Source organism: Bos grunniens, chromosome 29, assembly GCF_055505025.1.
Source record: "Bos grunniens cultivar Pamir isolate PY7600 chromosome 29, Bosgru_T2T1.0, whole genome shotgun sequence".
NCBI lineage: Eukaryota > Metazoa > Chordata > Mammalia > Artiodactyla > Bovidae > Bos > Bos grunniens.
Window position 1 is genome coordinate 44,180,758 of NC_141193.1, and position 144,179 is coordinate 44,324,936.

Sequence of the window (144,179 nt, forward strand, 5' to 3'; positions counted from 1 at the left end):
GAGGATCAGATAGTTGGATGGTATCACCAACTCAATGGACATGAGTTTGGGTAGGCTCTAGGAGTTACTGATGGACAGGGAGGCCTGGTGTGCTGCAGTCCACGGGGTCGCAAAGAGTCAGACACGACTGAGCGACTGAACTGAACTGATGGTAGCTTTTCAGTTCTTATGATTTAGCATTAATTTATTTGTCATAGTCAAGTGATTGTGTTCCTCCACAAACTCCCTATGGTTCTTTGTGTGCTATGTCCAAACAAAGCACTTCTGAATGTAACTTAATCTTTGTCCTCTCATTTTTTTCCTTTGCTAAAGGGGATAACTGAATATCACTTTTATTAAAGTTAACCAGAATTTGAGTCATTTATCAAATTCCTTCTCATGCTTCTTCGGGGAGGGTCCATGATCCCACACTATTTTGCACTTTCACAAAATTTTTATTTTCCATGTTTTTTGGACTCCTCTCAATGTTCTTTTTCTCTCTCTCTGTAAAATAGAGATTTCCAGAACTTACTTTATGAAATTTCAGTAATAACTGTCTCCTGATTCTTGATTTGCAAATACCATCTGGTTAAAGCATTTTTAAATTTAATTTTTTATTGAAGTGTACATAGTTGATTTACAATGATTCAGGTGTACAACAAAGTGATTCAGTTATGTATATACATATATAATAAATATATAATATATATACAATCTTTTTCAGATTCTTTTCCATTTTAGATTATTTCAAGATATTGAATATAGTTCACTGTGTTATACAGTAGATCCTTGTTAGTGTCCTTGTTAGTAGCATGTATCTGTTAATCCCAAATTCCAATTTAAATTACAATTTAAGAAAAAGTGTTTTTATATTAATTTCAAAATATTAATTTAAATACTACAAGTGGTATATTATGCCTATTAGAACTCATCTGCAGTAATTTCACAATGTCATCGATTCCCAAAAAACATTTGTATGCTTTATTTCTAATCTATAAGCCCCTTGTCACTATTTACCTATTTACTTTGGGGATACTGACTGTTTAGTTACTATTAACATAAAACATTGTTCTTCCGTCAGTCATGACTCTACCTATTTCCCTACTAGTAGAATATTTGAGGTAAAGCCTCCAATGCTTATAAAAATCTCCTTTTTACGTGAGATCTATTATTATAAGTAAACTTTAGACACCTGAAGGAATCCTCACCTACTTTTGGTGGGAATGTAAATTGGTGCAGCTAGTATGGAAAACAGTATGAAGATTCCTCAAAAAATTAAGAATAGAGCTACTATGTGATTCCAGAGAATGTGAGAACACTAATTTAAAAAGTTATCTTCTCCCCTATGCTCATCAGTGCATTATTTACTGCAAGTAAGATATAGGAACTACCTAAGTGCCCATCAATGGGTGAACAAATAAAGATGTGGTGTGTGTGTGTGTGTGTGTGTGTGTGTGTATAAAATATAATATGAATCATCCATAAAAAAGAAGAAATCTTGCCGTTTGCAACGGCATGGATAGACCTTGAGGTTATTACACGAAGGGAAATAGACCAGCTGGAGAAATAAGATTACAGTATGAGGTCACTCATTTGTGAAATTTAAAATAATTAAAATAAAGGAACAGAACCAACATATAGATACAGAGAACAGAATAGTGATCATCAGAGGAGAAGGGGGACAGCAGGATGGCACGGGTAAGGGGATCAGCTGTACGATGACAAATGGAATCTAAACTTTTGGTAATGAGCATGCTATGCTCCTGCTGCTGCTAAGTCGCTTCAGTCGTGTCCGACTCTGTGCGACCCCATAGGCGGGAGCCCACCAGGCTCCCCTGTCCCAGGAATTCTCCAGGCAAGAACACTGGAATGTTGCCATTTCCTTCTCCAATGCATGAAAGTGAAAAAATAAAGTGAAGTCGCTCAGTTGTGTCCGACTCTTAGCGACCCCATGGACTGCAGCCTACCAGGCTCCTCCGTCCACGGGATTTTCCAGGCAAGAGTACTGGAGTGGGGTGTCATTGCCTTCTCTGACGAGCATGCTATAGTGTAGAAGTAAAACTATAATATTATATTCATAAAACTTATACAATGTCATAAACCAATAAAAAAAGTTTAAAAAAAAAAAACATGGACCGGTACACAGATATGTGACTACAAAACCACTGTTAATTGTGTGGTTGTATTTTCAGTAGAGTCTGAGTTTCAAGTGGCAAAAGAGCAATTCAAAATGCCTCAAACAGATAAACAAAGAAACCAAAGAGGATTTTACTGCTTCGTGTGAACCGGCAAGTTAAAGTTTGAATCAGGGGTCATACACAGCTGGGCCAAGTCCTACCACTTCTCTCCACCCTCCTCTCTCTCAGGGTGGCCTCCTCACCTCTCTGTGTAATGGAATGGAAGAAAGTGTGAGTCGCTCAGTCGTGTCCGACTCTCGTGACCCCATGGACTGTCGCCCGCCAGGCTCCTCTGTCCATGGGATTCTCCAGGCAAGAGCACTAGAATACTGGAGTGGGTAGCCACGCCCTTCTCCAGGGCATCTTCCAGACCCAGGGACTGAACCCAAGTCCCCTGCTCTGCAGGCGGATTCTCTACCATCTGAGCCACTATGGCTCATCTAACTGTCATCTGTCGCATGTTACATGGGTGAGAAAATGATGGCAATTCCCTGTGGCCCCCTTTCCGAAAGCACTGATGGGAAGTGGCAGGAAGCATGGGAGAGGATTCTGTGGGTCGGTTGGATCACAGGCTCCTCTCTAAATCTGTCACTTTAGCCTGGAGGGATGAGGGCCTTTGATTGGGAGGACATAAAGGAAGATGTGTTGACTAGAAATCCTGCCGGAATCACATAATACATATGCATATTATTTTTTATCATTCTCTTTTCTTATCCATAAAATGTGAAATCACTCTCCCCCCAATAGTGTGGTAGTGATGATGAAATGACATTACATTTGAAACTTACAGTATAGAACTGAGCAATAAATGATAACTATTAATAATTACTATAAAAGTGAAATAAAAATGAGGACTCTTTATGTAGTGGAAACAGAAACCATCTTCATTTCTTGATCTGTAATGGTATCTTTTGCCTGTCTCATTACTCTCCCCAAGAAAAGATCAAATTTAAAGAGCAGGGACCCATGACTTTTATTCCTCATGTTTCCATGACAACAACTATCACAGAGAAAGGAAAGAAACTAACATATATTAAGTACTCCGCATTTTAGTAGAGACCTTAACATGTGTTCTACTTAAATGCACAGCAACTTGCTCAAGCCGTCGTATGATATCTGTTTGTTCAATGAATGCAAACTGATTGATGTTACACATCTGGCATAAGGTAATTTCTTAAAAGTTCAGCTGAAGATGGAACAGAACATACACATTGTATTGTATTAGAAGTAATAGCAACTCTTTGATATTTCACATTAAAACAAAACTTTCATCAGGTTTTTCTAAGCTCTTTTGAAACAAACTTTGTCCCAATAGAAAGCATAATCTGGGCCAGCTGGAGTTTTGAATTTCAGAATTTTATGTCTACAATGACAGTTTCAGTGAGCATACCGCACTTGCATGCCGTGTGCTCATTCGTGTCTGACTCTTTGCTCCTCCTCTGTCCATGGAATTTTCCAGACAATAATACTAGAGTGGGTTGCCATTTCCTCCTCCAGGGGATCTTCCTGGCCCAGGGATCAAACCAGCGTTTCCTATGTCTCCTGAATTGCAGGTGGATTTTTTACCCACTGAGCCACCGGGGAAGTACGTATATACTAAAGCCTGTGCCTGAATATTAACATTCTGAGAAGCTATCAGTTAGTTCAGTCACTCAGTCATGTCTGACTCTTTGCGTCCCCATGGACTGCAGCACACCAGGCTTCCCTGTGCATCACCAATGCCTGGAGTTTACTCAAACTCATGTCTGTTGAGTCAGTGATGCCATCCAACCATCTCATCCGCTGTAATCCCCTTCTCCTCCTGCCTTCAGTCTTTCCCAACATCAGGGTCTTTTCAAATGAGTCAGTTCTTTGCATCAGGTGGCCAAAGTGTTAGAGCTTCAGCTTCAGCATCAGTCCTTCCAATGAATATTCAGGACTGATTTCCTTTAGGATGGACTGGTTGGATCTCCTTGCAGTCTAAGGGACTCTCAAGAGTCTTCTCCAACACCACAGTTCAAAAACATCAGTTCTTCGGCCTTCAGCTTTCTTTATAGTCCAACTCTCACAACCATACATGAGTACTGGAAAAACCATAGCTTTGACTAGACAGATCTTTGTTGGCAAAATAATGTCTCTTTTTTTAACATGCTGTCTAGGTTGGTCATAACTTTTCTTCCAAGGAGTAAGCATCTTTTAATTTGAGAAACTATCAGATTGAACAAAATAAGTGGGTTTGTTGAAACGGAAAATTTCACTCGTCAATGCAGTGAAATACTGTTCATTTGCTCCTCAGAGGCATTTGCCCTCATCTTTGAGAGTTACTTTGACTAGTTCATCAGCACTTCTGACCTGTTTATTGAGATTTCTCATGCTCTCTTCTCTTACAGTACTGGGGAGTTGTGTGGTGCTTGGGGATCCCAGAAAGCCAAGAATATTTTCAGACAGAAAAAAACTGAGATGTATCTAAATTTAAACCCATGTATAATGCTAGTTCCAACATCCGAGTGTGAGTCATGAATGGAGAAGTGATGAAAAAATAGGTAGATGACGATAGTGGTATAAAGGATTCCTAGGATTTCGTCCTGTGGAAAAACGCCAGGACTATGCTCCATAATGCCACTAATGTATTGCAGTGGGGGAAACAATAATCTCATGCTGCTTTCTCCTATGGCCTTACTTTTTTTCTTGTCACAGTTTTATTCCTATTTGTTTGCACACCGCACATTTCACCCATTTAAAGCATGCTGGAATTAAGCTGCTGGGTTGGAGTCCTTGCTTTGCCGGTTGGTTTCTGTGTGAGCTTTGGCAAATTGCTCAATATCTGTGTACTTCAATTTCTCCATATATAATATGAGGAGATGAATACTTTTGTGTAGCGTTGCCATGGGAATTGAATGGCATAATAAAGTTGCACATCAGTGATTGTCCTATAGAATGTGTTCTATAAATAAAAGTTGATACAGCACTATAAAGCGGTATATGAGTGTTGATGATAGAATCAATCAAGAGCTGTGCAAATTACAAGAAAATTGGCGTCATTTACAGAGATAGACAGGCTTCCCAGGTGGTGCTAGCGGTAAAGAACCCGCCTGCCAATGCATGAGACATAAGAGATTCAGGTTCAATCCTTGGGTAGGGAACGGCAGGAGGGCATGGCAACCCACTCCAGTGTTCATGCCGGGAGAATCCCTTGGACAGAGGAGCCTGGTGGGCTATGGTCCATTGGGTCACAAAGTGTTGGACACGACTGACTCGACTTACCATGCACTCAAGAGATAGGCGAGACTAAAAGTCTGTGCCATAGTGTTCATCTTTAAGGAATGGGTAGGATTTCCACACAAAGAAAGGAAAGGAATATTGCAGACAGCAGGGAGAGCTAGCTGAACAAAGTAGTCTAAAGTGGCTAGATCCCAGTGTCCCAGGAAGAATGTATGTAGGCACGTATATTCTGTTTCCTTAAATACATTTGGAGCTGCAGCTTCTGCATTTAGAAATAAATCATGTTTTCAGAAGAGATGTCTTGGGTTGGACATCTGACTTCTTTCTTGACTCATGGTGAATTATTTACATGTTTGTGTCTCCTAGCTGATCATAACACTTTAAGATCTGAGACCATGACTTAGTTATTCACATGTCCACAACAGGGCCCAGCCAAGTATGGGGATACAGTCATTGTTCAATGAATATTCGTCAAGGGAGAGAAGGAATCCATGAATATTCATTTTGCAGACAGTACACATAACAACTTTCTGGGATGGATGAGGGTTATTATACTTAGTTCTGATCTTACCATGCATATCTTAAACATCACATTTCAGTGCATGTTTAAATACAAAAGCAGTGGACTAGCGATTGCATGGTAATAAGGGCTATTGTCTCGATGCTCAGGCATTTTAAGAGCCACTGGCAACTGTAACTCAATCAAACATGAAAATCTCTGAACGGGGAGGTGATCTTTGGGAGCATTGATAGAGGAGCAGTGAGACTGGGAAGGAAAGGAAAAAAAAGGGTGTGATAACGCGCAGGTTGCACTGAGTGAAACTTGACTCAGCTGCGCTGAGCATCTCTGAGTAAATACAGCAAGGCTCAGGTGAATCCCACCTGAGGGGTGGGGACGCTGAAGTATTTATCTACCAGTTTACGTTAGTCTCAGATGAGGCTGCTCCTGAAGGCATTAACTCTAGCACTCCCATCTGTCCAACGTGCGAGACAAATATGCTTCATGCACCTAAAGACCATTTTAAGGTAGAATTGGGGGGATGTCAGGGGACTGCAATGGATTGTTCACTTCCTCTGCTTCTGTTGTTGTTATTCAGTCGCTCAGTCGTGTCTGACTCTCTGTGACCCCATGGACTGCAGCACACAGGCTTCCCCGTCCTTCATTATCTCCCGTAGTTTGCTCAAACTCAAGTCCTTTGAATCCATGAGGCCATTCAACCATCTCATCCTCTGTCGCCCCTTCACCTCCTGCCATCCGTCTTTCCTCTGCTATGGTCTACCATAGCCCACTGCATGCATTACCCAGATTCACTCACATTGCAGGTCAAGTTCATTCTGTCTTTTCACTGATATTTTCTTTTAGATCACTTGTTATAGTTCCAAAAGAGAGACCAAGAAAGAGAGAACTTAAAACAGGAAGGCTGTAGTCTCCTGCTGTAGTTAATCTTGAAGCCATAACTGATATTCATCATTTCCCTCCTTTATTACTTCCATTCCCTAGACCAAGCTGCTTCTAGTCTGGTTCATCGTGTGGTGAAGTGACTCAGTCTTTGAGCCCTTAGAGGATGAGTCCCTGGTTGCTTGTCCTCATCAAGATGTTGTAGCTGCAACTGCCATCTCGTTTTCTCACCAGGGATGCATCAAGATGCAGGCCAGTGAGTCCCATGATTTCCAGACATACTCCTTCCTGCTCCATTATTTAGCAACAACTCTATGGCCTCGTCACAATCAGGATGAATTACCCTTGTCCATATAGTAACTGCCTTCTCTGACTGCTGGCCACTGGGCATAAGAGCCAAGAATGATCAGGCTGCAGCCGAAGTCGTAGGTTTACTGTGTCCCCTGGTAGAACTATCAAGAGTTCTAACTCAGCAAAACCTGAAGCTATAAAAAGGGGAAGACCACTTTCTTTTTCTTTTTTTTTCAATTTATTTTATTGGAGCATAGTTGATTTCCAATGTGTGTTAATTTCTGCCATACAGCACAGTGATTCAGTTATAAATACATACATTCTTTTTTATATTATTTTCCATTATGGCTAATCACAGGACATTGAATATAGTTCCCTGGGCTACACAGTAGGACAGGAAGCCCACTTTCTTAAGTGGATTATTTAAAGTGATGGTGGAAGGCTTTGTTCTCCCCTTTGATGCTAGCTATCTAGGACTCAGCACTACATACACAGTATCACTTAATAGTACAACCACATTTTGAACCATGCAGTCTCAAGAATGGATTATGGGGAACAGGCACCACTGACCTTCTCACTGAAGTTGGCATCCCTCTTTTGGGGATATGCCTTATTGGTTTGGGGGGACTTCCCTGGTGGCTCAGTGGTAAAGAACCCACCTGCAATGCAGGAGATGTGAGTTTGATCCCTGGGTGGGGGAGATCCCCTGAAGAAGGAAGCAGCAACCCACTCCAGTCTTCTTGCCAGGAAATCCTATGGACAGAGGAGCCTGGAGGGCTACAGTCCATGGGGTCACAAAAGATTTGGGCGTGACTTTAGTGACTAAACAACCTTATTGTTCTAGTGAAGCGAACGTCATCTGGGCTCTCCTGGGGAACATAATCAGCTGGTAGTTTCTTTGACATTACAAAATAAATACATTATAACATGCCCACCTCTCCGAGACCTTGGAACTCTTCTCCAGTGCTTTGCCAAGGTGGTTCTGGCATAACCACATCGTTTGTTTTAGGCCAACATCATTTCCAAGCTTTTAAGGGCTATTCCAGTAGCACGTTGGGATCAGCTCCAGGTGTACTTGCCCAGAATGTTAAAAATTAACCCACATAAGAGTGCTCTCAAACAAATAGATTGTTATCTGATCTTACGTTCTGTCCTCTCTGATCCAGTGTCTCAAGACCAGTTCCTCAGAATATCCTCCTGATTCCTAGAAGCAATCATTAGCCAGGTTCAATAGTTCACTTGCTTAATAATCCATCTCATCTTGAAACACGGATCATACTTTTCCACTCAAGTCATACTGAGATTTGATCCTAATTATTTGTCTAGAAGCAATGAAGGGAGATGGGAGCAGAGCTTGAGAAGGGAAACATCACCTTATAAAACATCCTGCTGAGGTGGGGTTTTAACGTGGTAACCGGCTGTTCTCCACAGGAGAGGGTAAGGGCCTCTTTTTCTGGAGCAGAGTTTCAGAAGACTCTCTGGGTTCAAGCCTCTTAAGAACATCTACCCAAATGTTTCCTCGCATGTCTCAGTGTCTGACTCTTTCCCTATAAAGACCCTGATTTTAGTGGAGAAGCCTTGCTAGCTCTGTGAACGTAGCCTCCATTATAGTTTTCTTTTCCTAAAATCAAATCTTAGGCCTGATTTTCAGCATGGCCTATCCTGGGGCTGAAGGAAGTGAGGGTCACTTTGATTGTTGGTTGGAAGTCTTTAAATTTTTACACCAAATCTCGAGTCAAGTGTTAACTGACACAAGCCTGTAATTTTTTTTTTTTTCCCTATAGAGTTTCATAGAAGTTAATAAACTCTGCAATCACGTCTTTCCAACACAAGAGCAACATAAAATTTACTTTCGACTGTATTCTATCTCAATCTACCTGATGAGACTCTTAGTAATTATGATGCTATAACTGGCCAGGGATTGGCTCCCCCATATTATCCACCAGTAAGGGGTTCCTTGCTACCACCTAGGTAGTGAGTCATTCAGTTCAAAAGCTCGTGTCAAGCCTCAGCTTCCTAAACCACTTCTATCCCAACTAACTTGGGCAGGTTTTGGTTTCTACCATAAGACCCTGAAAGAAGGATTTGCGTGAAAGTAACTTATCTAGAAAGTGACCCAGGAAGCACTTGTAGAAGAGTGAGGCGGTGAGGAAAGAAGGAAATGGAGTTAATAAAGATGAAAGCCAATAAGGATGAAATGAAGACCATAAAGGATGAGGCAAGTGGGAAGGTCTCCCCTATGAGAACCAAGATCTATTAATCCCACTGGGGGTGTCTAAGAGACTGCAGAGAGCATGCTCAGAACTGGTCTTCCTGAAAGAAAAAGAACCTAAAGTATTTATCCCCCAATCCCTGCTGTCATTGGTTCAGGGATGCTCTGGAGATATTAACTCACTGGCCTGCCTGCCTCATGGGTCAAGAGTTCCAGGGGCCAGAGAATGCCCTTAGGGAAAGGATCACAAACACGAATAATAGGAAGCGGTGTGGTCGGTATTTATGGAGACAATGAATGCCAAGATAATATGGGTAGGACACCCCAAAAAAAAATCTGTTACCAAGTTCCTATGAGTATATTATCAACACCAATGAAAACTAATGCCCTTCAAGAGCGGTAGCTACCTGCACCATACCTGTACCACAAACATCGTACAAAGCAAGATATCAACACGCGTGTTTTAGCTGTTTCTCTCTATGTTGATTGGTTTGGCAGCTTTCCTGGCCAGAATATATGAAAATATATTCCTCTGCTTAACCAAAAGTTGTGTAGGTACACTGCTTGCACTCTTGGCCTACATGCCAATATGAACTGTAGATACAGACGAGATGCATGACTCATCTCAGTTTTAACAGTACCCTTCCTTTAAGTGCGTCCCTCACATCCCTTTTTTGAAATTACATTTTAGAAATGGGTCGAGAGAACAATGGACACACAGTCAAAAAAAGAAAAAAAAGTTCAGAATACTGAGAAACTTGAAGCATTTGCAGAAATAAGGAAACAGCATCTTTTCATGTTTTATTTTTCACTTGTGAAAATATATATAATATATATTACACATACAGAAGAGTCCCACAGCTCGGGTGTTAGAGAAAGCGAACAGAAAGGCACGTACCAGGGGAGGTCTTTTCATAAAGTTTTCAGTGAAACCAACATTCAGGGCACGGCAATTGACAATAAAAGCAACGAAAGCACAGGAAGCCTGTGTCCACGACTCTGAAGAGCTAAATCAGAGACAACTCCAGGTCCGCTGAGAATGAAGGTCATCTCTGGAGAAAGGACAGCTTCTACTTAATAGGCCTGTCAGAGCAGCAGAGGATGTACTGAGGTCTGGACAAAGACACCAGGGGCAAAGTGAAAGCCAGCGCTTAACTTGACAGCTAGTCTGTTCTTGTCCCCTTTCTCTTTCAGACCTGAGGCCCTGGCTGACCCAAAGACGCCAATAATAGGGCCAACTCTGTTTGTGCAGAATTACGGTCAGCTACAAGACAGAATTTTGTAACAGACTAAATATTTTAAAAGCTTGTAAACACTGTGCTGATGCTGTGCGGGGGTGGGGTGGGGGGGCAGACATAAAAAGGAACATTTGCTATTTCTCTTGGAGGAAAGAAAGTTACAGGCATAGGTCTTTGGCTTGCCCCAGGTGTATCCCCATCCTGACATTTATCCAAGATGGTAGGATTTGAGACGCAATTCATGAGATGATTGGATTCCTCCCACCATACTCCAGCACAGAAGCCTACTAGGATTTGGAACAGCTGGAGCAGCTGACAACCCTGGGCGATGTGAGATGTGGCTTCACAATGTCAGGCTGAATGGACTCCATCAGGTCACACTCATTGGCAAGTATATGTTTCACCAGGCATCTGGAGGCCTCATCGATGTTGATATTTTCCTAAGGGGAGAAAACAGCTTTTAGTATTCAGTATTCTAGAATAACACCAGAGCAGAGATTTATATGAAACAAAGGGCAGTATTTAAATATCTCTTTCTAAACCCTGTCCCATGCATCCTCTTTCTATTCCCCTTGCTCTTGTTTATTCCTTCTAAGAACTTTACATTTTAGTCTTTCACAAAAGTAAATATATGGATTTGTTTTGTAAATATTCATTAGCACATTTTTGATCATTTAAGCTCAACCCTGAGTTCACTTGCTATGAAAGCTTTCGGTAACTTTTTGAGTTCCACAAACAACAAACCTCTCACATTTAACAGAGCCTTAATAAAAATTCCTCTGAGGGTTTCTAAATCTAAAACAAGGTGAAGTTCTGGTTGTTTTTTTGTTTGTTTGTGATGATGTTGTTGTTCTTACTGGTTTTTATACCAGAATTCATTCACACCCCCAAATCAGTGGCTTAAAACAACAAAGTCCTTGTCACTCATCCTACATGCATCATGGGATACCTGGCTTTTCCACCATCAACCCAGGCCAAGAGAATTCCATCTCTATGCTTGCCATGCTTGCAGAAGCAGGGAGAACAGACATGGTGAATTGAGCATTGGCTCTTATTGCTTCTGGAGAAAAGTGAAAGGGAGACACAGCGTTTATCCTCCCATTTCATTGTCCCATGAAAGTCACGTGTTCATGCCCAAGTTCAGAGCGGCCGAAGCAGTGCAGTCCTTCCATTGGACTGGAAGCTGGAGAGCCAGAATTCATGTCCCTGGGCTTCCCTTTCCTCATCTATGTGACAGTCTTGATGATAATGCACGTGCTGCATGCTCAGTCACAAATATCAAATGTGGGATATCATATCTGTTCACAGGTAAGACAAATTTAGAGAGATTAAGAGATTCCCCCCAGCACCAAGATCATACAGCAGAAGGGTTTGAGGGCCAGAATTCACAACCAGATGTTGCTGACATCAAAGCCTGGCTCTTACCAAGTTTTATTCCTTTTTCAACTTTTCAAAATCAAGAGCAATAACAAAAGTTCTTACTACATTGTTAGGACCAGTGGGTGCAAAATAAATCTTAGATCCTTTCTCTTTAATAAAGCAAGTTTTAAGCATTAAGAAGCACCCTCCTAGATAAGCAATATAAGTTAGATTTGACAGTAGTATTTTTTAAACCTCCACTCCTATATTAACTTGCCAGTAAAATAGGGTTCTTTTATTTTAATGTATAAATTGGCAAAATCTACTAATGAAGACAGTGAAGCGTGGACAAATGAATGAAAATCCACCAACCTCATAAGAAAAACAGCTAAAACTTAAGCCAAATTAGTGGCAGCCTAGCAGGGTCATTTTAGTAAAAGACAAGATGATACCAGTGAAACTGTGACTTTTAACACATTAGCTGGTGTCAAGACTAGGATGTGAGATTATGGAGGATGGGGCTCTGGACTAAGGAAACCATCAGAGCCAAGGAGTGGCTGTGCCTACATTTAGACTGTACATGGGAACAGGGTAGCAATTCATGATGACTCACCGTCACTCAATCTAAATTATTTAGATTCCTCCTAAGAACGAGGCATACAAAGACAACACTAAAGTCTGTCCTTGCGAGAACTTATACTAGCAAGGTAAACAGCAGAGGTATAATAAGGTTGAAAAGGGTGTCTGGAACCTGACTACTATGAACCCTGAATGAGAACTTGGCCAGACAGAGCCACTGAGATTTCTTTGCAAGTGAAGTGTCAAAAAACAATTCAATACAAATCCATTACTAGACAAAACTTATATGGACCCTTGGGTGGTGGTGGTTAGTCACCAAGTCATGTCCAACTCTTGTAGCCCTATTAACTGTAGCCCACCAGGCTTCTATATCCATGGAATTCTCCAGGCAAGAATACCGAAGTGGGTTACCATTTCCTTCTCCAGGGGATCTTCCCGACTGAGGGATCAAACCCATGTCTCCTGTATTGGCAGGTGGATTTTTTACCAGTAAGCCATCAGGGAAGGCCTGGACCCTTAGTACTCTTTTTAATTACTTAATTTATCAGTGAGACCTTGGGAAATACTTATTATGTGTACCACGGTTGCCGTGGCACATCTATTTCAGATTGGAACCTATCAGAGGAAGCCAGGTAGAGGAGCAAGCACTATACTGACCATATGCATTCTGCAAAAGAGCACAGTGTATAGTACATATAGCACAAGCCTGAAGCCAAACTTATCACAGCTCCCTTTCTGGTGATGTGACCTTGGGAAAACTGTTTCAACCACTCCCCACCTTAGTTTCCTCCTCTCTAAAAGGAATCTACTTTACAGATGATTGTAATTTAATACATGTTAATACTTACAACATGCAAAACACTTAGAACAGTGAAGAGGACATAGCATACATTTAATAAATGCTATCTACATCTCAGCTCAGTCACTCAGTCGTGTCCAACTCTTTGTGACCCCATGGACTGCAGCACGCCAGGCTTCCCTGTCCATCACCAATGCACAGAGAGTACTCAAACTCACGTCCATCAAGTTGGTGATGGACTTTAGTTTGGCATCAGTCCTTCCAAAGAATATTCAGGACTCATCTCCTTTAGGATGGACTGGTTTGATCTCCATGCAGTCCAAAGGACTCTCAAGAGTCTTCTCCAACACTACAGTTCAAAAGCATCCATTCTTTGGTGCTCAGCTTTCTTTATAGTCCAATTCTCACATCCATACATGACTACTGGAAAAACCATAGCTTTGACAAGACAGATCTTTGTTGGCAAAGTAATGTCTCTGCTTTTTAATATGCTGCCTAGGTTGGCCATAGCTTTTCTTCCAAGGAGCAGTTCAGTTCAGTTCAGTTGCTCAGTCGTGTCTGACTCTTTGGGATGCCATGTACTGCAGCACACCAGGCTTCCTTGCCCATCACCAACTCCTGGAGCCTACTCAAACTCATGTCCATCAAGTCAGTGATGCCATCCAACCATCTCATCCTCTGTCGTCCCCTTCTCCTCCTGTCTTCAATTTTTCCCAGCATCAGTGTCTTTTCCAATGAGTCAGTTCTTCGCATCAGGTGGCCAGAGTATTGGAGTTTCAGCTTCAGCATCAGTCCTTCCAATGAATATTCAGGATTGATTTCCTTTAGGACAGACTGGTTGGATTTCCTTGCAGTCCAAGGGACTCACAAGAGTCTTCTCCAACACCACAGTTCAAAAACATCAATTCTTCAGTGCTCAGCTTTCTTTATAGTCCAACTCTCACATCCATACATGACCACTGGAAAAACCATAGCTTTGATGAGATGGACCTTTGTTGGTGAAATAATGTCTGTGCTTTTCAATATGCTGTCTAGGCTGGTTATAACTTTTCTTCCAAGGAGCAAGTGTCTTTTTATTTTATGGCTGCAGTCACTATCTGCAGTGATTGTGGAGCCAAAAAAATAAATAAATAAAGTCTGTCACTATTTCCATTCATTGTTTCCCCATCTATTTGCCATGAAGTGATGGGACCAGATGCCATGATCTTCGTTTTCTGAATGTTGAGTTTCAAGCCAACTTTTTCACTCTGCTCTTTCACTTTCATCAAGAGGCTTCCTCTTCACTTTCTGGCATAAGGGTGATGTCATCTGCATATCTGAGGTTACTGATATTTCTCCCAGAAATCTTGATTCTAGCTTGTGCTTCATCCAACCCAGCATTTCTCATGATGTACTCTGCATATAAGTTAAATAAACAGGGTGACAATATACAGCCTTGACATACTCCTTTCTAATTTGGAACCAGTCTGTTGTTCCATGTCCAGTTCTAATTGTCGCTTCCTGACCTGCATAAAGATTTATCAGGAGGCAGATAAGGTGGTTTGGTATTCCCATCTCTTGAAGAATTTTCCACAGTTTGTTGTGATCTAAACAGTGGAAGGTTTTGGCATAATTGATAAAGCAGCAGTAGATATTTTTCTGGAATTCTCTTGCTTTTTCTGATCCAGCGAATGTTGGCAATTTGATCTCTGGTTCCTCTACCTTTTCTAAAACCAGCTTGAACATCTGGAAGTTCACGGTTCACGTACTGTTGAAGCCTGGCTTGGAGAATTTTGAGCATTACTTTACTAGCGTGTGAGATGAGTACAATTGTGTGGTAGTTTGAACATTCTTTGTCATCACCCTTCTTTGTGATTGGAATGAAAACTGACCTTTTCCAGTCCTGTGGCCACTGCTGAGTTTTAGAAATTTGCTGGCATATTGAGTGCAGCACTTTCACAGCATCATCTTTTAGGATTTGAAATAGCTCAACTGGAATTCCATCACCTCCACTGGCTTTATTTGTAGTGATGCTTCCTAAGGCCCACTTGATTTTTCATTCCAGGATGTCTGGCTCTAGGTGGGTTATCATACCATCGTGGTTATCTGGGTCATGAAGATCTTTTTTGTAGAGTTCTGTGTATTCTTGCCATCTCCTTGAAATATCTTCTGCTTCTGTTAGGTCCATACCATTTCTGTCCTTTATTGTGCTCATCTTTGCATGAAATGTTCCCCTGGTATCTCTAATTTTCTTGAAGAGATCTCCAGTCTTTCCAATTCTATTGTTTTCCTCTATTTCTTTGCACTGATCACTGAGGAAGGCTTCCTTATCTCTCCTTGCTATTCTTTGGAACTCTGCATTCAGATGGGTGCAAGTGAAAGTGAAGTTGCTCAGTCATGTCCGACTCTTTGTGATCCCATGAACTATACAGTCCATGGAATTCTCCAGGCCAGAATACTGGAGTGGGTAGCCTTTCCCTTCTCCACGGGATCTTCCCAACCCAGGGATCAAACCCAGGTCTCCTGCATTGTGGACGAATTCACATGGGTATATCTTTCCTTCTCTCCTTTGCCTTTAGTTTCTCTTCTTTTCTCAGCTATTTATCTACATATTCTCCTCATTTAATCACCAGGAGAACATGATAATGTGTGTATTCTATTCCTTTACTTTGCAGCTCAGGAAACTGAGATTGAGACGGGATTGGTGGCTGGCCCAGAGCCAGATGTGAGTCTAAGAACAGTAAACACTAATATTTGCCGTGATCTCTACAATATACTAACTGTAAAAAGGCAAGATGTATGTGTTTAGGGCACAGCCTTATCTCAAGTCCCCGTAAGTATTTTCCCCAAATAAATAAAGGAGCGCAGTATAAGCAGGGCATGCATTTCCAGCCTTAAACGGTTTAGAAGTTGTGTCAGGGCCTAGGCCAGGCTGCTCTGCACTGCTGCCCTTCTGTCTCTGTTCACTCTTAAAGTCACAGCCAACGTCTAGACTAGCAGAAGAGAGAGCAATACAGAACTCACTTCCCTCTCCCTCTCCTGTGAAACATGAGCATGAACAATCAAACCCTGCCTGATAAAACTGTAGGTTTGGACCTTTGGGGCAATTATATTGTGATATAACTGACTGTGCTTCTTGGCAGCCAAGTAGACACAGCCAGGCCCACATTTTCTAGGTGATTGTTGAGAATCAGCTGTTGGTTTAAGTGCAAAATACTACCTGGGAATTTTTATTGACATTTCTTCTAGAGAGTTTTAACAACACTTGCAGGAGCATCTTTTGCAGTAAAGGTAATTTATCCATCCTAAGACTTCCAAGACACATACACTTAGACTGAATCTGGCTGTGATTTCTTTACATATTTGCAGTATGACAAGGTGGTCTATTGTGCTGACCACTTTAGGTTGATGTGTGCTCATCTTCACATCTCTAAGCTTGCCTCGAAAAGTAGCCTTAAAATGCCCAACAAAGCATTTTAGTTAAAAAAAAAAAATGGTGGTAACTACCATAGTATTACTGAGTGTCCACACTGTGCTGGGCATATAGCAGATGCTTTACTTATGGACACATTGTTCACATCCAATCCTTACAAAAATCTATTAAATAACTAACAGCCATATTTTAAAGGTAAGGAAACTTTAACCTTTACCAAGGTTAAGTAACTTAACTAGAACAGAGTAAGAGCTTGGTCAATGTGTCATTCCAACCAAATAGACCTAACTCCATTTTCTATCCTGCTCCTATATATGACATGACCTTATCTCCAAGATTAGAACAGATATTAAAGTAGTTTTATTTCTAAATCAGCAGTATGCAATCCCGGCTGCATATTCATTCAGCAAGTTCAATAAAATTTGTTGCCAGGGCCCTCCTTCCAGACATTGGTCTGGGATGAGGCCCAGCATGGGTATTTTTTTTGTTTTTAAGATTTTCCACTTCTTTGAAATGTGCCTTCAGATTTCAGACACACTCATATCATTAAGAGACACATATCATATCATTAAGAATGTCTTTAAAGATGCTCCTTTCATTTCAGTCGTGAACTCTCTGGAAATAACATGTAGTGCAGCGATTTTAAGCTGCAGTGATTTTGATCTTCCCAGAGAGAAAGGCATATAAATCTAACTATCTGAGGTCTTGGGTACGTGTCAGTTTTTTTAATTAGCTCTTTAGAACATCTGTCTGGTGGCAAATTATTTAATCTCTGACCACCCCCCCCACCCCCAGAGCCAGAGAGCAAAAACATCCTAGCAGAAAACCTTTACTTCTGCCTCGTTAGAAGCTGGCAGAGAATTCATCCTCCTCTAATCTTTCCAAATACATCATCCTCCAACACACCAAGTGTACCAGGTGCTCTGAGGTTAGGGTACTAAATTCCTCAGCTCCGTGAAATTTTAATTAGAGCAGATGGCTCATCAGATAATAATGCCAGTGCAAGAAGTCTTACGCAGAACAAGTGCTTTGAAAATACTTTCTCTAAGAAGATCCAGCGCTTGTTTATGGAGTGCATAAGTGGCAAACCCTCTGCGAGCTCTCATTGACTGTAGGTCCAGTCTAATGGGGGGCAAGCACAATGCACACCCGTATTTCCATCTGTACAGAGCGTTTTCTTCCCTCACCCCCCAGATCACTCTTCCCTTCCTTTGGGCAACTACTTCCTCCCTTTGGCAGTCATGAGCTTCTCCTCAGACTCCTCTAAACTGAGCCCTACATCTCAGACCTTGTTCTCAGAAGCTGGAGTTTCATGTAATCTTCAAGACAAAGACAAGATGGGAAGTATTGATGTTATTTGACAGAACAGGAAAGTGAAGTTCTGAGCGGCTAAAATGACATAGTCAAGGTCTCAGAGACAGTAAGAGGCAAAATTTGGCTTCCAATCCAATCCTCAAAGGTTCTATATCATCTCTTCTTCTCCTCATTGATGTCTTATAGTTCCCGGCCAACAGTTTGTAAGGGCCCAAGCGAGGGTCTACCTCAATCCAAAGCCCATAGTTTTGCATTTTGCCACATGTTCTCAATGAAAGGAAGACAGATCTGAAAGTTATCAGACTTTAGTCTACCTAATAGGCACTGGGAAGGATGGGTGGAGTCATATTGTCACTGATTTCAACACAGGATAGAGTCCCATTGTCAGCATGGACATATGGAGAAAGAGAACGTTCACAGATAAGATCAGCTCCAAAGACCGTGTCCCTCAGACAATAACTCCTCTATCCCCACCGTGACCCAAGTTCAGCCCCTGTCCCTCATGCACTAGATGTAAAAGTCCATCTCACACCCTCTTTCTCCCCACTTTCCTACAGTCCCAGGGCCTCCTACCTTAGAGCCCTTTCTCCTTATCTCCCTCTCATCCCTCTCCCAGCACCTAGAGCTCCACTCCAGCCATGGAGCATCTCCAAGTTTATAGAGAACCACCCAACATTAAAGAGAGAGGGAAATTAGACATCAATAATTCAGCTGATGCACTAATTCAGCCTGACTTTGATGCATTAGGAAATTAAGGCACAGAGGAGGGAAGAGATGTGCCTGGCATCACACAGGCTACCTCTTAGTTCTCCAAGTAGCACTACTGGTGAAAAATCCACCTGCCAATGCAAGAGACATAAGAGACAAGGGTTTGATCCCTGGATTGGGAAGATTTCCTGAAATGGCACCCCACTCCAGTATTCTTAAAAATTCCATGGGCACAGGAGCCTGGTGGGCTGGCTACAGTCCAAGGGCTTGCAAAGAGTCAGACAGGACTGAGCAACCAAGCTCTTAGCTTGCACAGTAGTAAAGAATTTGCCTGCCAAGCAGGAAACACGAGTTCAATCCCTAGGGCAGGAAGATGCCCTGAAGGAAATGACAACCCACTCCGGTATTCTTGCCTGGAGAATCCCATGGACAGAGGAGCCTGGCGGGTTACAGTCCATGGGCTCACAGAGTCGGACATTTCTACCATGATTAAAGGCTTCCATCCTGACATCTCTATGTGCCAAGTCAGAGGACTGAGACTAGAACATTGCTGTCCCAGGAAGTAACGGAAAGAGAATGAGGCTTGGAGTCAAACTTGGAAACTCGGTTGCCATTTACTGCAGGACCAAGAGAAAGTCTAAACCCTGAGCCTCCTTTGCTTAGTCTGTAAAATGAGGTTAATGACAACTACAGTGCATAAGGTACCTGTTAGATTAAATGATACACACAGACGAAGCCCCTAGACATCACATATATGCCCTCGGATGAATACATGCTCTGTTTTTGAATCTGCCTCTCTTCACCTTCTCCCTTTAAGTCATTCTTCAGGGATCACTTTTCATAAGAAGTTGCCTCTCACTCCCCCAGGCTAAGACAAGTGCCCCTCTATGTGGGCACCTATCACTAGTCAATATGATGGCTGGTTTGTCTGTATTTTCACAGCACAGGAGGCTCCTGGGCGCTTATTGCTGTAGCCTAGTGTCCAGCACAGTACCTGCAAGTAGCAGGCACTTGGAAGATACTGGGGAAGTGAACGAACGAATGAATGCGTGACCTAATCAAGGAGGCCCTCAGAACAGCAACAAGTTCAGGTTTCAACCTGAAGACAATTTCAGTTGTGAGTTATTTCTTCAGGGGGTAAAAAGGAAAACATATGCACAACAGAATTTACTTCACAAGTCAAACTGCTTGTTCTTATCTTGTGTTCCAGCTACGATTTGACACAATTCTTTTTAGGTAAAACGAAGGAAGACTGACTGAACCAGTTTATAAAAATTGAGCTGAACTGCTAAAGGCTTTGCAGTTGAGTGGACCTATGTCAGAGTACTGACTTTTCTCTTTTAAAAATAACTCTTCATATCTTGTTGCTTCAAAAACTACTTCAGGTGACCTATGCTATTTAATAAGTAGGTGAACTTAGACAAATACTTAATTTTTCTGGACCTCAGCTACAATTTAGAGAGAATAACACCCACTTGACAGAATTAGCATGATTGGAAATATCTTGCTGCTACTGCTGCTAAGTTGCTTCAGTGGTGTCCGACTCTGTGCAACCCCATAGACGATAGCCCACCAGGCTCCCCAGTCCCTGGGATTCTCCAGGCAAGAACACTGGAGTGGTTTGCCATTTCCTTCTCCAAGGCAGGAAAGTGAAAAGTGAAAGTGAAGTCGCTCAGTCATGTCCAACCCTTAGCGACCCCATGGAGTGCAGCCTACCAGGCTCCTCCGTCCATGGGATTTTCCAGGCAAGAGTACTGGAGTGGGGTGCCATTGCCTTCTCATTGGGGCAAAAAGTAGAAGGTGGGGAACATTATGTATTTTAATGACTCTATATTATACATAATTATTTTAATATCATCTTCTCTTAAGAACTTTTATGAAACTGAATGGGAGGTCAGTTCTAGCTGAAGAATTTATTTAGTTTATCTTTTCTTTACATGTGCTCCTTTTATCCAGCCCTTAACTCACTTTTTAGTAGAAGAGTTTGAAATCTTTACTTTTTCAGAAAGTATTGTTGGAATGAAAAGTTGAGAGGTGAGAAAACTGACATGTTGTAATGTTGAGAATGATGTTGTGTTTGCAGGCCAAGCTGAGGACTTAAACCCAGGACTTAGCCTCTTGATAGCTCTGAGCAACTGTTCTGAAGACGGAAAGGAGAAGCCTGGATACACAGGAGGTTTTGCAACAATAATCAGGTAATCAGAACATCAAAAAATTACTGTTAACTAAGAAAAACCAGATATGGCAAGTGAAGGAATTTAGCGTTTTTCTATGTATGGGAAAATGCAAGGGTCTGGGCTCAATGAAATTATGCCTTTGATATGCACATCAGCTGTCTGGGGCCAATATCCTGGGCTTTTTCACCCTGAGTGTCCTCAAGGATGGCTGCAGGAGCTGACTGCTAAATGGAGGGCATCCTGTTTTACCCTGAGATCCCTCAGGGCTCACTGTGCAGGTGGCTGTAATGTGATGGTTCGATGGCTGCAACATCCTTTGCTTAAAATAATGTTCTCTTATAGAAAACATATAGAAACAAGTGAAAACATACCGAAACAAGTGTGTGCGTGCTAAGTCGCTTCAGTCCTGTCCGACTGTTTGTGACCCTACGGACTGTAGTCCTCCAGGCTCCTTTGTCCATGAGATTCTCAAGGGAAGAATACTGGAGTGGGTTGCCATGCTCTCCTCCAGCGGGGCACAGAGGAGCTTTTAAACATCCTCTGTTTAGAATAATACTCTCTTGGGTGAAAACATATAGAGAAAAGAACTATGAGTAAAAGTGAATGTGTGGATAAAACTAAATAAATCCATCTTTCTATCACCTTTTTATATTAGGAAGGTCATGATGCTAGCTAGCTACCAGAACTGTGGCTCCAACCCTAGAAGCTATGTCTACTCTTTGCCAATAAGCCCTGATGTCTAACTCCTAAATTCCTCAGTCAGATACCAAGTCATTCTTAGCCTGGGCAACCTCTCTGAGGCAGTACTTTGCATGTGCTATATAATTTTTTCTCTTCCTGATATGGAATAACATTATCCTTTTCTTCCTTCTACACACTTGTAATAGGGAAAAAAAAAAAAAAAGAGAGGTGATACATCAATTTGAAGTTCCTATCATGTAATATTGAAAGATCATGTAACTAAACGAAATAATTCATTTTTCAGCAAATAATCATTGAGCACTCTTCAGGGACCAAGCACTATCCATCAAAGTCTACACTCTGTGCTTTCTTACACTGTGGAGTCAGCCAGGCTGTGACTATCTCATTAGCTCAGGCCTCTTCCGCCCCTGCTTTGAGATGAGGACAGTGATATGCTCCTTTCTCACAATCAGATTCTGACATTTCAGCCTGAGTCAGCCCTGTGTAATCGCCTCTCTTCTCTGATCATAGGCCTTCATTTTTTTCCCATGGCAAGCGTCCTCCATGTTCCTGCCAGATTGTCTCCTGACCATTCTCATCAAAACGTAGTGATGGTCATGCCTCAATCCCATTCCCAGCTCAAAAACTCTGGGTTGGCTCCCATTGCCTGCTCAGAATCAGTGCAGACCCTGATACTTGACCCTTGACACTTGACCCTTGAGGGCCAGCCAGCTCGGCCACAACTTGACTCTGCTGTCTCCTCTCCTCTGGTTCTCCTCACTTGGCTAAGTTCCAGCTAAGCTAAGCCATAGGCCATTCCCTCCATGTGTTTTGCTTGGGTTATTCTTATTCCGTCTGTAACTGCCAAACACAGTTCATTTGGAAGAATATAGCTGCTGGTGTCTACTTGATTCACAAGGATTCCATTGCGTTCTGCTTTGAATTTTTGGATGAAATTCAAGTACATTACCCAGTTTTAAAATCTTTTAGTTATTTTCAACATTTATTACTTGTGCATGTATTTATTGAAGAGGAGCAGTGTGGTAGAAAGACTCAGAACTATACTAGCTCCGTCAATGCTAGCTGGGTAATCTCAGAGAAGTCACCATAACCTCACTCTCCTCATTCTGCGCCTCAATTACTTTACCTATAATCTGGGATTAAAATGACAGTTTTGCAAGGTTGTTGTGAATGTGTATAAGATGAGATGAGATATTTGAAAGAATGCAGCAATAGTTTAGGCATGCAAGAGCCCCTGAGAAGAAAATACAACACTTTGGAAATAATCCAACATTGCATAGTAAGTTTTATATGAGAATGTTTGAAGGGATAAACATACTTCTTTGTCAGAGTAAGCTATCTTAAAGCAGGTTTTGCAGTTTTGTAAGGTGATACAGGGGGAAAAAGCAATTTTTTAAACTTAACATGCCTAAATAATTTTAGGCATGTTAAGTTTAAGATAATTCATAATGTTTCTTTATCACAGGATTCCTCAGGCAGATTCAGGTTGGGAGGGGAGGCTTAGAAAGGAACAAGCTGTTCCCCTTCCCCACTCCTATCTCCAAGCAGAGAATGAGTATGCAGGATTCTGTGAACTTATCTGATCACAGAATACTGATCTCATGCTCTGTCTCCTAGGGCTGGTGTTCCTCTTTGCACAATTTGGCAACTTTTGATTGAGAGCAGTGGTAGAATAAATGGGAGTGGCTGTGGATGGCCTCTGTAGGGCTGGGTGGATAGAGACCCGATTAACCAATAACCAATTAACCCGATTAACAGGATAGATTAACCGATTTTGTGTTATACTGGTGGCTTTTTTAACCCTTTCATAGGTCGTGCTACCTCCACTTTTGCCTTTTTCCATTTTTCTGAGCCTTACCTGAAAAGAAGTACATGCTTTTGTTTGTTTGTTATTTGTTTTTATTTGGGCCAGTTCCTTAGTTGCAGCATGTGGGATCTAGTTCCCTGACCAGGAATCGAACCCAGGCTCCTTGCATTGGAGTGTGGAGTCTTAGCCAATGGACCATTATGGAAATTCTGACGTGTTTTATTTTGCTTGTTTGTTTTTACTTTTTGTTTTAACATGACTTTAACAGAGGAGGGTGAGATCACACTTGTAACAAAATTGTAAGCCATGGGCCTGGTTTGGAATGATGAGATCCTGAGATTATTCCCTCTGGTGAGTCTTCTCCGACCAGCGCCTCACCCCACCCTGAGCAAGGTAGGGCTGGGTAGTTCTCTTAGGTGCATCCATGCTGCTGCTGCTGCTGCTGCTAAGTCGCTTCAGTCGTGTCCGACTCTGTGCGACCCCATAAACGGCAGCCCACCAGGCTCCCCTGTCCCTGGGATTCTCCAGGCAAGAACACTGGAGTGGGTTGCCATTTCCTTCTCCAATGCATGAAAGTGAAAAGTGAAAGTGAAGTTGCTCAGTCGTGTCCGACTCTTAGTCACCCATGGACTGCAGCCCACCAGGCTCCTCCATCCACGGGATTTTCCAGGCAAGAGGACTGGAGTGGGGTGCCAGGTGCATCCATAGCAGTTCCCTATTGAAATTCTAATCATGCACAATTGCAATGACTCCTAGAAATTTACCTTCTCACCAGATAGTAAAATTCTTAAGAGAGAAAGTGGCCCTTTATGCACTTGGGAGTGTTACCAGCACCTTACACAGGGCCTATTGACATGTATGTGCTCAACAAGTATCTTATGAATGGACTGGCCAGGGGAAGGGAAAGAAAAATGGACTGATACCAATTAAAAATCACAAAAAATACTGTGAGCTGCTCTATGTTGAAATCTATTATAATGAAGTTCCCCTTAAACTCGGGATAGCTTTAGACAAGAGAATTAAGGGCCCCGGGTCCTAACCTTGATGCTGCTACAAATTAGCTCAGTCATTATAAAAGGATCAAGCCTCCTCTCTGACGTCAGTTTCATCAGGCACAGGAGGAGAGTATTTATACCCTGCCTTTTTCCAAACAGGACTGAAGATGACTCTTGAGACCATCTCCAGCGCTTGACTAGTGTAGTTAAATTCGTAAGAGTCCTAAGAATAATGCTTCCTTAATGGGAAAGATTTCTCAAATTTAAAGTTTAAGTATGAGACGTTCATTTAACCAATCATTACTAGCACGAGTGTGCTCCATCTACATGATTAGCCAGAAGTTTTTGGTTTGCAAAAATCAGAAACTCACTGAATTGTCTAGGTCCTCTGGAGGCTAGCTCCCAGGGGAAACAGAATTGGTAAAAGATTCAGTCCACACCAAGACCCTTAGAAAATGTCCGTAGGCTCTCAAACACCAGCAGGTCAGCTTGTTTTTCTCTGTCCAGCTGTTTTTTCCATATAAAGAGGGAGACAGACAGGAGTTCCCTGGAGGTCCTGTGATTAAAAACCCCTCTTCAATGCAGATGCAGGGGAATGGGTGTGATCCCTGGTCAATAACCACAGCCCACAAGCCTTAGGGCAATTAACCTCCCCTCAACCCTTCCCAGCTGGAGAAGCCTGCATACCTTAACAAAGACCCAGCACAGCCACCAAAAAAAAAAAAAAAAAATGAGGGCAACAGATGCCAGCAGCCTCTGAGCTAATATTCTTGTAGCTCTGTCACTAAAGAGAAAAAGCCTCCTTCCCTCAAACTCAGCTGGAGGAATCTTGGGGGAGAAGGCTGATGAGTTTGGCTTCAGTCTCGCGTTCACACTTGAGACTAAAGTGACTCTGTGTCCAGGAGAGAAGTGATACTAGGACTGAGCCCAATTTAGGTCATGTGAGCACTCTGGGCTAATGACTGTGATTTCAGAGAAGGAATACATAGGAGATGGAGACCTACCTATGGACAACCTGTAGGGAGAGCTGAAAGGGAATGCCTAGGGTAAAAGCACAAAAAGCACGAGAGAATCACTGCAAATATCAGGAAGCCTTCAGTGGTATTTATTAATACTATATTGTTTTATGGACATTTGCAATCATCCATAGCAATGCAGATATATGCATGAACTTTTTAAACAGATACAAGCAATGTATAATTTGTAAAAGAAATAGAAAACTATTTTCCCACAAAGTTATACATTGTCAGATACATATCTAGTGGCATCTGATAACTTCAACATATGCAGAATAAGTGGGAAATTGAGGCTTCCATATTAAACATACAAAAAGAGAAAAATGAAGTTTTTCTGACAAGAAGTACCTCTTCAGAAAGGCATAAGTAGTTACTGAATAATTTTTTCTGGAACAAAATAAAAGAGAGAGAACAAAAGAGGCTACTTGGAGCTTAAGACAATCTCAGTTCTGATTTTCTATTTTTTTAATAGAAATCTACTGAATTAAATAGGTTCAAAAGGACAATAATTTTTCCAGATAAAGGATGCTTCTGTTTCAAATGTAAACTTTAAAAATATTGACTTTTTTCCTAAGAACCATTTAAGATGTATTACATGCTTTCTTGCATTGTAAAATATTGTTCAGAAGACAATTTAATTTTTTTTTTTGCTAATCCTAATTTTTTTTTTTTTTTTGCTAATCCTAATAATTATTTTTTTTTTACTTCTTTTTTCCTTCTTCCTCCTGCTGGTATTGTATATATGTAACTATAAGTCTGTATCTAACAAGCCAATTCTATGGGTTGACACTTTATGGATAAATATTACTTAAAAGGGATAGGATGAAATTCTTTTTAATATATACACATTTCTGATTAGAAAGGAAACAGACCAAATCTTAACACTGAAATCTATTGGTAGTTTGATTACAAATCATTTTAATCTTCTGTTTCATAATTCTAGCTGTTTTCTAAGTTCTTCATACAGAATATATATTTTTGAATACTGACATTCAAAAGTGTAGCACAAAGAAAATAAGCGTGATTAATTTTGAACCATGAATAGTGTAGGAAGTCCTAATATCTTTATTTCACCCCTGAATCCCATACAGCAGGAAGGAAAGAGTACATCTATAAATATTTCATGAACTTTAAAACAGAAATAGATGAGAATGAATGGAAAGTTATGTAGGTTTTCCTCACAGATGGAAAACTATCCATAAGACTGAGTCTAGGGAAAAATAAGATCAGGACGCTCAGAAACAGAGATTCTAACTATACAATCACAAGTAACCCAGTGAAGAAGAAAGGAAAAATTTCTTTAAAACAGACCAGTTTGGCTACAGGAATATCTCAGGTAAGATCAAGTTTAAAAATAACACATACAAAAGATAGAAGAAGGGAAGTGAACTCAGAACAGATTCAAGGGTGGTCTGAACTCATCCAGATTGGGTCAGGAAGCTCAGACCGAGTCTAAGAACATGCCTGGAGAAAGTGCTAAAGGCAGAAAAAGCCAGTATTGGAGTTTATTCAGAGCAAAGTAGTATCACAAAGGGGCAGGCTAATGCTTGAAGAATATGGTATGGGACAAATAGATGACACAGAGAAGGCAGAGCTAACACAAAAAAACTAACTCTGTTTTTTTCTGTAATAAAGATTTCAGACTGAATGCTCAGAAGACTGCCTTCTGCATTATGTTTAGTATAATACCCACCATAATGTCCTATGGACGAGGTGGCTGTAGGTTGGAGGCAAACTTGGTAAATTTAATTGTCTCAAATGGTGCCTGAGGACTACTAATTATTTGATTACACTAAACAAGAATAGTTTTTCATGTAATGACACAAAGCTCAAACCTCTGATCTTATAAAGAATTAACCTCATTTTTTTTATTAGAAGTTTTGAGGAAGTCATAAAAGGCATACTTAGCACTTTTTTTTTTTTTTAGATACAAAGGTAAAAAGCAGACTGACATTATGATAAAATTGGGATTTTAGAGTGTTTTCATAGAAATATGAAAACATCTATCCATGTTGGCAAGTATAAATTAGCTCATCATTTTGGAAAGTAGGTATGAAATTATGTAATAAGATCCATAAAAAGTCCATTCTTTTTGATTCAGTAATTCTATTAAATTCTACTTCACTGACAAAGGTCCATATAGTCAGTGTTATGGTTTTTCCAGTAGTCATGTACAGATGTGAGAGTTGTACTGTAAAGAAAGCTGAGCACCAAAGAATTGATGCTTTCCAACTGTGGTGCTGGAGAAGACTCTTGAGAGTCCCTTGGACTGCAAGATCAAACCAGTCAATCCTAAAGGAAATCAACCCTGAACATTCATCGGAAGGACTGATGCTGAAGCTGGAGCTCCAATGCTTTGGCCACCTAATGCAAAGAGCTGACTCATTGGAAAAGATCCTGATGCTGGGAAAGACTGAGGGCAATAGAAGAAGGGGGCAACAGAAGGTGAGAAGGTTGGATGACATCACCGACTCAATGGACATGAGTCTGAGCAAACTCCACGAGATGGTGATTGACAGGGAAGCCTGGGGTCACAAAGAGTTGTACATAACTGAGCAACTGAACAACAAGACTAAAAATAAAGTCTAATAAAATAATCTTAAATGTATAAAATATTTTACATAAAAAGTACTCATCATGACATTATTATTTATAATAGTGAAAGCTACCCAAATGTAGGGTTTTTCTAGTAGTCATGTACAGAGGTAAGAAAGCTGAGCACTGAAGAACTGATGAGAATTAATTATGAGATATTATGGTGTAGCCTTATGATGGAACATTATACAGTTATTAAACTATATTTGCAAAGAGTTTATCACAAAAATGTTCATAATTTAAGTTGCATATAATACGATGTAGTTAAGAAATATGACAATGTTAACAATGATTAATCCTGTGTGGGAGCTTTTTTGTGATTTTTTTTTTTTCATTATTAACTTCCATTTTTCCTAAACTAGACAAGATTCGTTTTCTCCATTTGGCATTTTCATTCATGCCCTGGCTAGTGTATTTATGCAATATGCAACATCTCCTCTTCCTTTCTAATAGAATCCTAATTACAAGTAGATAGTGAAAACTTGATTTTCCTGGTTTCCTTGTGCTAAGGGTAGTTGTGGGTATTGAAATATAAGCAGAAGTCAATTGGGTGGGGCTTCCAGTAAAACTTGTTTTTTGATGGTCAAAAAGGATGGAGAGTTGTTACATGTCGTTACATGTCCTTTACACTCAGTTGTTACACGTCAGTTTGCTCTTAAACTTTCCAGAAAACTTGTTTCTGCCTGGAAACCACTATGGCAGGCAGAAATCTAAGAGTTGTCCATGAGAGTTCTGCCTTCTGGGACACATGACCACTGAGTGTAGATCGGACCTGTAAACAGGGTGGAATAGTCACCCCCTTGGTTAAGTTGCCTTATATAAGCCTCTGTCATAGCCAACTGGAAAGAGATTCTTCTTCTGTCGTGTTGTGAGAAGGCTGTGGCTGGGAACCCAAGTCAGCCTCTAGAACCTAACAGCAACCAAGGCCAACTGCCGGCTGTCACTGATTTTAGAGTCTCTTTCAAAGGTAGATGGACATGACCCTAAGGGAAACTGACATCTGACTTTGATAAGCAAAGTAGTAGATTAAAAATGAAGCTGGAATCATAGATTGAAGCCTCAGAATAAGATTTAATAGACATTAATATAAAATACTACCAGGTGTGTGTGTTAGTCACTTGGTCACGTCCTACTCTTTGTGAGCCCATGGACTGTAGCTGGCCAGACTCCTCTGTTCATGGGATTCTCCAGGACTGGATTGCCATTTCCTTCTCCAGGGGACCTTCCTGACCCAGGATTGAACCTAGGTCTCCTGCTTTGCAGGCAGATTCTTTACCATCTGAGCTATAGGGAAATCCTATAGCTAAAATATCACACTTTGGTTCAAATTATCAATAGCTTAAATGCATAAGACCTTTTTTGATGGTCTATTATTTGCAGAAAAAAAAGGGTGGGGACGTTTAGATGACCATGAGTACAGCATGTGTCGACAGTTTGATCCGGCTGTTAAAAGAAATTAGCACAGGACAATACTATCTAAAATAGAAATGTGATTTAGGCAAGGTAAGTTTAAGTTTCATTATGCTATGCTTCTACATCTGGTATGTTGACAACAGATCTGGTCACTACATTAGTAAAAGGAAAAAGGCATATGGACAGATTAGAGAATATCCAGGTAGGGAAACCAGAATGGTAAACGTTCTGAAAGCCATTTCACATTGACTACAGGCAGGAGTTTAACAAAGAGAAGTCTTACAAAAGAGTGAAAAAATCTTTTTGTGCTGAGGATTTGTAGCCAGCCAAATACATAAGTTGGAGAAGGCAATGGCACCCCACTCCAGTACTCTTGCCTGGAAAATCCCATGGACGGAGGAGCCTGATAGGCTGCAGTCCATGGGGTCGCTGAGAGTTGGACACAACTGAGCAACTTCCCTTTCACTTTTCACTTTCATGCATTGGAGAAGGCAATGGCAACCCACTCCAGTGTACTTGCCTGGAGAATCCCAGGGACAGGGGAGCCTGGTGGGCTGCCGTCTATGGGGTCGCACAGAGTCAGACATGACTGAAGTGACTTAGCAGCAGCAAATACATAAGTAGATGCTGGAAGCATTCTAAATTCTAAATCCTAAAGGACTATACAAATGTTAAATATCATTATTTTGAATATTCTTGGCAAATAACAAAAGCAGACTTTTGATCTATATGATGAATGTAATTTACAAGGTTTCTAAATATTTTGGCCCTTTTAAGATCTGAAACAAATTTGCATAAGTACTCTTAAAGTTAGATTTAAATATCTCCAGCCAGCCAAAAACCTAGCAGAAGGCACGCTTCAATCATATCCTAGACACCTCTGACCTATGTTAGAACGACTGGCAACTTAAAAGAAAGTGCCCGGTTGTTGGCATAGAGGGAGACCATCACTTAGTCATCTTACTTGTCTGCTTTGATTTTCAGACCCACTACCTAGCAGAGGCACAGTGAATAAATCTAATTTTTGGTGATTTAGAAAAAGAGAGAGCACCAGTGCGGTGCAATCTGGTTTTGTATTTTGTTTTTCTCTCGTCCAACATCTTCCCACTATATTACTGAGAGGAGTAGCACAGGCAAAGAAGATGAAAACCCAGGCTACCTAAATGTAACCTTATTATAATTGTGCACTGAGCAGAGTCCACTGTTTTCCAATCTTAGCTCTTCTGTGAAATACACAGTTCCTCTACCCCTTCCTTTCTCAGTGGCCTCATTTTCTTGTCAAAATGTTGGGCGTACCCAGAGATCAGTCCTTGGTCCTCTTATCATGGCCTAGATGTTTCTCTTGAACTCCAGAATCACACACACCTACCTACTTGCCAGGTGCTCTTAGATGTCTCCTAGATGTTAACATACACAAAACTGAGTCCTTGTAGCTTTCCCTACGGCCCATTCACGTCTCAGGACCCCCAGCTCAGGCAGTGGCAACTTGACTTCTCTAGTTGCTCAGAACAAAAACTGTGGAGCCATCCCCAAATGTCCTCTTTCTCTCATAACCTTCATCCAAATCATCAGTTAATCCTGTCTGCTGTATGTTCAAAAATACATGTAGGCACTTCCTTGGCAATCCAGTGGTTAAGACTTCAAAGTTCCACTGCAGGAGGCATGGGTTTGATCCCTGATTAGGGAACTAAGTTCCTGCATGTGTGGCCAAAAAGTTAAAAAATAAAATATATTTTTAAAGCATATAGAGTTTGATTATTTTTCAGAATTTTTCTTCCCTAGATACACAATAGAGTCCTAGCTGATTTCCTGCTTCCAACTTTTCCTACTATAATCCAAGCTCAACATAACCACCAGAACAACTGTCTAAATCAAATCATAGCACTCATCAAAGCAGATGTCTTCTCATCTCACTGAGAGCAAAACCCAAAGTTGTCACAATGCTTTAAAGACTGGACACATCACCTCTTACCTCATCTCTGTCATCCTAGCAAAGCCCAGCTACCAGTTCCAGAGGCACCTCTGCCCATGCTAAACCCTCTTCCATGACCATTCCCCTCCCGGGAATCTAAACGACTCCATGCTGGCCCTCTTCCAAACCTTTAATTAAAAAAAAAAAAAAAATACCTGAGTGAAACCTTCCCTAGTCACCTGTCTAAAACTGCTTTCCTCTCTGAATCCCCATGCATACATGTGACTTAAGCTCTAGGCTCCTTTCCTGTACAAATGAACCCCCTAGCACTTAGTTCTACGGGACAAACTTATTTATCTTTTAATTACCTACAGCCACACTACAATGCAGGCTCTCAAAAGACACGGACTTGATCTGTTTTGCCCAGCATAATCCTACAGCCTAACACAGTGTTAGGCTGGAGGAGGGGTACTCAGATTCTCTAAAGAACGAATAAAGGAAACCATAAAATAAGGAGTTAGATGACAAGATGATTTTGAAGTACTCTCCAAATCTAATTTTTCCTGGGTTTCCATGCAATGGTAGAAGACACAGTGAGGCGACAATGGGGGTCTGAGTATGGGTTTCTATTACCGTAGTAACACAAGGCCTCTTGAGACTTTGATAATTTAAATTTACTGCTCATGTCTGTCCTTCTTTACAAAAATCTGCAACATGGAACTATGCTTATAACCACATGAACCAGACGATGATACTTCTCTTTCCCAAGAAACTCTTCCTTTTCAAAGGGACTCATCCTGGGAGACCTGCCACAATGAGCCCATTGAGGCAGCATGTAAAAACGGGATTTACATACAATGTTTCAGAAACACACTGTACAAGCACTGCTAGGCACCCACTGCGGCCACCCCTCTCTCTCATTTTGGGAGCCCCAAAATGAAAGCTGAGTGACTTGCCTCACGATTCACAAAGATCATGCTTACATTAGAGAATTCAAAGTGACCTAAGAATTAGAAAGGGTCTCAACAGAATTTCCTTCCCTTGAAGCAACCTGTGACAGGCAAATTTTTTCTCAAAAGATGGCTCCACTTCATTTAGTTCAAGGACGTGGATTTACAGCTCTCGATCTTTCTGTCCGTGGCTTTGCTACATTATTCCAGGAACAATCTCATCCCTTCCGATCACCCTTGGACACCCCAGGCTAACCTCATCCTTGAAACAGCACTCCCGCATGTTAGGTCAGTGAGCAGGCTGACTGGGAGGCAGTTTCTGTCTAATGGACTATTGATCTCCCCCCACCGCCATCCCCTGTCCCAGCAGGTTCTCCCAAGAAATCAATACCTCACTAGTCAGCGAAGCAGAGATGAAACAAGGCCATGGGAGGGCAACGCTGCCGCTCACAAACCTAAGGGTCCTTCAGGGATGGCACGCAAGACTCATCGAAGGAGGGAAAGGACCACAAAATGGGAACAGACCAAATCAGCACTGAAAAAAAGGGGGGAAACACACAGAGGAAGAAAGCAAACACGTCTCCGCCACAAACTCCCTCATGAAAAAAGGAAGCAACCCCTTCCAGAAGTTTCTAACAATGGTCTGGCGAGAGGAGACAGAGCCTTTGCCCACACTTTTAAGAGTAGAAAGGTGGGAAAGAAAGCACCAGGTAGATCCACAATCAATCAGACCCAGTTCAAATCCTAGCTCTGGTACTCCTTTGGGTGAGTGTCTTAAATCCTGCTGGACTTTAGTTTCCACATGTCTCTATTATTCTTTAACTTCTTATTTTCTACCGGAGTGTAGCTGATTAACAATGTTGCGATAGTCTTGAGTGTATAGCAAAGTGGTTCAGTTATACATGCATACGTGCATCTATTCTTTCTTAAATTCTTTACCCACTTAGGTTGTTACATAATATCGAGCAGAGTTACAGTAAGATCTTGTTGGTTATCCATTTTTTATTATAAAAGCTTATTTTTAATCTGGAAGAGTAAAAATAGGAAATTTTAAATTCTTCCCAAAGCTTGCCATTTTTAAAAGTTTAATATGCAGTATAACTTTCCAGATTTTCTAAGTATATATAGATTTCTATTTTTACATAGAGGAATTCACAGGGAACATACTAATTTTTAATCTGCCTTTTTTTTACTTGACAATATATTGAGGATATAGCAGTGTGCACATATCCACCCTAAACTCCCTAGCTACCCCTTCCCCGCCCTTCTCCCCTGGCCATCATAAGTTCATTCTCTAAGTCTATGAGTCTGTATCATTTCTTTTTAGATTCTGCATATAGGGGATGTCATTCTATTATTTTTAATAGTAAGTCTCCACGGTCTTGTATCGACAATTTTCTGACGGCTGATAAAGCTAGGTAACTAGGTAGTGACGCATCCTTACTTTGATATTTTAGGGTAAAGATAATATTTGTCTTTCTCTGTCTTGACTTACTTCACTTAGCATGATGATGTCTAGGTCTATCTATGTTGCTACAAATGGGATTTCATTATTTTTATGACTAATATTCCATTGTGTATATAAACACCACATCTTTATCCATTCATCTGTCAACGGACACTTTAGGTTGCTTCCATGTGTTGGCTATTGTAAATAGTGCAACATTGTAAATCAAGTATATTTCAACAGCAAAATTTTTTTTAAAAGATGAGAAACTCTCCTTGCTTTTTAAAACACCCAGGGATTTCTAAAGGTGGATTCCTATGCCCCTCTGCACAGACATGTTAAAAAGAAGCTCCTCCCAGCGGTCTCCTTGGATCTTCCTTTGGGGACTCTCTTATCCCTGCTAACTCAGAACAAATATCAAGTTAGCTGCCTCATTCACAGGTAGAGGTAACATCTTCTCCTTCAAGTGCTCTCACAGCCCTGTAGAGTCCACTAGTATTTATGGAACTTCCTACTATATTGTAGTTATTCATTTATATGATTTTTCTTTCAGGAGACTGAGAACGTCTTAATGGGAAGAAACTGTACCCTTCATCACCAGGGCCTCAGTGCTTAGCAAAGTGCTTGGATATACAACAGGTCTTCAAGGAATATATCAGGAATGAATGAAGGAGTGAGTGCTCAAGTGTAAAACAGCTTGTGGATATCAAAATCACCAAAGCACTGTTTTCCAAAAACATACATCCTCTGCCCCTCTGGATATTTCTGAGATTAGGGCCAAGGCACCTGCGGTATATTTCAACAAGCTCCTCGGGTGTTCCTGATGTACGACTCTATTCAGGAATCACATCACTGGAGAGAGTTCTAGCCTAGATCTGTTGTCTAGGCTTCGTTTCTTCAGTGAAAATCGTTGAAAAACCTCTCTGAAACTCTGTTTATTAGTTAAAAAATAAAAGACAAAAACAGCAGTCTGTGTGGCTCAAATGACAATACCTGAAACCAGCGAGAGGTATGTGAGAATTTCAATGAGGAGGAAACTTCTCGATGCTGGTTCTGGGGTATGAAGAAGCAATATGCTGGCTAATAAAATCCACAGGCTGATGGTAGATTCTTGGGCAGTCTTAGTGGAATCACCGAGCTAAAAACTCTGCAGTTGCTAGTTTGGGCCCAAGGCACTAAGGGGGACGGTCTCCCTCGTCTTCAGTTTTCGTCTCTACCCCCGCTTCACGCTGTGGGACGCTGCAATCTCCCTGCTGTGCAAAGTGTCTAGAGAGCTTTCTGGATGAAAGGAGTTACATAATGTGGTATGCTCCTGGGAAATATAGCAGTAAATTAATTTTTCTGCTTCTTCTTCACAGTTCTCTAAGGACAGAAATACCCCCACCACAGGCAGAAGAAAGAATAATACAGAAAAAAGAATCTTCTGAATAAGTGCTTGAAAAGCACTGCAGCAAAAAAATTCTGTTCCAGCCAATAAACACTGACCAAGTGATCGATGTTCACCTGGATGGGTAAACAGGAGGATTTCACAGTCAGCACGGGAGACAGGTCCACAGAGGAAAAAGTTTAACACAATGTGGTAAGAGATAGGAGAGACTACCTGAGAGTCAGTGGCAGATGATGCTTGAGCTGAGTCCTGAAGGAAGAGTGGAGGACAGGTGAATTAACTGTAGGAAGCATGTTCCAGGAAGCAGGAATTCCAGAATGTGAACAGGGGACTTGATGCAGTTTAGTATCACTAGGGGATAAACAGGTAGGAAGTAGCCAGGGATAGACTCGGAGAGGCAGAGAAGAGCATCACTATGGGTTTTGGGTTTTTTGGGGGGTTTTTTGCTCAGGAATTTGGGCTTTCTGAAGGATAAGTAACTTGGTTCTATGGGAGTATGGATCAAATGTCTGGGTGGATGTGAGGTCTCCCACAAAGATGATCTAATTTGCAGAAGAGCTAACAAATCTGTTTCCAACATGTTGGATTTGAAGAGTTGTCGAGGTGAGATCTAAGCAGAGATCCAGAGGGACCTGGAAGTCTGAGGTTTGGAAGGAAGCCATGCTGGAGGTAGAGATCCAGGAAGAATGCTGATTCCAGAAGCTAAGTCTGGTATTTAATCATTCTTTGAGTCTGGGAATTGCAGCCATGGTTTACTACTGAAAATCAGAGACCAAAGAGGACATATCTGTCATGGTCTGTACCCAGGCAACATTTCCATTCCCAAAGGCACTGGATTCTACTTGCTTTTCCCATCCTCCTTCACCTACACTTTTCCATACTCCTCACCTCTGCTGCAGATTAAGCTCCAGAGAGGATAGAACCTCAGGAATATCCTTCCTCCTGGAAATCCTGAAAGATATGCCTTTTTCCTTTAAAAGATTTTTACAGAAATCATTATGATGGATAGATAGGATAGGATTTTTAAAAGTGAAAAAGTGGAAATCTTACAAAGATTTCAGATTTTCCCTGCCTCGAATTTTGGCGCCCTGTCTTGGCACCAGGAAACCCATCACGTCCTTCTGAGCTCTTCTACTGTCCTTTAGAACAGAGCTCCACTCTTCCTCTAATTAAGTGCATCATTTGCCAGCTTCCAGGTCCTGCTTCCACACCAAGAAGCAGGGCAACACACTCCCAGGGCAACATCTCTCGTGTCTGACTCTTTGCGACCCCATGGACTGTAGCCCACCACGCTTCTCCATCCATGGGATTTTCCAGGCAAGAGTACTGGAGTGGGTTGCCATTTCCTTCTCCAAAGAATCTTCCCGACCCAGGGATCGAACCCAGGTCTCCCACATTGTAAGCAAGATGCTTTACCGTCTGAGCCACCAGGGAAGTCCTTTCTCAATACACGCAGAGATCCTCAAAGGGGATGGGTGGACAGTAACGTACCATCGACAGAGGGGTTGTGCAAAAATCCGAGGAGAGAGTTTTGTTTGACAAGGCTCCCTGTTCCCTTTCTGGGTCTGATACTCCACCCCAATATAAAATTCCTGCCCCAGCTGAATAGAACTTTTTCTCCAGGAGTCCCCTAATCCTAACACATTTTTCTAAAGATATCATTAGAAAGGAATTAAGCAATTGAAGGTGCCATGGGCTGCTTCTAGAACAAGCATCCATGACTCAGTGGGCAGGATTGTCTGGGAAGCCTCTGAAACTGGGAGCAATTTTTGCACACATGTGTATTTTTTTTAAGAGAGACCTAATCTAATCTTCCAGGCATTTTGCACTTACTATCACTGATTCTTATGACAACTCCATTTTTCATATGAGAAATAGAGGCTCAGCATGATTAAGTGTTTGGCCCAAAACCACACACCTCGGGTTCCAAGGCAAGAGCCTGACCCCCATCTACACGGCCTCCACGCCTACACTCACCATTCTCTGCCGAAGTGCCCCTCCGTGCTTCTCAGAGTCTTTTTCCAGGTTCAGAAATCCATAGTGATCCTACAGCCTGGATCCAGCTGAGGAAAAGGTGGATTTTCTGGGCTTAGAGAGACACAGTCTCTCAGAGATTCATAGCCTGCCTCAACCCTGTAGGCAACATCCATCATCTGGAGGGAGGGCCGAGCCACCCAGGGTGAGCTGGCCCAGCAGAGGGCCACCGCCCAGTGGCAGACACTTAGGCAGCAGAGGCAGAGTTCCTTAAGGAAACATCTGTAAATGCTGAAGCCAATGGCACCCCACTCCAGTACGCTTGCCTGGAAAATCCCATGGATGGAGGAGCCTGGTGGGCTGTAGTCCACGGGGTCACTAAGAGTCGGACGTGACTGAGCAACTTCCCTTTCACTTTTTACTTTCATGCATTGGAGAAGGAAATGGCAACCCACTCCAGTGTTCTTGCCTGGAGCATGTCGGTGATCGGAGGCTTGCTCCTGGTGGTGGCCCTGGGCCTGGGGGGTGTGTCCATGGATGAGAAGAAGAAAGAATGGTAACAGAGTCCTCCCTGCCTGGCTGGGACCCGTGGCCATCGAGGACTGGTTCAGGGTGGATTTGAGTAACTGCCAGCATCTCCTGTACCCTCTTTCCTTCCCTCCCTTGGTAAAGGCACAGATGTTTTGAGAACTTTATTTGCAGACACCTTAATGACTAAACCTGCTAAGGACCCACAGCCTGGCATCTGACCACCTGGAGCCGGCCGGCCAAGGCCAGTGCCCCCCACACCCCAGGGCAGGGTCGTGGCTTGTTGGAGTGAGCATCTTGCTTGGCTGTGGCCTGTCAGCCCAACTTTTTTTTTCTTTTTTTGGGGTGAGGGACCTTGAAGCTGTACTGTGAGCAGACACATTTCGTCTATGGGGTTGCACAGAGTCGGACATGACTGAAGTGACTTAGCAGCAAGGAAACATCTGTAGAGGCTGTACGGTGTGAGTAGGAAGAGAACAATGATATGGAAAATCTGGAATTACCTAAGGCAAAGACCAGAGAAGGATATTTGAAGCAGAAGGAGCTGCATGGAAAAAGCATGGAGATGAATACTGGGAATACTAAAATTCAGATATTACAGTAGTAGGTGGGTGGGAAACAGAGAAGGGAAAACTCTGCCATGAGTCAGACTATGTCCCTGAGCATCAGCCCCTCAGCCAGAGAATCCATAAAAGGCTACAGAAGCTTCAACAGTTGTTTTTTTTTTTTTCAATTTTATTATGTCTTTATTTATAAATGTATCTTTGTCATTGTAAAAGCAACATAATCACACTAAAAGATGAAAACCAGAAGCTTTTAAGTTTAATTAGGTCCCATTTGTTTATTTTTGCTTTTATTTCCAATATTCTGGGAGGTGGGTCATAGAGGATCCTGCTGTGATGTATGTCAGAGAGTGTTTTGCCTATGTTCTCCTCTAGGAGTTTTATAGTTTCTGGTCTTACACTGAGATCTTTAATCCATTTTGAGTTTATTTTTGTGTATGGTGTTAGAAAGTGTTCTAGTTTCATTCTTTTACAAGTGGTTGACCAGATTTCCCAGCACCACTTGTTAAAGAGATTGTCTTTAATCCATTGTATATTCTTGCCTCCTTTGTCAAAGATAAGGTGTCCATATGTGCGTGGATTTATCTCTGGGCTTTCTATTTTGTTCCATTGATCTATATTTTTGTCTTTCTGCCAGTACCATACTGTCTTGATAACTGTGGCTTTGTAGTAGAGCCTGAAGTCAGGTAGGTTGATTCCTCCAGTTCCATTCTTCTTTCTCAAGACCGCTTTGGCTATTCGAGGTTTTTTGTATTTCCTTACAAATTGTGAAATTATTTGTTCTAGCTCTGTGAAGAATACCGTTGGTAGCTTGATAGGGATTGCACTGAATCTATAAATTGCTTTGGGTAGTATACTCATTTTCACTATATTGATTCTTCCAATCCATGAACATGGTCTATTTCTCCATCTATTAGTGTCCTCTTTGATTTCTTTCACCAGTGTTTTATAGTTTTCTATATATAGGTCTTTAGTTTCTTTAGGTAGATATATTCCTAAGTATTTTATTCTTTCCGTTGCAATGCTGAATGGAATTGTTTCCTTAATTTCTCTTTCTGTTTTCTCATTATTAGTGTATAGGAATGCAAGGGATTTCTGTGTGTTGATTTTATATCCTGCAACTTTACTATAGTCATTGATTAGTTCTAGTAATTTTCTGGTGGAGTCTTTAGGGTTTTCTATGTAGAGGATCATGTCATCTGCAAATAGTGAGAGTTTTACTTCTTCGTTTCCAATTTGGATTCCTTTTACTTCTTTTTCTGCTCTGATTGCTGTGGCCAAAACTTCCAAAACTATGTTGAATAGTAATGGTGAAAGTGGGCACCCTTGTCTTGTTCCTGACTTTAGAGGAAATGCTTTCAATTTTTCACCATTGAGGATAATGTTTGCTGTGGGTTTGTCATATATAGCTTTTATTATGTTGAGGCATGTTCCTTCTATTCCTGCTTTCTGGAGAGTTTTTATCATAAATGGATGTTGAATTTTGTCAAAGGCTTTCTCTGCATCTATTGAGATAATCATATGGTTTTTATTTTTCAATTTGTTAATGTGGTGTATTAAACTTAAAAGCTTCTGCACATTAAAGGAAACTATTAGCAAGGTGAAAAGGCAGCCTTTAGAATGGGAGAAAATAATAGCAAATGAAGCAACTAACAAACAACTAATCTCAAAAATACACAAGAAACTCCTACAGCTCAACTCCAGAAAAATAAATGACCCAATCAAAAAATGGGCCAAAGAACTAAATAGACATTTCTCCAAAGAAGACATACAGATGGTTAACAAACACATGAAAAGATGCTCAACATCACTCATTATCAGAGAAATGCAAATCAAAACCACTATGAGGTACCATTTCACACCAGTCAGAATGGCTGTGATCCAAAAGTTTACAAGCAATAAATGCTGGAGAGAGTGTGGAGAAAAGGGAACCCTCTTACACTGTTGGTGGGAATGCAAACTAGTATGGCCACTATGAAGAACAGTGTGGAGATTCCTTAAAAACCTGGAAATAGAACTGCCTTATGATCCAGCAATCCCACTGCTGGGCATACACACTGAGGGAAGCAGAAGGGAAAGAGACTCATGTACCCCAATGTTCACTGCAGCACTGTTTATAATAGCTAGGACATGGAAGCAACCTAGATGTCCATCAGCAGATGAATGGATAAGAAAGCTATGGTACATATACACATTGGAGTATTACTCAGCCATTAAAAAGAATACATTTGAATCAGTTCTAATGAGGTGGATGAAACTGGAGCCTATTATACAGAGTGAAGTAAGCCAGAAAGAAAAACACCAATACAGTATACTAACGCATATATATGGAATTTAGAAAGATGGTAACAATAACCCTATGTACGAGACAGCAAAAGAGACACTGATGTATAGAACAGTCTTATGGACTCTGTGGGAGAGGGAGAGGGGGGGAAGATTTGGGAGAATGGCATTGAAACATGTATAATATTATGTATGAAACGAGCTGCCAGTCCAGGTTCTATGCACGATACTGGATGCTTGGGGCTGGTGCACTGGGACGACCCAGAGGGATGGTATCGGGAGGGGGGAGGGAGGAGGGAGGAGGGTTCAGGATGGGGAACACATGTATACCTGTGGCGGATTCATTTCGATATTTGGCAAAACTAATACAATTTTGTAAAGTTTAAAAATAAAATAAAATTTAAAAAAAATTAAAAAAAAAAAAATGAAAACCAGAAACATGAAAACAAGATCACCCACAACCCCACAATCTAACAACTGTTACCACTGGGCAAGAATTATCTCATAACTTTTTTCATATAATTGCATACTTGGTAAACAGACAAATCTCAAAAGCCCACCCTACTTGATTTTCCTTAAGAGAAAACTCCCAACCAACAGGAACTTGTATTCAATTAGTACCTTTTCCTTAGAGGATTTAGAAAATTCTAAGATAAAGCATGATATATGGGTTTCTTAGGCTCAGGACTATTGAAATTTGGGGCCAAATCATTTTCTTGGGAAGTGTGTTTGAGAGGGTACACTGTGCACTCTAGGATGTCTATAAGTCATTATGGGGAAACCCAGATGAACTTTTTGGCCAACGCAATATTTATCTATGGATCCCAGTCTCTAGCCAACCAAGTATCAGTTGCTCCATAAACAGTTATTATATAATAAGGCTAGATTGGAAAAGGCTATAAGATAGTGCAGGGTGGTGGCTGAGTGTAAAATTAGCACATCTGGCTTGAAATCCCAACTTTACAACCTACCAACTGTGAGATCTTTAGCAAGTCATTTGTGTTCTCCAATTTAAACTTTAATCCCTTCATCCATAAAGCAAGAATAATAAAAGGACTTACAAGAATCTTTTAAGGATGAGCTATTGCATGTAAAGCCACAAGCTAAAAAGAGAAGCAGTTGCTGTTGTAAGACATAATGAGTAGAGGGTCAGATCAGATGATACATAGTTCAGGCTTTGAAAGCCACAAGGCTGCTGTTGCAACTACTCAAGTCTGCAGTTGTAGTAGAAAAGCAGGCACAGATAACACGTGCACCAATGAGCATGGCTGTGCTCTGATAACCCTTCATTTACTACAGAGGGGCAGCCACATTTGGCCCACAGGTCATAGCCAGCTGACCTCTGCTTTCAGATGTCTAAATTTAAATCAAGAAGTACACCCTACAGAAGATTCTTGAACTGGACTATGAAAAAATCAAAGTGATTCCTTGGATAGGTTGAATTTTTAGCATCATGTTGTATAGTCTACCTCAAGCCAGGTCTGGAGTCTATAACAACTGTCTAAGCATGAGACAAGAAGGACCTGCACTGCAGGTAATACAAACGCAATCCCTGCAGGAGAGGATGGCAAATGCAACTCCTTGCCTCCCGCACACCTGGCTGCGGTAATAACCTCTGAGGGTCTGTCTTTATTTTTCTGCAATGTCTTAGTCATAGTTGGAGCCCATTAGTTCAGTTCAGTTCAGTCGCTCAGTCGTGTCTGATTCTTTGCGAACCCATGAATCGCAGCACACCAGGCCTCCCTGTCTATCACCAACTCCCAGAGTTCACCCAAACTCATGTCCATTGAGTCGATGATGCCATCCAACCATCTCATCCTCTGTGGTCCCATTCTCCTGCCCCCAATCCCTCCCAGCATCAGGGTCTTTTCCAATGAGTCAGCTCTTCGCATCAGGTGGCCAAAGTACTGGAGTTTCAGCTTCAGCATTAGTCCTTCCAATGAACACCGAGGACTGATCTCCTTTAGGATGGACTGGTTGGATCTCCTTGCAGTCCAAGGGACTCTCAACAGTCTTCTCCAACACCACAGTTCAAAAGCATCAATTCTTCGGCACTCAGCTTTCTTCACAGTCCAACTCTCACATCCATACATGACCACAGGAAAAACCATAGCCTTGACTAGACGGACCTTTGTTGGCAAAGTAATGTCTCTGCTTTTGAATATGCTGTCTAGGTTGGTTATAACTTTGCTTCCAAGGAGTAAGCATCTTTTAATTTCATGGCTGCAATCACCATCTGCAGTGATTTTGGAGCCCAGAAAAATAAAGTCTGACACTGTTTCCCCTGTTTCCCCATCTATTTCCCATGAAGTGACGGGACCAGATGCCATGATCTTAGTTTTCTGAATGTTGAATTTTAAGCCAACTTTTTCACTCTCCTCTTTCACTTTCATCAAGAGGCTTTTTAGTTCCTCTTCACTTTCTGCCATAAGGGTGGTGTCATCTGCATATCTGAGGTTATTGATATTTCTCCCGCCAATCTTGATTCCAGCTTGTGCTTCTTCCCATATTACCTAGCAAATAATTAGCATAGACCTAGAAAACCTCTGGAGAATTAATTAGCTAAAGTTAAAAATTAAAATATTATTCTTAGTTTATACTGACTCCTAAACAGATGAGTTGCTTGAATTTAAGACTCATACTTAAGCTACTCTCAGTTTCAAGCAATGATTCCATTTTTCATGCAGGGCATTAAGAATCTGTCAGAAATGATGATTCAAATAGTTGTACTACAGACTAGTGGTCACTATATGAAATGATCATGACTCATAACCACTGCCATCATTTCCTGTACATGATACCTTCTAACTTTGGTCTGGTTTTGGATTTTCAAATTGGGCCCTTCCTTTTATGTTCCTAAGAACAACAGCTTTAAGCAGATTGGTTAAAAATGCCAGGTTAAACATGTTGTACCCCAACCGAGTCAGGGGAGGCACAGCCTACAACTCCAGATAAAGTCTTTGGAGACAGATGCCTAAAATGTGGCATATCTACTTCCCATAGGGAGTTCTGGCATTTTAAGAACAGGAACCTAAAAGCATGCTCTGAGCCCAGAAAAGGTTTAATACACATTGTTCACAGCACAGACTTGAACAGTCATTTGATACAAATTGTGTTGAATCAATGAATGCACCAGTGACTATCAAGAATTTTTTCATGGACTGATATTTAAAATTTGGGACTAAGCCAGAGATGGCTTACTACTTGATTGAAAAATAAAAGGATTTTTTAAGAACAATGTCCTATACTCAATTCATTAAAAAATGAATTAGTGTAACCATCTACCCATACCCAAGCTCAACAATGCATTTCCGGTTTGTATAAATGCATTGTATTTCTAATTACATATTTTCTAAAAGCCTATAAAAATAAATGATGTGTGATCCTACCCTTCAAGCAGTTTCTAGAAAATGAGCCACTTAACTGCTGCTTATTTCAGCTTTCAGAGCAATTAAAAAATAATAATGATAATGAATAAAAGTTTACTAAACAATGAAATACAGGGATTTCCTTGGCAGTCCAATGGTTATGAGTTGGCCTTCCAATGCAGGGGTGAGGTTTTGATCCCTGGTCAGGGAGCTAAGATTCCACATGACTCAAAGCCAAAAAACCAAAAGGTAAACCAGAAGCAATATTATAACAAATTAAAAAACGTTTTAAAAAAATACAACGAAATACAGAAAACTTTCCCTTTCCAAGAGAATTCTAGGCCCGCATTTCCTTACTGTTGTTGCTCAGCCGTGTCTGACTCTGTGACTGCATGGACTACAGCACGCTAGGCTCCGCCATCCCCCACTATCTCCCGGAGTTTGCTCAGATCCATGTCCCTTGAGTCGGTGATTCTATCCAACCGCCTCATTCTCTGCTGCCCTCTTCTCCTTTTGCCTTCAGTCTTTCCCTTTCACAGCATTTCCTTAAAGTGTTCTATTAGTTTGTTAAGTGTTCTATGTGGCCAAAAATAATTTACAAACTGATGCCTGAGAGAGTGCCCTTTTGGAGGAGATAATACAAAAAATATCACTACACGTGTAACACACTGTCGTTTTAGAAATCCACACTAACTAGAGACATATCTTGATTTTGAAATCTTAATCTAGGAAGGAACAAAAAGTGTCTGTTAGAATCAAAGAAGTAAGGTAATAACTATATAGCTTTAGGTAAATTGCCTAGGTCTCATCTCAACGTTTTTTTTAATTGTAATAACATTAATAGTTACTCTATAGGATCATGCCAGGATTGAATGAGTTCATACATGTAAAAATTTCTACACAAAGTTCACATACAGCAAACAGGAAGAACCTAGACATGGTTATTACCAGAGATTCAGCATGTGCGTAAGATATCAAAGGCCTGAGAATTCCAACAGCAAAGGGGACAGCGAAGTTGGTTTTCTCAAATCCATTTGATCACGTATATTAATTTGAATTTTCAGTCACAAGACTCAGAAGCCAATGCTAGCTAAACATGAAATCATTTATTCAAGGCATATTAGATTTTTTTCAGAATTACTCAGTAGGCTACAGAAACAGTAGTCTAGAAAAACCAGATTTAGCCTAAGCTTCCAGAAACTCAGACCCCATATACAACAAGTGTGATGAGAACACTGCTACCAGCCACCACTGAACACTAGGTCCTGTAATCTGCAAAGCTCTGAGGAGCTCAACTTGAATGCAGTTGTTCCTGGGACGGGATCTTGATCCTGCATCCAGCAGAGGACTCAGCAAACCACACTCTCTCCCAAAAACGGAAGTCTGTTCTGCCAGCACCCTCCCCAGAGGGGGCAAAACACAGGTTCTGCATTGCACCTTTATCCTCTAGTTGCTCACTTACGAATCAGTCTGTAGGCGGAATCTAGGTCATATGCCTGTTTTTTAGCTGCAAAGAAAGCAAAAGAAGAAAGTTTTATGGGCTCTCCCTGGGGAGGTGAGCCTTCCCTGGCGAGAAGCTCCCTAAAGATAATAAATGCGTTTTCAACAGTTACTGGAAACCCAAAACACATGAAAAATAGGTGTTTCGCTGCACCATGAAACCCCCGTGTGTTGTTGTTCAGTGGCTAAGTTGTGTCTGACTTTCTGTGACCCCATGAACTGCAGCACGCCAGGCTTCCCTGTCTTTCACCATTACCCAGAGTCTGCTCAAACTCAGTCCACTGGGTTTGTGATGCCATCCAACCATTCCATCCTCTGTTGCCCCCTTCTCCTCCTGCCTTCAATCTTTCCATGTATCAGGGTCTTTTCCAAGAAGTCGGCTCTTCACATCAGGTGGCCGAAGTTTTGGAGTTTCAGCTTCAGCATCAGTCCTTCCAGTGAGTATTCAGGGTTGATTTCCTTTAGGATTGACTGGTTTGATTTCCTTGTTGTCCAATCAACTCTCAAGAGTCTTCTCCTCTCCCTAAAAGCTACTGATGTCTTATAGAAACTACTACTGGGTATATTCCTTCCCTTAGCAGGCCACACATCAACATCTTGCTTTTTAGTTTTAGGGAAGAGACTAAAATTCAAGAGGTTAATGTTAGAAAGTTTCTTCTAGGGTACCTATTGATCTTAGAATATTCTGAGATTGAAGTGGGCCTAAAGGTCACTATAAATAGGACAGAAACAGAAAGGAAATCTTCCAGAAGTAGAGCATGCTGTGGAGGCTGCATAAACAGAAGACACTGCAGGTCTTTCTGAGACTGTTCTTGTGGCCGCTCGGGTAGATCCCACCCGCCCTATTATTTCCCATCCATATGGCATTTTCCTGGTGTCCTGCTTCTGAACACAACCTCATGGGAACCACCACAGCACAAGAGTAAGATGGAGCAGCCTGGGAAGGACTGAGATGTAGAAACAGACCCTTCTTCTGAGTGCAGCTTTTGTGAGCCTCAGAGTCAGCTACAGAGATTGAGACAAGGTGGGATGTGTGTGTGGTGGGATCAGACATAAAACATTCAGGGAGCCCTGGGTTACTTAATCTCATAGTAACTCAAAAAGGTAATTGGATCTGGCCATAGCATGAATCCAAAGGAAGTACCTTCAGAGATTCAGGCAAAAAGTATCAAGAAGGCACCAGGTAAATGGAGTAGAAGGTCAGGGGGCTCCATCAGCCATTGATATGGGCCCAAAAGATAGGATTCTCAATCTTGGGAATGCTCTGGCAAGAGCAGGCCAAGGCCCTCATTCTAAATAGACAAATCTACCAAAGCATATTATAAATACCGAGCTTGGACACAAAAATGCATAAGAGCCATTATTAGAGATAAGGTATGATGTGGACAGTGAGATGCATCAGAGCTCCTGACCTACAGGTTAAATTAAATTACAGACCAGAAATGAAGGTGTTAAAAATAATTTTGCTAGGACCCCAGGCATAAATCAGGAATGTTCCAGAAAATGGGACATATGCTCACCCCAGTTATATGTTACCTGGCTGTAGTGAATCCCCAGGCAGAATTCAACTAAACATGGCTAAGAAAAGAAGAGAATGCAGAGGTTGAAAACGCAAGAAAACCTGACTTAGGAGACTGCTTTTCTTTTCCTTCCTTTGCTTTTGGTATTTGAAGAGATGGTGTGAAAAACCAAAGATGCTAGCATACATTTACTTTTAATTTTTTTCCCTCTCTTAATTCACAGCCAGAGGGTACCATGCGTATTCCAGCAACAGCACACGGCATGAAAATTCTTGCAGAAAGTTTCTCGAGAAGATTGAAGAGCAAAAGGCAAATTTACTTTGGCAGTGGGGTCAGCAGCAGAAAGGAGGCTTGTCTAAAGAACAAGCTCCTCTAACATCCTGCTAGTTTCAGCTTCGGGCATGGCCAGACGGCTGATGATGCCCACAGGATTTGTGCAAGAGGCGGCTGGGAGAACAAAGCCAGAGGCTGTGGACGTTAGCTCATTAGAAGTTTTGGAAACACTAAAAAAAAAGAAAATCAGATGTTTATCACCAGACTGATAATGATGTGACCCAAGAGGACTCACGTTGTTAGGAGAGACACTTTTATAAGACAAAGATCTTTATGGGAAATGTTCCCTGGTCCCAAAGGTAATCAAAGAATGAATTGGTGCTGCCTCCAAATGCTGCCATCTTAGCTTCAGGCAGACAGTCTGAGCCGGGCCTCTGTTTTGTAAACGCTGAAATACTGTCCTCAGAAAGGAAGCAGAGCTTTATCAGAGATCTTAAAAATAAAAAGACTTTGGGAACAATCTGACTAATCAAGGCTGCAGTATTGTTCCTGCTGCAGGATTGTTCCTGCACACCTCGGTGTCAACTTTGAAAACCCGCCTGGCTCTGGGAAGCCATTTTCATTATTAAGACATCCGGAAGGACAATTTCAACAGCAGTATGCTTGGAGGGAAGACAGGTGTAGGTTCTACCTTCTACAGTGAGGCCTTGTACCTTCTTGGTCATATTAGCAGTTCAGTGCCCTTTAGCCTTGGGAAACTCCGTCCGCCCTCTCTCTGTACAAAGCTTCTCTTCAAAGTTTACACTTGGATTTGTAAAGGATTTGGGATTTGGAGGATTAGAAATCCAGCATTAAAGTGCATGGTGGGTCAGCCAGGCCTTAAGTTAATTAACATCATGCCCTTAAGTAGAGTTTGACACTGCAATCATTGTGCAAGGAATGTCAGCATGAAGTGAAAGAAAGTCCTTGTCCCACAAGACATTTCAGCCCTCCTCACAAATTCATAGGCCTCTTTCTTCCTTTTCTCTTATTTTTCTGTTGGTACTTATTGTCTGTCCAATATATATTGGATATATCCGTATGTTTTACTTAGGTTTTGTTGTTATTGTTATACATGAAGTCAGGATCCTGTTTCATAAATTTCTCTGTTCCCAGTGCCTGGTATATAACAGGCATCCCATAACATTTGCTGAATGAAAGAATGATGGCTTTAAATATATCCTTACATAATATGAGTCATTCAATATAGATTGCCCTCCAGATGTAAGGTCATTAATTGAGAAAAGGAGTTCTCCAAAATTCTGGTTTTTCCCCCTGTGCCTAGAGGCTTCTGGGCTGGAGACTCTTAGGAAAGAAAGGAATTTGAAGGAATATTCAAGGATCCGTGGAATGAAGTTGAGTATGGGGCTAAGGAATTGGTAAATGGATGCATTCACCCACATTATGGAATTTTTTAAAAAGCCAGACTAACGCCCAATAACTATTAAAAATGTACTATTTCTGGGACTTTCCTGACGGTCCAGCAGTTAAGACTCTGCTTCCAATGCAGGCAGCACAGGTTCGATCCCTGGTCAGGGAGCCAAGATTCCACGAGCCGCTTGGTGTGGGGGATGGTGGAGGGGTGGGGAGGAGGGCGGAGGATAGTGTTTCTTAAATGTCCGTCTCTTAATCATATCAGCAAGTATTACTTGGCTGACCTATCATTACAATAAATTCTTGAAACAAACAAACCGACAAGGTTCAATGAGAGCCAGGAAATAGAAAACAGGTATTGTGTCCCAAATCTAAGGAAAAAAATCCTAAAAAATAATAAGGAAAACAAAGGATTTTAAAAGGAAAAAGGGGAAGCACGTACAAGCATGCTGAGGCCTCAAGAAGGAAAACAAGGAACCAAGAAGTAAAACTTTCTAAACATAAGGCCAACTTAGAGGCAGCACTGGGAGAGGGCGGGCACTGAGACCCTCCCCCAAAGACTGAACCAACAGGTCAGATAAGAGGCATCGTCGCCCCGACCTCCCGCTCCAGCGCCTCCCACCCCAAGCAGTTGTTCAGTCCTCCTGCTCAAGCTTTCACTGTAGCGATAGTCTCACATCAGGTTTTTGTCTGCAATCTCTACAGCCATTACCTTAGCTCAAGGCTTTGTTGTTTTCTCATAAGAATACAATCACTACCACGTCAATCTGTCTTTCCAGAGTCTCCAAGGGCAAATCTGACCACTCTACCCTCTGGTGTAAAATCCTTCAGAGGCTCCTCCTCAGCCTATTTACCGTCTGACGGTAAATCGTCTACCTACCATGTGGGAGACCTGGGTTCAGTCCTAGGGTCTGGAAGATCCCCTGGAGAAGGAAGTGGCCACCCACTCCAGTATTCTTGCCTGGAAAATCCCATGGACGGAGGAACCCGGTGGGCTATAGTCCATGGGGTCGCAAAGAGTCGGACACAATTGAATGACTTCTCTTTCTTTCTTTCTTTAAGCCTACTTAAATGATGTCCATTCAAGCTGTATTTCCAAACCACGCACTCAAAGGTTCACAGCAAGGCCTAGGTGTTAACTTCCCTCAGAGCAGAGACAATGCCTATCTTACTCAAAGATGAATCCCAAACAATTAGCACAGTGCCTGTGCTCCACAAGTATACATATGTGTATTCCACAAATAAATAAGTGGAAAAATTATGATTTACAACTATGCAGAATGCAATCTTAGTAATGCAAAACATATATATATATATATGCACATAGAAAATATCAGAAAAATATATTAAACCATTTACTTTTAATTTATGATTTTTTAAATTTTTTTCAAAATGTATGATGAAACTATTTTTCTCTCTGATACTGAGACACAGAGACAAAGGGAGCAGAGTAAAAATTGTGCCCCTGATACATTAGATAACAGCGTGGAGCACAGAGGGGAGGTTAAGCCTCTCACCAGCTCACACTGGATTCTGCGTCTTCCGGCCCTGACTCTGCCCACACTTCCTGCTACTCGCTGCCACCAGGACGGTGAGCAGTGCCAAGCCACACTATGTTCCTTACAGGCGTATTTGCCACCCATTCTCTCAGCCCACTATTCCAACATTCCCAATGTGCTCGTTCTGTGCTCTGGCCATCTTTTCATTTCTAGGGCAAAGCACAGTTCCTGATACACAGTGAAACATATTAAGTGCTGATGGAGTCAACTAATACTTGAGTAAAGCACTGACACTGAAAGTGAAGCCTGTTTCTTTCATTGACTAAAATCATTCTTACCTACCAGGGCTATTGTGAGGCCTAAATGAGAAAACACACAAAAATCCCACTGGCATATCATAAGCACTCCATACATGAACACAGTTATTGAATACTGTCAGTGTGATCACATACAGGTTGCTTTGCTGCCTTAGCCACAAACACCTTAAATTGTGGGTCACAGTTGCACCCATCCCCTTGAAATAAGAACGAGATTAAAGCAGTTTGAGAACTACAAATCGCTAAACAAACATATACTATCATTATGGTAATAATGATGATGATGATATGCCATTTTCTTTGTGAATCCTGCCTACAATAAGCTTATCCTTTAACGTCACATTACCTTTGCTGATGTTTCGAACCATCCCACGAAACCATGCTCCTTGCAGAACTGGTCCATCTTGAGGCCGTTGTTCAGTAGCACATCCTTCCCCTGGTCACATTTGTTGGCCAACAAAACCACGGAAACTGGTTTGCCATTAGGGAGACTTAACTTTGAGTCCAAGTCATTCTTCCACTTTGTCACTGCTTCAAATGTAGCTGGCCTGGTGACATCGAAGACAATAAATGCACCCATAGCTTCTCGGTAATAGACCCGTGTCATGTTTCCAAATCTTTCTTGACCTATCACCAAAAAGAAACAGAAATCAAAAATTCACTTCTGTTGTAAACTGAATCATATACTGGACTCTAACAAGGCTTCCAGAATGAGCAGATCACTCCGTAAAGTGTTTCATTGCTTCTCTATAAAAAATGCACTAAATACACAACCAGGAAGCTCTTGTTTGTTTGTTTGTTTGTTTGTTTTGAATCCCAAGGGGATTCATTCATGTAATAAGTAATTATTGAAATATCCTTGGACTGTGTAACACTCCAGGACTGTGCTAATACAGTGTACCCCTAGCACATATGCCTACCTTGGTTTAATTAAAATGAAATAAAATTTAAAATTCAGTTCCACAGTCACATTTCAAGTGTTCGATAACCACATGTGGTTGTGGCTACAGTATTAGACACCCCAATAGAGAATACTTTCATTATCATAGGATGCTCTATTGGACAGTAGTGTTCTAAATATTTGGAATACAATGATTAAAACATGAAAATACCTCCCATCATGGAGTTTACATTTTAGTGGGACAATTAGTACTAATTAGATTAGCATGTTACAAAGGCATCCTCATTCAACTCCTATTAAGGATAATAGTACATTTGCTAACCATCAGAAATGTAATTTTCATAAATAATCACGAAGGTACAATTAATATTCCCATTTTAAAGTGAGACCAAGAGAGGCTAAGTAACTTCTTCAAATTATACAGATGCAAGCTTAAGAAGTTACAATCCAAAGTTGAGCTTTTTGCATCCAAAGCTCATAGTCATTTACCAACAACAAATACCCTCAGTTACTAAACCATAGTCTTGTACTCTCTCTCCCCTGGGTTTATGTACCAGGAGTGTCCCATCCAACTCAACTGAATAGAACACATGTTTATCCATCGATGCCCGTTTCTGAGCTACATGCTAGGAATACAACACTGAACTAGATGACCTATACCCTTAACTAGTCTGCAATCTATTGGGTAAGGAAAGCCTTCTGACATATAAATACATTGTTGTTGTTGTAAAAGTTGCTCAGTCATGTCCAACTCTTTGCGATCCCATGGACTATACAGTCCATGGAATTCTCCAGGCCAGAATACTGGAGTGGGTAGCCTTTCCCTTCTCCAGGGGACCTTTCCAACCCAGGGATCTAACCCAGGTCTCCTGCATTGCAGTTGGATTCTTTACCATGGATTGGTCTTATTTAGACCAATCAGCCAGAATCAGTTTTGCTCTGATTATTAATTTTCTAAATGAATATTAGCAAGTTTCTTAAACACAATAAGTTTAGCCTTCCCCATCTGCAAAAGTAATAATATGTACCTCACAGGGCTGTTACATGGATGAAATGAACTGATGTATATAAAGTACCCAGCACAGTCCCTAGCAACTAGCTAGTACTTGAGCTTTCTCTCCCTTTCTCCAGCATGTTAAAAATTATAAAAGACAATATGACAATGGTAGTGAAATCAGTTCTAGACCAGAGTTTATGAAAGAACATCACAAGAATTTGAGCTGATCAACAAATATGAAAAAAATCCTATTGCTTTTAACTCTGTCCACAAGTAATTGCTGAAGATGGGAGATACTGAAGACTGGGTTTATGTTTTCTGAACCCCAAACTCCAGAAGTGTATGACCAGGCAGAGTTATTTTATTGTGATTTGGGAACTTCTTCATGTTCAGAGTTTTATAAAGTTTCAGAAATTAAAACAAAGTGTGTATTGAATAAGCCAACTTCTTTTTTAAAAAAAATGCTGAAACTGGCATGTATCTGTAGGTCAATATACTTCTAAGGACACTTAACATTTGAGTTCAAGGTTTTGTCATGGTGAGTTTTAATTCAAGTTACCAAATTCTTTTGTAGGTCATGTTCACACTGGCATTAGCACTGTGGATTTTAAGAGGAACTGATCCATAAGCACTTAATGAAAACACATGAAGGTCAAGGCTTCCTCACCTAGTGTGTGAGCCTGTGTTCTCAGGCACATATCACTGGAAAGAAGAGCACTTTGTCAGAGCCACATGACTGTCCTAAAATATTCCTTACTTGGGTTATACCAGCATTTAAAAAAAATTCCTCACAGTCATCTAGTCAATGAAAGAGTGGTATAATACTCCTCATATGACCCAAAGCCCACAGATGAACTTTCATTTTTCCAAAATGAGTTCTAAATTTCTTTTATTTCCGTTTTTTGTTGTTTTAGATCCTTATGCATACAGTGATTTCCTTTGATACTGATCAGGGTGGCCATGACATTTCAGGAAGACAAGGGAAAAAGGTCCTCTGTGATCATTCGGAACTCTGAAGGCCTCTGGGCTTTTTCAGGATGTCTTATGATCCCTTTCAGAGAAATAATCAGATGAAGGGCAAAGTCATGGGTTATTCAATAATCTGCTTGTCCAGGGTTTTCATAGTACAGTAAGGCAGCCTTTAGGAAGAAAGATTTTACATTTCAAATATATGGCAAAGGGTCTATACAGGAAGAAAAAAAAGAGATATACTACATAGACCGCATAGACTTCCACTTTCGTAGGGATTCTGTGTGTGTGTGTGTTTGAGTTTGTGAGGGTATGTGTGTCAGATCAGAAACCAGAAGAAAAAGGTTTGTTTCTAGAAAGAAAAGACCTTTGTATATGGAGGTCACTGGGCCAGGAAACTTGGCAAGTTCGTATTTTTGGCATTCCAGCAAGAGGTCACATTCAGACCAAGAGCTTTCCGGCACTCATTTTATCCTGCCTTCGTCAGCTGACAGCCCTCTCTGCTGTTTCTTAAGAAAAGAATGAGAACCATGTGACGCTTAGTGAGTGCCTACATGTGGACCCAGTAGAGACCTGAGGAATCCATCACAGGTGATTTACTTTTTAAACAAAGACTATAATTAAAAAAAAAAAAAAAAACGCCACTGGGGTCAAATCACACATTTGACCCACATTTATTGACTAGACAATATGGTCCAGGTTCGGTGCTTTGTGCTGTAGATACAGAACTTCTAAACCAAGAGTGTCATACTGGAGGCCCAGATTGAAAATAAGTTGGTTTTCCATGTAGGTCCCCATTTCTTGTCGAACCTAAACACATACTCCATAGCCATGTGGACATGGCTCATGATTCAGTTTTCCGTCTAAAGGGATATTAAATGATAAAGCAATCAGCCGAATCACAAAGGTTAGTACAATGGCTGCGGTAATAGTTCGGATGACCTCCCACAGAAATCACTAAGTTGAAGGGTCAGAAGGTGGCCGGAGGGAGTGGGGTGGGGGCAGGGGGAGGCTTCATCTTAATCCCTTGTTACCTGTGCTGTTGCTGCTGCTGCTAAGTCACTTCAGTCGTGTCCGTTACCTGTGCAGCCTTATACAACTATATTTCTCTCCCTGAGACTCAGTTTTCTTATCTGTAAAATCAAGTTGTTCTGGCCAATCTCTAAGTACGCTTGCTGTTTTCATGTCTCCTAGCTTTATGTTCCGGAGAAGGTGATGGCACCCCACTCCTGTACTCTTGCCTGGAAAATCCCATGGATGGAGGAGCCTGGTGGGTTGCAAAGAGTCGGACACGACTGAGTGACTTCATTTTGACTTTTCACTTTCATGCATTGGAGAAGGAAATGGCAACCCACTCCAGTGTCCTTGCCTGGAGAATCCCAGGGATGGGGGAGCCTGGTGGGCTGCTGTCTATGGGGTCGCACAGAGTCGGACACGACTGAAGCGACTTAGCAGCAGCAGCAGCAGCTCTATGTTGGCCTTCCCAGGTGGTGCTAGTGGTAAAGAACCTGCCTGCCAATGCAGGAGATGTAACAGATGCGCGTTCGATCCCTGGGTCAGGAAGATCCCCTGGAGGAAGGCATGGCAACTCACTCCAGTATTCTTGCCTGGAGAATCCCATGGACAGAGGAGCCTGGCAGCTACAGTCCATAGGATCACACAGAGTGAGACACGACTGAAGAGACTTAGCACATATGCACAAAGCCCCATGATAACACCATGAAATCAAGACCTGGTTCTCTCTTCCAACGGCCTGCAATGGCCAGTTTGCTGTCATGGATTCAGCTAAAAACATACACCAGCAACACCACTATAGTATATATCTAATAATATTTTTCACTTGGTAATTATTTACTAGTACTATCTGGATGCTCTCAGCATAACCAAGCAGTGAATCTTCTAGACAGGTATAAAAACAAGAGGATTTTCTAATAACCAACTAGCTGTGTGACCTCAAACTAGTCACGTCATCATTCAGTGTCTCAGTTACCTCATTGGTAAACAAGGAACTGAATTACACACCTAAATTGAGTTCATTATTGCCTCTGGCCAACCCCCTTTGATCAGCCTCCCCCATATGAAGACATCTGGTTATCTGCTTCCTACTCCTCCTGTTCTCCCTGTGGTGGCTCCCAGAAACACCATCCACACCACCACCAGAGTGGTCCCTAAAGTCATCTTCCAGCTCCTTTCTCATCCCCACACACAAAGGGTCTCCCACATCCCACCAACACTTCTAGTTCAAAAGGGGCTCTTGACTTTGCCCCTCTGCTCCATCAGCAGTCTCTCTGCTCCAGTTCAAGCCCTCATCTGGACCCCTGAAAGCTCCTGAGGTTCTTGGCATCTCAGTTTTCATCACCTCCATTTCCCCTTACAATAAATATAAATATAACTAACACAGGTCTTCAGACAGTTGCTGTTCTGGCAGCACAAGAAATCACCTAATGGGTATAGATAAAGGAAATGAAATCACTGCCTTGAACAGGCACTCTCATGTCCATTGACAGAGCAATGAACAAAGAAAATGTGGTTGGTCAAACCTCAGTACACGCAGAACATTGGTTCCAGGACCCACTAAACATATGAAAATCCACGGGTGCCCAGGTCCCTTATAAAATGCACTCTGTCCTTTATAATCTGTGGATGTGGAATTTGCAGATACAGAGGACCAACTATATACATGTACAACAGAATATTAGTCGTAAAAAAGAAGGAAATCCTATCTTTTGCAACAACATTAGTATTATGTTAGAGAAATAAGTCAGACAGAGGAAGAAAAATACCATTTGATCTCACTAATAGGAAGAAACTAAAAACTCCGTAACAGCCAAAAATTCATAAAAACAAAGAATAAAATGGTGGTTGTCAGGGGCTAGGGGATGAGAGAACTGGGGAGATGTTGGTTAAAGGTATGAATTTCCAGTTATAAGATGAATAAATTCTGGAGATCTCAGGCACAGCACAGTGACTGTAGTCAGCAATACTGTATTACATAATGGAAAGTTGCTAAAAGAGTAAGTCTCAAATGTTCTCAGCAAACACAAGAAGGTCATCAGGTGAGGTGTGTGTTCTGTCGTTTCAGTCATGTCCGACTCTTTGCGACCTATGGACTGCAGCCTGACCGGCTCCTCCATCCATGGGATTCTCTAGGCAAGGATTCTGGAGTGGGTTGCCATGCTCTCCTCCAGGGGATCTTCCTGAACCAGGAATCAAACTCCAGCATCTCCTGCATTGCAGGCAGATTCTTTATCTACTGAGCCACCTGGGAGTTCCTATGTGAGGTGATGGAGATGTTATTCACCTCACTGTGGGAATGATTTCACAGTATACACATATATGAAATTATCACGTTGTACACCTTAAACTTACACAAACTGAGTAACCTTATATCTCAATAGAGGCTTCCCTGGTGGCTCAGAGGGTAAAGAAACTGCCTGCAGTGCAAGGGACTTGATTCGATCCCTAGGTAGGGAAGATCCCCTGGAAAAGGCAATAACTACCCGCTCCGGTATTCTTGCCTGGAAAATTCCATGGACAGAGGAGCCTGGAGGGTTACAGTCCATAGGGTCACAAAGAGTTGGACACGACTGAGCGACTAACACATATCTCAGTAGGGCTGGGGGGACAGAAGAAATTACCCAAAATGTTTACAGAACACCCGTCCCCAGGGCATCCTCCTCAGAGATTCTTATTGTACTGCTTTTGTGTGGGGCCTAGGAAACTCTTTTTTTGTTTTTTTTTTTAAGCCCTCTCTAGCTGAAGTTTTAAAACTTCTATTTCTATTAGAATCACTTTCAAAATACAAATATTACCACTATTCTCTGCCATTGTAGCCCTTCAATGATTCTTCCACGCTTTAAAAAAAGACACTCAAATGAAACTACACATTGGAAGACTGTCTCCAACCACCCTTCCAAGCTCTTTCTCCCGTCCCTTCCTTCCGAGTGCTCCACAGCCAAGCCACACTGGGTGACCTGTCCTTCCCAGAACACATCCTTCACTACTCTCTGGCTTTCCTGGCCTTTTTTTCTTGCAGCTCTGTTCCCAAAGTCTGAATTCCTTCCACATGTCCCCTCTCACCTTCAATTACATCCTGTGTATCCTATCTCTGTGCCCTGAAACCTCACAGAACCTGCCAGCCGGAACCCTGGCTCCCTTTTTCACGACCCCACAGCATTTTCTTTATCCTGTTCCATTCACACTTACCATGCTGCATCTTCATGCTTCTGTCTCCAACTTGGCATTGCAAAAACCTGGAGAGCAGGCTGGTCACATTTTACACCGTAAATCTGAAGTTTATTCCTCTAATGTTTGGATACAGTAAGAGCTCCGAGTATTGTGGTAGAAATAAACTGAAATTAAAATTCTTCCTTCCTCTAAAATACAGCATTATCTTGTTTTCATGAGCCAGTGCCACCTACTAATACACTTACTCTATAGTCTCCTCTTGTTTTCAGTAAATAATCAATAGATGTTCATTGATGGAGAAAATTAACATTATTACAACAGGGTTATGTGCATATCCTTGCAGTGAATTTCAGACTGGAATGTTGTGCTTTCACAGTAATTCTCATCTTAAGAAATAATCTCTTGGAATCAATTTATTCCAAATATAAATTTTGGAGGTCATGGCAAGATCAGTAGGGTTAAAAGTATACCATACCAAGGTACGCTCTTAATTTCTAGAGAGAAATGGTATGAAAAGCAGGTAGATAAAACCAAAAGTAACCATGAACTTTGAACAAGGATCTGGAGAAAGGAGAAAAAAAACATCCAGTTGCTACGAAGAGTAAATGGCCACTGAATTTCCTGTGATATAAGCAGGTTTTGAAGGCTCAGGGAGACCCCCCCCCCGACAAGGATCAGAGTCAGGCTATTGCTGGAGAGCATGGTTCTCATCACTTTCCAAGAGCCCATCTGACTCTCTGGCAGTGGTTCTGGAACTTTTTCATCATCTCTCCTCACTTCTTTGTTCCACCAAACCAGTGACAGAAAAGTGTCAATCAATCACTGTTTTTCCAAGTCACTTAGGCTTCTATTCTAGAATTAACCTTGGGTAATTATCCCCTACAAAATTGCCAGCCTCTTTCCCCCCCGGCCAGAGCCAAGTTTCTGCAGCCCCATGACAAACACTGACCTGGGCACCTAGTAGGTGGTCAATAAGATCTCCTTGCTGAGTGAACAGATAACCCCTGACTCTTCACTCCCTCCCAGTGATTACTTTCAGGTTTACCAAGTCTTTAAGAATCATCGTCTGTCATGTCCCCGACAATTATCACTTTCTTTCCACTCCCACTGAAATCACTTTATTTAAGTTATGTCCTACCACTTTACTTTCATCCATCTAACAAAAAATTCTGAATGCCAGTGAATTTCCAGGCACTAGAAACATGCAATGAAAAAAAATCAGCAACTAAGGGGGAAAAAAAAAAACATTAAAAATTGTTGCCTTCCTGGCAGGTGGGTTCTTTACCACTGAGCCACCAGGGAAGCCCTCATGAAGTTTACATTCTAGTAAAAAGAGATCCACAGTAAACAAAAACAGTAAGATACATATAATATTACATTATCTGGTGAAAAGTGCTATGGAGAAAAGCAGGGACTTCCTGGTGGTCCAGCGGTTAAAAATTCACCTTGCAATGCAGAGGACATACGTGGGTTCCACCCCTGGTCCGGGAACTAAGATCCCACATGCCGCAGGTCACCTAAGCCCACGTGCCACAGCCACTGAGCCTGCACTCTGCAACTAAGACCCACCCAATGCAGCCAAACAAATATTAAATAAATGAAAAAAGCAGCAAATGAGAAATGAGTATGCTAGTGAAAGTTGCTCCGTCATGTCTGACTCTTTGCAACCCTGTAGACTATACAGTCCATGGAATTCTCCCGGCCAGAATAGTGTAGTGGGTAACCTTTCCCTTCTCCAGGGGATCTTCCCAACCCGGGGATTGAACCCAGGTCTCCTGCATTGCAGGTGGATTCTTAACCAGCTGAGCCATAAGAGGCCAGGGTAAAGTAAAGCAAGATGGATAAGGAAGGCTCAGTGAGAAGGTATCATTTGAGTAAAGATCAAAAAGAAGTAAAGGAGCAAGACATTAGGACGCTTAGGAGAAGAGGGCTTCAGACAGGAGGAGTGGCAAGTACAAAGATGCTGAGGCTCAGAAGTGTCTGCCACGCATGTGGAAAACACAGGGAGACTGTTGGCTGGTGAGAGCTGAGCAAGGAGAAGAAGAATGTGCAATGAGGCAGGCGGATCACAGGATCCAGACTGTTGACAGTTTCAGGCCATTATCCTGAGGCTACCTGCTATTCTGGATGAAAGAGTGTGCACAGATGAGAAACAAGAACCGATAGAAGTAAATGGACCCCTATGGATGCTGCATTGAGGCATGACATACAGGAATCAAGGTTGGAAGCGGGGAAACCACAGTCCAGGCAAGAGATATTGATGCTGACCAAAGGGGCAGTGGTGAAGATGGTCTAGACTGGCCTTTTTCCAGATATATTTGGAGACAGAGAAGATAGGTGAACTATAACTTATGAGATGATCCAGACATGACTACCAAGCTTTTGACCTGAATTACTGAAAGCATGGAGCTACCATTAGCTGAAATGGAGCAGGTTTTGGGAGGCACAGGTTTCACGGAAGTCGACTAGGACTTTGACATGTTAGGTTTGAGATGTCCGTTATGCAGATGTGGTGAGTAGGCAGCTGGATATGTGAGTCTGAAGTTCCAGGGCTGAGGTGGTCAGGACTGGAGATTTACTCGTATTTTAATTTCTGTACACCTCCGCTAGATTTACCATCCAAAGCCCTGTTGTCACTCTATAATTTGCTTAATTAAATCTACTGCTGCCCAGAACAGGTGCCAAAATGGGAGACTGGGCTGCTCACATGTTATGTGACCCACACAAGATTTAAAGCAATTTGAACAATTTCCCAACAGTTGCAAATTGGAAGATAAATACAAGTATGGAATGTCTTGAAAATTCAGAATATGCAGAAATCTGGGGTCAATATTTTATGAATTGCTCCGTCGAGTTCATTTGAGCTGATCAGTACCAAGCACTTGGTCTTTTTTATGTTTATTTTTTATCATTATTGAGACTTAAATTTTTGAAAACAGTTTTAGGTTCACAGAAAAATTGAATGAAATGTACAGAGATTTCCCATATACTCTCTGCCCCGATACATGTATAGCTTCCCTTGTTATCCATATCACCCACCAGAGTGATACACTAACAGTTATAATTGCTGACTCTAAACTGACATATCATAATCCCTCAAAGCCCACGGTTTACCTTAGGGTGAATTTTTAGTGTTGTATTTTCTACGGCACTGGACAAATGTTTAAGGACATGTATTCATCATTACGGGATCATCCAGGGTTCTTTCATTGCCCTGAACATCCTCTTGCTCCGTTATTTCACCCCCTCCCTACCCCAACTCTAGCAACCACTATTCTCTTCACTGTCTCCATAGCGTTGCCTTTCTCAGAATGTGATGGAGTTGGAATCACATACCGTACGGCCTTTTCAAGTTGGCTTCTTTCACTTAGTAATATACATTCCAGTTCCCTCCATGTCTTCTCATGGCTTCATAGCTCACTTCTTTTTAATGCTGAATCATATTCCATTATCTGGTTTAACCATTCAACTGTGTGTGTGTTCAGTCGAATCTGACTCTTCTGTGACCCTGTGGACTGTAGCCCACCAGGCTCCTCTGTCCATGGGATTTCTCAGGCAAGAATACCACAGTGAGTTGTCATTTCCTTCTCCAGGGGATCTTCCTGACTCAGGAATTGAACCTGAGTCTCCTGCATTTGGCAGGCAAATTCTTTACAGCTCAGCCACCAGGGGAGCCCCAACCATTCACCTATTGAAGGACATCTCTGTGGCTCCCAACTTTTGGCAGTTAGGAATACAGCTGCTATAAACATCTGTGTGTAGCTTTTGTGTGGACATAATTTTTCAACTCCTTTGGGTAAATACCAAGGAGCACAGTTGCTGGGTTATATGGTATATTTAGTTTTGTAAGTAACTGCCAAACTGCCTTCCATAGCCAAGCACTCAATTTTGAAGTCAAAAAAAAAAAAAAAGGTGGCTAAGATACTATTACTTTCACATTGTTAGATAACACTGCCTTAAATTTAAATGTATGTATCTATATCCATTTTATTCAAATAATTATAACAAACTATTTGGAATTCAATGACATTTATATAATTTTATTTTAAAGTAAATCATTGCTATTGATCCACTTTTTTAAAGTCTCTTATACATGCTTATGTAGGATCCCATGATTGGTTCTTTGTCTCAAAATACTCTTTAACACACTCAGCCTCATTTCTATACAACCATCCAGCTGTACATGAAATTTTGCAGAGAAACAAAATGGGAACCAGGATTCAGGGGAAGGTTTATCTTCATTTCCTAGGGAAACAGGGAGCAGAAGAGTGAGTGGTCCAGAAGTGAGAACCGATTTTTTCAGAGAAGACCTTAGGAAAGATGAACAAGTGATTGCCAGGTAGAGAAAAGAGTTCATTTACTTTACCCCTTGGGCTCCTGTGGGATTTTTAAGGTTTCACAGCTTGATCTACAAGTCAAAGGCTAATCCTCAAACTGTGGATTGCTGCGTGCAATCTAGCAATCTATGCCTTGCCGGGCTCACTAAGTTCTGCCTCTTGCTTTCATTCACCATTCCACGGCCTTCCCATCCTCACAGGAACATACACCATCTCTGACTCTGCCTGACTACATCCTACCTATTCTTCAAGATTGTACCAAATCCTACCTCCTTGGACCTTTTTCTGACTACCTGGCCCCAGGCTCAGTTCGTTCCTCCCCGATATCAGACAGCGCTGACAACGCGCCACTGGCTCGCCCGTCCAATCAGACCTCGCCCCACACCGCTTTCTACGTGCCGCAAACTGCAGACCATGTCCCCAGTTACACTGTAGTCTGCTCAAGCCCGCTGTGGAATTCCTCTAATACTGATCTCTATTGATGCTTTAGAACTGTGGTGCTGAAGAAGACTCCTGAGAGTCCCTTGGACAGCAAGGAGGTCAAACCAGTCAATCTTAAAGGAAATCAACCCTGAATATTCATCGGAAGGACTGAGGCTGAAGTTGAAATTCCAATACTTTGGCCACCTGATGGGAAGAGCCAACTCACTGGAAAAGACCCTGATGCTGGGAAAGATTGAGGGCAGGAGGAGAAGGGGATGATAGAGGATGAGATGGTTGGATGGCATCACTGACTCAATGGACATGAGTTTGAGCAAGCTCTGGGAGATAGTGAAGGACATGCAAGCCTGGCGTGCTGCAGTCCATGGGGTTGCAAAGAGCTGGACATAGTGACTTAATGACAATGATCTCTCCCTCGTACATGTACTCTGAGAAGCTCTTAGTCTGTGCTCACAATGGTCTTGCAAAACAGAATGGAGCTGGTAACACAAGTACTCTTTACACAATAAAGTAACAATGAATGATTTCTTATTTAAGAGAGGGAGCCCCATCAGGGAGAGGAGTGGACTGAATAAAGCAAGATCTCTAATCCAATTCATTGACTTTCCATGACTACTAAGCTCCTGCTCACTCTTAAAATCCACTCCGAAAAAAAATCTGTCCCCAGTTCAGAACCGCCTCTCCACAGTTTCTTTAAAGATACTTTCATAACTCACAAGGGACCCTGGACTCTAAGGGTTTCACTCTTAAATAATTCACAGATTCCTTCATAGGTAAAATTCCCAAAATGTGTTCCAAGGTGCTCTGGGGGGCCTCAGTGAAGTCACAGGGTTGCAACTGGATAATTTTAAATTACCCAGGCAAGCAGTGGTGATCAAGATCAGACACCTCGGGAACTACTAACTAGAGGCAGGTCACGATTTTAATATTAGATTGTGCTACATTCCCTTTGATGTGCTCATATCTCTTTGAAGCTGGCGTTTTTGCAGTTTGTGTGATAAAAAGCAAGATCATGTGAAAATCAATAAGAAACAGGAAATGAGGGTGGTGGTGACCACTCTGACTCAGTTTTGAGATGCTGTTCTATAGCCCAAAGCAATACATGTCCCTATCGTAAATAATCATAGCTATTAAAAATGAAATAAAAATCATTTTCACTTATGTCCTCCATTTTCCCAAAGGACTATTAAATTATTAGACTATAATACTTATGAAATTGTTGGTGCTAATTACTTAACAAACTATAGTCAATATCTTATAACAAGCTTTAATGGAAAATAACTTCAAAAATAATGTATGTGTATATGTATAGCTGAGTCACTTTGCTGTGCGCCTGAAACATTGTAAGTCAACTATACTTCAATAAAATATATATTACAGAAAATAATAAAAATAAAAAATTGATGAATATATATTCTGTTGGCCTAAAGACACCATGAAAAAATTATCTGTACTTTGATACTAAAGGTTCTGTGAACTGAGGAGTTTGAGAAACTCTGTTGTAGCTTCTCAAATCTAGTCTAGAGGATTCTTTCATTAAATTTAAAATGCACAGATACACACACACACCCCCTTCTACCACCATAAAGACTTAATTTTTATTCCAATACCATCAAGCATCATAGCTACTCTTATCTTTATTCTTCAAACTAGAGTCTATATCCCTTATGCACTGTGGTTTTCCTGTCTAAATATAGTATATTTAGATATTTCTTAATAAGTCAAACCAACCACATGATCTAAGCAATGATATATGCAAAGAATTCAGCTCATTCAATTCTTAGCTCTATCCAAAGTAGAAGGGTTAAAAATAATAATAAATATTCCTTTAAAATAAATACTATCCATTTTCAAAATGCAACTTAATCCTTGATATGTGAAAACTATCACACTGTCATATTACCTATTACCCCACAGGCAATAGTAGATGGAGCAGTTAGAAGGTAGCTACTACTTTGTAACCGGGCAAATCTCAGTTCATATCCCAGCACTATCTCTTACCTGCTATGCACCTTTTGAAGAGTTTTGTGTGTTTATCTGTTTTTTAGCCCTTGTAAGCGTAGACCTCTATGATGAGGTTAGTAACAGAACCTATAAGATCAGTTCCTTGTGAGCAGTAAATAAAATGATGCACAAAAAGTGCACAGTACCATGCCTGACACCCAATAAATGGTGGTATTCATAACACGTTATATTACAGGGGAAACAGTCCTGTCAACAAGTAATTTAAATCATTTGCTGTCAAACTTCACCCTACAAATTAGGTTGAAATGTGTTTGAATCCCTCACACAGTAGATAATTTCTTGATCTCCAATAGGCTGAGGTGGTGTACAAGAAGCTAAGTTGTCCATTGTCCTTCCCGAGAGAGCACATTTACACAAGGCTGATGAGGAAGAAAGATTAAATAATGAATCAGGATAACACAGACTAGAAAACATAATGGTTCAGAGCAAAAAGTAATAATTCCGATTTCTCCCGGACATTTGAAATGATTGACTACCCTCTTCCTGAACTCGCTTGCCTTTGCATCCCAAAGCTGCTTTTGCTTCACTCTCCTCCATGGTACTTTCTCTTTCTCCACATCTTGGCTAAGTCCACAGTCATTTCATTAGATCATGAGACAAATAATTGCAGCAAGCTCTGCTAAATACTGGAAAGGATATCTACAGAGGTACAGTAGAACTCTAATAAGTTGCTGAAAGGAGACAAGACAGGAGGGAGTGGAGCTGTGTTGATTCAAGGGAGGAAGGAAGTTACCACTGGAAGAGAGAATTAGGGAAGTCTTTGTACAGGAGGTCCCTTTCAGGCAGGTCTTTGGGTATATGGAGATAAAGGGAAGGACATGTGAATTAGTAAGAAGAACAGGAGCAGAGGTGCGGAGGCGATAAATACGGAGTGTGAATAAGGAAGAGGAAGTCCAAGGGGCCACATATTGAGCCTGTAATGGAGCACTGGGGAAATTAAACCAGGCATGTCTTTTGAATCCAAACTGTGGGTGTCTTTGGTTCACCTCAACGCCATACCAACATTCTCTCTTCTTTATTGCTTTATTGTGAACTCTCAAAGCTGAAAGTGAAGTCACTCAGTTGTGCCCGACTCTTTGCGACCCCATGGACAGTAGCCTACCAGGCTCCTCTGTCCATGGGATTCTCCAGGCAAGAATACTGGAGTGGGTTGCCATTTCCTTCTCCAGGGGATCTTCCCGACTCAGGGATCACACCCAGATCTCCCACATTGCAAGCAGACGCTTTAGAGCCACCAGGGAAGCTCTCAAAGCTGAGTACCTACTAAATTCATTTATTCCTGTGCCCCAGGACTAAGACAATGCCAAAACACCCGGTGTTTAAAAAGAATTTTTTAATTCCTCACATCTCATCCCTAACAAATCAGAGAAGCCAGCATTCTTGTTCCAGTTCTACCTCTGACTAGCTCTCTGAGCCTGAGAAATCAATAGAAACCCCCTTTCAGAGCACAGCTTCCTCAACTGTAAAATGCAGGATTTGTTTTGATGACCTACAGGTTTTAACTCTGTCAAAATTACCTTTATTACTTCATCTAATCTATCCAAAAATCATAAAAGGAAAATACAGCTTTGTCATTTGACCTCCAAATGAATGACGTTTCACTTTGAATTAGGAAGATTTTGTTAAATGAAGAAGCACAGTTCTTAAGAATGCTCTTTAAGGTCACTCCCTAGTTTTTATGGTGAAAAATAGAATGGAATGCCACCTTAAGAAAAATGATTGCTGTATTTATCAATTCTAAAAGGCATGCCTTTTTCTGTTAGCGTTCAGAAAATTACCAAGTCTTTGAAGCATGAAAAACTTTTGTTTGTAAACAAAAAGTTTCTTTTGTTTATTGAAGAAATTTTTAGAGCAATGATGAAATAGTTGACTGAAGCTTTTTATTGAATAAAACTCACTAAACACGGACTAGAACCAAGTTCTAGGGTTATAATTGGGAAGAAAAAGCATCTCAATGCAGTGGTAGAGGACTTCTAATCTGGGGTAAGCATGGGATATTATGGGAGCAGATAAACAGTATCTTCCTCAGCCACCTGGACTCAAAAGAGACTTCCTGAAGGAAGTGAGATGGGTGATGACCAAAGGCCTATAGGAGCTATTTAAGAAAAGAAAGGGGAAAGTGTAGTTAGCCAGAGACAACTGTACAAGCCACAGTATAAAGGGGATGGTAGTTGAACTGAAGCCACAGTAAGATATCCAGAATGGTCAAAATCACAGGTACAGGAGATGGGACTAGGATGGCTAACAATGACCAGATCAAGAAAGGCCTTGAACTTCATGCTAAAATGCTTAGTCTCTCACTCTGAGAGTGATGAGTATCCACTGAAGGCTGCCACACTGGAGAACACCTGACTGGAGACAGACGCTGCCTTAAGGAGCTTCACCTCTGTGGATTGCAAGCTGATGGGCGGGAAAGCTTGAGGAAGGGATGAGCTTTAGTGCAATGCTGCAGTAGTTCAGACGAGTTGTGAGGAAGACATGTCTACTGAAAGGAGGGATAAGAGAGAGCTATTTTCTAAGATAGAAAAGATAGGACAGGATTAATACCTGAGAATAGAAAGCTAAAGGGAGTGGGGAATGGTGAAGTTTAAACTCTGACATATTTTCAGAGAGTAATTTAAGACCATATAACTTCTCAAGCAAGCTCTCAAACAACTGGAAAAAGTTAGTGGAACTCAATAATTTGGAATCCCAGGCTAGAGTCTCAGACTTGACCTTGTCAGGTTGATGGAGACTGCTCTAATACACCCCCGTAGAAGATGAGGCTCTTCCCTTCACAGAATAAACCTATTTCCACCCAAGGAGCAGCAGGACCACCATATCCATCTGGGAAGGTCCATTCCAGAAGCAAAGAGAATACACTGTTAAAAAGACTCTCAATGCGTTGAAAGCTTTGCAGGGTTTTCCAACGTTAATTCTCAGAAGAGGGAGCAATCAAGTCTAAACATTCCACAAGACAACTCTCCTCAAAATGTTTCAGTTGCGCAATGACCGTAGTATCAACCCACTGGCCATTGAACACCAAACCCACTTTTACTGAGCAACTACAGCGTACCAGGCACCACGTTCTACTTACCCTTGGCTCAGTCTCCTCGCTTATAAAACTGGAAATAAAATGACCTATTTGCCAGAATCATGGTGCTGTTTTAACTGCAAAGATTTTCTCTGATAAATGGATAAATGTACAGAACGACCCCTCTTAACCACTGGCAGAGCAAATGCATCCTTTCATAATTTGTCTGCTGCTGCTGCCTCTCTCCACCTCCTCCTAGCCACAGCCCTCTCCTCCACACCATGGCGATGGCAGGGCCCATGATTTGACTTTCTTTAGCACCTGACATTTCTCCTTCAGAGGTTTATCAAAACAGTCAGTAATCATCTGCATGATTATATTTAAATAACTTCATGTCCCCTGTGGAATATCAGATTCCATACCAATGCCTGTTTCATCCCCTCCTAAAAACCCTGTGCTTATCAAATGAATGAACACATTTTCCCAGGCAGGATCTTACACTTCTCAAATTCTCATGTTGTAAAATGACTTTTTAAGTTAAACACATTAAAAAAAAATCTTAAGTATCATTTTGACCCTCAATGAGAGTAACTGTGTTCTGAAAAGTCCACAGTGAGACAGATCCCGGGTTTCCTTTGCACCAGGTCAGGCCTCAAGGACTCCACGTACTTCTGAACATCTTGGACCCCACGAACTTCTCCCTCAACAGCTCTAAAATTTAGAATCTGTCCTCTTTCTAGTCATCATCTGTCCAATCATCTCATCCCAAGGACTTTCATTTCTTTCACCATGATGTTTATAATCTGTAGGCAATGAAGAACCACCAAAGCGATATTCTGGGAAGATAAACTTGACCTTAGTCCACATAAGAACTGGAGGAGGAGGAGACTAGAACTAGCCAGGGAGTTAGGACAGCAGGACAGGGGATAACAGAGCTGCCCCTGGTTTAGGGCAGTTGCCGGAGAGGCACAATCACCATCTGACCTGGAGATGGAGAGCATGCGCAGCTCAGAAGAGACGGAGAAAAGACGGCAGAGGTTTCAGGGCTTCGTAACTGGGTAAAAAGCAGTATAGTTCACTACACTGTGAAGATCGGGACGTGGAGAGATAGTTCTGGTTAAGATTTGCAAAGACATCATTTACTACTTTCATTAAGAGCGGTAACGTCTATGTTCCTTGTTGCTGTGTCGTATTTTTGTTTTCTTTTGTACTTTCCACATTTGCTACATTGAGCATATATTACTCTATTACTAGAGAAAACAAGCAATCTTGCTTTTTTATGCGACTTGGCTATGACATATTGATCTTGCAATATATCTGAGATATCATAAAGGCAATGTCCAGTAGGAAGATGGAATTGTAGGTCTGAACCTCATGAGAAGGCAAGGTTATAAGCACAGTTTGGGAGTCACCAGTACAGAGTTTAAAGCCACAGGAATGCATGAGCTCCTCAGGAGGAGACAGAATTAAAAAGGGCCAGAGGATGAACTTTTGTCTCAAGGTGTGTGGCATGGAAGTCCCTCCCGGGGAGTCACTGGTGCTAGGAAAGAGCTCAGGAAATCACCCTAGCCAGAGGCTTTGTTTAGTCTGATCAGGCTTAATCTCAGAGAATGGAGGATGTGGTGTGGACAGGACCCCTTCTGTATCACCAGAGAATTTCAGAGTCACGTTTACCAACACAATTTACTCACCATTACAGTGTATTTGCTTTCACGCTATCATGCCCACTAAACCATCAACTTGTTAAGGTCTTGTTCAAGTCTTTATTCTTGTTTCCCCAACCAGTACAGTGCCTAACAGATGTGTGTGTGTGTGTATATTAGTCGCTCAGTCATGTCTGACTCTATGCGACCCCATGGAGTGTAGCCCGCCAGGCTCCTCTGTCCATGGAATTCTCCAGGCAAGAATACTGGAGCGGGTTGCCATTCCCTTCTCCAGGGGATCTTCCTGACCCAGGGATGGAACCCAGGTCTCCTACATTGCAGGCAGATTCTTCACTGTCTGAGCCACCAGGGAAGCAGCAGGCATTTAATAGACACATTTGCTGAAAAAATCAAACACACACATAGAAGCTGCTCCCCACATTCCCTCCTCTCAAGCATTTCAGCGCTCCTTGGTCAGGCTGCTCTGTGCCCACCTGTCAGAACCAGTCCTCTAATCTAAAGCCTAGATTAGAGAACGTATCCCACAGGCCTAATGCCCATGTGTCTGTGATGCCCAGAGAGTCTAACAACCTCCTTGTAAGAAGCCCTGAGGTGTGTTCCCCACCCAGCCCTCACCTCATGTCGAAAGTTCACTGTTCCGTTCAGTGTACATATTATTTACTTGTAAGCACATAGCATGTTAACCCACATGGTATTTAGAAACTCTGTAATTAGCCAGGCTAGAAACAAGACAATAACTGCCCACTTGAACGTGGCCCAGACTTGCCATGCATTTTTATTTTTTTGCCTGGCATAGCGGTTGCCAAATTTAGCACTCTCTACATTTTCAGATCCCTTGCATTAATATTTAAGACACTTCTAAAACCTCCCGGAGAATCTGTCTTTTAGAAATAGATATAAAAGGGCTTCCCTGGTGGCTCAGTGGTAAAGATTCCACTTGCCAATGTAGGAGACACGGGTTCAATCCCTGATCCGGGAAGATCCCACATGCCGCAGGACCACTAGGCCCGGGGGCCACAGCTATCGAGCCCATGCTCCAGGGTCCAGAAGCCACAACCACTGAGCCTGGCTCCACAACGAGAGAGACCACCACGGCAGTCCATGCCCTGCCAGCAGAGCATAGCTTCTGCTCACCATAACTAGCGAAAGGTCGCACAGCAGCAAAGACCCAGCAAGCCGATAAATAATTAAAAAAAAAAAATAGATATTGAATAGAAAGTGAAGTCACCCAGTCGTTCCTGACTCTTTGCAACCCCGTAGACCTACTGGGCTCCTCTGTCCATAGGATTTTCCAGGTAAGAATACTACAGTGGGTTGCCATTTCCTTCTCTACCAGATCTTCCTGACCCAGGGATTGAATCCAGGCCTCCTGCATTGTAGGCAGACGCTTTACCGTCTGAGCCACCAGGGAAGTCTCAGTTGAAGTCTATTGAAGAGAGGTCAAGTCCAAAACCTCGGTTGAATTTTACAATGTGGAAGCACATCACAGACACTAAAACCACCGAGCACTGTGACCCAGATGACCTTCAGGGCCACTGATGCTCTGGGCTCCTGCCTCTAGACGCGGGTAACTCTAGACCCGCTCTGCTGCCCCTCTGCTTGTTGGAGAGTTAATGTCCTCCAGGGCTTCGTCACATGGCTTAGGTGGGGAAAGTCAATACAGATGTGCCCTGCGGGGAAATATTTTTCCTACGTGTTGGATTTTAACTATTTAGGGGAATGTATTACTTAGGAGAGTCTTGCCGTGAAACTTTTCACATGGGAGAGAAGGATTCTCTACATCACCTGCCAACTTTATTTTCTACTGTATCTGTTAAATGTGGGATTGAGTTTTCTGATGACCCACAGATCTGGTCATTTTTCTCAAATATATGCATCAAAGATGGAGTTAAACAGACCTGCTCTTCCTGCTCTCCTCTGCCACATGAGAGCTGTTGTGATCTTGGGTCTCTGATTCTTGATCTAATATAAAATAGGTTTGACACCACCTGCTCTGTCTATGCCCTCAGCAACTCTGAGAAGATCAAGCAGGAAAATGTATGTGAAAGAAGTTTGTGATAACAGTTAATAAAAGAAGAGTAATAGCTAACATTCAGAACGCATCAGGCACAGCTTTACATGAATTAACCCATCTCATTCTTTCAATTCTAAGATGCAGGGTCTGCCATTGTCCCCAGGTTTTAGACAGGAAACCAAGGCACAGAAATTAAGTAACTTGCACAAGTCACAAAGCTAGTAAGTAAAGTTGGAATAAGCTGTTACATACTAATTGGGCATGTTAATACTGGAATGGGTTGCCATGCCCTCCTCCAAGAAAACTTCCCAACCCAGGGATCAAACCCAGGTCTTCTGCATTGCAGGTGTATTCTTTACCATCTGCACCACCAAGAAAGCCCATGAATACTGGAGTGGGTAGCCTATCCCTGCTCCGGGGGATCTTCCTGACTCAGGAATTGAACCAGAGTCTCCTGCATTGCAGGCAGATTCTTTACCAGCTGAGCTACCAGAGAAGCAACTGGGCAGTGAGACCATATTAGAGCTGAAAGAGACTGCAAGAGACAATACCATGAAACAATTGTCATTTTAAAGATGGGGACTGAGATCCAGCACGGTTTCATGATTTACCCAATGTCAAGTATCTCAGTTTTAGAATATCCATAATTTATATTTATTAGACTACATCTGAAGTATTCTATTTCTGAACTGTGGGAAGTAGAGCAAAACTATTAGGAACCTAGGAGCTAGATTCAATGACCAAGTTTTAAGTTCCAGCACTACCACTTAACCAGCTATTTTACTGGGAAATTAAAAATTATGTATGCACGACAACTGTAAGAATAAATGTCTAAAGATGTTAGCTACTATTACTATCACTGTCCTAATTCCAGTACCTGGTTCCCAAAGCACAGCAAGATTTGTAGACAAAATTGTGTTGTTATCTTTGAAAGTGCTAATGGAGTCATCAAAGTAATCAATAGAATACTTCAGATGTATTCTAATAAATATATTATTTATTATATTTATTAAATATATAATTAATTATATATTATTAATTATGGATTATACATTATGGATATTCTAAAGCTGTAATACTTGACATTGGGCAAATCGTGAAACTTTGTTGGATCTCAGTTGCCCATCTTTCAAGTGGCAATTGTTTTCTTTCCCTGCGATATCACTGTGGTGCCTTCTCTTGTTGCAGAGCCTGGGCTCCAGGGCGTGTGGGCTTCAGTATCTGGAGCACAAGGGCTCAGCAGCTGTACCTCGGGGCTCCAGAGCACAGGCTCAGTAGTCGAGCACTCAGGCTTGAGCCCCACAGCATGTGGGATCTTCTCAGATCAGGGCTCGAATCCATGTCTCAGGAGGATTGCAGGCCGATTCTTTACCATTGAGCCATCAGGGAAGCCCAGAAATAGATTTCTGTTCCATTTCTTTTCACTCTCTGCACTGTGGTACCATCCAAAAACATATTAGCAATAAGGGAAAGAAGGCAAGGATAATCCATCTACTAAATAAGCAGTGCCCTTAAAGAGGAATTGTGTATAACCCCAGTGGGTCCCTCACAGGGCTATGGTTATAAAAAGCATGGCTTGATTCCAAATCAAACAGACCTGAGTCAAATTCAGCTCTTCCACTTACTAGCTGGGTGGCCTTGAGCAAAATTACTTAATTTCTCTGACTCTATCAAGAGTTTCCAAATCCAAAGCTAACTCAGATGCTCCTCTATGGTGGAATCACTGGGATTCAGAGTCTTCTATGGGGTTTGTGGGATTCATCTCAGTGATTTCAAGGTCTACTTCACAAGTTCCTAAAAGGTACTTTCTGCAGTCTTTTGCAGAAGCAGACTGGCCAGTCTAAGTGACCACAAGACAAAGATCACGGGAAATAGTTGAACAAATAGGACCCGACTTGGCCCTGAACCAAATGGATATTAAAAGTCTAATTGAGCAAAAGATTCCCTTGATAGCAGATGGATGTGATATCCTCTCAGGACAGGGCAAGTTTCCTCTACTTCATCAACACCCCTAGCAAGCTCAAAATGAGTGTCACTACCCGTGCCTGTAAGACACTTGCCAAAAGTAAGCAGCAAGCAGACAGGAAGCATTCCCCAACGTTGGACCGACAGGCAGATCTAAAGACACTCTAAGATACACTTAGCTGATTGGGTCTGACTGGGGTCTGACTGGGCCACTGAGGCTGGGTTCCATATGCACTTACTCTTCACAGGACTAGCTATGGAGCTTGAAACATGTCCATTCTACACTCCAATCATCCTTCCCCACAATGGCCCAGCTCCACCCCCCCCACCTCTCAATAAGCTTTGCCTGCTGCCCAACTTCTAAGCCGGCTTCCTGGGTAGCTCAGTTGGTTAAAGAGTCTGCCTGCAATGTAGGGGGTCCCAGTTTGATCCTTGGGTCAGGAAGTTCCCATGCAGAAGGAAATGGCTAGGTACTCCAGTATTCTTGCCTGGGAAATCCCATGGACAGATAAGCCTGGTGGGCTACAGTCCATGGCATTGCAAAGAGTCAACACGACTGAGTGACTAAACCACCATCACCAAGAACTTCAAACCCAGCCCACAGCGCTCTTTGGGCTGGAGGCTGAAATGACAGGTTAGCATTGAACATCAAAGCTCTGGGAAAAATAAACTTCCCTACAGAGATGGTGCACACCACCATAGCTATAGAACTGACTTTCTGAGGCTCCTTGGATTTCTTATATACACAGACTTCTGTGACTATAGCCTCTACGGCAACTTCAGAACTGGAGGAGGTATTTTTAAGCTTGAGAATGAAATTGCTCAAGATGGCATGTTGTAATATGGATAGAGCTGGAAAATGGTGCTGGGTGTTTTAGAACAGGTTATATTCGTTCATCAGGAATTATTGTTTAATAAGATCTAATTAGCACACTCATATCATGTCCTTCTTGCCTAGCATTTACACATATTCAAAAAACAAAAAGTAGCTAGTATAGCAACAATTCCTGCAGGTCTCCTAGGGAGTAAGTACTAATGGGTTCAGTTAGCATTTGTCGGTTTTCCTCTCGTTTTCTCCTTTGTTGGGAGAAAGCATTCTATTTACAGATAAGGAACGGAGACTAGGAAGTTGGGAAACTTACTTAAAATTGCCCAAGAGATATGGGGTGAAACAGGGATTCAGATGGAAGCATTTCAAGTGGAATTTAGGCTCTTCATCTCTATACCCGAGTATTCTTAGGACACTGAGATTCACAGACATTATGTAACATGCCTGAGGTCACATCCTCATTTGATTTTCACATAAAAAACTAAATTACAGCTACACCCCTGTTCAAAGAGTAAGCTAATTCTACACCTGGGTCCTAGAGATGTTGATGCAACATCAGAGGTGTTAGACACTAAGAACAGCAGCAGCAAAGTGCCCAGGCTCACAGAGGGTTTTCTACATATACAGCCCAATCAGGTAGTGGCCAATGACATCTTCTGGTCTCTGCTAATCCCTGTGCTCCTAGAGCAGTTAACGATGCCACTAAAGGCATGAATCTGTTCACATGTCAAGAGTTTTATCATAAGACCTGGCAGCTCCTGATTAAAGAGGCACCGGAATCCCCACAACAAGAAATGCCCTTCGGAAAACTTCCCACATATGTTCTCACTTCAAGCCATAATAAAGTTTCCAGTCAAATGCATCTGCTAAAATGAACCTATTTTCTCAAACAGAAGTGGCCAGTTTGGGTCCAGCACTTGTAAAGGTTCCTAGTGCCACAGACTATGAAATAGACCCAGGTGAAGTGGATTGATTGTTTGAAGGGGTTCACAAGGAATCCCAGGGGACCTGAAAATTTCTTAGCAGGAGAGTCCCGAAGTTGTCACTGTCTGACTGCTTTCCAACTTAACGGGGAAGCGGCTGAGCTGAAGGGGCTTGTGGGGAGCAGGATGGTGAGCTCGGGATCCGCAGTGAAGGGTTGGACACGCCGACAGTCTGGGTCCAGGGACACTTTGCACCTCCACCTTAGACTGAAGCCCCAACTCCTGGTACAAACCCTGGGAATCAAATTCTGATTTCAAACATTGTAAGAGGCTCCTCATTTTCCAGACCTCTCAGTGAAAACTTTAGGAACAAATCAAGAAATCTGTGGCGAATGTCATAGAAAGGGGCTGCCCCAATGGCTCACACGGTAAAGAAATCCGCCTGCAACGCAAGAGACCTGGCTTCCATCCCTGTGTTGGGAAGATCCCCTGGAGAAGGGCATGGTCACCCGCCCCTGTATCCTTGCCTGGAGAATTCCATGGACAGAAGAGCCCGGTGGGCTAGAGTCCATGGGGTCGCAAAGAATAGACCCTTATACAAAAATGACCCTAACAGGAATATATATACTCGATCTCCTTTTCACAGACGAGAGAGACAGAAGGACAAACAGAAACAGTGAGAGATTTACCCCCAATGCAGACACAGAAAGGTCCTTGGCTTTCTCAAAGCAGAGAACCTCCAGCTTTCTTGATTGAACGCTAGAAAAGCGGGTGTCGAAAGTTGGAATAAAGGGAGCAGTTAGGAACAGGAATTGGGAAACACCACAAGTCCGGAACTCTCCTGGTTCCCTCTGTGAACTGGTCTAGGGGCTTCCCCTCGCGGGTCCCGGCACCAGGCTAGGAAGGGCGGGCGGGACGCTCCGGGCGGCGTCACCCGAAGGACTGCCGGTGCCCGGAAAGTGAGCTGGGGATCAGAACCTAGTGCAATTCCGGAGGGTCTCCCTCTGGGTCCCGGGGAGGCCCGCGCTGAGCCCAGAGATCCCAGGGGAGGTTGTGGGAGGCGGAGATAAAGCAGCCGCCGCAAAGCGCCAAGGAACGCACGTGAAGTTGCAGCGCGCTAGGGAGAAACTTTTTTTGTTTCCTTTGAAACCAAGTTTGCAGTCCACCCCGGAAAGTTTCTCTTGGCGCAGCGCCCGGGAGGTAGACCCGGGTCTCCGCGGGGCCGCGAGCCGCTGCCCTGGCACAGGAGATGGTCTGCGAGGTGCCCCCGCCCCAGTTCCCGGCCCCGGGGCTCACCAGCGATGTCCCAGAGCTGCAGGCGCACCACGGTCTCCGGGTCCCAGTGGAGCACCTTGAGCGCGAAGTCCACGCCGATGGTGGCCCGGTAGTGCGAGGAGAAGTTCTGGTGCACGTAGCGCTTAATGATGCTGGTCTTGCCCACGCCCAGGTCGCCGATCACCAGTAACTTGTACAGGTGCTCCTTGTGCGGGACCTGCATGGTGGCGGCCCGCCTGCCGCGCGGTGCCTGCTGCGGACCCGGGAAGCGCCGCCGGGGGCCGGCCAGAGAGACTCGGGGAGCGCGAGTGCGGGCGCGAGGCGGCGGCGGGGCGGGACGGGGGCGAGGGCGGAACTCCTCCCCGGCCGCTGCAGAAACGCCCAGACCCGAGCCCCGCGGGCTGACCCGCCTGCTCACCCCGCCCGAGCGGCTCGGGGGGAGACCCGAGCGATTCCTGGGCCCCGGAGACTGGGGAGGCTCACGCGCAGATGCCCTTTTGCAGACGTTATTCGTTACAGCTCCTGACAGTTTCCGAAGTGCTTTTCTCGCCTGTAATCCTGGCCACAAAGCTGGAGGTGTGGGTTTCAGTTTTCAGGTTTGGCAAGTGAGAGTGTCTAAAAAGTTAAGTGAATTGCGGGGAGACAGACGGTAGGTAACCGGTCTGGCTGAACATGGGACTCTTGAGGTCGTGGGCTGCGCCTCCGCCCCGCGGGGTAGAGAGAATTTAGAGGCGAGGCAACGCGTAAAACAGTTTCAGGAGGCCCATCAGCTGGGTTTGGGTCCTGCACTCCTGGTTTTCGAGGTGAGTGACCTCACACTAGTCATCTGAGCTGCCCCAGCCTCTTCTTTTTCCGTGATCTGGTACAGCTTGGGAGTGTGAACGCCGAGGGCCTTTCACACCTATTCAACTATTAATGGTCTGAAACGAAGTGAAAGTCGCTTAGTCGTGCGACTCTGTGCGACCCCATGGACTATACAGTCCATGGAATTCTCCAGGCCAGAATACTGGAGTGGGTAGCCTTTTCCTTCTCCAGGGGATCTTCCCAACCAAGGCATCGAACCCAGGTCTCCTGTGTTGCAGGCGGATTCTTTGCCAGCTGAGCCACAGGGGAAGCCCAATTAATGGTCTAACAGGAGGATAGTTGGGCTGTAAGTGCTGAGGGCATCCATGGCTTAGTTTCCTCCTATCCTCTCCTATAAGCTCTGAGCAGCATTGAAAGACAATTTAGACAACTGGTCAGATAATGTTACATGATAATAAGAGCAAGCATCGATCCAGCACTTGGTATGCGCCAGGTTTTATACACATGTCATCTAATCATCCCAGCAGTCCTAAAAATAGATACGATTATTCTTCCCATTTTACAAATGAGGAAAACAAGACCTAGACATTTTGGGTGTGTATACGCAGCCCTATAAGCTAGCTCACATATCCTGAAATGTTCAGGTCAAGTATCAGTGTCTTGTGATACCTTCCAAGAATAGTATTGGCTACAGCAATTACTCTCTTTTTTCTTATCTCATGGCACGTTAAACTAACTAAATAATAAGGATCATATTATAGTATCCTAGCCTCTAATATATATTTCTAATCCAGTAAAGAGCCTAGACATTTTAAGTAACGTACATGGGGGCAAACAGCTTGTGATGAAAAAGCCAAATTCAAACTTAAATTTTCCAGTACTAATTTGAGAAAACATAAATTGGCAGTATGAGTTCCTATAGACATTAAAAAAAAATTAATGAAAATATATTATGAACAGATTAATGTGAATAAATTTAAAAATTTAAGCAACATGGGCAAATTCCTTGAAAAACACAATTAACAAAATTGACTCCCCTACAACATGGAAAAGTAAATCATTCACTCTATGTGGATTAGAGATTGGGTCTGCACTTAAAAGTTTATTTAAAACAATAAAGTTTTCACAAGTTAAAATTTTAAAAAAGAAGTAGAAGCTAATGGTGGTGGAAGCAAGGAGGGGGTGGCTGTCTGAGACATCATGTGAGCCAGCTCTGCCTGATCCAACATCACAGGCCCCAGCGTGTTCTCCCAGCCGGGTCTGGCTGAATCATCCTCACCTCATCTCCTTTTCTCACCCAGGCCTGTTGGAGCATCAGAGGTTTAGATTTACTGTGTGTAGCAGGCTGACCAAGATTCAGGACCTGGAGTTTATACACAAGGGGAAGAGGGCTCTTTACACCAGAGAATGCAAAATTGAGGACTGGGTCCTGAGGTTTCGACTTTGCTGCCTCTCCGAGGACAGTGGTCGGTCACGGTGAGCGAGCTGCTGACTGGGAAGGAAGTCCTGCAGCTTGTTTCCAGGGTCACTCAGTTAGGTCTCATGACAGTTCTTCACAGAGGGAAGAAATGACTCTCACTTTACAATTTTTAAATCTTTTAGACTAAAGTGGCTTGAAGGGCTTCCCTGATAGGTCAGTTGGTAAAGAATCCACCTGCAATACAGGAGACCTGGGTTTGATTCCTGGGTTGGGGAGATCCCCTGGAGATGGGAAAGACTACCCACTCCAGTATTCTGGCCTGGAGAATTCCCTGGACTGTATAGTCCACGGGGGTCGCAAAGAGTCAGACACGACTGAACAACTTTCACTTTTGACTTTCAGAGTGGCTTGACAAGCACCACGGCCTAGCAGTTCACAGGCTAGATTCTGAAAGACCCTGTGTAAAATGACAGAGTTGGGTTGCGAGATCTCTGCAGAGTACCTCTGACTCTAAAATAGTATTCTGGGTCTTCTGGATGTATTCCGGCAAGTGACAGCCCAGCCTTCTAACCACCCCACCATGGCACCATTACCTGAGAGGTGGAAAAAGGCTGTGCAAAGGCATTTTCAAACCAAACCTTATGCTGTAGTTCTCTTCTAGTTTCCTGGCTGTGGCTCTGTAAGCTGCTCAGCTGCTGTATATTTCTCCCCCAAGATAAGCGCTCTCCAAGCACATTTTTTTTGGAGGGCAAACGCGTCTGTGCTCCCTTGCTTTGCTTTGAATTTATTTCCTTTGCTCAGAAGTAGATTGCAAACAGGGACCCAGGTAAGTGGGGACAGAATATAAACTAGAGTCAGGCTAGAGCTTCTTTAGATTGCAAGGGCCTTAGCAAACAGGCAGACCATCCTTGTCTCCCATCCTCCCTCTACCCCCAGATCATGAGGCTTCCTGAGACCCCATCTGCCTCAGACTGTCCACAAGGGTGCCCAGCTTTATCCTGGCAAGCCGTTCTCCCTCCAGAAAGAAGGGTCTGCTGCTGTGCCATGTGTCGCCTCCTCCCAGCAGCCGCCTGGCACCATGAAACCTGCTTTCCGCAGTAAATCTCAGAGCATCTTTGGGGATGTTTTGACCATCTGACTACCCTCAGGTTGCTAAACCACAGCACACCCTCTCCTGAAAAACAGTAAAGCGGGTGACTCAAGTCTGTAAAAGGTGTAGGAAATCACAAAGGGCTCGGAATTCAAGGATGAATGGTGTCGCACACGGCACAGAGTCAGATTTCTCTAAGACTCCGCTCCCTTGCTGACCAGTGTGGGAACAAATTATTGCACATATTAAGTGGAAAAACTAATTTAAATGATGGCTTTGCAAACACAAACTTGAAACCCTCATGCTCCCCTCCCAGGCCTCCTATATTAGGCGAGCCCCTATGAAGTTGTTTTATTTGCTTTGAACAATAGGAGAGCCATAGGAGTTATTCATTAGCTTATGTGGTTTTTAATTGCTGCTCGGAAGAAATATGTAAATGACTGTAAGGTAGGGTGCCAAATGTTCTGTTGTAGGACAGGTAAAGTGATTTTTCTTAGATTAACACAATCTTCAAAGACATGGACTTTATTCCAAAAGGCCTGTTAGAGGACACCATAAATTTTTATCATCCGAACTGGGACTCTTGAGAGTGAAAGGGGTCACCATTAATAATTATACCAAACCACAGGGACAAGCCAGGGATGTCCTAAAGAAAGTTCATTCCTGAAGTAGAGGATTAGAGTTCTCAAATGAGATATACAGCTGAGAGTGGCATTTGAAAAAAATCTCCTAAATCACTATTTTAATAAATAGTTTTGCCAAGTTAAGGCTGCAGTTCATTTCTTTATTGTCTTCAAAGACTTTGCTTTTAATCTACTAGGCTGGTCTAAAACCTGTGTTAACTTGCAATGGGAGTTACGTCCAGTATTGATTCAGGGGTGCAGCCCTTGTCTAGAAATATGCAACACTATTTGGGCTTCCCAGGTGGCGCTAGTGGTAAAGAATCCACCTTCAAAGGAGACACAAGAGACGTGGGTTTGATCTCTGGGTGGGGAAGATTCCATGGAGAAGGAAATGACAACCCACTCCAATATTTTCTTCCTGGAAAGATCCTCGGACAGAGGAATCTTGCAGACTACAGTCCATGGGGTTATAAAGAGTCAGATACAACTGTGCACGCACACACTAGACATTCAGACTGCAAAGAAAAGGGGCTGACTGTATATTTTACAAAGTCCTAAGTATGCAGGGAAATATCTAACAAAAGAGGGAAAAAATGTATGCTTCAAAGGTAAAAGGATACTCATACTCATTCAACAACTCAAGCAAAAGGCAATGAGCCCCTCACTCATAACAAGTGGGGACCCAGGGACTGGGACGGTCTGACTCAGAGGGTAACTCAAGAAAGTTGCTGACACAGCATCAGGGTCAAATCAAGATACATGTTTGTGTAAAACATTGTGACTGAATTTTTGAGGGTCAGGTTGAGGAGTCAGGTCTCATGTATCTACGAGAATATTTAGAACATAAGCCCCTGTCATCAAACTGTGAGCATCCTGGTTGGAGTGTCAGTCGGCACGCACACACGGCCCTCTGCTTCCTTCTCAGACCCCTTTGCTGGCTTCTCCCCTTCTCTGCTGCCCACTACTCCAGAGGGCAATTCTCCACCCTCAGGACCCGGACTTTCCTTGCTTGAGGACACTCCTGTGATAAAAGAGCAAAACTGGCTAGAGATTAAACTCAGTCATCAGACTGTCTTCTTTCATTTTACAGCCAAGGTCTACCACTAACCAGGCGTAGTACCTTAGTAAAGTCATCTAACTTCTGTAGGCTTGTCCCCCATATATAACATGAGGATAGGGACTTCCCTGGTGATTGAGTGGTTAATAATCTGCCTTCCAAAGCAGGGGACATGGGTTCAATCCCTGGTGAGGGAACTAAGATCCCACACACCCAAGGGGCAACTAAGCCCACGGGCCACTGAGAGAGTAGCCCTTGGGCTACAACCGAAGACCTGCACGGTCAAAAATTAAATAAATATTTACTTAAGAAATAAATTAATTAAATACAATGAGGATGATAATTTCTACCTCCTAAAGGAAATAATACAGTAAACTGCTCAGCACATTGTTTGATCCAGGAGATGCGCTGAAAATGCTGTTCAGCTATCAAGTGTCTGCTGATGACCTCTGTATTTGTACTAAAAACCCCAATCCCACTCCTGCCTTCTGCACCCTTGTTCCAACTGCCTTTTGGGCATTTCTGCCAGGCTTCCTGGAAGACATCTCAAATGCAACCTGTACAGAGCTGCAGTCATTATCTACCCCAACAGACTTGTTCCTTTTCCTGTATTCCTGGTTTTAGTCATTGGTTCCACCCTCCCCAAAGCCTACCGAGCCTGGAAACAGCCACACTGGACTCCTCCCTCTTTATTGCCACACATCCCAGCAGCCCGAGTCTTCTGACTCTATCTCAGGTCCCTCAATACATTTCTTCTAGTCCATAAAGATGCTGTTGGAACATAGAGGTGAATACCTATTCAATGTTATTGTGGTCAAAGGATTTTTAAGCATTATGCAAAAGGAAGAAATCATAAGAGAAAAAACATTTTGCAAATGCGAAATAGGGAAGATTTTTGCCTGCCTTAAATGTCTGACATTTAAGGCAGGCAAAAAGGGAATATACTTTATACTTTATATATAAAGAGCTCTTGTAAATTGTTTTAACATATCCAAATAGATAAAGAACAGGAATACAAATAAACAACTGAAGACAACTGACCACACAAAAAGTCAATAATAATGTCAAAAATTATTTTTCACAGTAATAGGAATAGAAAAACAATAACAAGAAACCATTTTGCATTTTTCTAAATGACATACATGTTTTAATATAAAAATATCTAATACCAGTGAGGATGCAAAGAATGGACATTAACATGATCTTGGTGGGATTATAATTGAAGAAAAAGCTGTTAGAGAAAAATTGGGTTATATGTATCAAAAACATTAAAAATGCATGTGTCTCTTTACCTAAAAATTCTATTTGTAGGAATTTATGAACATCTATCATTAGAGAGAGAAGTTTATAAAAATTTAACTCCATGGATGCATATTACAATGTTGTTTATCATAGAAAACAACTGGCATTTTCTAAATGTGCATCAGGTGAAATATTACAATGTTGTAAATACATGATGACATATTATACAACATTTATAAATGATGTTTAAGAAAAATACTGAATTATCTGGAAAGATATTCACAATATTTTTCACTGCATTTTAAAATTGGGAGAAAATTACAAAATATATACCTAGTTTGTTCAACTATCAAGTGTCTGCTGATAATCTCTGTATTTGTACTATATTTGTACTAAACCCAGTTTGGCATAAAATACATAATTTCCATTATTCATACACACAAACACACATAAAGATATAGAAAATCATACACCGATATGTCATCACCGATGATCTCTAGATGACAAAATTACTGCTTTGCTTTATTATGTATTTTTCTACTTTTCTATATTTCTATTTTTACAGGAATAATTATTGTTTTCAAAAGAAGAAAAAAATGAATGTGCACTGAATGGATCTTAGAGGAGGATTCCCAGCAATCATCACAATGACTTTTTCTAGATCTCTCCAGGAAGTACAGAGTATCAGCATTTTAAGTTTCGGTAATTTTGCAGCCAACCTTTTCTCATCTTGATTCCACTTATCTTATCAGTGCTGAGAGACATGCCTTCCCCAGAGAACCAAAGCTCCATTTCCGGGGCAGCAAAGTCCCCACGCTGTCCTGGAGTGACTGCACGCCTGGCAGCCGGGTCTGCAGGCCAGTCACTGACGGGAGCCTCCCTGCAAGGCACGCATCCCCGGAAGGAGACAGAAGTCTTCTCGTAGGGGGATGGCCTCCCAAACCCTGTTGTCATTCTGCCCTCTTCCTGTTTGTGCCCCACTTTCCCACTCTGGGGTTTCCCTGGTGGCTCAGCTGGTAAAGAATCCACCTGCAGTGCGGAAGACCTGGATTCGACCCCTGGGTTGGGAAGATCCCCTGGGAATGGCTACCCACCCCAGTATTCTGGCCTGGAGAATCCCATAGACTATATAGTCCATGGGGTTGCAAAGAGCCGGACACGACTGAACGACTTCACTTTTCCACTCTGACACCGATTCTCTGATGCTCCCCTCCAGACTCTCTCCCATTCACCCTGTCTTCTTCACTTCAGCCCTTCTTGACGTCTCACCAAGTAGCGGTTTCCTAAGGCCATCTCCCTGACTCCATTTTCCCTGCTTGCACCTGCCACTATTCCCAGATCAATCCTCTCTGTAAAGCACAGGAAGCTCAACTTGGGGCTCTGTGATGACCTGGAGGGGTGGGATGGGTGGGGGTGGGAGAGAGCTCCAAGAGGGAGGGGGTATGTGTATACACAGAGCTGATTCACTTTGCTGGAGAGCAGAAAGAACAACACTGTAAGGCAATTATACTCCAGAAAATATATATATATATGTAAATAAATAAATTACTTCAGTGGGGCATTCTTCCACTCACAATCTCTGAACTTATTTTATGTGTGAGAGGCAAACATCCTATCTTATTTAACCCTTTGTTGAGTTGTGTTTTCTGTTCTATGCAGCCAAAGAAAATTGCAAATGATAAGCCTCCTTGAGTAAGACAGGACAAGGTCGTCTCCCTCCCAAGCATGCTTATAAAACAGGAGTTTATATATATGCCGTCTCAGCATGTCCTATCAGCATTCTTTTTGTAGATTTCTTCCCACTCTATATCCTACCAATTCTATACCCTACCAGCACCTGGCACAGCCTCTGCCATGCTCCAACTGTGGGTTCAAGACATTCTGTCATTCGGGCTACGGCAGGACATTAAATGTCCTGATTGGCACAGACAGTAAATGCTTTAATGACGATGGAAAACATGAATGATATGAAACCATGTCTTATGTTACTGCCAATCACTTCGGCCACTTTGGCCACCTGATGTGAAGAACTGACTCACCAGAAAAGACCCTGATGCTGGGAAAGATTGAAGGTGGGAGGTGAAGGGGACGACAGAGGATGAGATGGTTGGATGGGATCACTGACTCAATGGACACGAGTTTGAGCAAGCTCTGGGAGTTGGTGATGGACAGGGAGGCCTGGTCTGGTGTGCTGCAGTCCATGGGGCCACAAAGAGCGGGACATGACTGAGTGACTGAACTGAACTGAACTGAATTACTTAGAGTCCTGGGTGCTATACACTGCCTGTTTTTTTCTACAAGGAACTTAAACATTGCTACCCGCTTCTGCAGAAAGCAATGCAAAGCGGGCAGGGGCAGGGCGTCCAAAGACTGCTGGACTACAAGTTTTAAGAACTGTGTTCCATTTGTGATTCTGCTGCTGCTGCTGCTAAGTCACGTCAGTCGTGTCCGACTCTGTGTGACCCCATAGACGGTACCCAACAGGCTCCTCTGTCCCTGGGAGTCTCCAGGCAAGAATACTAGAGTGGGTTGCCGTTTCCTTCTCCAGTGCATGAAAATGAAAAATGAAAGTGAAGTCGCTCAGTCATGTCCGACTCTTAGCGACCCCATGGACTGCAGCCTACCATGCTCCTCCATCCATGGGATTCTCCAGACAAGAGTACTGGAGTGGGTTGCCATTGCCTTCTCCATGTGACTCTGCTACTAACTCCCAAGTTAGTCTGGTCGCTTCATCTCATACACCTGGAATCCTCTTCGAATGGCTTCACCAAATTGTTCAGACTTTCTCAACAATAACCTGGCCATGTGCATTAAGAGTCTTAAATACAGGCATAATTATCCAACAAAGAGTAAATGCCATTTAAACATTTATTCCACTTGTAAGAATCCATCCTAAAGAAATAATCAGTCTTTCAAAGACTTTATGCCCTAGCTATTTAATGCAGCACTATTTTTAGTAGCCATCTGAGTACCAATCAATAGAAAATTGGTTAAAAAGACAATGTCATATCCATAAAATGTAATATTTACAGCCATTAAACATCATGTTTATGCAAAATATTTAGAGCCATGCAATGTTTAGGATACAATATTATTCTGGAAAAAGCAAGATATAAAATTACATATGAAACATAAATGTGTACATATACATATATACATATGTACACTCAACCCTATTTTGCAAACATATGTGCGTGATTATACATATAGCTGGAAGGAAACTTAAAATATGAATGATAGACTTATTGGTGATTTTTCATCTTTGTACTTTTCTAAATTCTCTATAATATACATATATTGACTTTAAAAATGTTGAAAATTAATGTATGATTATCTTGGAACTCTCAGGATTTACTATTTATTTTTATTTACTTTTGGCATTTTGAGATTTTACATAATATACCTTGTTTTAAGTAACTAAGTAATTTCTGACACCCAGATACTCATGCACTTGATTTTCCAGAAGCATTGTTGCATTATTTCTTAGACAATTTTTTTCTACCTTTTTCTAACTAACTCTAGACCAGCATTATTAAGACTTTTAAAAATTACTATTTTGTTCTTTTTTGTCTCATTATTCTACTTTCTGGAAGATTTCCTCAGCTTACTTTTCCAAGTCTTCCACTGAGAGTGTTTTATTAGTTGATTATTTTCTTAGCAGTTACTTGATTTCCAAGAAATGTTTAGATCTATTTACTTTTTAAAGAAATGTAATAGCTTCCTTGATCAATTAATTTTTTAAATAACAATCTCATAGAAGCTTCCTAAAAATTATTGGAAAATTTACTACCCAGCACTTCAACGCCTAGTGCACCACACTGGAAGTGTTTAACTACCACTGGAATTGTAAGTTGCCTGTAGATTTTCAAGTCCTGACGCGCCCAAAGCCTTAACCGTAACCTCGGTGTTTTGTGAAACAGATAATAGATGGTCTGTGGGAAACAGGAATTCTTAAACTGCATTACCGAATGAAGATCCTTTCATTGAGCTGAACTCAACTTGGGGCAACCTGGGAGACAGGATAAAATGACATGTTTCTGTTGTCCCCCAGTAATCCCTGCCCCTACACCCTCTCTGCATCTAATGACCATCTGTATTTCAGAAAGTTGGTTTAGGAAGAACCAAAAGGAAAGACAGACAACATCTTAATGAGCAGAGAGGGGAGTTTGCTTTTGTCATTGCTCTTTCCAAAGGAGGGGGAAAAAAAAAAACCAAACTCTTAGCTCTGGTCTGTATAGACTAAGTCTACGCACTAAAGGTGTTGGAATACCTTTCTGTCGATCAGGGTTTCAATCCCAGATCTGTGTCAGCAGCAGAGTTCCTGAGTCAGAAGCCACGCTGAGTGGTGCCCGCCTCCTTCGGTCAGTGCACCTTGGAGAAGAGATGCTTATCTTGACAGCTGGGATCATCTTCCCCAGGGAAGGCATGCTACTGCACAATGTGGCATATGGTACAGAGAGGGTCGGATGCCCCCGGACTTGTCCATTAGCCTTCCTAAAGCTGATAATCCCATAATAAATTCCCCCCAAAATGGTACCAGGACCTCCAGCAGTCTCAAGAAGATCAGGATCATGTGAAGCTAAAGCTCCAGGCCCCGTTAGACAAGTGCTTACGGCAGTGGCAGCTGTCTTGCTGCTACTTCCTCCATCTGCTGAAACAATTCTTCAGCCGAGCCTTTACCACTGACTCATTAAAGCCGAGTTCCTCCAAGGTGATTCAATCTGGGCATATGGTCTTGATGAACACATCTTCCAACGTGCTCAGCTCTTCTGGAATAAAGTTTGTGCGTCTTCAGTGAGCACACCTTGGCTTTACTGACTTGAGGTCCTTTGGGAATGCAAAAATTCAATCAGCTGAATCCTCTGAACCAGTGACTCCTGAGTCACTGTTAGCACCTCAGTTTAGGGATCATTGTTGTTGTTTTACAGTTTGTTAATTCTCTTCCAGGTAGGAGAATTTTACATAGCCAGGAACTTTTCACACGTCATTTTTCAAGCAGCTCCCTTGGAAAATACCCATCAGACAAGCAAGGTCCTGAAGCTTCCCCACCTCCAGCCCCACCAGGGTCATGGCCTCTCTGCCCCATGGCCCAGTCTTCCAGCTCCTGGTATGCAAAGCTGGCATTCTTTCCTGCTAAAACAGACTCCTGAGGCTCAGCCTGGGGGATTAGACAACCCCTTGCCCTCTGAAGAAAAGGGCAAAATAAATAATAATTGAAGATGAAAGGGATTTTCACAGTTTCAACTAAGGCTAAGAAGATTACATGTATTCTAAGCCTAATCACAGTGGTGGCTTTATTGCATCTGGGTTCATGGTGAGGTCACAAGTCACTGGCAGCAAACAGGGGCCGTGGAAGAGTAAGAATTAAGTATCAGTATGCAGTGTCTGCTGTTTGCTAATTAGCTAGTGCTGCCCGGTATTTATTATACAAGAAGTTAGCAGAACTAGGAAAAACAAGATTTGGAATGCTGGGCTGACAAGCATTATTAAAAGGGTTATAATTACAGGTCCGAGCAAAGGAAGGAGTGGTCATTTCCGCTGAAAGAAGGAAACATACATAACAGATCATTGCTATTGTTGTTCAGTCACTAAGTCGTGCCTGACTCTTTGCAACCCCATGGACTGATGCTTGGGGCATACTAAATGTGGAGGCCAACAATAACTCTTAATTTTGCATACATGATTCTTCAAATTCCACCAAAAAGATAAATTCCTGGGTCAAGTCTCAGCTCTAAAACTCACTTGGAATATGACCTTGAACTGTCATTGGATCTCCCTGAGCCTCAGATTCTTTAGCAGTAAAATGTGATGAATATTATCATCCTCCCTGGTTCTAAAAATCAAATCACATAAATGACTAAGCAACTGTTTAGGAAATTGAAGAGATCACTATACAAAAGTCAGTTATGACTTCTTCCTAGCGCTCTGTTATAAGACTAAATACTATAAGACTAGCTATGATGTTTATCCCGTAGGGCTAAAAGAACTCTAAAGCTCATATATAAATCTAAAAGACAAAAAGAATTCAACCTCCCCTAAGAAAGCATCACTGAGCCCTGCTAAAAGTGATTCCCCAGCTGCTCTGAAAGTCTAAAACGCATGCTGCTTTTGCATCAAGAAGACCTGAGTTTGAATTGCAGCTCTATCACTCTCTACCTGATAATCACGGGAAATCACTGGAGCCAAACTGCCTGGGTTCATTCTGTTGCTGTCATTTGTTAGCTGTGTGACCGTGGGCCAGATACATAACCTCTCTGTGCTTCGGTGTACTCCCTGTAAAACGGAGATAAAACTAGTACTCCCTAGTAGGGTTGTTCTGAGTACTAAGTAGAAGAATGTAAAGTATGTAGAGTAGGTGCTCAAAAATCTAAACTATTATTGCTTAATAAGCAATAGTTTTCTGAACTTCCTTTCACCAATCTGTAACATACTATTATCCATTTTATGAAGGAACATAATATAATTACCAAAAAGAAAATTTATTTTTGGAGAGTTACTGCTGTTGCTGCTGCTGCTGCTGCTAAGTTGCTTCAGTCGTGTCCAACTCTGTGCGACCCCATAGACAGCAGACCACCAGGTTCCCCCGTCCCTGGGATTCTCCAGGCAAGAACACTGGAGTGGGTTGCCATTTCCTTCTCCAATGCATGAAAGTGAAAAGAGAAAGTGAAGTCGCTCAGTCGTATCTGACTCTTCGCGACCCCATGGACTGCAGCCTACCAGGCTCCTCCATCCATGGGATTTTCCAGGCAAGAGTACTGGAGTAGGGTGCCATCGCCTTCTCCGGAGAGTTACTAGTAAGTCATAAATGCTTCTGCTAATACATATATTTAACGTTGAATTTTCACTCACCACTCAGAGACAAATAGTAGTTACATTCCTAAAGGTTCATTTTCAGAAAGTTTGACAAGTATCAAAAGTAGAAAAAATAAACCAGCCATAATTTCATCATCTAACACAATTACTGCCAACATTATATTGTGTGTTATTTTATTATTTATTTCTATTCTTAAAATGTATATTTAATATGTAGGTATATAAATATAGTTATAATGAACTATATATGTACCTTGATTTCTTAATTTTACTTGTTTACATAATGAGGATTTCCCTCATTTCAAACACTATGAAATAAATTTTTTTCCCAAACAATCATAGATCGTTGTCCTTTAAAAGTGTATCTAAGATGAAGCTTAGCAAATTATCAGTTCTCAACCCCAATAGAGCTTGTTAAGTATAACTTCACTTGAGTCTTAATGAGTTTTTTCTTGACTTTTATCATATTGTGTAGGAAGTGATATATCACAGGAAATGGCATGTTAGGAAAATATTTCCTTTTCAAGAGATAATACAACATCTGTCTTTTTAAAAAAATATTAAATAAGTAGTAATAAAAATAGTCTTCTTTGGCTTTATAAAATTACCTTTCATATATTTTGGGAATTCATTCAAAATGTGAATTTCACAAAAAAAATTAATGAGGCCTTTGAACATAATTTTTAGCACGTGCAAATTTTCTACATCTAATTATACTTAGTATTTGGCACTCTTTATCTTGAGTGCCTCAAAGCATTTCACACATTTTAATAAAGACAAAGTTTTTTAAAGTACAGATTTAATTTGGGGTGATAGTCAACAAATACATTCTACAAAAATATCCTTTTTAAGATGCTACCTGTAATATATGATAATATATGATATACTCAAATTCTAGAGCACTAAAATGAATACTCTATTTCAAGATGAAGATTTGGCAAATGGAATCAAACAAGCCTATTTATTTTCATTATTCACCTATTATAATTATTTATTAAAATGAAATAGATCCAAATAGTAATTTTTTATCAAGTATGGTCAATTAGATAAATGAGTAGCTTTAAAAGCTCTACTAAATCCTCATGCTTTTCCGTCTTCCATTAAAATGTTTTGCTCTGTCATCATTTTAACTTTTGATTATTATTTTGGATGTCTAATTGCTCTCTACAGTAACTCCTCTGTAACATGTCTGGGAAGTAACACTAGACCATCAACCCAGTTGGACAGTGATGTGTTACTTTTGGAGTTAGAATTAAAAAAACCAACTATGCAGTATCTAGGAAGGAAAGAAAGTACATATCTCATAAGTGAAATTTTTATCTATAGTCTCGATTAGATACTTAAAGGGCATATAATCTGCGCTGTTTGCGCTGATGACTATTTGTTGGAATTTCAGTTTAACCTTAGAGGATGGAAAGTTAGCCATTAGCATGTTTAACTGGAAAAGGCAGGTAGAAAATTAGGGTGTTGGAAAAGAAGGAAGGAAAACAGAAAATGAGAAAGAGAAAGAGAGAAGGTGAAAGAAAGTAGAGGGAAGGTGAGAGAGAAAAAAAGAAAGAGGGAAGAGGGAGCATTTATTATGCCCCATTCTGTGCCAAGCGCTTTCACTAACACTGTGTCATTTAGCTATTAATCTAACCTTGAAATAATGGTATTATCCACACGTTTACAACAAAGAAATTAAAGCACAGATAGGATAGCTTAATTTCACAATTAACACAATTTGTAAGTAATTAAGTTGGAGGTTAAACTCAATAGTATCTAACTTCAACACCTTATTTCCCCCCCATGCTTATTTTCCACAGCACCATTCTAGAAATTGCCTAAATGCTCCATGAGCTTTTCTCCTTTCTGATCTTTGGAAGTTGCTCAGTCTAGCTTTTTTCCTAGCACAGTGCAGAGTCTGATACACAGTGGACATTCAGTAAATATTTGTTGACTGAATTGATGAATGAATGAATGATTCCCAAAAGCAGAAAAAGGAAATGGGAAAATGAGTTTCTCTTCTTAATAAGGAAGCAAAGGGAGGCAGACACCAGTGAGCTTCTCTGTTGACAAAGGAGACAGAAGGAAGCAGACACCACAAAATGAGAACTGTGCTCAGTTTTATTTTGGCCTTGAGAAGTAAGATTGTTTGAATTTAGTTTAAGACCTGAGTTCAGATTGGGTATTACCAAGAAGTGTGGCCAAGACTCAACCGATCTCTCAGCCGGGAAAAGCAAACAAACAAAACCCTGGAGTCAAGTTTGAACCAGTGACTAAGCTGTGGGTTTTCTTCTGCTCTTGAGAAGTTCAAAGATGTGGTCGTAGATTCTGAGAACTTGAGACGCCGTATGGACTTCCAGGTGGCTCAGTGGTAAAGAATCTGCCTGGCAAGCAGGAGATGCAGGCTCAGTTCCTGAGTTGGGAATTGAGGTCGGGCTTGCTATTTCCTTCTCCTGGAAATGGCAGCTCACTCAAGTATTCTTGCCTGGGAAATTCCATGGACAGGGAAATCTGGTGGGCTATAGTCCATGGGGTCACAAATGAGTCGGATATGACTTAGCAAGTAAACCACTACCAGGGGAGCATCACACATCGAATTTCTACTAAGAGATTAACTCTCAGATAAACATGAATTCCGAGTGTTCTTCAAACCTGGAATTAGCCAGCCTCCAAACTCTTGTGTTATGTATTTTGAAGCCTCATCCCATGGACTAAGCTGAATCTCTCAGGATGCAAGCCTGATACATCAGATGCTTCAATGGGAACCCAAACATGAGACATTCTAACTTCTTTACACAAATAGATAACTGGGAGGCATCACAGGGAGTTTGGTTTGTTAGTTGATATTAATGGAAAATTCTTCTGGCAACTGAACTGTATTAATTACAATACTTGGCATAGCAAGTTGTAGAAAACCCCACTAAAACTCTTCAGCAATAGAAAGAATGTTAGCTAACACCATTGAAAAATCCAGTGCTATTAATAAAATGAACTTGATTGAGTAGCTCAAGGATGTCAAGAAGGATTTCACTTTTTTGATCTTCCTACTCGACCTTCCGCAGTTTTGGTTTATGTGCAGAAACTGGGTAGCTGCTCACCAAAGTTTTTGCTTTCTCCTGATGAGGCAAGAGGACTGTATGATTTCCTAGCCTTCCTTACAATTAGGTTTGGTCATGTGACTGTGTTGCGGCCAAGAAGAAGTGGCATAAATCTAATAGCTTGTGGAAGGAGAAAGCATGCAGAAGCATGCAAAGGCTACACATGGCCATGAACCAATATTAAAGATATGTTGACCACACATGCCTCAGACACAGACAGGCTCCAAAATTTCATGAACAGAAAAGAAGTATGAAATCTATGTACCCCCTGAGAAAAAACTGCTCCTCAGGACAGAATTTGGGCTGTCACCATACCATAAAAGAGAATAGTATTGAAACATGTATATTACCATATGTGAACTGGATCGCCAGTCCAGGTTCGATGCATGAGACAGGGCACTCAGGGCTGGTGCACTGGGATGACCCTGAGGGATGAGATGGGGAGGGAGGTGGAAGGGGCGTTCAGGATGGGGAACACATGTACACCCATGGCTGATTCATGTCAATGCATGGCAAAAACCACTATAATATTGTAAAGTAATTAGCCTCCAATTAAAATAAATAAATAAATAATTTTGAAAAAAAAAGATCAGGAAGGATAATTAATAAGGAAGCACCTCCCAGAGGGAGGAGCCAGGGCCTGCAGAAAGCAAAAGATGAAAATGTTCTTTTCAGAAACTAGAATAAAAGTCTAATCAAAGGACCTGCCCTATTTGTTAGGGGAGAGGGGCCTCCCCGTGCCTGCTGGCAGAGCATTTATCAATGCTATGGGCCACAGTAGAATCCCACTCTTTTCCTTTGTCTGAACGGACTCTGCTCCAATACTTTATGTTGGGTGGGCATGGGAAACAGATAATGTATTTTTTGTTTGTTTGTTTCATATCCTGCAAGATAATTAGAGGTGCTATTCAGACTCAGTGGAGAAGAGCAAGCATCACTTGAAGATCATAAATTCATGGATGACTGTCTTCCTTGACACAGAATAAGTGTCTTCTATTTTGTGGAAGGAAGGATAAAATAGGCATTTGGTGTCCATAAAAATGCAACGTGGCAGAAACTGGCTAGACATTCACCAAAACCCATTTCCTTTTTCTGTTTGACTATAATGTCCCGTTAGCCTTTCTGTCAGATGTGGCCATGTGATCCATGTCTGGCCAGGGAGACGTCACAGATGTGAACAACCCCCCTTCAGACCTGACTCATAAAAATTACCCACATGTGATCCTTTGTATGTTTTCTCTTTCTGCGGCTTGACGGAAAAGAGCACAGAGATCCTGCAAGCTTTGTGTTGAGAGCCGAGGAGCCAGGAGCTGTAAGGAGCTGGGGCACTTCCACTTCTAACTGAGATGGAGTTAAGAGACTAGATTTACCCTCCTTCCCAAAGCAGTCAATGAACAGGACAAGATATTTGAAACAATGGTTTTCAAGGCATTGGTCATAGACGTTAGGCAGTGAAGAAGTGTGGTCATTGAGAAGTTAAGCAAGATCAGCCCCATCCTTCCAACCCTGGAGAGAGAGGTGCTGGGACATGGCTCAGGGAGTGCGACTTCAGGCAGGGCCCAGCACACTGTCTGGAGGAGGAGTCAGAGATGGGACTCTAAGGGTACCTAGGCAGCTAGAGTTCACAGGATAAAGCATCATAAAGGGTAGAGCGGCACAGAGAGAGAGCCCTTGGGAAGTGTGCAGAGGGTACCCCTTGAGTGTTCAGCACAGTACTGATCAGCACGTGTGAGGAAACTATTTGAGTCTGGAAAAACAATGTTCTAGAAGGAACACTTGGAGAAGGCAATGGCACCCCACTCCAGTACTCTTGCCTGGAAAATCCCGTGGATGGAGGAGCCTGGTAGGCTGCCGTCCATGGGGTCGCTAGGAGTCGGACACGACTGAGTGACTTCACTTTCATTTTTTAGTTTCATGCATTGGAGAAGAAAATGGCAATTCACTCCAGTGTTCTTGCCTGGAGAATCCCAGGGACAGGGAAGCCTGGTGGGCTGCCATCTATGGGATCGCACAGAGTCGGACACAACTGAAGCGACTTAACAGCAGCAGCAGCAGAAGGAACACTATCTGGAACTCACACAGGGCTGAAATTAGTGTCTCTTCTCAACAGCTAAGGCTTCCCTGGTAACTCAGAGGTTAAAGAATCTGCCCACAATGTAGGAGACCTGGACTCAATCCCTGGGTTGGGAAGATCCCCTGGAGAGGAAAACAGCAACCCACTCTAGTATTCCTGCCTGGAAAACTCCATTGGCAGAAGAGCCTGGAGGGCTATAGTCCATGGGGTTGCACAGAATCCAGCTAGGCTGAAAACCCTCATAATTCATGGGAGTATTAAGTAGTTTTCAAAGGAGTCTTGTCTCAGCAGTGGGACTAAATTAGCCCGAAACTAAAGGCTCTCTCATTGTTCTTAACAAATAATAAAAGTAAAACCTGAAAGAATAAAACTGTTTCTAACTAACGCAAGACCACCCCAGAACAAAGCTCAACGATGTTTATGTGTGTGCGTGCTCAGCCACGTCCGACTCTTTGCAACGCCATGGACTTTAGCCCGCCAGGCACCTCTGTCCTTGGAATTTTCCAGGCAAGAATACTGGAGCAGGTGGCCATTTCCTACTTCAGGGGATCTTTGTGACCCAGGGATTGAACCCACCTCCCTGTGTCTCCTGCATTGGCAGGTGGATTCTTTACCACCTGGGAAGCCCCAACAATGTTTATAGGAACACAAAAACCTTGTTGGGTGCTGGCAATTTTTGATTGGATGTCAGCAATAAAAAACTTAACTGATGTAAGTGAGGAGCAAACCTGTACTGTATTTGAGCCATTTCTGTGTCTTTGTGTGTTATACCTAATATAGCTTCCTATTGGGCCTGGTTACAAGATCTCATGATCCTGCATTAACTAAGGCTATCTCTTTCTTATTCATGTCCAATGAAACCGACTATCTTTTTCAGTAGCTTCCATAGAGAATTTTATTTCCCAAATCCTCCATTAACGTATCACATTTTATTAGTCTAAGTTGATTCATGGTACAATATCTAAGTGAATGATGGTCGATGCCACCATAGACAACTGTGCATGTTACACCTTGAACAGGGGCACTCAACCAACGGAAAAAATGTGGGTTGAAACCAGCTTGTGCTCTGTTTACCAGACCATGCAATCTGGTGCTGGGCTGCCTTCACCTAGAGAAGGGGCACCTTTCTCTCATTTGAACAAAGCTACCACATAGCCTCGTGTAGACCCTGATCTTGGTGATAAAGCAGAGAGACTCTAGTAGGAAAAGGGAAGAAAGCTGCATGCTTTCTAGGGATCGGGGGAACCAGAACACAAGACACGGTTGTTAATATTTGTTATATTTGCTATCATTTGCTATATTTCAATATATCTTTTCAAATATCCTAAATGAAAGGAATCTCACTTATCTGAAATCTTATACAATTTTATCTGATAAAACTTTCTTGGAATGTTCGAGACTTTCTACCTTTAAATATAGCTAATTGCACACATGTAGGGCTTCCCAGGTGGCTCAGGGAAAGAACCCACCTGCAATGCAGGAGACGTGAGTTTGATCCCTGGGTTTGCAAGATCCCCTGGAGGAGGGCATGGCAACCCACACCAGTATTCTTGCCTGGAGAATCCCTGGACAAAGGAAAGCCGATAGGGTCACAAAGAGTTGGACACAACTGAAGCGACTGAGCACGCATGCATGCACACATATACCAAGCCATGGATAGAACACAGAGAGAGCCAAGGACTGAGGACTCCATGGCACACCTCTTGTAGGACCAAAGGAGACAAGGAATTCTTTCGGCCAACACAGGAAAAGCTGGTATAAGGAGAAAGAGTTTGAGCAAGTGGTATATTTTGAGTGGAAAATACTTCGGTGGCAAATGCTACTATGCCATCTTTCCTTTTCTTGAGACAAGAAATAAAAGTGATTTCTTCAGTGTACAGCGTGTTGTACCCAACAATGACCAAGACTGAGAAAATGCCTTGATGGACGCAGTATCCAAGCAGGTCTCATAGACACATCAGTGACGTTTCATTAAATCTGGGAGACCAAACATAGAATAAAATAGATCATCTAGCAGCTGTGCCAATCTTTTTTGGCACAAAGGACTGTGCTACCGTGGAAAACAATTTTTCCATGGATGCGGTGGGGGTGGGGGACGTTTTCGGCATGATTTAAGTGCATTACATTTATGATGCACTTTATTTCTGTTATTATTATATCAGCTCTACCTCAGATCATCAGACCTTAGATCCCGGGGGTTGGGGACCCCTGATGAGAACCAAATTAAAAATTAATTCTGTTCCCTGGTTTGTTTTTGGATGTATAATCAGTTTGGTGCTGTGACAGCTGAAAGTTGCCATAACATCATGTTAACAGGTCATGTTGAACTCACACTGTTCTGTGCCTGAATAGTAAGTCCAAGTTGCAAGCAAATGCTTTGGGCAGGTCATTTGTGTCAGCTTACCAACTTATACAAGTTCATTGGCAGTATGTATAGTTGTAAATAAAAAATGAAGAAATGTTTAAAATGGTCCTTAAAATGTTCCAGTGTTGTACTCTATAATGCAACATTACTGGCCCACTGAAATCATGTTTTGGTAGTTACAAAAATGTTCTATTAAACATTAAATTAAAATGATAGGAATAACAATCAAAAAATAATCTGAGCAGTTCAAAAGAACAAAATCAAGTACACAGAAAGTAAAACAGACAGACAACCAACAAGGACCTACTGTATAGAACAGCAGACTATACTCAATATTATATAATAACCTATAAGAGAAAAATATGAAAATGAATAGACATATAAAATCGAATCACCTGCTGTACATGTGAAACTAACATGACATTGTAAATCAACTATACTTCAAGAAAGAGTAAATAGAGAAAAACACAGAAAGTAAAACAGCAAATGAGCAAGTGCATATTTGTACTATGAAATTCAATATTGGCCTTTAAATTTAAAAGATGACATTACCTATCCCATTCAATTAATATCTTAATTTTAATAAAATGTTATATTTATATATGCTCTGTTGCTCAAACTTGCACCATTCTTTGCAACCCTATGGACGATGGTTTGACAAGCTCCTCTGTCCATGGGATTCTCCAGGCAAGAGTACTAGAGCAGCCTGCCATTTCCTCCTCCAGGGGATCTTCCCGACCCAGGGATTGAACCTACATCTCTTGTGTCTCTTGCATTGCAGGCGGATTCTTTACCACTGAGCCACCTGGGAAGCCCACATGCAAATAACTAATCTATAAATGTGTTTTGATATTTTAGTTCTAAAAGAGCTAGTGAATTTATACCTGTTCTTAAGCACATTTTATTAATGCTATAATAAAAATAAGTTAAGACAACGCTAGAAATCCATGGAAATATTTTCCTTTTAAGGGAGGAAAATACTTTACTCAACCCACTCCAGTATTCTTGCCTGGAGAATTTCATGGACAGAGGAGCCTGGTGGGCTACAGTCCATGGGGTCACAAAGAATTGGACAGGACTGAAGCAGCTTAGCATGTACAACACATTCTTTACTCAAGTTTGAGAAGTAATCTTACATAGAATTTTTCCTTAAGTAAACATGTAGCTAGAGGGCTTGTTCTACATTTCTGAAATTCTCAAGCCTGCTGGGAAAAGTACCAGAAAATATGGAATCCAGGAGAAAGAGGTAGAAGAGAGTTATGAAATGGAAATATGCCACCCAGAAATTCCTCACCCCTCAGACAATTAATAAGAAACCCTCTGTAAATGGAGACACCTCAGAGGCATCACTATGACTTTCACTCTACCCTAGACTTTAGGTGCTTTAAGGAAGTTTTCTGATTCTTCACTACCTTGTATTCTATTTTATTTCAAACATGTGTATTAATTTAAGTAAATTCCAAAATTAGTCAAAATTAAGGAAGTGGCAGATTAGTCCATAAACCAAACATATTTCAACTTAACAAAGTTTCTTAATTGTGTTCCAAGAGCAGTTTCAATGCTAGGTGTCATGAAAATGAAATAATAAATCCTCACGAATAATCACTAATGGAAATAGATATAAATAAATAGTAAAATAGCATGAAAAATTTAAATACATATGTATACATGTATATGGGATTCCCTGGTGGCTCAGATGGTAAAGAATTCACTTGTAATGCAGGAGACCTGGAGAAAGGAATGGCTAACCAGTCCATCCTAAAGGAGATCAGTCCTGGGTTTCATTGGAAGGACTGATGCTGAAGCTGAAACTGCAATACTTTGGCCACTTCATTCGAAGAGTTGACTCATTGGAAAAGACCCTGATGCTGGGAGGGATTGGGGGCAGGAGAAGGGGATGACAGAGGATGAGATGGCTGGATGGCATCACTGATTCAATGGGCGTGAGTTTGGGTGAACTCCAGGAGTTGGTGATGGACAGGGAGCTGGCGGGCTGCAATTCATGGGGTCATAAAGAGTCGGACACGACTGAGTGACTGAACTGAACTGAACTGAACCACTCTAGTATTCTTGCCTGGAGAATCCCATGGACAGAGGAGCCTGGTGGGCTACAGTCCATGGGGTCACAGAGTCAGACATGACCGACTAACATTTTCACATACACGTATTTGTTTTAGATACACACACATACACATATATCAGGGGACAGAAAGGTTAACTTCAGAATGGTAGCAAGAGTGTGTGAGAACAACAGGAACTAGGTTAGAATTTCAGGGAAAGAAGTGTCCTGGGAAAGTGAGCTGATGATCTCCATTCATTTTCCTGCTAAGGGCATCTGTGCATTGTGACAGCAAGCTGAGGCCTGGGGTTAGCCCAAACCTATGGCCTCTGCCAGGGAAAGAGACATCAGAAAGCTTTCAGCAATCATGCAGGGCTGGTGTAAAACAAACTGGGAACTTGAGGGACCTCAGAGGCTACAGGGATCTTGCCCTCCATTTCCAGTGTGCTGGGAGAACTGCCCACAGCACCAATTCTCTGACACCAGCTGGGTGCCATATTGCTTGCTTGCTAAGTCGATTCAGTCCTGTCTGACTCTTTGCAGCCCACCAACCCCCTCTGTCCATGGGATTCTCCAGGCAAGAATACTGGAGTGGGTTGTCATGCTCTTCTCCACGGAGTCCTATAGTTCAACTCAGTCCTGACACTATCGACTGGGAGATAGCATCAGATTCCACAGGTTATGGACTCAGTCCCCAACCACCTTAATATCAAACAAATTACCTGATTAAAAAAAAGAGTCAGAGGGCCTGGATAGACATTTCCAAAGAAGACATACAGATAGTCAACAGGTAGATGGAAAAATGCTTAACATTGTTAATCATCAGATCAGATCAGATCAGTCGCTCAGTCGAGTCCGACTCTTTGCGACCCCATTAATTGCAGCACGCCAGGCCCCCCTGTCCATCACCAACTCCTGGAGTTCACTGAGACTCACATCCATTGAGACAGTGATGCCATCCAGCCATCTCATCCTCTGTCGTCCCCTTCTCTTCTTGCCCCCAATCCCTCCCAGCATCAGAGTCTTTTCCAATGAGTCAACTCTTCGCATGAGGTGGCCAAAGTACTGGAGTTTCAGCTTTAGCATCATTCCTTCCAAAGAAATCCCAGGGCTGATCTCCTTCAGAATGGACTGGTTGGATCTCCTTGCAGTCCAAGAGACTCTCAAGAGTCTTCTCCAACACCACATTCACAAGCTGGAATCAAGATTGTCGGGAGAAATATCAATAACCTCAGATATGCAGATGACACCACCCTTATGGCAGAAAGTGAAGAGGAACTAAAATGCTTCTTGATGAAAGTGAAAGTGGAGAGTGAAAAAGTTGGCTTAAAGCTCAACATTCAGAAAACGAAGATCATGGCATCCGGTCCCATCACTTCATGGGAAATAGGTGGGGAGACAGTGGAAACAGTGTTAATCATCAGGGACATGCAAATCAAAATCACAGTTCGTTATCATCTGACCCCTAACAGAACGGCTATTATCACAAAGACAAGAAAGAACAAGTGTTGATGAGGATGTGGAGAAAAGAGAACCCTCATACACTGTTGGTTGGGATGTAAGTTGGTACAATCACTATGGAAAACAGTATGGCGTTTCCTCAAAAAACTAAAAAACAGAACTACCTTATGATCCAGGAATTCCACTCCTGGGTATTTACCTGAAGAAAATGAAACATTAATTTAAAAAGATGTATATACCCCTATTCACTGCAGCACTGTTTACAATAACCAAGATGGAACAACCTAAGTGTCTCTCCATAGATAAATGGGTAAAGAAGATGTGGTGTATATACATACAATAGAATATTACTCAACCATAAAAAAGACTGGCATCTTGCCATTTGCAGCAACATGAATGGCCCTGGAGGGTACTGTGCTAAGTGAACTAAATCAGAAAGGGGAAAACTAATAGAGTGTGATCGCACTTACGTGTGGAATCTAAAAAACAATACAAACACACAAAACAAAATAGAAACAGACTCCTAGAGAACAAACTAGCGGTTGCCGGAGGGAAGGGGGCTGGGGAGTTGGAGGAAATCGGTGAAGGGCTTAAGAGGTACAAATTCATAGCTGTAAAATAAGTAAGCCACAGGGATACATATACACACTCACATATATATAATTGACTACACAGGGAATACTGCTGCTGCTGCTGCTGCTGCCAAGTCGCTTCAGTCGTGTCCGACTCTGTGGGACCCCATAGACGGCAGCCCACCAGGCTCCCCCGTCCCTGGGCTTCTCCAGGCAAGAACACTGGAGTGGGTTGCCATTTCCTTCTCCAATGCGTGAAAGTGAAAAGTGAAAGTGAAGTTGCTCAGTCGTGTCCGACTTGTAGGGACCCCATGGACTGCAGCCTACCAGGCTCCTCCATCCATTGGATTTTCCAGGCAAGAGTACTGGAGTGGGGTGCCATTGCCTTCTCCCATAGGGAATACAGTCAATAATATTGTCAGAATTTTGTATGGTGACAGATGGCAACCGGTCTTACTGAGGTGATCGTTGCATAAGGTTTAAAAATATTGAAACACTATTCTATACACTGGAAACTAATATAATATGGTTATGTTAATTGTAAATCAATTAAAAATGGGAAACATAGGTTTATTAATAAATAGGGTTGGAAGAAATCTGAAGACGATGCCCAATGCACTAAGGTGTAATTCTTCCTCTTTCTTTCCCAGTCAGAATGCAAATGAGTGGGCCATGACTTTTAGACAATCCATTATGATTTATTTCTTAAAATCATTCCTTGGATATTTTGCTTATTATTAAGCCAACAATATGTTAAACTGAGAATTTTCTCAGTATTGTCTCAGGTTAGAGAAACAACGCAATATATGTCAACATTCACTCCCCTAAAATTTCAAAGGAATTCAAACTACCTATGCAGATCTTGCCAACAATGTGACTAAAAAGCCACAACCTCCTGAGATGAGGTTGAAGGATGAGAGAAATATTGAAGGAAAACAGTTGAGAATGTTATAATAATTTTTCCTCACCACTTGCTCTTTTATAAGGGAAAAGATGTTCTTCTCTTTATTTCAGGTAGGTTGTGAAAGGTTTCAAGAAACCATTTATAGGGACTTCCCAGTGGTTAGGAATTCTTCTTGCAAAGCAGAGGACACAGGTTCCATCCCTGGCTGAGGAACTAAGATCCCACACTCCGAAGATCCATGATTGCTGAGCCCGCATTCCACAGCCGAGAGTCCATGTCCCATGGTGATGCAAGGAATCGCCGCAAATAAGAGCTGACGCAGTCAAAGAAATAATTAAAAAAACAAAAACACCACGTATGCAGCTTGGTCTGCATCCCTTTGGGCTTTCCCTGTGGCTCAGCCGGTAAAGAACCCGCCTGCAATGCGGGAGACCTGGGTTCGATCCCTGGATGAGGAAGATCCCCTGGAGAAGGGATAGGCTACTCACTCCAGTGTTCTTGGGCTTCCCTGGTGGCTCTTCAGCTGGTAAAGAATCCACCTGCAATGCAGGAGACCTGGGTTCGATCCCTGGGTCGGGAAGATCCCTTGGAGAAGGGAAAGACTACCCACTCCAGTATTCTGGCCAGGAGAATCCCATGGGGTTGCAAAGAGTCAGACACGACTAAGCGACTTTCACTTTCACTTTCATGCATCCCTTTGAATAGGAACAAGACGCTGTGCTCCCTGTCCTTCATGTTCTCTGCCTGCCTTTCATCTGTTGGAAAACGTTAATCAAAGAATAAGTGAATCAGAGAAGTGAGAACATTCAGAAAAGAAAACAATCAAAGGAGACCAAATAATAGTAGTTTAGTCATTAAGTCAAGTCAAGAACCTGTAGTTCCTTCTCAAAGGCTATAGATACTATTCTGAGCCATATCCTGTGAGCTTTCTTGTAGATACTGGAATCTCCATCAGGCAAAAAAGCTAACTACATGATGATCAGGCTGTGGCCATGACATACGCTGTCACAATTTTGAGAAATGGCCTCAAGAAAAGGAAACAAACTGATCTTGGACCTGAAGATTAACTGTACCTAATCAAGATAATGCTGATCAGACAACTACATGACTAATTTCAGGATGACGGGCAGAGCTGACTGTGCTGTTTCTGCACGGAGCCCCCTCCCTCAGACTATAAAAGCTCTTGCCCACTGACTGTCAGTGAAGGGGGTCAGCTTTTGGACAGGAGTCCACCCTTCCCCAGGCTGCCAGCATCCAAAATGAAGCCAACATTCATTCCTACCAGTTTTGCCTCATTCTTGAGCAGGAAGCAGCCAGACCCCACTTTCTGTTACACCTTGGAGTTTGCAAAGAAATGCCTGAGAAATCGAAAATGAATAGGCTGGGACTATTGTCCTAGTCTCAGAATGAAATGTGCTATCTACAGGGGGAAGAAGCTTAGTGTTCACTGATGTCAGAAGATTTGTCAAGAAGCCAAGAAAGACTGTATAATAGGGAGCCAGTCTGAAGGATTCTTTTTTAAAAAATAAACTGTCCAAGAGTCAGCCTTGTTATGAACATGTTTATTAGGTGCATAAACATAAGGGTAAGGATCAGACTTCACTGCTGGGCCAGAGTTTAAGAATCTGCCTGCCAGAGCAGGGCACACAGGTTCTATCCCCGGTCCAGGAAGATTCCATATGCCAGGGAGCAACCAAGTCTGTGCACCACAGCTACTAGGCCCAAGCATCCTAGAGCCTGGGCTCTGCAACAAGAGGAGCCACCACAATAGGAAGCCCGCATGCTCACTGCTACAACTAGAGAAGGCCTGTGTGCAGCAACGAAGGCCCAGAGCAGCCAAAAATCAATAAATAACGTGAAAAACAAAACAAAGAAGAGAGATAGGGATCATTCAGACAGCCAAGATGAAGATGTTACCAACATCAAGGGTGAGGAAGTCAAATGTCCTTAACTGGGAAATCTCCAAGGAACTCATAATGTACTACATAAAGGGGAAAAAGATTTTTAATATCTACCATACCCAGAGAGCACTAGCTCCTGGCTAGGAGCATACAGTTAAAACCTAATATGCCCTGAGTGTATCCTCTTGGTTTCCTCCCGGTGCCAATCCTCGTCTCAGGAATCACCACTAGTTAAGAGAAGCCCATCGTGTTTCCTGCTTCTCACTGTGATGGAGATGCAGGATGGAAAGAGGAATACTTTAGTTTCAAATGGATTTCAGAGTCAGTCTGGACATTTCAATTACTAGACTGAGAATGATCTTGGAACTCAAGTGATGCTTTATTATCTGGGAGTGACTGGAATGGTCAAGACATGATCTAGTTTTCCGGTGGAACAGGTAAGAGATAGCTTCATAGAAGTCTTTCGGATGGGTGCCAGTCAAGGGGAGACTGCTGACGGGTCACAGACAAGCTAGAAGCTGATCAATTCCATTTTCTCTTCCAGGGAACACACGAAAAGTAATCCCCAGCTTCTGTTGTTGAGTTGAGGTCATGTGACTGGGATCTGGCCAATAAAAATGTGAATGGAGATATACTACTAAGTCACTGTTGTTATTTACTCCCTAAGTGTATTTGTCACTCTGTTGCGCCCACTTCTTTTGTGACCCCATGCACTGTAGCCCACCAGGCTCCTCTGTCCATGGGATTCTCTAGGCAAGAATACTGGAGTGGGTAGCCATTCCCTTCTCCAGGGGATCTTCCCGACCCAGGGATCAAACCCGGGTCTGCTGCATTGCAGGCAGACTCTTTACCTCTGAGCCACCTGGTTTAGTTGCTAAGTGGTGTCCAGCTCTTTGCAGCCCCATAGACTGCAGTATGCTAGCTTCCTTATCCTTCACTACCTCCTGGAGTTCGCTCAGATGCAGGTCCATTGAGTCAGTGATGCTATCCACTCACCATCCTTTGTCACCTGCTCTCCTCTTACCCTCAGTCTTTCCTAGCATCAGGGTCTCTTCTAATGAGTTAGCTCTTTGCATCAGATGGCCAAAGTATTGGAGCTTCAGCTTCAGTCCTTCCAGTGAATATTCAGTGTTGATTTCCTTTAGGACTGATTAGTTTGATCACCTTGCAGTCCAAGGGACTCTCAAGAGTCTTCTCTAGCTCGTTCAGCCTTCTTATGGTCCAACTCTCACATCTGTACGTGACTACATAGCTTTGACTATAGGGATCTTTGTCTGCGACGTGCTGTCTCTGCTTCTTACTACACTGTCTAGGCTTGTCGTAGCTTTCCTCCCAAGAAGCAGGCGTCTCTGCACTTCATGGCTGTAGTTACCTTGCATCTGTGCTCCGTTCTTCAGTTGTGTCTGATTCTTTGCGACCCCATGGACTGTAGCCTGCCAGTGTCCTCTGTCCACAGGATTCTCCAGGCAAGAATACTGGAGTGGGTTGTCATGCCCTCCTGTAGAGGATCTTCCTTATCCAGAGGTTGAACCCATGTCTCCTGCATCTTTTGTATTGCAGGTGGATTCTTTACCCACCAAGCCACCCGGGAAGCCCCTGCAGTCACCGTCCACAGTGACTATTATGTAACCCCAGCTGTAAACCACTCCAGTGATTGATTCCCATTCTAACTCATTCATGGCCATGTGCCATGTGGGGAATCATGCTGCATGATGGGAAACCAGTTTCCCTGAGTCACTGCTTGGAAGCCAGCACTTCCTTAAGATCTCCAGCAGGTCACCTGACCCTAGGCAGACGGAAACATGAATAAAAAATAAACCTTTTTTTTTTTTAATCCACTGTGATTTGAGTTTGTTTTCTCCAGCAGCTAGAATTAATTACCCTGATGGATACACAGCACAACTATCTCTCCACAAAATTTTGATAATGTCAGCAATTACATGCAGCAATTCACAACAGATCGTGATTAATCAGTGAACGGTAACAGTAAGGAGAGAATGGTATTTCCTTGGAGAACCAAGTATCCAATAGTCTCTTACCCTAAAGCCAGATGCGACTCACAAAATCTGTCCTTTGGTGGACAAGGCTAGGACTATGGCATCAGGCTGTCGTGTGGAGAGAGGAGTGTGTGCGTGCTAAATCTGTTCAGTCGAGTCTGACTCTGTGACCCCCTGAACTGTAGCCCGCTAGGCTCCTCTGTCCATGCGAGTCTCCAGGCAAGAATACTGGAGACGGTAACCATGGCCTCCTCCAGGGGGTCTGCCCGACCCAGGGATCAAGCCCAGGTCTCTTATGTCTCCTGCATTGCCAGGTGGGTTCTTCACCACCAGCCAACCGGGAAGCCCCGGAGAGAGGAGTAGTGTGTATCAATCTGAGGTCCACAAGAATAGGTAAGACCACCTGAGAATGTTAAACTCTAATGCCAAAGCTTAGTTATGCGTGGAAAGAACTGAAAGAGCAGCTGCGTGAGGATATTGATTCCAAAGTGAGGGGAACGGTCCTTCTCAAAGGAAAGCAGGGTGCTTGCCTGGATAGCCCTACTGCAGCAGGAACAGAAGTACAGCGAAAGGGGCACGACTCACGGCGCCGGCAGCTTTCGGTGCCCACAGAGCAACCAGAGCTGCAAGGACCACGGGAAGGATGTCGCAGCTTCCAAGGGCAGCGGGAGGGAATCCGAGGCTTCAGGGACCCGGGAAAGAAGTGGGAGCTTCCAAGGACAGCGATCAAGAGGCGGCAACAAAAATAACAGATTCCAAAACAAAGGCCCGAGGCGGCATTTTAATTAAGCATTCGAACAGTAATTTGAAGTAGAGGGTTTATTTGGCAAAAACAGAACTATGTTCAGCAACATGGAACTGAACATTATTTTTCATCCAAAGTTAAAAGCACATTGTATTTCCTTCCTGACCACTTGCCCAGTCCCTATCTCTTAGAGACAGATAAGCTTTATCTAAATTATTTATCGGATTGATGACTGTCATTTATAACTTTGTTGCTACTTCTGTCTTGGGTATTCCTTTGGAAAAGCTGTATGGATTCATGACATTCTAATGTATTGTCTATAGATTATAAGATAAAGTCAAGCACGTATCTGCTGATACTTTTTAAGTTGACCTGTTTTTATACTTAGAAATGTCTCTTAATAGTAGGCTTCCCTGGTGGCTCAGATGGTAAAGAATCTGCCTGCAATGAAGGAGATCCCTATTCGATCCCTGGATCGGGAAGACCCTCTGGAGAAAGAAATGGCAACCCACTCTGGTATTGTTGCTTGGGAAATCGCATGGACAGAGGAGCCTGGCAGGCTACAGTCCACGGGGTCCCAGAGTCAGATATAACTGAGGGTCTATCACTCACACTCAGTCATAAAACAAGATTAACTCCTGGTTTCTCAGTGGGAAGAAGAAAGTACTAATTGAGAAGAATTTGGTTAAGCACAAATTTGAGCTGGGCCTGGAGAGGTGAGTAGGATCTGATGACACAAAGAAGAATAGAGAGTGTATTCTTGGAAACAAGTGCCCAAAAATGACTGCAGACACAGGACCAGTGTGTTGCTAGGATAGAAAATGGACTAGTAATTTAATAAGATAGATTATTATATTTAGACCATGGATATTAACAGCAAAAAAGATGAAAAGGTATACAGGAAAAATTTTAATAATGGATTAATAAGATAGCATAACTATTAGATGATTTCCAGGAAAGTATATTGAGAGCTTGTTATGTGCCAGTTACTGTATTAGGTTGTTCATATTTCATATAATTCTTATAATCCAGTGAGGTATGGACTTTGATTAATTCCATTTTATAGATGAGAAAACAGAGGCAGAGGAAAACAACGTAATTTGACCTCAAGTCATAAGCATAGTAAATATAACATCCAGTATTCAGACACAAGTTGGCTAACTCGTAAATACTCTTAACCACTATACTGTATTTTAAAAATGAGAAAGAATATTAGAGGCAGCGAGTAGTGAAAGAACTAACTTTGAAATCATAAAAACTGTGGCTTGAATCTTTTCTCTGTTATATGAAATCTTGGGCACATATGCAGAGTTCCAAAGAATAGCAAGGAGAGATAAGAAAGCCTTCCTCAGCAATCAATGCAAAGAAATAGAGGAAAACAATAGAATGGGAAAGACGAGAGATCTCTTCAAGAAAATTAGATACCAAGGGAATATTTCATGCAAAGATGGGCACAATAAAGGACAGAAATGATATGGACCTAAAAAAGCAGAAGATATTAAGAAGAGATGGCAAGAATACACAGAAGAACTATACAAAAAAGATCTTCATGACCCAGATAACCACGATGGTGTGATCACTCACCTAGAGCCAGACATCCTGGAATGTGAAGTCAAGTGGGCTTTAGAAAGCATCACTACAAACAAAGCTAGTGGAGGCGATGGAATTCCAGTTGAGCTATTTCAAATCCTAAGAGATGATGCTGTGAAAGTGCTACACTCAATATGCCAGCAAATTTGGAAAACTCAGCAGTGGCCACAGGACTGGAAAAGGTCAGTTTTCATTCCAATCCCAAAGAAAGGCAATGCCAAAGAATGCTTAAACTACCGCACAATTGCACTCGTCTCACACGCTAGTAAAGTAATGCTCAAAATTCTCCAAGCCAGGCTTCAACAGTACGTGAACTGTGAACTTCCAGATGATCAAGCTGGAATTAGAAAAGGCAGAGGAACCAGAGATCAAATTGCCAAAAACCGCTGGATCATTGAAAAAGCAAGAGAGTTCCAGAAAAACATCTATTTCTGCTTTATTGACTACAACAAAGCCTTTGACTGTGTGGACCACAACAAACTGTGGAAAATTCTGAAAGAGATGGGAATACCAGACCACCTGACCTGCCTCTTGAGAAACCTGTATGCAGGTCAGGAAGCAAGAGTTAGAACTGGACATGGAACAACAGACTGGTTCCAAATCAGGAAAAGAGTACATCAAAGCTGTATATTGTTACCCTGCTTATTTAACTTATATGCAGAGTACATCATGAGAAATGCTGGGCTGGATGAAGCACAAGCTGGAATCAAGATTGCCGGGAGAAATATCAATAACCTCAGATATGCAGATGACACCACCTTTATGGCAGAAAGTGAAGAAGAACTAAAAGCCTGTTGATGAAGGTGAAAGAAGAGAGTGAAAAAGTTGGTTTAAAGCTGAACATTCAGAAAACTAAGATCATGGCATCTGGTTCCATCACTTCATGGGAAATAGATGGGGAAACAGTGGAAACAGTGGCAGACTTTGTTTTTTTGGGCTCCAAAATCACTGCAGATGGTGACTGCAGCCGTGAAAGTAAAAGACGCTTACTCCTTGGAAGAAAAGTTACGACATACCTGCTGCTGCTAAGTCGATTCAGTCGTGTCCGACTCTGTGCGACTGCATAGACGACAGCCCACCAGGCTCCCCCATCCATGGGATTTTCCAGGCAAGAACACTGGAGTGGGTTGCCATTTCCTTCTCCAATGCATGAAAGTGAAAATTAAAAGTGAAGTCTCTCAGTCGTGTCCAACTCTTAGCAACCCCATGGACTGCAGCGCACCAGGCTCCTCAGTCCATGGGATTTTCCAGGCAAGAGTACTGGAGTGGGGTGCCACTGCCTTCTCCGATGACATACCTAGACAGCATATTAAAAACCAGAGACATTACTTTGCCAACAAAGGTCCATCTAGTCAAAGCTATGGTTTTTCCAGTGGTCATGTATGGATGTGAGAGTTGGACTATAAAGAAAGCTAAGTGCCAAAGAATTGATGCTTTTGAACTGTGGTGTTGGAGAAAACTCTTGAGAGTCCCTTGGACAGCAAGGAGATCCAATCAGTCCATCCTAAAGGAAATCAGTCCTGGGTGTTCATTGGAAGGACTGATGAAGCTGAAACTCCAGTACTTTGGCCACCTGATGCGAAGAACTGACTCATTTGAAAAGATCCTGCTGCTGGGAAAGATTGAAGGCAGGAGGAGAAGGGGATGACAGAGGATGAGATGGTTGGATGGCATCACCAACTCAACGGACATGAGTTTGAGTAAACTCTAGGAGTTGGTGATGGACAGGAAGGCCTGGCGTGCTGCAGTCCATGGGGTTGCAAAGAGTCAGACACAACTGAGTGACTGAACTGAACTGAACTGGGTACATAAAACGTTCTGAATCTAAATATTTTTTAATCAAGATATCATCTTGATAAGTATCAAGATATAAATAAATATCATCCACCTTTATTTTTTAATTAAAGAGAGCTCCTGTATACAGGGTGACATGTACAGTAAATAGAGCACAGTCGGGTGATTCAGTGCACAGCAGCTCTTATGATAATGCAACATCATATGGGGTGGAAAGAAGACTATGTATTTAAATTCAAGATACTTTTTATTCTGCAGTTGGAGAACAGAGATAAGCATGCCTAGAAATTGCCCAACAGATACTTGGTATTTAAAGTCAGTTTAATAAATGACAAGGCCCTAGTGTACAGCACAGGGAGCTATATTCAATATCCTGTGATGAACCATAATGGGAAAGAGTATGAAAAATGATATATGTGTGTGTGAGGGAATCACTGCTGTAAAGCGGAAATTAACACAATATTTAAACCAACTAACACTTCTGTGGCTGCTGCTGCTAAGTCACTTCAGTCGTGTCCAACTCTGTGCAACCCCAGAGACCGCAGCCCACCAGGCTCCCCCGTCCCTGGGATTCTCCAGGCAAGAACACTGGAGTGGGTTGCCATTGCCTTCTCCAATGCATGAAAGTGAAAAGTGAAAGTGAAGTCGCTCAGTCGTGTCCAACTCTCAGCGACCCCATGGACTGCAGCCTATCAGGCTCCTCCGTCCATGGGATTTTCCAGGCAAGAGTACTGGAGTGGGGTGCCATTGCCTTCTCCGAACTACACTTCAGTAAAGCTTTAAAATTTTTTTTTAAAAAGTCAATACATTTAAAAATAAAATTAAATTAAAAAAAAAAAAGTCAATACAATCTGAATCTGATTTTGGGGTACTAGTAGGGCATTCAAGGGGCACTGCCTGATTACATTTACAGAAAAAATGATTGGAGCTCGGGATAAAGGTGAGTGTTGAAACAACAGCCACCTATATAATGTGCTAACTGAGTTTCTTAACAGCGGGTGAGCTTTGTGAGAAAGAGGTGTAAAGTGAGGACACTGGTAGCTGTTAGATTGTGAGAAATGAAATGAATCTAGGAAAGAACCATTAGAGAAACAGTAACTGTGCTTTGTTACACTTAAATAAAAAAAGTGTTTGAACTCCCTAAAGAGAAATGGGACAATCTAACGAGGATTGTCTTTTATTTGGAATACCAAGTGTCAATATAAAAAGATTGCTGAAGATGAAATATTTGTCACATACAACCCACAATGTGAGTTCACATGTGGGTAATATTTTTTAATGGTATTTTTAAATAAAAAGTTACCTTTCTCTTTCCTTGAAAATAACTGGTAAATTAGAAATGTGGTTATTCATTCCTACTTATTATCATGCAAACACTTTAAATAGCTTCTTGTGTTTCTATTGGAGTTTTTTTTCAGAATAGCAAAATGAAAAAGAATTATTTTCATGAAGAATTTAACTTCCCAGGTTGCACATTGGTAAAGAATCCACTTGCCAATTCAGGAGACACAGTTTCGAACCCTGGATCACAAAGATCCCCTGGAGAAGGCAACCCACTACAGAATTCTTGCCTGGGAAATCCCATGAACAGAGAAGACTATCAGGCTTCAGTCCCTGGGGTCACTGAGTCAAACATGATTTAGTGACTAAACAACAACCTACTCAAAAGGCAGGAAGAGATTCCTTTACTGCAAACTCAGTGACCACAAGAATCTAACTCATTCAAGATGGAAGAACTAATTCAGTTCCTGCTGCTGCTGCTGCTGCTACTAAGTCGCTTCAGTCGTGTCCGATTCTGTGTGACCCCATAGACGGCAGCCCACCAGCCTCCCCCATCCCTGGGATTCTCCAGGCTGTTCATTTATAAGACTTTCCAAATTGTTTTTTATGAAATAAGTTAAGGTTTTATCCAATGATTAATACACCACAGGGATAAACTGATCCTCGGCGTTTGGAGCAGATCTTTCTTGTCTTTGAAGAGTATCACAGATTTTTAAGAGTTTGTTACCAAGGGAATACAGTAGAGGGAAAGTATATGCATGCATATTAAGTTGCTTCAGTTGTGTCCAACTCTTTGCAGTCCTCTGGATGCAGCTTGCTGGGCTCCTCTGTCCATGGGACTCTCCAGGCAAGACTGCTGGAGTGGGTTGTCATGCCCTCCTCCAGGGGATCTTCCTGACCCAGGAACTGAACTCGCATCTTATTATGTGTCCTGCATTGGCAGGTAGGTTCTTTACCACTAGCACCACCTGGGAACCCCAGCCCACAGACAGCTAGGATTTTGTTAGATCCTCGATGTCTTCACTTACCGTCAATTTTTGAGAGAAAAGCTTGGAGAAATCTCTCTCTGTCATGTTTTGTATTATCATTCCTATAGTTTTTCACAATGTGTACCACCAAGAAGCTATCAATCATTGGATAAGAGATTCAGACTCTAGTTCATTAAAAAAAAAAAAAAAAAGACTCCTTAGGAGACTCAGCCATATTTTAATAACAATGAAATAAGAATAGAACTTACTGAATTCTAATGATATATCAGTTACTGAACTAAATGGTTTATCACACACCTCAAGTTTGTAGGCATCATGGTGTAATGAAAAGAGCTCAAGTTTTAGGGTTAGGGTCAGGTAAGTCTGAGTTCAAAACTGACTTTTGACTCAAGTATCTGGATGCGTCGAGCAAGTTGCATAAACTCCATGAGTCTCAGTCCCTTATCTCTAAGAAGACCAAAATATCTGACAGGTGTTATATGTGTAAAATCTCTTCTAGAGCACTTGACACATAGTATGTGTTCGATAATTACAAGCCTAACGACAGACGCACAAGATTTATCCATGCTTTGAATAACACTGTCCTAATATTCCTCACCACGAGGGCTTAGCTTCACAGAGGACAGACTATAAATGACTTTCAGAACACTAAAAGTTAGATTTGGGTACACATTAAGGTTGAAACAAAAGATGGAAATTGCTGTTAACACTGTGCCTTGGTTACAGTTGAAAACCTAAGTCAGGTGACCTGCTGCTTGCCTTTGGACCCTCAGGGCAGCTACACAGGCACAAATTCATCTGTTCTATCAGCCCTCTCCAGTTTCTTCACCCCCCTCATCAGCGGCACTTTGAAGATCACTATCAACATTATCTTCCTTAGCTCTTCTGATGTTCGATACACTCATAAGACACATCACAACCCTTCCTGCCAGATATGAACAAAGCCTTGAAATCAATGAGTTTTTTCACAAAACTTTTTGGAAAACCATCCTCTGATAAGCAATTAATAGGTTGTCTCCTGACTGGGGCTTCCAGGAAATTAGGACTAACATTTCATGGGCATTTTTTAATGTTTTTGTTTTTGATCTGGATCTATCTGAGTATGTTTAGAATCTCACAATAGTGTTTCAAAGTGTTCTGTGTATAGGCAGGCTTTGTACATCATTCATTAGCTATGTAGTTTTAATTGTTTTTCTAATCACTTTTTTGCTGGTATATAAAGTGCAAATTGATACTTGTACGCCGAATTTACTAAATTCACTTGCTAATTCTTATAAATGGTCTGGAGATTCTTTTGGATTTTCCACATCTATAATCATGTTATCCACAAATAATGACAGTATTTTTTCCTTTCCAGGACTCACACCATTTGTCCTGACTGGATCTCCAGTATATTGTTAAACAGAAGAGATGAGAGTGGGCATCTTGACCTTGTTCCTGAGCTCATGATGCAAACTTCAAAGATTTTACCTTTAATTGTGACGTATACAGTAAAGGTTGGATAGGTGTTCTTTAGCATATTAAAGAAGTTTCTTTCTAGTTCTAGCAGGCTAAGAGTTTATAACATGAATGAGTGAGGAGAGGTATCAATGCTTTTCTCTGAAACTACTGAGATTATCATATGATTTTCTTCTTTATGTTCTAACTATAGTGAATATTTTTTGAATATTGAAACAATCTAAAACAAACGTACCTTAATCTCACTTGATTCAGTTACCAGCTAATACAATTTAGGGTTTTTGAATCTATGTTCATGAGAGATATTAACCTGACATATTTCTTTCTTATGTTTGCATCAGATTTTATTATCAAGATTATACTGGCATTGTAAAATTGGAAGTATTCCTTCTTTTTTTATTCTCATAAAGTTTAGCAGAAGTTGGTGTTATATTTTCCTTGAATGTTTGGAATAATTTACCACTTCTGGTCAGGACGCAACAGTTAGAACTGGACATGGAACAACAGACTCGTTCCAAATAGGAAAAGGAGTACATCAAGGCTGTATATTGTCACCCTGCTTATTTAACTTATATGCAGAGTACATCATGAGAAATGCTGGGCTGGATGAAGCACAAGCTGGAATCAAGATTGCTGGGAGAAATATCAATAACTTCAGATATGCAGATGACACCACCTTTATGGCAGAAAGTGAAGACGAACTAAATAGCCTCTTGATGAAGGTGAAAGAAGAGAGTGAAAAAGTTGGCTTAAAGCTCAACATTCAGAAAATGAAGATCATGGCATCTGGTCCCATCACTTCATGGGAAATAGATGGGGAAATAGTGGAAACAGTGTCAGACTTTATTTTTTGGAGCTCCAAAATCACTGCAGATGGTGATTGCAGCCATGAAATTAAAAGACGCTTGCTCCTTGGAAGAAAAGTTATGACCAACCTAGATAGCATATTCAAAAGCAGAGACATTACTTTGCCAACAAAGGTCCGTCTAGTCAAGGCTATGGTTTTTCCAGTGGTCATATATGGATGTGAGAGTTGAACTATGAAGAAAGCTGAGCGCCGAAGAATTGATGCTTTTGAAGTGTGGTGTTGGAGAAGACTCTTGAGAGTCCCTTGGACAGCAAGCAGATCCAACCAGTCCATTCTAATGGAAATCAGTCCTGGGTGTTCATTGGAAGGACTGATGCTAAAGCTGAAACTCCAGTACTTTGGCCACCTCACGCGAAGAGTTGACTCATTGGAAAAGACTCTTATGCTGGGAGGGATAGGCGGCAGGAGGAAAAGGGGATGTCAGAGGATGAGATGGCTGGATGGCATCACCGACTCGATGGGCGTGAGTCTGAGTGAACTCCGGGAGTTGGTGATGGACAGGGAGGCCTGGCGTGCTGCAATTCATGGGATCGCAAAGAGTCGGACACGACTGAGTGACCGAACTGAACTGAACTGAACTGAAACATTATCTATGCCTGGAGTTTCCTTTGTGGGAATGTTTTTATTTTCAGACACATTTCTTTACTAGTATAGGACTATTCCATTTTTATAATACATCTTGTGTATGTTCCAATAAATTGAATTTTAAAGTAACTTACTCATTTTATCAAAATTTTACTATTTTTTTGCAAACACCTTCCATTACTTTTTATCATTTTAATTTCTCTCGTAGCGAATAAAGATGTCAGCAATTTTGTTCCTGATATTTGTGCTCACATTTAATCTTCATAACAATGCTACATAATGAGTATTATTATTTCTCACCTTTACAAAAGAGTAGGAGTAAAGGAATCCTGAAGACCTAAAGCACTATCAGTGTTTAATTAGCTGGAAAGCACAGAGCTAGGACTCAAAGCAAGACCTGTAGCCTCAAAAGCCCATATTCTTTAAAAACACATCATACCCCCCTCAAACGTACGCAGTAGTCATGGTTATACTGATTTCAGTCCTTTTAGAAAAAGAAAAGGCATATAAGGGCAGTGCTTTTGATGAAGCAAATGAAACAGGAACAAGATAAATTTACTTTTCTCCGTCTCCAAGCACTCGCACATTTGACATCAGTGCTGTGAATCGCTTTCCACTTAACATGTGCAGTTACATCCTCTTCCGTTTTCTCTGACGAGCTCCTCCCACCCTGTTAGAAAACGCTAAATTATCCTTCAAGCACCAGCCTCTATTCTGTGAAGGATTTTTTCCTACTCTATTCTCCTACAGTATTCTGTTATTGCTTCCATGAAGGATTCCTTAACTCTCCCAATAAAATACATGTCTCTGTTATATTACAACTGTAGTTACTGGGAAAAAAAAAAAAACCTTTATTATAGATCTTATATTTATATTAATATCATGAGTATGTTTATAAACATCTGCCTCTCCTTCTGACTTACCAGTCTCTTGAGGGTGATAGCAACCGTGTCTCCTGGATCTTTCTATGTCCCTTGGTCAACAAAGGAGGTGCATGGTGGAAACATCTCCATCATGTTATTGGCCTAAGTATTTTGACATGCTTTTCTTACCTCCCCTATGAACTTTTCTCTCAAGGATTCCACCACAGTAGAACTCTGCTTGGAATGCACTGACTGTGGTCTCTATGTATGAAATCTCTCCAAAGTAAGAATAGTTTACTCCCATCATTTGAGGCTGCAGTTCTGATACTGGTGTGCATGCTGTGTGCTAAGCCACTTCAGTCGTGCCTGACTTTGCGACCCTGTAAGGTGTAGCCCGCCCAGCTCCTCTGTCCATGGCGTTCTCCAGGCAAGAATACGGGAATGGGTTATCATACCCTCTTCCAGCGGATCTTCCTGACCCAGAGATCAAACCCTCATCTCTTATGTCTCCTGCATTGGCAGGTGGGTTCTTTACCACTAGTGCCACCTGGGAAGCATGGGTACAAAAACTGGATCACATTTTAGGTAAACACATTTTAAGTCTGCACATTTAATTAATGTATGTAGAAACACAGACATTCACAGACTCAGTAGATGTCTGAGCTGTGCTGTGCTGAGTCGTGTCCGACTCTTTGCCACCTCATGGACTGTCGCCCACCAGGCTCCTCTCTCCATGGAGTTCTCCAGGCAAGAACACTGGAGTGGGTTGCCAAGGCCTTGTCCAGGGGATCTTCACAACCCAGGGATCGAACCCGGGTCTCCTGCATTGCAGGCAGATTCTTTCTCAAAGTAAGTATTTTCCTTCTCCCCTTCTTCATACCACTCCTCCCCATTCTCCCCTGTTTTACTAATTACGAACCTACTGTGTGATGGGCAACACAAATCTATCTGAAGCCCCTCACCAAAGGCCTAAGAAAACCGGATAGAACTTAGAACTGCAATATGGGGCAAAGCCACTAGGGGGAGCCCCATAAAACACATGGTCATGTCGGTTCAGTTCAGTCCCTCAGTCATGTCCGGCTCTTTGCGACCCCATGGACGGCAGCACGCTAGGCCTCCCTGTCCATCACCAACTCCCAGAGTTGGTCATCTCGGGCCCTTATTAATCACTTTATTGCATGCTCATGCAGGAAAAGACCAAGGAGAGTGACAAGCCAAGCCCTTCATTTTCACAAAGCGGGCATCTGGGGGCCAATTAGGAAAAGAACTAAACTAGGTCACACATTCACCTTAGCGAAACCAGGCAGAACCCTGTGAGGCCCTGTCAGATGCAGAGGCCATTCCATGTACCCTGAGTCGTCTGTAGAAAAGCCATAGCCTCCAGACCTCCCCTGAATCACAAAAGAGGAGGTTCAAGCAGTTAATGATTAGGACAACAGTCACAGAATCTTTAGTTCCTAGCTGAAGGACATAGATAACAGTGTCCGATGCACATCCCTGAGTTGCTTTGCAGATACTACAGCCACCACCAAAGGGAAAAAGCTAACTGCATGGTGACCAGACTGTAACCATGACATCAGCGTCTCCATCTTGAGCAGTACTGAGTCTATGGCTTGCATAATCCCAGGAACTGGCCTGAAGGAAAAGGGAACACACAGACCCTCAAGTTGAAGGCTATGTGTGCAAACCAAGTAGCTTCAGTCGTGTCCGACTCTTTGCGACCCCGTGGACTGCAGCCCACCAGGCTCCTCTGTCCAGGGGATTTTCCAGGCAACAATACTGGAGTGGGTTGCCATGTGCTCCTCCAGGGGATCTTCCCTACCCAGGGATCAAATCAGCACCTTCTGAGTCTCCTGCATTGGCAGGCAGGTTCTTTACCACTAGCACCACGTAGGAAGCACACAGAGTTGAAGGCTAATTGTGCTTAAAACAGTCAAGATGACACTGACCAGACCACAGCACAACCAGTTTCCAGATGATTATTGGAGCTGACTGCTTTTCTGCCCATGGCCCCTGCCTGCACAGCCCTGAGACTTCCTGGCTTTTGCCTATGAAACCCTTTTCCCTCTAACTGGTAAGAGGGAGCTACTCTAGAGGACAGTAGTCCACTATTATCCCAGGTTGCCAGCTTCCTGAATAACGCATCTTACTTTTTCCATCAACCCTTGTCTCTCAAACGCTGACTTTTGAGCGATGAGCTGGGTTCTGACTCTGGATGGTAACAGTAGTAGAAACCCCAAATTAGCACCCAAAGTCTGCATTGTTGTGGGTCTTTGAATTTGCCACAGTAATCATCTTGTCATGAGAGTTATGAATGGAAAAGATGTTGTTGTTCAGTCGCTAAGTCGAGTCTGGCTCTTTCTGACCCCGTGGACTGCATCACGCCAGGCTTCCCTGTTCTTCACCATCTCCTGGAGTTTGGTCAAACTCATGTCCGTAGAATCAGTGATGCTATCCTACTATCTCATCCTCTGTTGCCCCCTTCTCCTCCTGCCCTCAATCTTTCCCAGCATCAAAGTATTTTCCAATGGGTCAGCTGTTCCCATCAGGTGGCCAAAGTACTGGAGCTTCAGCTTCAGCATCAGTCCTTCCAATGAGTATTCAGGGGTGATTTCCTTTATGATTGACTCAAGTCTTCTCCAGCACCACAGTTCAAAAGCATCAATTCTTCAGTGATCAGCCTTCTTTATGGTCCAACTCTCACATCCATACATGGATGGAAAAAACCAAAACTTTGACTAGATGGATCTTTGTTTGCAAAGTGATGTCTCTGCTTTTTACAGCTTAAATAAAAACATGATACACACAATCAATCTCCTCAGTGGCAAAGCAAAACAGTATTGGCATAACATTAATTAGCTTGTGTCCTGCAGTCATATTCTTTTAGCCAAAGGAAGTGGGCTTCATGGTCAGTGTCTGCAATAGTGTGTATTAGAATGAAGGTATCTAGGCTTCTCTCCACTGGATAATCAAAGGGATTATTTCATCACTTATTTCACCATTCTGCTTCAGCTATGGAAAGGGGTTTGGGCCGTGTGTGGAAAGGGCTGCCTGGAGCCCTTCCACTGACAAACTGTGTATTCTCAGAGAAAAGTTTCCTGCCTTCTTCTTTCATGGGGGAAGACAGCACAGACTGCTTTGCCTAATGGGCACAATCAGAACAAAAAGGTATGAGGATTTGGGATAAGAAGATTACAGGACAAAACTGATCATCATGGGTTGTCACCAGTAGCTTCTCTGCCCTTCCAATCTGGTCAGTTCCCTTTCCCCATGGTTGTCCTCATTCTACCACGCCTCTGTCTGAGAAAAGAACAGATAAGCCACAATTACACACTGCGATCTGAGGAATGGAAGTAATATGATAGGTAGGGTTGATCGCAGAGAAGGCAATGGCACCCCACTCCAGTACTCTTGCCTGGAAAATCCCATGGATGGAGGAGCCTGGTGGGCTGCAGTCCATGGGGTCGCTAACAGTTGGACACGACTGAGGGACTTCACTTTCACTTTTCGCTTTCATGCATTGGAGAAGGAAATGGCAACCCACTCCAGTGTTCTTGCCTGGAGAGTCCCAGGGATGGGGAGCTTGGTGGGCTGCAGTCTATGGGATCACACAGAATCAGACACGACTGAAGTGACTTAGCAGCAGTAGTAGGGTTGACCATGACATTAGGGGAAGATGTGATTCAAACATCTAGCAAAATCTCTGGCATACACAGAAGTGTTTAAAAAAAAAAAAAAAAAACAGTTGCTCTTTCTACGTTGCCTCATTCCTCTCAGATGTGCTACATTTAAAGAAAAACTAAAGTGAGACTATCTTTTTATCTCTATAACAGAAGAGATTCGTCTTCTGACAGAGAGTTTTTGTGTAAGTTAAATATTTGTACATAGCATGTAATAGCTACTCTAATTAGAGATGCTCCATACCTCCACACATAAGGATTATTTAGACACTGGCATCTTCATTTTTAAAATTTGTAAATTGCAAGTAAAAGGTAAGTTAGAAGCTTCCTATAGCATTCACAGGAGAAGGTAATGGCATCCCACTCCAGTACTCTTGCCTGGAAAATCCCATGGATGGAGGAGCCTGGTAGGCTGCAGTCCATGGGGTTGCGAAGAGTCGGACACGACTGAGCGACTTCACTTTCACTTTTCGCTTTCACGCATTGGAGAAGGAAATGGCAACCCACTCCAGTGTTCTTGCCTGGAGAATCCCAGGGACGGGGGACCCTGATGGGCTGCGGTCTACGGGGTCACACAGAGTCGAACACGACTGAAGTGACTTAGCAGCAGCAGCGTAGCATTCACAGAGGATAATGTGCAAAGCAGGTCGGTGCTCTCACACTTTGTGTCATTCCATATTACAGAGAACATTTAGGAGACGTTTTTATAATCCAGTAAAATTAAAATGTAAATCTAGTAATCTAGTAAAACTGAAATAACAAAGCACTTAACTTATTCCAGGCCCTGTTTCAATTGCGATATATAAGGATTATTTTACCTATCCATTACAAGTAAATTTGTTAGTTAGGTAGAATTACCCCAATATTTCAAAAGAAAATGCCAAGACAACAACAAAAATAAATTGTGTCGCCGGTAAATGTCAGAGTTAGAATTTGATATTTCGTCTGTTTGGCTCCCAGACCTGTGCTCCTAACTACTATATACTTAGGCTCATTATTTGTTTCCTTGGACTCAAAGCTAAGAAAATTAACTACGGAAAAGCTACTTGCATATAAAGGTTTACTTATAACAGTGATAAGTTAAAAGCAAAAGCATTAACTAGATTGGAGAACGGTTAATGTAGAAGGCTCTAAGAATCTAGAAGAAGCCAACAAGTTGTCTTTCTACTCTAGATAAGTCTGAGACCCCTTTGTCTTCTCTCCATTTCCAGTCTCAGAGTCTAGGGCTCTGATACCACACACACACATACATATACACACAGATAGAAATATTCCCACAGTTCCTACGTTGTAAAATCAGCTCTCCTCCTCTTGGATTTCCTCTTGCTATGATATCTATCCTGGCAGTGAATCATCTCTCCCTGACCCCTTCCCTCCTTGACTTCTGCACTTCTTTCCTCATACTTTATACTCCAGTAGTTTGAAAGCACATGCATTTCTCCAAATACACCAGAACATTCAGTAACTCAGTGCCTCCCTGCAAGCCTCACCTCTAAAAACCCTTTCTTCTTCCTCATCCCAAACTACATATTCTCCAGGTGACCTCTCCCCATTAAGGCCTTCCCTACATCACACTCCTCCCCCCTACTAGTGAGAGCCTGCCCCATAGGGCTAAAAAAAAAGAAGGAAAAAACCCAACCTAGTACTGAACACAAATTCTTGAGCTAGTCTTATAGGAGAGCAGATAAAGAACCAACTTGCTGAAATACGCTCTGCTTCTAACACAATAAAACTGGCTGAAAACAGATGGAGGAAGACGTGCTATGCTGTGCTGTGCTTAGTCACTCTGTCGTGTCCGACTCTTTGCAAGCCCATGGACTGTAGCCCAGCAGGCCCCTATGTCCATGGGATTCTCCAGGCAAGACTACTGGAGTGGGTTGTCATGCTCTCTTCCAGGTGGAGCCAATATAGCTGGTTAAAATTTGGGCCGAATAAACCTGCTTGTCCAATGGGTGACCTGTTGAAATTGAGACAGGATGGGATCTGGAGCCTGGGATGCTTTGCTGCAGTGCCCACACCTGGACAAATGTCTCCTCAAGTAACAAAATACAAACTACAAGGGACTAAAAATAACTATCTGTATGGGCAGGTGGGGAAAATTACAGACAAGATAAAAAAAAAAAGAGCAAAAAGTCCAACTCCCACTCCGGAACATCTGGGAGCAAAAGCAGGGTACTGAATGAGCCCCTGTACCACGCCACCTAGTTCAGTTCAGTTCAGTCGCTCAATCGTGTCCGACTCTTTGCGACCCCATGAATCGCAGCACGCCAGGCCTCTCTGTCCATCACCAACTCCCGAAGTTCACTCAAACTCATGTCCATCGAGTCATCGATGCCATCCAGCCATCTCATCCTCTGTCGTCCCCTTCTCCTCCTGCCCCCAATCCCTCCCAGCATCAGAGTCTTTTCCAATGAGTCAACTCTTTGCATGAGGTGGCCAAAGTATTGGAGTTTCAGCTTTAGCATCAGTCCTTCCAAAGAAATTCCAGGGCTGATTTCCTTTAGAATGGACTGGTTGGATATCTTGCAGTCCAAGGGACTCTCAAGAGTCTTCTCCAACACCACAGTTCAAAAGCATCAATTCTTGGGTGCTCAGCTTTCTTCACAGTCCAACTCTCACATCCATACATGACCACCACCACCTAAGGGGAGGGCAAATCACCTTGGACATCCTTCCAGCCCACCCCCTGGACATACCCCTCCCCTAACCCCACGTAAGTCTTGTGGTCCATACAGGATGGAAAATAATTTCCAGACACAGAGTATTTCAGAACAGACTGAGTTCATTCAGAGCAAAGAGCAGAGATAATGAGGGTACTACAAACACAGTGGGCTGACCTCCTGACAGACCATGGTAAGTTGACCCCTTTTGTGGGTTAGTAGCCAATTTTTATTGGAGAAGGCAATGGTATCCAACTCCAGTACTCTTGCCTGGAAAATCCCATGGATGGAGGAGCCTGGTAGGCTGCAGTCCATGGGGTCGCAAAGAGTCGGACACAACTGAGCAACTTCACTTTCACTTTTCACTTTCATACATTGGAGAAGGAAATGGCAACCCACTCCAGTGTTCTTGCCTGGAGAATCCCAGGGACAGGGGAACTTGGTGGGCTGAGGTCTATGGGGTCGCACAGGGTCAGACACGACTGAAGGGACTTAGCAGCAGCAGTAGCAGCAGCTAATTTTTATAGCCTCAAGACAAGGGAAATTCCTTCTATCAAGGCAGCATCAAGTGATTGATTAGGGTGCTATACAGTGGATATTTCACCCAGTATGGAGTTGGGGAGTGGCCAGTTTAGGTCAGGGCAGGGCTCATGGCAACAGTTGCTCTGTGGTTCTATCAGTTCTGGAGATTTTTGTCCAGAACCTTGGTACAGGGCTCCAACACGTCTGTGACCTTGGTACAAGGCTCCACACTTGTGACCTTAATCAAGGGATCCACAAAGGAACCGGCTATCTGTCCACCCCTTAAAGAGTGAGCAGGCAAGCAAGGCAACATGTTTGTTCTTGCTCCTCCACCGCTGCAGCAGAGGCCCCAACAAAGCCTTGCCTGAAGTTTTTGTCTGGCCTCTGATCAATTTCTATTGATTATGGAGGCCAAGAATCCTGGTTGGTAACAGTAACACAGCCCAACTTTCTGCCTCATGCTTCATACCAACACACTTGGAGTTTGCACACGAAGACACAGGAAATCAGGTTGGACCTGTGCATGAGATCTTAGCACTTGCGGAAAACAGTATGGAGGTTCCTTAAAAAGCTAAAAATAGAGCTACCATAGGGTCCCACAACCGCACCCCTGGGCATGTACCCAGAGAAAAACATGGTCTGAAAGGATACAGGCATCCCAGTATTCATTGCAGCATGATTTACAATAGCCAAAACAGGGAAGCAACCTAAATGTCCATGGACAGATGAATGAGTGAAAAAACAATGTGGTACACAAATACGATGGACTACTACTCAGCCTTTAAAAAAGAGTGAAATAATGCCATTTTCTGCAACATGGATGGATCTAGGGATTAGCATATTGAGTGCAGTAAGTCAGAGAAAGAAAAATATTCTATGATATCACTTACATGTAGAATCTTTTTTAAAATGATACAAATGAACTTATGTACAAAATAGAAACAGACGCACAGACTTAGAGAACAGAGATGAGTGGGGAAGGGATAGTTAGGGAGCCTGGGATGGACACGTGCACACTTTTATGTTTAAAATGGATAACCAACAAGGACCTACTGTATAGCTCAGCAAACTCTACTCGGTATCATGTAACAACCTAAATGAGAAAAGAATTTGAAAAACAATAGATACATGTGTATTTATAACTGAATCGCTTTACTGTTTACTGAAACTAATGCAACATTGTTAATGAACCATACTGCAATATAAAATAAAAAGTTAACAATAACAACAAGAAAAACTTATCACTTCCTTAACCTTTATAACCACCACACCCTCCCTTTTTCTTCACAGCCCTAGAACCCAATCCTTAAATACTCACCTCATCTTGCCATCTGGGAGACAGATTTGGGATTTCTTGCTTCCTGTCTCTTTGCTTGACCCCCATGTAATAAAACCTTTTTCTCCCTACAAAAGACAGCTATCTCCAGTTGTGGGGTGGGGTGGGGGCGGGGGAAGCAACCGAACTCTGCTCAGTTGGGTAACATTAGCTGCATATTCATAAGATACTCTCAGAATCCAGTGTAAAACCCCGTTTTATAATGCAGTTATTTGTTTATATACCCATCTCTTCCTCTGGACTGTGAGCTCCTTAAAAGCAGAGACTCTTGTTTGACTTTATGACTTTCTACCCCAGCAGACAAAATAGATGTTCAATATTAGTAGCCATGATGTTAATGACAGCGATGACGATGGATGGATGAACGGATGGAGAACTGAAAGGGCATGCAGCGACAATAGGTAAGATGTTTGAAATGTCACCAACCGGAAATCTACTCTGGAGCCCGGCATGGCACGTGTGCAAACCCTCAGTCCTGTTCTCCCTGGCTGTGGATCTGTCTGTATCCAGCTGCTCAGATGGGGTCTGCAGCGGGACCACACTGAAGGACCAGAAGACCGGAGGCTGCTCAGGGCACAGGAAAACCACCCAGTGTCAGAAACCAGCAATCTTGGATTCTGCTTCTCTGAAGAACCCTGCCTTAAATTCTTAAGCAAGATTCTGTCTTCAATTAGCCTGTGATCTTGGGCAAGTCTATAATTTTCCCAAGAAAATTCTGTGTCTTCATCTACAAGAAGCATAGTTAAGGCCGGCCTGTATTTATTTCCAAGTGATGTGGTTAAGAAGCTGCTGGAGCCCGACGCCGGGCCGGTCCTGCCCTAACTGGAAACACAGGAGGTGGGAGCCGGCGTAGAGGGCGGACGCGGAGGGACGCAGAGCCCGGCCTGGGATGCGGGGATGGGGGCTCCTCAGGGACAGGCCGTGCCCTCTCCTGTGCCCCTCCTGCAGGCCCTGCGGACCTGGGCTGCCCCACGCGAGCTGACAGTGGGTCCCACTGCCACCATCAACTAGGCGTCTGTCGAGAAAGAAGGCTGCTTCCAGGAGCACGGTGAATCCACCAAGACTCGTAGGCACGGGACATCCTAAGAGTGAGGGCTCCTCGCTGGATGGAAGGAGCGCCTGGGGCCCCGCCGGACCCCGTCTGCTCTCAACAACTTCTCCATCAAAGAACGTCCCTGATGAAGAACGGGAGACAGCGCCCATCTCCTGTGCCGTAGCCGCCTGCCACGGACCGCAGGCACCGCATGGGAAGGTGAGTCTGGGCCTCCGCGGGGCCGCCCTCTGAGGGCTGCCAGGCACGGCGTGAGAAGGGGTGCAGACGGACACATTCCTCTGGTCTTAGGCCTTCTGCGAGCCAAGAAGGGCAGGACTCCAGGGCCCCTGGATCCAGCTGTGTGAGCAGACCGGAGGATGCAGGATGCGTGGGAACCCTGGGCAGAGCTTGTCCACAGCGTGGAGGGGCAGGGCCTCTGCTGGACTGGAACTCTGCAGAGGGTAAGCGCCCTCCTTCCTTGATGGGCATTGTCACTGATCTGGTGGCCCAGTCACCAAAGCAGAATCAGGGTTTTTTTTAAAGATCAATTTAGTAATCATAAGAGATGATACAGAATCGCCCAGTTCAAAAATTAAACAGTCCAAGTTGGTGTCTGGCGAAAGCTTCGCTCTTACTTCTGCTTCCGGCACCAAGTTAAGTGCAGTTCTTAAGAGCTTTCTTCACGCATGGACAAGCTCATTCAGAACCTTTTGGGCTCTACTCTCCTTGTTTTTCCTTTTTTACAGAAAAGGTGGCATTGTATGCAAACTGTTCTGAATTTGCTTTTTTCACTTATCTAGTGGACTCTTTCTGCTTCAATATAGAGAGAACTGTGCAGCATACTTTTAAATAGCTACACATATATGTCACCAACTTAGGTTTAGCAGTTCTTTATTAATGGTGATGGGTGGGGAGCTGTTTCCGAACAAGGCCACACTGTGCCTCTCTCATTTCACATATGTGCAGTTAAATCTGTAAGATGAATTCTTAGAGGTAATTTCTGAGTCACACAGAATATGCACTTGTCATTTTGAGAAACGTTTCTATTAGGCCATGTCCAAGAGCATTCTTGGGCTTCCCAGGTAGCTCAGTGGTAAAGAATCCACCTACCAGTGCAGGACATGGAGGAAATGCAGGTTTGATCCCTGGGTCGGGAAGATACCCTGGAGGAGGCCATGGCAACCCTCTCCTGTATTCTTGCCTGGAAAATTCCATGGGGTCTGTCTGGCAAGCTACAGTCCATGAGGTCGCAAAGAATTGGACACAACTGGACGACTGAGCACGAGTGCACAAAAGCATTCTTACAGCCTTGTTTTCAAATGTTGGATTTTTTTTTTTTTTTTTTTTTGATCTGTGGAAAATGGCACCGCAGGGAAGTTTCAGCTGACTTTCTCTTTCTTTGGGTGAATTCGAATGTCCTTTCATATATGTAAAGGCCGTGTCAGTTTCTGTCCTGTCTGTCCATATCCTTTGTCTATGTTTCTATTGGATAGTTGGTCTTTTCCTTTTTAATTTCATGTTGCATGCTAAGTCACTTGAGTCATCTCTGACTCTTTGCAACCCTGTGGACTGTAGCCCTCTGTCCATGGGGTTCTCTAGGCAAGAATACTGGAGTGGGTTACATTTCCTCCTCCAGGGACAGAACCTGCGTCTCTCACATCTCCTGCACTGGCAGGCAGGTTCTTTACCTCTAGCGCCACCAGGGAAGACTTTATTTTTGAAAGCTCTTTATATATTAGGGAGCTTAACCCTTAGTAATAAGTGGTGAATATTTTTTCCCCACTTTGTCCTTTTGGACCTGATTTTGAGAGATACTCCTTTAGCTTGTCTATGAGATGAGGGTTCAGCTCACCCTCTGGAGAACCAGAAAACAGTGTCATCCAAGAGAACTTTCATGATAGTAATGTTTAATACATGTGGTGTCCAGGAAGGTTGCCACATGTGGCTGTGGAGCCTTTGAAATATGACTAGAACAACTGAGAAATGGAATTTTTATTTAATTAATTTATATTTAAATAGCCACTTATGGCTAATGGTCACCCTTTTGAACAGTGCATTTCTAGAATGTATACGAAACAACATCACAAAATGTGTTGCCACAGTCTGTACTGTAATTATTGTTACATACCTTCCCAGAGTTAAAAATATATTCGCCCACCCAAAGAGAACAGAATTACCATCTCAAGTCACCTAGGTGTGACTCAGCTGAAAACTGCGGTCAAAACACAGACTGCCAGTGAAAGCAAATTGAGACCGTAGGGTGGCTCAGTGGTCAAAATCCCCATGCTGATGCAGGAGACACGGGTTCAATCCCTGGGTCAGGAAGATACCCGTGGAGGAGGACGGGTATTCTTGCCTCTTCTGTATTCTTGCCTGGAAAATTCCTTGGACAGGGGAGCCTGGCGGGGTTCAGTCCATAGAGCTGTAAAGAGCTGGACACGACTGAGGGACTGAGCACGCACCCCAGGTACACAGGACCTGAGTTTGGGCTGAGTTTTGAAGGCTGGGTAGGAATTGAGCACAGAGATAGGAAGGAGAGAGTGACTCCAGGAAGAGAGACCCATATATGAGACAGCTTATTTTCCAGGGACCACAGAGGACTCTGCATCACCAGAAAATCAAAGGGCCGGGGGTCTTAGAAGTGCAAGCCTTGAAGCTGGAGAGCTCAGCCAAGGCCTGAACTCCAGATGGAGACCTCCGCAGGGTCTGGCAGGCCAGAGTCAACTCGCGTTTGTCACAGGATTGCTAAAAGCTTCAAGGGGATGATAAACAGGAAATCCTTGATGCAGCGATACCTGGCACACAGTTTGCAAGCCCAAAAAAGGAGCAGCACAAAGCTTTTTAATAGGCCAGAGAACTGCTCAGGTTTCCATTATAGTAAGATACCATGCCCTTCAGCCTGGAGAAGAGTCCCTTTCCTGAGACCTGGGAGCTGGGGGAAGGACTGAAGTCCCTACTTTCTTGTTTTTTTCTTAGCAACTCTTACTGCCACTGGAGAGAAATCTGCTGGGTCTGATCTGAGACCAAGTCTCAGATTTCTGACCTTAACTCAAAGGGGAGATGTGAATAGAAACCCAGCGAGAGGCAGGGGAACACCGCTGTCTAGAGCTCGGTCCTCCCGCTGTCCTCTCAGCCTTGCTCCAGTGGCCAGAGGCATCAGGCTGCTCCTAGGGGGTGCTGGACAGTGGAGATGGGACAGAGGACAGACAGGGGTCACGCTGGTGATGAGTCCTGGCCTGAAGATTGCAGCGGCCTCCCACTGGGCTCCCAATGGCCACTCGTGACTCCCCCAGAGGGCATTATTGTTGATCCCCAAGGGATACGTAAGAGTCCCTTGGCTAGCAAGATGAAACTAGTTCATCCTAAAAGAAATCAACCCTGAAGATTCATTGGAAGGATTGATGCTGAAGCTGAAGCTCCAATACTTTGACCACCTGATGCGAAGTGCTGACCCACTGGAAGACTCTGATGCTGGGAAAGACTGAGGTCAGGAGGAGAAAGGGGCGACAGAGGATGAGATGGTTGGATGGGATTACCGACTCAAGGGACATGAGTTTGAGCAAACTCCAGGAGCTGGTGATAGACAGGGAAGCCTGGTGTGCTGCAGTCCATGTGGTTGCAAAGAGTCAAACATGACTTGGCGACAGAACAAGAGCAAAGGGATGTGACCCCTCAATGGGTCCTTTGCTGGAAGTCGTAAATACCAATCAAACAAAACCGGGCTCCATATGGCAGAGCAGAAATGTCATCATTGAACTAGGACTGGAGAAGGGAGAGCTCTGCTCTGAAAACACCTTGTTCCCAAAGGGAGGGGAGAAAGGGAATTTTAAAGGTGTAGGAGGCAGGGCTCAAGCAAAGGGGCAGAGATTTTCAGGGGCAGCCTGGGGCAGCTGGGGCATGCACAGTCTTCCAGGCTTCTTTGCACACAGCATGGATTGTGCCTAACAAAATACAAAAACCACCTTGAGGGGAGATCCTAGCATGGTAGTCAGCAAAAGTAACTTGCAGACACCTCCAGGCCTTACTTGTGCAGGCAGTTCTGTGATCACTGCATGTCTTTTTAAGAACAGCTGCAAAACATATCTGTCAAATCCCAGGTGGTTTCGGAACAAACACAGAGGTACATCAAGGCAAAGATCCTTTAGGTCAAAGAGGCTGATGCAGATGACAACATCTACATGGATATTCTTCTTAAGGAAAAAAAATAAAAACCTTCTATTTTGTAGGTTAACAAACAATGTTGTGATAGTTTCAGGTGAACAGCAAAAGGACTCAGCCGAAGGCAATGGCACCCCACTCCAATTCTCTTGCTTGGAAAATCCATGGACAGAGGAGCCTGGTGGGCTGCAGTCCATGGGGTCGCTAGGAGTCGGACACGACTAGGCGACTTCATTTTCACTTTTCACTTTCATGCATTGGAGAAGGAAATGGCAACCCACTCCAGTGTTCTTGCCTGGAGAATCCCAGGGACGGGGGAGCCTGGTGGGCTGCCGTCTATGGGGTCGCACAGAGTCGGACACGACTGAAGCGACTTAGCAGCAGCAGCAGCAGCAGCGTACATATACACGTATCCATTCTCCCCCAAACTCCCCTCCCATCCAGGCTGCCAAATAACAATGAGCAGAGTTCCCTGTGCTATACAGTAGGTCCTTGTTGGTTATCCATTTTAAACATAGCATACACTGATATTCTTTAAAACAAACAAACCAAAAATATATTACATAGGAACACACACACAGCCAAAAGGGAAAGATACATTACATGGTTAACTGTAGTCATTTCTAAATAGTAAAAATGGATATTTTTTACTTTCCATATTTCTATCACTTCCAAAATGTTCTTTGATGATAGTCTGTTTAATTTCACAATAGAAAAATAATTTTTTTTAAATAAGGAAAAATGGGAGAGAGAGAGGAAGCAAGTAAGTAGAAAAAGGCAGATATAGCAGCGTTGCACACATTTCAGAATGCTAAGTAAATTATCCATCAGTTTACTGAGCTTGCTTTTTTTCTTGTGTAATAAAAGTCACCCATATATCTCCCGTTTATAGCCAAACTCAGTTAATTACAGCATTGTTTGTGGTTGCTTCTGGGCAGGGTCAATATGAGTAATTAGATCTTTTAAAGTCTTTAGAAAGTTACTCTCATTCCTCTTGAAACACTGCATCGATGTCAGATGCAAACGTGGGTTAAGAAGGAAACACAATGAGTAACATGGACGAATAACATGATCCCAAGGTCAGTGGAGTGAATAACTGAGGCACTTAAAAAGAAAACTCAGTCACAGTTTATCATCCCTGAATAACCAGGAACAATAACTGTTTTGGAATTATTTAGAAAAAAGTCTCAATTCTGAGGTCTAACAAAGCCAGGTGCAGTAAAGAATCATACACTCTTAGAGCTAGATGGCCCCTTGTTGTTGTTTAATTGCTAAGTCATGTACGAGACTCTTGCAATCCCATGGACTGTAGCCCATCAGGCTCCTCTATCCATGGGATTTCCCAGGCAAGAATACTGGGTTGCCGTTTCCTTCTCCAGGGCATCTTCCCAACCCAGGGATCAAACCCTCATCTTCTGCATTGCAGGCAGATTGTTTATCATTGAGCCACCACGGAAACCCAGATGGACCCTTAGGAGTTGTCAGACTTTGCTCTAGCACTGAAAGCTTTTCTTAAGTCAACTCTTAAATAAAAGCTCAATACCATGACCTTTGGGTAGTATGCAGAAAAAGCAGGAGCTAGAAAACAAACCTGGGCTCGAATTCCAGTTCCATCATTGGGCCAAGTAACTTGACCTGAACATCTGCTTGCTTGTGAATTAAATAAGGATGATTAATACTGACTTCAAAGATTGGTTGTGAGAACAAATGAAATCACAGCCTCGATATGGCAGGTGGTATTGGCAAGCGGGGAGGTGGTGTAGTTTGTTAGTCCTCTCAAAACCAAATAGTATGGAAATGAATTTGCCCCTTGGAAATTAAAATTGGGGCTGACATATGCAAAATCACTGAACAAGTCTGAATAATTTACAGTCCAGCAGAACTGTTCCTGTCTGATTGAATTTATTAACATTTAAAGGAAGAATGTGAAGCTCAGAAGGAGGTGTTGAGTATCTTAGAGGCATTCCACTTGTAAATATTTTTCATAGGAGTTTTGCATTTAGCCAATAATCTCCTCTTTGGAAAAGACCATGATGCTGGGAAAGATTAAGGGCAAGAGGAAAAGAGGGTGGCAGAGGATGAGATGGTTGGATGGCATCATGGACTCAATGGACATGAGATTGAGTGAAGGACAGGGAAGCCTGGCGTGCTGCAGTTCATGAGATTGCGAAGAGTCAGACACGAGTTAGCAACTGAACAACTCACAACAACTCCATGTCCTACACATAAGGAGATCCCCAGTGTGGAAAGGTTGGAGGGGTTTCCTGCCAAGGAGTTTAAGATTCTTGTTTTCCCAGGCACTGTCGCCCTTACTTGCAGATGTGATATCAGGGTGTCTGAGTCTAATGCTTTTAGACCTTGGGTGCCTCCGGCTCCCTTTGTCCTGATCCCATGCCTTCCATGCAACCTCTGCTGCTTATTTGGAATCTCATGTGGGTCGGCCTCTGGCAACAGTGTGCAGTGGTCACTTGGAGGTTGAGTATTCCAGTCCCTGTGGCCTTTATTTCTAACGGTAAATTCATGAGTTGGTATTTAAGTTTTATCCATCCCTTCTATGAACGTACTAGTTTTGACCCTGCCTGAGAGATGAATCTGCTCTTTTTGCTGGTAAGATCACCAAGGTCTTAGATTGGGGGAAATGTACCAAGGCAGTAAGTTTTCTCTAATGAGGGAGACCTTAGAGCCTAGGTGACAGCCGCCTTTGATGGGACAACCCAATGTCACTGTGTGGCCACATTAAATATTCTTTAGAAAAATAAATAAATAAATAAATAAATATTCTTTAGTTTTATTAATAGTTTCCATGTTAGTCACTCCAGAAGTGTTCATTACCTCCCTTTTCTATCCCAAGGAGTTGTCTGTGGTTGGATACTCCCTGAAGTAGTCTGAGACAAATACTTGTGGGCAAATAATATATTTGGGAGGTGGTCCTGGGAAACCCCAATAGCAAAGTGGGGGCAGGAGACAGGAATTGGAAGAAAGCCAGTAAGGTTTACAATAATAAGCAGATCAATGTTGAGAGCAGCTGGGACTCACCCAATCCCAGTGGGAACTCAGGGAGACAGTGGAGGGCATGGCACAAGGTTACTCACCCCCCGTTCCCAGGGGCACGGGAGAGGTGACTGGATCCTTTCATTCCCCTCTCTCTTTGCCTGACGTTGTTTCCTGGTGCATCAGCCCATGGCACTTCTGGTCGTTAGGGGCTGGAACCTAGAGAGTGCTTTCAAGTGGGAATCACAAGGGTTTCCAGTAGAACTGTGTAGGCATGTGCTAGCAAAGGGGAGTGCCCAGAGGAGCAGGATGATGGATAGGGCAACAAATGGTGTCTGCTGCCAGAGGTAAGCCATGGAAGAATAAAGCACAATTCTTAACTCCCACGTGCTGATGCCAACTGGTAGTAGAAGCGTGCGTGCTCAGGCATGTCTCAGACTTTGCAACCCCAAGGACTATAGCCCACCAGGCCTCTCTGTCTCTGGGATTTTTCCAGGTAATAATACTGGAGTGGGTTGCCATTTCCTTCTCCAGGGGATCCTTCTGACCCAGGAATGGAACCCACATCTCCTGCATTAGCAGGCGGATGCATTACTACTAAGCCCCCAGGGAAGCACAATAATGACTAGACATCATTCTAAGATAATCCAGTTCACTCAGATCGGTAAAAGCCACCCAAGACTCTTCTCTGTTGATTAGGATCTGGTTCCCCAAAAGACACTGGAAGGAAGGAAGGGAGAGCAAATCTGCTGCTGGCTTCCATTTCTCTGCATTCTCTGTGATTTGTTTCTTTGCACCTAATGATGAAAAGCTATTCTATCTGCATCAAGGTATCCAGAAAGTGAAGCTGCATTTGGGGCACATTATACATCAGGAATGATCCTTATGCGGTGAGTACAAAAATCAGCTGCAGAATTATTCCCTAAGCCCTTACCAGGTACTCCATTAGCAGTACCTAATTGAAAGTAAAACATGGTTTGCTACACTAAAAGGCTAAAAGTGAAATACGACAGAATTTAAACCAGCAGATATAAATGCAGCACCTAACTGTAAAAAACAAACAAAACAAAACAAAGACTGGAAAAATCAAATACTGAGGAAGAGCTGCCTCAAGCATATCTCACCTAAAGTGATGAGTAAAATGATGACTGTAGCAAGTTACTCCCGCACACAATGCTACATCACCATGCTACAGCCTCGCCTTCCATTAACATTCCGTTTCCGTGTCAGCAGAAATCAAAGCATTGGGGTCTGCCAGCTGACCCCAGTATCACTCAGGCAAGTTGATGGGTTTAGTACACACGTCCAAACTTTTCAGTATTCAAAGGGCAAGTAATATTGTGTTTATTTAAATGTGTGTTTTATTTAAGATCCACTAAAGACCTCCAACAACAGACTGGTTCCAAATAGGAAAAGGAGTTTCTCAAGGCTGTATATTGTCACCCTGTTAAATAAACAATAAATTAATAAATTTAATAAATAAATTTAAATTAACTTATATGCAGAGTACATCATGAGAAACATTGGACTGGAAGAAACACAAACTGGAATCAAGATTGCCGGAAGAAATATCAATAACCTCAGATATGCAGATGACACCACCCTCATGGCAGAAAGTGAAGAGGAACTAAAAAGCCTCTTGATGAAAGTGACAATGGAGAGTGAAAAAGTTGGCTTAAAGCTCAACATTCAGAAAACGAAGATCATGGCATCCGGTCCCACTACTTCATGGGAAATAGATGGGGAAACAGTGGAAACAGTGTCAGACTTTATTTTTCTGGGCTCCAAAATCACTACAGATGGTGACTGCAGCCATGAAATTAAAAGACACTTACTCCTTGGAAGGAAAGTTATGACCAACCTAGATAGCATATTCAAAAGCAGAGACATTACTTTGCCAACTAAGGTTCGTCTAGTCAAGGCTATGGTTTTTCCTGTGGTCATGTATGGATGTGAGAGTTGGACTGTGAAGAAGGCTGAGCGCCGAAGAATTGATGCTTTTGAACTGTGGTGTTGGAGAAGACTCTTGAGAGTCCCTTGGACTGCAGGGAGATCCAACCAGTCCATTCTGAAGGCAATCAGCCCTGGGATTTCTTTGGAAGTAATGATGCTAAAGCTGAAACTCCAGTACTTTGGCCACCTCATGCGAAGAGTTGACTCATTGGAAAAGACTCTGATGCTGCGAGGGGTTGGGGGCAGGAGGAAAAGGAGACGACAGAGGCTGAGATGGCTGGATGGCATCACTGACCTGATGGATGTGAGTCTGAGTGAACTCCGGGAGTTGGTGATGTACAGGGAGGCCTGGCATGCTTCAATTCATGGGGTCGCAAAGAGTCGGACACGACTGAGCAACTGATCTGATCTGAAAGACCTCCCCACCTACCCCAAGTCATAAGAAATTCAATACCAGTTATTTGGAGGACTGTAGGGGTCCCTTTCTCTCCTCGTGTGTGATACAGAACACCTGCAGAGCAGCAGGGAGGGAGGCAGGGCTCACAGAGATCTGAAATGGTGTCTACCAGACTTCATAGTCTTGAGCCAGGAAAAGTGATCATTGTAGACCTGTCTCTGCTGTGCTTGCTCCTTGCAGCTGTGTGATGCCTTGAAGGAGTAGAGGAGTCCCTACCTATTCTGACCCAAACAGTAGCGGAGTGTCCTTGTCCAGCTCTGGGCCCTGGAGGGCAGCTCTCTGGGGACTCCAGGACCTCAAAGCTAAATCGAGCTCCAATGCTTCTTCACACAGTGGTCTCAGGTCACAATGCCCAGCCCTGCTTTCCCTCTAACCCTTTCTCCCAGATCCCACTGGCTATGGGTTTCCCACTCCAGCCCCACTCTCAAAGTCAGAAGTGCTCTTCACTCCTGTTTTGGACAAGATAACCGAAAGGCATCATTAACACTCATTAGCCTCTTCCTTGGTTATTTCTACCTTCTCTCTCTCTCTCTCTTTTTTTTTTTTTTGCCCTGTAAATATGCATATATATAAACATAGACTCAGGACGAGAGGAGAAGTAGAGAAAGTGACTTGGCGATTAGGTGGTTGGAAGGGTCACACATTTCCAAAGTTACTCACCACAACTATAAAGCACAGCAGGTTTCAAAGGCATCTGAATTATTAAAAGCAGCAGAAATAAAATTTCCAGCCTAGAATTCCACCAGAAAGTTTCAGCAGTTATTTTCGTGTACGCACAGGGGCTTCTGAGAAAATTGTCCTTGCCTTGATCTCCTTGGTTGTCACTCTCATTTCATAGGCATCTGATTTCAGACAGTCTTTAAGTCCCAGACTGCCCCCCCAAACCCTGATTCTCATCAGCAAAGATTACTGTAGTCAGACTATACCATTCATGTGATACTTAAAGACATAAAGAATTCACAGAGATTTTTCTTTCAGATGTCATGGCTTTGAAGTGTGTATTGTATTCCCCCAAATCCTCTCATTTTGATTTATATACAGTTAAGCTCATTTTATCTACAGTGCAGTGAGTGATACTTCTGTTGGTTCTAAGATCATTTGAAGATTCTCATTGGAGGCTTTTCTGGTTCTCTGAGATAATATATATGTCAGCAATGTTTAACATTTGTCTAGTGCGGTTATTTTCAATCTCAGGGAAGAATTGCTAGAGGAGTTTGTTGAAAATGTAGATCACAACCTAAGATTCTAATTCAGTAGGTCTGGTATGGGCCTCAGGAATCTATATTTGTAAAAATGACTTTCAGATGCAGTGAGTTATAAAAAGATATACTTCCTGTAAAACACTTATTTGATACCATCTATGTGTCAGACAATTTGCTAAAAGCTTTACCAGCCTTATTTTATCAAACCATTACATCAATGCTGTGACAAAATATATTACTAGCCTCATTTTATAGATGAGTAAACAGGGGCTGAAAAAGAGAAATTGAAACTTAAGGTTATTAAACAAGTTGGCCACCTCATGCGAAGAGTTGACTCACTGGAAAAGACTCTGATGCTGGGAGGGATTGGGGGTAGGAGGAGAAGGGGAAGACAGAGGATGAGATGGCTGGATGGCATCACTGACTCAATGGACGTGAGTCTCAGTGAACTCCAGGAGTTGGTGATGGACAGGAAGGCCTGGCATGCTGCGATTCATGGGGTCGAAAAGACTCGGACACGACTGAGCGACTGATCTGATCTGATCTGATAGGTTAGATCAGAGATTCAAATTAAATTATACATCTACATGGTTGCAAGACCCAAACTCTTTCAATTATATTATATTATAAAGTAAATTCTAGTGTTGAAAGGATATTTCAATTCTAGCAAAAATGGCAGTTCCCTACTAATCTAATACGTTTTTTTGGGGGGGGATGGGGAGCATGCTGCACAGTTTGGGACCTTTTAGTTCCCCAACCAGGGATCAAACCTAGGCCCTTGGCAGTGAAAGTACCAAGTCTTAACAATTAGATCAGCAGGGGATTCCTCCTACTAATATTTCTTAAGTTAAAAATTAATCTGTTCTTTAGCCATAATTTATGAATTAATCAAGTAAGGTTGCATACATGTGTGCTAAGTCGATCCAGTTGTGTCTGACTCTTCATGACCCCTTGGACTGTAGCCCGCCAGGCTCCTCTATCCATGGGATTCTCCAGGCAAGAATACTGGAGTGGCTTGCCATTCCCTCCTTCAGAGGATCTTCCCAACCCAGGGATTGAACCTGCATCTCTTTTTTTTTTTTTTTTTTAATGTTATTTTATTTTTAAACTTTACATGAACCTGCATCTCTTACGTCTCCTGCATTGGCAGGCAGGTTCTTTACCACTAGCGCCGCCTGGAAAGCCCCACATAAGGTTATGCCATGATCACACACAACCCCTGGAGAGCAGTGACTTAATGCAGATTCCTTTTCACTTACAATCCACACTCATCTTGAGTTGTGCTGGGAGCTCTTTTCCATGTTTTTTTTACACAGGGGCACAAGGTGGCAGAGCCACGACCATCTGGAATGTCACTGCTCCCTGTGGCAGGAAGGGGCAGTAAGGCAGAAAGGAGACATCTCTTCTGGTTCCATTCCATGGACCCAAAGCAAGTGGCATGGCCATGCTTAACACTCGGTGGGTAGCAAAGTCTATTCTTCTTTGTGTTCAGAAGGCAGAGAGCTGGAAACACGTGTAAACAGCACAAAGCATCACAGATGGACTGGAAACTACCAGCCGTGGAGAAAGAAGATTTGAGTTCAAATTGTGACCTCTTGATTTACTAACACTATGACTTTAACCAAGTGAGTAGATTTCAGTTCTTCATTTCCTAAACAGGTAGAATAATACTTACGCCCTATGGTGGTACATATGTAAATATGTACATTCAAACAATTTCATGCCTGAACCATAATAAATAACGCTTTCACTAAAACAACTGAGCTATCGGGGCTTCCCTTGTGGCTAAGCTGGTAAAGAATCTACCTGCAATGCAGGAGACCCAGGTTCGATCCCTGGGTTGGGAAGATCCCCTGGAGAAGGGAAAGGCTACCCACTCCAGTATTCTGGCCTGGACAATTCCACCCATGGGGTCGCAAAGAGTCGGACACGACTGAGCAACTTTCACTCACTCACTCACTAAAACTGAATTAGAAACAATCACTTTTCTGCCTACAGTTACATATCCACATACCAATGATGTTTCTGATTCACAGAGTTGTTACTTTATTTGCACATTTAAATTCAGAGATGGTGTCTAATGAAACCTGGGAAATCGTTGCATAGGGCAAATTGAAGCCAGTTAACTTGCTAGTGTAAGAAGCTATCCTCGGCTGGGTTCCTCAGTACACAGAGTCTGGGGTAAAGACTTAATCTGTAGGAATGGCACCTGAAAAGGGGTGAGAGAAGTTGGACTGGGTAAGAAGAAGGCTGACTGTGAGGCAGGAATTATGGAGTGTCTGCCCAGCAGCTGGGGAGTTGAGATGGTCCTTCAAGGGCATTCTGGATCGTGGCAAGGGAGCCAGGCCTGACTTTGGCCCAGGTGGTGCTCTTATAGGGAAGTTTCTGGAGAGGGACTTAAATAAAAGCCCTCACCAGGGGATGCTCACGGCAGCTGGGGAAACTAGAGAGCTCAGGGCTTCAGAGCTGAATCTAGGGCCCTGAGTAACATGACAGGGGAGCAACCTTTAAACTTTAGCCTGGAAATGGAACAGGCTATAAAACTGAAGACCCCCGCCTATGGCTTATTATTTCTCATTAAATTGTGCTTTCACTTGAAGAGTGAGTTAGGTGAGGTTTTTTATGTTTAATATTCTAATATATAAACAATGAACTTTATAGAAAAATATGTCATTGGCATAGAACCTGAATCACTTTTCTCTTGCCTCTCTGTTGTCCCCATCCAGGAATCATTGGCCTCCCAGGGACCATCCCACCTAACATCAGAATGTTAGGTCTAATGTCAGAAAGGAGCTTATTCTCATGACAATCACTTCAGAAACAGTTCCTAGAAGGCAAACATTCTTATTTGGTCTATTTCTACTTAGGCTGAAATATTTTCCAAATTTGTACTTCCTAGACTGAATATCAGATTTCCCCCAAAACTTCTTAGAGATGTTTCTATGAAGCATAGACATAAGATAAATATGATGGACATGGCTGGATGACTTGAAAAGTTGACAGGTTGGGGAGTAGACTTAATAATTCTTTTTCAAATAAAACAGATGTATACCAAGGGTTACAAAACTGCACATCTTAAAGATTAAATAATATTCTTTAAATAAGATGGAAAGGAGTGTTTAAATCTATACTAGAACATTCAAACCACATAGATATATAAGTTCATTCTGCCATGCCTTTAAGGGGGCATCACTGGAAAAGCTTGAGAAGCCGACTCCAAACCTTTACTCTTTTCCCATTATTGGCTGATCATGTTTTCAAATTTCACAGTATTTATCCTGAAGAGACATGTCGCCAGCAATTCTTTCCTTGTAAATAGAACAAATAAAGGAGGCTTATTATTTCTGTAGAGCAGAAAGGTGAATGACAACATACCGTATCCTTCAAAGGGGCTTTGTGTCAGCAAACTCAGCGACACTCCAAAGAGATAGGAAGAACTCTCCATGTCAAAGCGTCTTCCAAACTAGGATCACTGTGGAATGTAAGTGAGAATAAGATATGAAATAGTGTTTGTCAAGCATTTCCCACAAGCTAAAAATCTTTTCACAGAAGTTATCCCCTGTCATCTAAGTTTCAAGAAATGTTTCTTACCCTGATCTGATGAATGAAGAAACTGAGGCTTAGAGAAGTTAAGAAAATGGGAAAGAGTTTAAACTCAACTTTGCTTGTCTTCAAAGCAACTTTGCTTGTCTTCGGCTCATGAATCCCTGTAAGCAAGCTGTTGGCAAAATGTTAAATTCTTTTGACTAACACGGGAGAGGTAGGGAAACTTGTCTGGGCTCTGGGATTAGACAGATGTTTAGGTCTTGGTTCTACTGTGTACTAAGTCTATGACATTTGGAAAGGACTTAATATTTTTGAACATCAGATTTTTTATCTAGAAAATGGAAAATAGCAGTGTTGAGTTGTTAGGATTGGAGTGATATATAAGTGCACAGCAGAAATCAAATAAGTAATAGTAATTTTGTTATATATTATATTTGAGATACATAAAACAATCTTCCAGGAGATTCCACATGTAGTTTTATATAATTCCTTGAATGATGAATTCAGTGAGTGTGTCTAAATGAATGTGCTACTCCTCCTTACCACTCTACTTAGAAAGAAACCTGCTGGAGCCGTGGCAGTCACTCGGGGACCCTGGGCAGGGGAGGGAGACATTCCGACTGAGAGACCCCACGTCCGTGTAATTCAACCTGGCCTGAAATGCCTATGCTTCTCTCAAGCAGTTGGTGAGACACAGTTCATCAAGTATCCTCCTTCATTTTTCCTAAAGAAGACTTGGTAATAATAGTCCCAGTATAATGTTACTGTTTCTTTCTCTTTTTTTTCAAATCTTCCTTTTTCACCTGACCCATTTTTGCGTGGGATATTTTCTCCACCAATTGAGTCAGTTTTAATTAAAGCTGATATTTCTGGGGTGCCTTCCACATGCTCCCTGATGAGTGTGATATAAATGGACACAATAAACAGACCATCTAATATTGATAGAGTCTACAGCTGCATCTGCTAATTAGGGCCAGTAAAGGGTTTGGGGGCAAGAGTTCCCATGTGACGTTGTTTAATTAAAGCCTTTGTATGCCCTACTCAGAAGGGTGAAAAATATTCCACTTAAAATGTACTGAAAACAAACACAGCCTTTAGAATGCTGAACATTCCATAACAGTCTCTCCTGGGCTCCAAGAAGGAAACTTTTAAGTCAAAGTAATATTTTCTCTTGATAATGCATATCATGCTGCTGTTTTAATTAAACTAGATAATTTATTCCATTTCCCAATGCGCATGTTTACATAGAAGTAGGTCCAGCCAATAAGCTCTAAGAGGGGAATGGGTTCAGAGACAAGCCAGGAAGGATTGGGGCAGGGGTCAATGTGCCTAGGGGCACGCTGAACGTCTTGTATATCACCCTGCAGATGATAAGCCAACCTTGATCAACAATATACATGTTTGCTCTCCATAACAGGCTGAGCTGTTTACTGCAGATTTTTAGTCATCTATTGTAGGTCAAGGAATAAGATGCATTGTGCTAGGAGGACACAGGAAGTGTGGAACTGGAGATTAGGAGAGACAGGAAATGTGGATTTCAGTCCTGACTTTGCCTTGAATGTGGAAAATTATTCTTGAAATCTTAGCTGCTTTATCTTGAGAATTGGAAGTATGGCTATTTGGGGAGGACTTTAAGTTACCTGATTTTAAGACTTCCTTGTTTCAATTTCTCAATCTTTAAGTAATCAAAGTACAAAAACTTATATTAACAATAAATTGGTAAATTGTGCTGTCACAATATATTCTAAGGTTTTTATCAAGCTGCTTTCAATTCACTATGAAGAATTTAGATTATCAATGAGATGTAGATATAGGGAATGAATAAATAGAAAGTGTTGCCTATCAGAACCCTATACTAGGGGAAAGATGTTTTTTGCTGCATAGGTAGGAATCTCCCATCTATACAGCTGTCCCTACCTCATGATTCCATTCTATATTTGGCTAAAAACAATAAATACCACAGTGTCTTGATGCTAAGACCTTATTCCTTCTCCACATTTTAATGTTTCTGAAATCAAGACATTTCTCAAAATCAAATCCAAAAGGGCTAAGCCTAAATTGTAACCTAGCTGTCATTATCTACAGGCCTTCCTAGGTGGCGCTAGTGGTAAAGAATCCACCTGCCAGGGCAGGAGAGAAGAGACGCAGGTTTGATCCCTGGGTCGGGAAAATCTCCAGGAGCAGGAAATGCCAACTCACTCCAGTATTCTTGCCTGGAAAATCCCACAGAGGAGCCTAGCGGGTCATAGTCCAGGGAGTGGCAGAGAGTCAGACACGAATGAGTGACTGAGCACTCTATTCTTAGGAGCACAAATAAGCTCTGTTGTGTGTGACAGGAGAAAACTTCATCTGATACTCATTTAAATTTAGTTACTTGCACGATACCATGGACTACATTTCAACTTTTAAATTTGGAACCCAACTGTGTGTGTGTAGTCAGTCATGTCCATCTCTTTGCAGCCCCATGAACTGGAGCCCACCAGACGCCTCCGTCCATAGAATCTTCCAGGCAAGAAGGCTAGAATGGGTTGCCATTTCCTCCCCCGGGGATCTTCCTGACCCAAGAATTGAACCCACGTCTCTTGCGTCCCCTGCACTGGCGGGAGGATCGTTTATCACTGGTGCCACCTGGGAAGCTCTGCTAGTTAGATAAGGAGAACAAACAAATCTCCTCTGCAGAAGAATTCTAAATAATTTATCTACATACTTCACCCTCAAAAAAGTGAAACGTAACTCCCAACTCTTACGTGTGGGTCGTGTGTATCTACTTCTCTCTGAAGAGTGAAGTATGAGAAGTGGTGAAAAGAAGACCTTTACTGTGGAGAGACCTGACAACCGCACCCTCGGCCAGGTGGCCACAGTTAACAGCGATCAGTCGTGTTGACTGTGGATCCTCCGTATAATATCATGAAAATGGCATTTACCCTTGGAATCTTCCTCCACAGAACCCATAAGCCCAGTTTAGCCAGGAAAATATATCAAATAAATCCCAGCTGAGGGACAGTCTATGAAATACCTACCTATATTCATCAAAATGGTCAAGGTCATCAAAACTAGGGGAGGCTGAGAAACTGTGAGAGCCAGTGAGGGCCGAAGGAGACGTGATCGCTTCATGTAACGTGATATCCTAGAAAGGACCCTGGAGTAGGAAAAGACAGTGGGTAAAAATGAAGGGACTTTGACTAAGGAATTAAAGTACAAACTTTAGTTAATAGTAATGATCAATATTGATAAATGTACCATACCAACATAAGATGATAATAACAGGGGAAACTGGCTGTGGGGGTAGATGAGAAGTCTCTGTATTATCTTCATGATTTTTCTATAAATCTGTAACTATTCTAAAGGGAAAAAGGTTCATTTTAAAAGCAAATGCATCAAGGGGATTATTGCATTTTTGAAGTCTTTTGTTATCCCAAGAGATATTTCCTAAAATGTATTTCTACTTATTACATGTACACTTACTGTTGAAATGTTAGAGTCATGTTTTTTAAAGTATTTTTTTTTTTTCAACTTCAGGATCATCTGTAAGAGGTGAAAAATTAGTACAATTATATATTATTGCTTCTTCCTTTCTTCCAACCCAGGTTTTAATGTTTATATTATTACACTTAAAATATTTTGGGAATTCCACTGGTTCAGACTATGCCTTTCACTGCCAAGGGCCCAGGTTTAGTCCCTGTTTGGGGAGCCAAGATCCACAAGCTGCTGGGGACAGCCAAATAAATAAATAAATTATATAATAAAGTGAAATATTTTATGTTTATAATATATAAATTCTGTCCTGTAACAATAGCCTCTACAGATGTTTAACTATACTTCTGTTTTTAAATAATTCAGTGCTAGCACTTTTATCCTATTTTTTTCATTTCTGATATTTTTATTTTAAATACATCTGTACATACTCCAGATCTCACTTTCAAGTTGTTTTTTTTTTGTTTGTTTTACAATAATAACTGATAGATTTCATATTTCCTGAGATCTGGGATGCTTGAAAATATCTCTGGGTAGTTTTATATGTCAAGAAATTATAGCTAGGTATGAAATTGTTGTGTCGCACTTTTTAATCAATGCTTTTATCTATATATTTTTAATGCAAACCATATATATGTGTGTTGCATTAAAAAATAAGCTTACATTGTTTTCTTAACTGATTCTGTTAGCCTATTTGTATCTATGTAGCTAAATAACTTCACCTTTTGCAGTATCACAGAGTTTAAGGGTAAGACTTTTTACATTCAGAATGCAAAAATCCTATTGAATCAATTTATTTGGAGTTGCAAAGAAAAGAAAGCTAGAATAAGGGAAGAGATAAAATAAAATAGGTGATATGAGGGGAAATGGAAAACTCAAAAGAGCATGACTTTGTTTTAAGCCACCAGCAGTTATTGAGTGACTAGTATTCTGTTTAAAATATGACTGTCCATATGGAAGTCTAGAAATTAACTCTTCTCCTGACATAAAATTTGAGAATACTTTGTATGGGGCCAAGCAGAACAAAGGTTTCTAATGGGAACTGGTGGATGAATGCCGACAACACATTTACAGTTACGATGCCCGCTATCCCTGCCAACCTGGAGCACAGCCTCAGTGCCCTGGGACCCTGGCTTGTCCTAGCATTATTATGATTCTTTCTGAGACCTTATCAATTCTGTATATTCATCCCAGCACTTATCTCATCAGTAGTATGTGGCCCACCTATTAGGCATATGAATTAGTCATGGAGCACAATATTCCAGGGACTTAGAAATAAAAACTCATGTCTAGAATTGGAGGCTGCAAGTCCACTTCAAGTAAGTTTTCAGTATTATGGACAGAAATTTTTTCAGTAGCAGCTGCTGTATGTGTAAATATAAAGAGACCAGGCCTCTATCATCCATTGAATTAAGTGGTGAAAGATGAATAGGATCTCGTGAGGTTCAGAATAGGCTGTCCCTTTAAGTGCCCTTTGGTATACAGAGCTGACATTTGTCTCTTGTCCTCTCCATTACAAAGCGAATTCCTTGTTCAAAGACCATCCATCACACCAGAGACTTTAATCCTCTGAATTCTCCCTTACAGTAAGTTAGGACTTTGTCCTTTACACACAAAAAAAACATCACTTTAGACAAAGTGGGAATGTGCTATGAGGACACAGGGTAAATTAAGAGAAATT

General features: G+C 42.4%; 1 protein-coding gene across 1 annotated transcript; it reads right to left on the reverse strand.

Annotated features, from left to right (window-relative positions):
• Positions 1-10,035: 10,035 nt before the first annotated feature.
• RAB38 (RAB38, member RAS oncogene family) lies at positions 10,036-76,365 on the reverse strand. Its single transcript, XM_086383388.1, has 3 exons — positions 75,870-76,365; positions 50,654-50,934; positions 10,036-10,937 (listed from the first exon to the last, which is right to left on the reverse strand). Exons 1-3 carry the CDS (start codon positions 76,069-76,071, stop codon positions 10,785-10,787), a joined length of 636 nt encoding a protein of 211 aa, XP_086239514.1. The 5' UTR covers positions 76,072-76,365; the 3' UTR covers positions 10,036-10,784.
• Between the last annotated feature and the right edge of the window lie 67,814 nt (positions 76,366-144,179).

Bases quoted from the DNA above. Each gene is read 5' to 3' on its own strand.
- RAB38 (XM_086383388.1), bottom strand. From the start codon at position 76,071: ATGCAGGTCCCGCACAAGGAGCACCTGTACAAGTTACTGGTGATCGGC. The intron at 50,935-75,869 runs GTGAGCCCCGGG...TTTTGGTGATAG, and splicing joins GCAGCTCTGGGACATCGCTG to GTCAAGAAAGATTTGGAAAC. The intron at 10,938-50,653 runs GTAATGTGACGT...TTCTCCCCTTAG, and splicing joins GGTTCGAAACATCAGCAAAG to GAAAATATCAACATCGATGA.